Genomic DNA, 144,179 nt, shown 5'->3' on the forward strand with positions numbered 1-144,179 from the left:
CGGAGGAAAACACGAACACAGTGTACAGTTGAGTCTTAATAGCTTACTTACAAATGGGCTCGTCAGGCACTCTTCTTGGCTGCAGTGGTTATTATTATATTTACATGCTTCCAGCTCCCGTTTTTGCTCGATGACAACTCGTATTTTTCCACTATCCTTTTTCTCCCTCCTCTTGCTCACAGACACAAAACGTGTATGGCAGTCCATTCTCCCTGCAGCACGGACTACACTGCCCATGAGGCTACATTCTTTAGAGCTATGCCTGTAGCATTCTGCCTATTAGCTTAGCACAACAACAACAACAAAAAGGCACTCTCTCACCCAGGAAACACACAAGCTGTGTCCCAAAACGTGGGCTGCATCCTCCGGAGGCCGCATTTGAAGGCCGATTACGTCACAGCCCGGCGACAAAGGCTGTCCCAATTCGTCGACTCCTTCAAATGCAGCCGACAAATGCGTCCTTCATTTCCCCGAATTTGAAGGATGGGTTGGGTGTGTCCTTCGTGGCCCACCATATCCCAGAATTCATAGCGGTCCAGTTAAATTTCAGCTGCCAACAATGGCAGCCGCTACTAAGTTTTAAAATTAGTCTTATTAATCTTTCTGGGTCACAAAATAAACTTTTAACATATTTTCAGGCGAGAAAGTGGCTGTGTAGATTACAAATATCTGCTTGGTTTATCAAGACATCGCATATTTGCAAAAATGCGCCGTTTTCGGAGACGTCTGTTACCCACCCGCTCGATAGCAAACCGGGGGGTTCAATGGTCGCTCGAGCCGGCGAGAGCAGCGGACTCCCGGCTTCATCGTTTTCAGACCCCCGCTCTTTCGCTACTCAGGTTAAACATGATATATAAGTCACTCGGATAACTTAAAAATGTAATTGTTTGCCTTATTTCGGTGTTTTATTTGTTCGTGAATAAATCGGGTTGGCTGAGATCAAAGTTATTAGATTATTAGATTAAATAAAACTTTATTAATCCATCAGGTGGGTTCCTCCGGGATTTTCACACAGCTGAATAAACGTCAAAAAGAAAACTGATCAGAAGTGTGAGACAGTCAAGAATTTACGCCAGTGTCCTGTTATATTTTAGATAGCAAGGAGCAGACGGCCGAGTTTATTAAACTCCACCGACACAGCGGTGACGCAAATCTGAAGGCTAGACCGTCCAATTTCACAGCCTCGCACTTCCGGCCTTCTCGGTCTTCGAAGGACCCGGCCCACATAGACCGCGAAGGCCGGGTCCTCCGAAGGATGCAGCCGACGTTTTGGGACACAGCTTCAGTCGCAGAGAGAGAGAGCGTCGCCCTGTAACCATGGCAACCGTAATGCTGCCGCCTGGAACAACAGAACGTAGCTATCAAACAAACCCAAACAGTCCTGACCCGCCACAATATGAAACAGGATAGTACCGCCGTGTAATCCATTTATTTCAACAAAGTAACTGTATTCTAAATACCACCTTTGTAACTGTAACGGAATACAGTTACTCATATTTTGTATTTTAAATACGTAACGGCGGTACATGTATTCCGTTACTCCCCAACACTGATTATATCGAATTTTTTGCTACAGAAATGTGCACGGAACATGCTTTGGCATTATATTGTTCAAATAAGAATTCCTTTCAAATGCAAACAAGAAATTCAAATAAGAAAGTCAAAAATTAACATTTTGCTCCATATCTGTACATCAGATACAGCATTAACACTTGGTAGTTGTGCAAGTTATCCATGGTATGGGCACTAATGCAACCCCATATCATGGAAGTTGGCAAGCTGGATTGTTCCTTTCCTTTTTAGGCCAGATGACACGGGGTCCATAATTTCCAAAAAATAACAGGACAGTTTTCTGCTTCAACCAAGAGCTTTTTTTTATTTTGAAAAATTGGAAGAACATTTATACATTTCTGCTTTAAGTGTGCAAATTTTTATCTTTTGATAGTAGAGTATTCACTTGTAATAATAGATTACATGAATGGAGAAACATTTCTGAATTTAGTGTCATTTAATATGAAAAAAATGCTCTAACATTTGTGATTTTTACATTGCAGAAGCAACTTATCGCCCATCTCAACCAGAATTGTGAATCCGTCCTCTCTGGGATGTTCTTTTTATACACAGTCGTGTTAATAATTAACCACAGGAGTTTGTAAGTTATGAGATTTTTTCTCTTCCGCCAAATCTTTTGTTGTCATGTTCTTTGTTTGCTTTGTTTTTAACACTGTCAGTGAAAAGTGTTGGAAATGAGGCTGTAGAAAACGAAAACTTTGAGGTCCGAGGGTGTAAAGTATTTGAAATGCTACATGCAGCCTGCCTTCCCTCTCCATTTCTCTTTGCTCTCTGCTTCTGTTTCCCCCTCTCTTTCTGCTCTACCATCTGTAATGAGCTAAGCAGTGGAGTGTAAGCAGCTTCTTAGATAATGAGGCACAACTCCCGGGGGAGTCAAGCTGGGCCCACAGCTTTAATATTCCATTGCTCCATCCTGAAAATGAAAGCAATCAGAATGGAGAGACCGAGGAGAGAAACACATTCAACTTGAGCATCAAGAGGAGAGACTCCTATCTTTGGTTGCATCTGTAGCTGTGCAGGATTTAGGAAAACAACTTGATAGTGCAAATATTAACTGGTATTGCCTAAGCGAGGGATACAAACGGCTCTGAGTCGGCCTGATTGAGCCTGTTTAAAACCAAACTGCTCCGATAGCCACCCAAACCACAGAGCATCAATTTTTCATTACATCTTCTTCGAAATAATGATGGTCACATTTTGCATATAACACTTAACAAATCCAGCCAAATCCATTAAAAAAAGTCCCTAGCTGCAATGCAATCTTGATATATAAATGCAATACGTTATTTTATGCTAGGAGATAGCGGCTTGGCAGTGTACTTCAGCTCTGAGAGCAGAGACCTCTCTAGCATTTCTTGGAGGATATCTCCATAATAGCCTCATTATTCAACTGTGAGCCCGCAAACACTCTGGCTCAAGTAATGAGCCCCTGACTAGTTGCTGAGTATCACCTTTTTGCAAGAGGTTGCATGGAGAATGCATCCTGATTAGAAGTGTGGTTTAGCTGTTTTGTTGGAGAAATGCCGTGAAACTCACAATCTTCAGTTTTGATTTTTGCTTTTAATTAAAATTAACAATAGTCCATCCAAAGAAGAAAAAACAACCAACATCAAGAGTTTTGTGACACATACCAAAATATATATTTTTTAATTCTATATATTATATAGATATTCTATATCTATATAATAATTTATATATGTGTGAAGTTAGAAAGCCTCGACACTTGCTCAAGTCCAATAAATAGTTTCACAAAAATGCAAAAACAAAAACAAAAGAAAGGAAAACAGGCCCTGGTTATGTGCATTTTGGAAAAGCTGTAGAACATTACAGTTAAAATATTTTTATTAAGAACTGTCATCTCATTTCCACTGCATTACTTTTAAATAAGGTAACAAGTAACATGTTTTGAGTAATTACCCCAACCGTGGTAAGGAGACATTCTTAGATTACAGATAATGATAAGTAGTAATGACAAGTATCATCTTGCTAGTTGTGAGTCAGGCACAGTTATGTCCACCATCAGCCTTGTTTTTTTTTTTCTTTTTGGATCCAGAGGTGACCATATTTACATATTTGGACAAAGTAATAGATCTGATTGGCTATTGCCAGATAGTATCTAATCAGCGAACACTGCATTTAGGTAATCATTTTACGCACATATTCAAAAAAAAAAACCCTTCAAACCAAGCATCAAAATGGAAAACTTGACTTTGAAACTGGTTGTTGTTTGGTCTGAGTATTTCAGATGCTGGTGATTTACTGGGATTTTCCTATATAACTGTTTCTACAGTATACAAAGGACGGTCTGGAAAAGAGAAAATATCCAGTCAGCATAAACTTTTTGTTCATGCCAGAGGTCAGGGGAGAATGTCCGTACTACTCTGAGCTGATAGGCAGGCAACGCTAACTAAAATAACTGCATCCCTGAATCACAACACAATGAACACAGAAGCATAGTTAGTTTAACTTTAACCTCCAAAATTTAAATCCTAAACCAAAAACCCAACTGGCAAAGATAAAAGAGTGCTTATTCACTTCAAGAAACGAAGAGAGCCAGTATCAGTGAGTTTGCAGACAGTGGATTTGAATCCACAGCATCTGGGCTTAGACCAAGATGGCACCAGCAAGCCTTCTAATGCGATGCACAGCTATAACAGCATCACAGTTTAATTAATGATCATGGTTCTGTCTTTCGGCTTTGTCTAATCCTCAAGAGAATGTCACACTCTGTTACACTTCCCCCATGACAAGAGATGCTCAAGTCATCTCACATTACATTTTTCCCCCCATTTTTATGACTAGAAGTGTCAGTAATTTGCATAATCTGCCCTCGCGTAAGCATCCATTAGCGCTCTTTCCTCTGTGTGTGTCATTTTGTGAATGCCTAGCTCTGGCTGTCTTGGAGCTGTGGAAATGTAAAATCCAGTCCCTGCTTGCCACCTGTGTCCCAGCATAGCAGTAACATAACGGATAGTACCATTGTTAAGGCCATAGGCCCACCCTATCCATGATAGATACCCGAACACAGACTTCAGCTTGTCGTGCCCAGGGTTACTAGCATAAACCTGAGGGGATCCTAATTAGGCTGTAGTCACTCTGTTTACAAGTGCAACACAACAGCATCCCACTGGCACTCAAGTAAGCACATATACTGCTATCATCTACTACATACATACTGTCAGGCACATACTTTCAGCTAATCACAGCTTCTATAACTTTAGGGGATTTCTACTGTATTTCACTATATGAACACAGGCATCTCCACATGTCTTTTACTCTGTGAAAAAAATAACCTAATCAAAGGAGGTTCCCTGGGTAAAGGTAAATGTCTGTGTATATACTGATTTGATTGTTTACATATTTTGTTTAGATCAATGGTTTATCCCTTCAGATAATTTCAGAGTACTCTGTGCATTTCGACTTGAGCCTCCACCACCCACCTCTTTTGCTCAAAAAAGGGATGCAAGCAGTTTTCTGCTTTCAATGTTCCTCAAGATGTATGTATGCGTAAACTATATTTTACTTCCTTTGATCATCAGGAAAACTCAAGACAAAAATCACAGATTCTCAGTGAAGAGCTATGATAACTTGTAAAGTAGGTCACAGGAGAAGGAAAATAGTCTAAGGTTCACAGAGAAAAACATTTTTCCCACACACACACCTATCCACATATATATATATATATCTATATCTATCTATATCTATATATATATATATATATATATATATATATATATCTATATCTATATATCTATATCTATATATCTATATCTATATATCTATATATATATATATATATATATATATATATATATATATATATATATATAGATATATATATCTATATATATATATCTATATATATATATATATATATATATATATATATATATATATATATATATATATATATATATATATATATATATATATATATATAGAGATATATATGTATGTATGTATACATACATACATACATACATACATACATACATACATACATATATTTTCATGAGGTAGTCACCTGAAATGGTTTTCCAACAGTCTTGAAGGAGTTCCCAGAGATGCTGAGCTTTTACCGGTCCATCTTGTCCTAAACTATCTCATCCCATGGGTTTAGGTCAGGTGACTGTGGAGGCCAGGCCATCTGGTGCAGCACTCCATCACTTCATCACTCTCCTTATTGGTCAAATAGCCCTTACAAAGCCTGGAGGTGTGTTTGGGGTCACTGTCCTGTTGAAAAATAAATGATGGTCCAAGTAAACGTAAACCGGATGGGATGGCATGTCTCAGCAGGATGCTGTGGTAGCTGTGTTGGTTCATTGTGCCTTCAAATTTGAATAAATCCCCATCAGTGTTACCAGCAAAGCACCCCCACACCATCACACCTCCTCCTCCATGCTTCACAGTGGGAACCATGCATGTAGAGACCATCTATTCACCTCTTCTGCGTCGCACAACGACACGGTGGGTGGAACCAAAGATCTCAAATTTGGACTCATCAGACCAAAGCACAGATTAATGTCCATTCCTTGTATTTCTTGGCCCAATAAAATCTCTTCTGCTTGTTGGTTTTCCTTGGTAGTGGTTTCTTAGCAAGTATATGACTGTTGGTCTTCTTTTCCCAGCGTGGTCCTCATGTGAGCCAGTTTCATTGTAGCGCTTGATCGTTTTTGTGTCTGCACTTTGGGACAAGTTTAAAGTTTTAGTAATTTTCCAGACTGACTGGCCTTCAGTACTTCTAACAGTTGTCAAATAGGGCTGTCAGCTGTGTACCAACATAACTACAACACAACTGATAGTCCCAACCCATTAAGAATGCAAGAAATTCAACAAATGAACCCTGACAAGGCACACCTGTGAAGTGAAAACCATTTCAGGTGACTACATCATGAAGCTCAATGAGAGAAGGCCAAGGGTTTGAAGCGCTGACAACAAAGCAAAGGGTGGCTACTTTGAGGAATCTAAAATATAAGACATATTTAGAGTTATTAATATTTTTTTCCTTGCTACATAATTCCACATATCTTGTTTCACATATGTGATGTCTTGAGTGAGAATCTACAATGTAGCAAGCAGTAAAAATAAAGAAAAGCCATTAAATGAGAAGGTGTGTCCAATCTTTTGACTGGTAGTATGCAAGTAAACAACTGTAATGCATTAACGCATTTAAAGCATTAAAGATATCAATTTGATTAAACAGCGTCTGCATACTAGTGGATTAACTAATGCAGAAACACAGAAAATACTTTTGGTAATTACCAATGCTGATAAATTAGCTCAGCTGTGGCACAAACCTTACATTGGTTGGTGATGTCATTGATTTGTTAAGCAAGAGTCTTGTCGGAGTTCTTTTTGTATAAAATCTGAACTTAATTTGCATTTATTGGTTGCAAAAACAATCACGTTTTCGTTTTCTTTGCCCTGTTTCATCCCACTGTTCTCATTCCTAATGCTGTCTCAGTGACACTGCTGTGGGCAGTGCAATCATGATGCATGATACACACACCTGAGGCATCGTAATGTTTTGACACAGTTTGTTCTTCTCCTTATTATGCATCTCCTCCTTCATTTTTGCCCTTAACTTTCACCACATCAGGCCTTTGAGAGAAGCAAGTGGAAAAACACCCTACTGTACACCACACACTACTACCAGATTTCATGCTTTTGTACCCATTATCATAGTCTTTGTGCACAGCTTGCTAAATTAGCATCTTCGAAAGTTATTGCAAACCTGGTAAAAAAAAAAACACTAAATCTACATAACAACGCAAATCCTGTTCTGTTTAAATCCATAAAATAGGAGTAGTGGCAGAATGCAGCTTTGTGTTTACTCAAGTATTGAAGTACCCTTTAAGGACTGTGATGTCATGCTGCTTTACATGACACTGTATGAGTTCCATTCTGTTTAATTTAAACCATTAGTTGTGGATTTCCAGAATAATAACCTACTAATGTATAACGCTGTGTTATACTAGATAAAGAACTATACACAGTAATGAATCAACACAACTATCAACATAACAAAATGTATTTGATTCTGCAGAGTAGCCACTATTACTTTAGGTACTTTGATGCTATAACTTTTGTCCTATGACTTATGTAGGATGAGGACTTTTACTTAAGACTCTAAATATGTGCTTTGCTACTTTACGAAACAATTATTCAGTACAAAATAAACTTGGCAGTTTTTAATGTTATACCACCGGTGTTGGAGCACAGGGCTGCACAAAAGCCTGAACATCATACTCAGTATTTACAGCAGCACTGTTTACACTGTGTTTGTCTCTAGTCAAATATCTGGATTTCCCATGGCTTCCCTTGTCATCTTGTTAGTGTATGATCGTATTAACCTTCGTTGTTGATGATGATCAAACCCAAACCCAAGGCAACCAGAAAATGTAAGTTTTGTTTTCATGAAATTGTTCTCCCAAGTCTTGAATAATCAGTGAAAGAAGAAAAAAACCCTTACTTTTTATTTTATTTTATTTCTTTAAAAAGAGATGAACATGATAACCCTATCTTGGGCTAGGGTTATCGTGATAAATGAATTAAAACTCAGAGGGTAGAACCTCCCACCCTGCCAAAAAAACCCCAACAAAATGGAAATATCACTCAATCTGTGCACTAGAAAGGCCCACTGGGAAAATTGTATAGCTGCTTTTACTGGTGTTTAAAAACAAAAAAGATATGCAGGTTATCAGAAGTTTAATTGATATCCTCAGGCGTTGTAGTTCAGAAGGCTCTCCACAGCAATATATCAACAACATGTTTCCCCAGAAAATATTACATTATGGAAGTAAATGTACCAATTTACAAGGTCTTTAAACAGCAGTGTGAGCAGGCATTAGAGACAACAGCCTGGGCGCGCACACATATATACCCACAATTTCACTAAACGTATGCTCAATCATGCATCTCTGTGCTGTCACATGTAGTTAACAAAGCGGCCCGTCATTTATTGTAGATTAATCCTCGTTCCACACAGTGTCGGGACCTGCACTTTACCTTGTTTTATCGTCATTAAGGGAAAGACATTGAAGAGCTGAGGAGCATGCGGGACGAGGACAAAAAAAAAATGAGCAGTGAGGCGAAGATATATCCAGTAAAGGGCGATATTGCACAGGGAGGCAGGGAAAACGGGGCAGGGTGAAGAAAAAGTGAAAGAACCTTTGACAGATGAAAGCTACAGTGGATTTGACTGGAATACGGGAGGTGAAGACAGACAAAGAGAACAAGATGTTCCAGGTTACATTTTAATACTTGGCTATTTCCAGTAGCTCTAGCAATGTGTGATGTTAGTGTAGGTCACGGAAACAAAAGAGAAAAAAAAGAAAGAAAGAAAAAACACAGGATGTGAAGACGCTGTATGAAAGACAAAGAAACAGGTGTACCGGAATACAAACAGAGAGGTGCTGAGAGATTGAAGCTTCCTGCTTTAATGAACCCTCCAGCATCAGCTCTGGCCTCCGCGCTGTAGCCAGAAGCGCCTGCCCTTGCTGTCAAGACCATGTCCGAGCTGTGCAGAGCACCAGTGACAGCTGTACCAAGCTTCACTTTGAAGTCCAGAGTGCAGCAACAGGGTAGATAATGACCCCGCCAATCTCCTCCCAACGCCCTGTCTGCTTCCCCTGGCCTCTGTGCAGGGTAAAAAGGAAGGCCTAATGAGCATACTTTTCTGAACAACTTTCACTGAAGGCAAATGCATTAATTCTTGATCCGCTGCCACACTTTATAGTGCTCAGTCTTGCGAGGGAACGGGGATGAGTCAGGGTGAGAGGGAGAGTCGCTAATGCATGTTTCAAAAAAATAAAAAAATAACACAAAGTGGAAAAGACAGGACGCAGAAATGCGAGGATGGTAAGCGAGGGATCTGCATCTTTGTTGAACAGCGTGACACTGAGCAAGAGAGACAAGGCTGAGAAGCACAAGTGACTGCTGGACTTAATGACGTGGAGGTAAATAAGCTTCCGTCTCCTTCCCAAACAGTTAAAGGGGGTAGCTGTCCGATATCTGGCGTAATTAATTAGTGTTTACCTGCTTCAGATCCCAACCCAGGTTGCCGCCCAAGGATAGAAGTTGAATGCTTCTTCATTTGGGCTGTCAGGGTTACAAAGCAGAGAGGTAATCCAAATCAGCTCTGCCAAGGACAGCTGCTTCATCACAATTATAACAAGGTGTCTGCCTGCTGCATCCATACCTGAGGCACTTCAAAAGGGTCGGGGCTAATCAATCTGTAGCACTTCCTGCCAGCGGCGGTGGCTTCGCTTTTCACCAGAAGATGTTTGATGAGAACTAAAGTTCCAAACAATGTTCGATTAGCGAGATCAGGTTCAATGTGGCAAAATTGAACCATCACAGTGAAACAATTCCTCATAACAAAAAGCCTCAGGGAGATGTGAGAGAAGAGAGAAACCAAGTTTCCACTGTCACAGTTGCGTTTAAATGGTGACAGATAATAGCAATTTTTGTAGGTTTAGACTGAACTCATTTTTACTCCCATTTCCTCTGGGTGAGGACAAATACAATTACTTTCTTCGCAGCAGAGGCAGCAATCATTCCATGCTTTTTCTTTGGCAGTTTAAACTGCCTGGCATGTTAGCATATCTTCAGACAACAGGCTATCTACATTACTGGGCCGTTTCCTCCCCATTTGAGTCAGTTGTTATCTGAGTCCCCCCCCATTCATCTGATGATGAATGGTCCGCTAATGCCCTGAGAGATCTTTACCTGCAAGACTGCAAGACACTGTATATCACATGAAAAGTAAACAAAACACAAACGCGCTATCAACTCCGGCAGGAATTGCACCGTAGGGTCCATAGATCACACTATTTTAAGGCACACACATTTCAGACAGAACAAATAAAACCATGCCCCGAGGGAGGAACCAGTATGAAACGTCTCAAAACAGCTGCTGTTTTTATACTCATTATTTATCGGCCGGCCAGCATAAATTAACCGTGCCCATTGTCTCGTAGGAATTTTAAGGTTGAGGTCTTTTGTACTCAAGCATGCCATCAGGACAAATAACAATAGCAAATACTTCACGGCAGATGATTGTGGTTATGCACCTGCTTTGACCAGCTGTGTTGATATTTTCTTTTACATAAATTGTAACCACTTTAAAGAAGTATAATGTACATTATAATAACAGCTTCAAAATTCTTTTGATGCCACGCTGGCTTGTAATGAGAAAATTGCAGGCTGTCCTTACCCCAATCCAAACATTCATCCTCTGTATATAGATTTCAATTTGGCCAATCTCATGTTTGAGCAATCTTATGAGTGGCTGCTATTTTTAGATTTCTCAGTGGAACTCCCATTATGTCTCATTGTACTTAGACCCCTGTTATGACTGCTGGATCTCCTCCAGATCCTTCAACTTGATTTTTATTTTCGGGAAGTGGAAGTGGTAGGGAGCCAAATCTGGTGGGTGGTCCAGGTGGCAAGATTGTCTTGTGTGTAATGTTGCCTCGTCATGTTGAGAACATTTTACTCTGCATCTCCCTCCTTTACCTGATGCGCTACCTTGGAAACTGTGAAGTTTTTACGTGCAAACTGCTGGAATGTGTTCGGTCATACTCAGAGATCCTCTCACACCAGTGAAGAGCCTTCATACAAAATTCAAGTCAGTTTTAAAGAGAATTTGACATTTGGCCTCAGTGCGTGTGATGAAATTGCCGAGTACACAGTGTATACTCGGAGAGTGTAACTGATAGCCAAAACATTCAAACCCGTTGTGTTGCTCTGCAGAACTGGTGTTGCACTTTGGCACAATACATTATTTCTCCGTCCACCCACCCCTCCGTTTTCTTCCACTTATCCAACACAGAGTTTCTACCCTGGAGCGAATACTGAACCGCGAATAGACAGAGGTCGACTGTGACAATCACACTCAGATTTACACCTACACTTAATTTAGAGCCAGCAGTTAACCTAACATACATGTTTTGGGACTGTGGAAGGAAGCCAGAGCACACATGCAGGAACAGGGCGATTCATTACTTGTTATCATAGTAAAGATATACTTTACTAGTACAGAGATCCCTTCCCAGGCGCCTCAACCCACACACACACATCTTGCAATAGGTCACACGATGGAGTGACGCAAGGTTTCACCATGGTTTCATCCAAAACCTGTGCTGATAATGACCCCCATGTTTTTTGGCTCATGTGACGAGGCTCATGGTCAGTAGTGGGTCAACAACACTCTTAAGGGACAACTCCCACTAGGGCTTAAAATCTGCAACTCGCCACCATTTGGTCCTAGAACTGATGAAGCGTCCCGGATGAGAGGTGAAACGTCTTCGAGAAACTTTAATTAGTCCAGTTGCTTTTCTTGCAACTGCATGAACTGGGTGAATGAGAACCTACACAGACATGGTACAGATGTAATTAATGTTTTCTTTGCTTACTTTATCCATAACATGAATAAAAATTGATGAGCCAAATATGTCCAGGTAAGGTTGTGCATATGTAGTAGAAGTTTTGTGATACCTTAACACCAACAGTGTTATGGCAGTCAGTGAATCAGTGAAAATAATAATTCTATTCACATTTTTTTAAAAGTCATTTTTGTCATTCTGTGTTGCTGGGTGTGTTCCAACTACAGGGGGATCACACTCCTCAGCCTCCCTGGGAAAGTCTATGCCAGGGTGCTGGAAAGGAGAGTTCATCCGCTAGTCGAACCTCGGATACAGGAGGAACAATGTGGTTTTCGTCCTGGTCGCGGAACACTGGACCAGCTCTTTATCCTCTCAAGGATACTTGAGCGTGCATGGGAGTTTGCCCAACCAGTCTACATGTGTTTTGTGGACTTGGAGAAGGCATTCGACCGTGTCCCTCGGGGTGTCCTGTGGGAGGTGTTGCGGGAGTATGGGGTGTGTGGCCCATTGCTACGGGCCATTCGATCCCTATACAACCGTTGCAAGAGTTTGGTTTGCATTGCCGGCAATAAGTCGGACTCGTTCCCGGTGGGTGATGGGCTCCGCCAGGGCTGCCCTTTGTCACCGGTTCTGTTCATAATTTTATGGACAGGATTTCTAGGCGCAGCCAAGTGGCGGAGGGCTTTCGCCGGTGGCCTCAGAATCTCATCTCTGCTTTTGCGGATGATGTGGTTCTGTTGGCTTCATCAGGTGAAGGCCTCCAGCTCGCACTGGAGCGGTTCGCAGCCGAGTGTGAAGCAGTGGGAATGAGGATCAGCACCTCCAAATCTGAGGCCATGGTTCTCAGCCGAAAAGGGTGGAGTGCCCACTCCGGGTCGGGATGAGTTCCTGCCCCAAGTGGAGGAGTTCAAGTATCTCGGGGTCTTGTTCACGAGTGATGGGAGAAAGGAGCCGGAGATCGACAGACGGATTGGTGCTGCGGCTGCAGTGATGCGGACGCCGCACCGGTCCGTCGTGGTGAAGAGGGAGCTGAGTGTAAAAGCGAAGCTCTCAATTTATCGGTCGATCTCACGTCCCTACCCTCACCTATGGCCACGAGCTGTGGGTAGTGACCGAAAGAACGAGATCGCGGATACAAGCGGCAGAAATGAGCTTCCTCCGAAGGGTGGCTGGCCTCTCCCTTAGAGATAGGGTGAGAAGTTCGGCCATCCGGGAGGGGCTCAGAGTAGAGCCGCTGCTCCTCCACATCGAAAGGAGCCAGTTGAGGTGGTTCGGGCATCTGACAAGGATGCCTCCTGGGTGAGGTGTTCTGGGCATGTCCCACCGGGAGGAGGCCCCGGGGCAGACCCAGGACACGCTGGAGAGATTATATCTCTCGGCTGGCCTGGGAATGCCTTGGTGTTCCCCCGGATAAGCTGGAGGAGGTGGCTGGGGAGAGGGAGGTCTGGGCTTCTCTGCTTAGGCTGCTGCCCCCGCGACCCGGCCTTGGATAAAGCGGATGAAGATGGATGGATGGATTTTTGTCATTCTATAAAATAGCATAGCATACGGTTAAGATAACCTTCTAAGATCAAAATCTTCATAGGTGGTAAAACCAATAGGAACATGTTAATGTTTTTGAATCTGGACATTTGTACAGGGAGATTTTTTGGGGATTGACCCACTTTTGAAGTCAGCTTTAAGAGCAAGAAGATTGAACACTGAAATGTCCTTTTAAAAAAAAATTTTTTCAGCCTCTCCAAAATAAACACTCCAAACAAACTCAGACATGTCTGAAGCAAACCAGACACTTCATTTGCACACCACAGTAGCTGTAAGGTGAAACTAGCTCAGCGTTCTCAGTACACAGAGCTAAAGAGACAGTTCAGAATATTGATAGAGAATATGAGAATAGGAGCGAAAGTACAGACAAGAGTAGATTACAGATCAGGATTTTACATGTAGGAGCTTTTCAAAATCAACATCATTTCATCGATAGCAAAAACCTTTTGACTCACCCAGAAAAACCATTAATGTCAAGCTTATGGTGGTACTGGTGCAAAGATCTGTCAGCAACACCCTCACCAGCCTAACAAGGCCTCCAAGTAAATGATCACTGTGCAGATTGTTTGTTTCTCAAATCCCCTATGTAACCATTCCACACGATATATAGGAGAGTTTCTACTTTCAAAGGCCCCAAAGCCTGTTTTAACACTGTACAGCCATTCATTCTGCATTATTCTCACATGCTTTCTAGCTAAGAGCCGGACACAAAATCTACTGCAAGAGGCCTTACATTAAAACCAAAGTATATGTTGTAAAAACTGCTTCCTAGGCGGAAAACAGCACAAGCTTGGTAATTTTCTCCAGGAAGACAGTTTCCACGAGCGCTTGCTAATCCTCCACCCCCCTCATTCTGTATATAGTGAAAACAGAATTTCCCAAAGGGGATCAGCATCACATTGTAAGTATCCCATTGTAATTATCCCTATCAGACACCCTGAGAAACCCAATGAAACTGCAGTATAGACTGAGGAAGTCAGGAAAGTATATATATTTTTTGTCAACTGCACAACCACCTCCATTATCAGACTTACTTCCTTATCAGTCTTTTAATTTGTTGATGTGCATTTGGACAGACTGCAAATGCTCTCCTGCACAGTGACTGAAGCTGAAACAGGCCCTCTGGAAAGCCTCCTGCTCCCAGGTCTCCAAACTGCTCAGCATATGTGGCAATAGATCAAGCACCTGTTTCAGCCCATCACATCTGCGCTCAAGCCTCTGTGGCTCTTATCTGGCCGACAGTTACAGATGACCGTGCATCCGAAGGCTGATACAGATGATGAATGAATGAGTCAACTCTGCGTTGCATTCCCTCTCTTTCTGTCTCCAGATGAGCAGAGCAGGGAGTTATTATTACACTACAGTATCTCTACAGTCTGTCCAGCGGTCGAGAACACTCTGCTCTGATTAAATAAACCGAGGAGCATCGCACACACTTCCCACTCTCGCTTCATTTCCTACTCTTTCTTCTTCTTGTGCTCGTCTTTGTCCCAGTCTTCATGTTCTCTTTTCATTAGGCACCACCATCCACAAAGCAAAAGCCAGGCTGGGATCTTCAGAGCGGGCGCAGCAAACACTTTGCCGTCTTGACAAGAACTCAGAGAGCGGAGCAAAAGGAGGAACGTTTACTCATTCTGTTTGCAGCAAAGGGGATGGGCTCCCTGCTCTGCTCTCCCTTTGATTGTAATCCTATCTAGGCCAGCACAAGACACGGGAGACTTCATTCCCTGAATCTTCGTTTGCATGGATAAACAGGAGATGGGTTCCAACGCTATACAATGTTTTTGTCTTTCAGCAAATTTTCTAAGTGCTACTCTGCATCCTACAGTAGCTTCACACAGATAAAAGTTGTCCATTGTTATTTTGTTGTTGCTGTAGGCTATAATCTTGCTCTAAAGCAGGATTCTTCTTCTGCTACTGCCCAAAATGCTATTTTTAGTTAAATGATGTTCTTGCTGTTCTGGTGCTACTGGTACTAATATGCATAAAGAAATTTAAATATAGATTTTAGATGAAAAAACTATCATAAACTATCAAAGCTGAGGTAAGAATGCAGAAATTCTCACATACTGTAGGCCTTGGGAGCCAGCTTTGAAAATCATTTTGAGCAGGAAATTCTCAGTATCTCACAGAGATTAATTTATGTTTGAAGTAAAAATCAAATTCAAAGCATTGCAACATGAAAGTATAAATTATTCATAAATACACACTTAATGACCATAAAAAGCTTCTGTGGCTGGTGGTGCTGTGCAGCGAATGTTCTCATTATTTCTCTCGCCATCATCATTACATCCTGGACACCACCCTGACTCACTGATCTGCAGTGGTTTGCTTTCAAGTCGGGTTTTTCTCAAAAAGCCGTCACAGCAGTCTGCACGGTGTGTTTGCTTTATTGGTGTCTGATCTGTTTACGCACGGCATCTACAGTAGCAGCGTCTTCCTCCACCTCACAGTAAAGTTATTTAAAAAGTAATGAAGAGAAGATACAGGTCAATCTCGTGCATACTGTAGCAGGCAAGCACGATCACTGCAGAGCGGTTCCATCACGGATGTCCGGTATATCCTTCGTGCAGTTGCATGCGTCAGCATCTGCCTCCTGTTTAGGAAGCCCCTTCATGAGTGTCACTGTGTTGGTAACGGTGTGCTGTCACATGCCTCTTCATCACACTTGCCCTACTTAGCAACAGTAAAAGCCTAACTTATATAAGATCCTAAAGAGCTCACGATGACACCATCTAATCCAGTGTCATATTAAGACACCTCAGAGTAACAGATACAGTCGGAGTGTCATCAGTGTGTTTGATGTAGTTGTAAACGTAAACATGGAATAAGTTTAAGAATTAATGGAACCACATTGTGTTTAAATCAGGAAAGATGGCACTCAAAACTATTATTTGGTTGTTTTTCAGCTCAGGATATGTGGATTTAAATTGAAAAGCCTAATTAAAATTATTTTCAGTAAATATGTTTCTTTGAGTGATGTAAGCATTTGTATGTATTGTATATGTATCTATTTTTGCGGATTTTTTTTTTTGCTTTTTTCTAAAGTTTTTTTGCATGTGTGCATTGTGTAGCCAGGATATCTTTATGTCCTCTGTGTTTTTTACATGATGAATTAAAATTGTGACGTTATTCAATAAAACATCAACCAGCGCCTTACTATTTGACTGCCTCACACCCTTTAATTTGTGTATATAGCCTACTTTTAGTATATTCAAGGACAATACTTCACATGTCTGATGTCTATGACATTAGATATTTGATTTGTCTTCTCATAATTCACTCAAGGAAACTTCACAAAGAGAATTTTGGGACAATTTATCAGAATCATCAGAATCAGAATATTTTAAAAAATTTAATCTGTGAGGAAATAAGTCTAATAACACCATCTGACCAGTTATAGCACAGGAAAAGTTTTCCTTTGTGTGGGTACTGTAAAAAGGAGACATACTGATGTTCAGGTGTTTTATATAATAGTATGGACATATCACATTGATCAAAAAACTTTAGGTCCTGAATATATTTTTTCAGTCCTTACAGTGTGGGCATATAAAGGACTTGGGTCTCAGTGGGTCACAGGACCAGTGGGTACCATCTGAGCTTTTGAGGCTGCAGCACATTTTATAAGAAGGTAAACAGGAGCAATAAAATTACCCTGCTTGATTCCTTCGTGCTCTCCACTTTCAACACATGAACTAGATAAAGGTGTTACTGGCTTGTAAAGCTAGGAAGCCATCACACTGTGTGAGGGGTAGAGGAATGGAAGCTGAAAGAAACTTTTCACATTTTCAATTTTATACAACAGAGTTTAAAAAAAGCAGAAAACACTGTCAAAGTGTGTTTTCACAGTATGGGACCCCTAATTTTCAACTTTCCTGAGGTTGGCTAATATTTCTTTCGTTGTAATATCTATAACATGCACTCAAATCTCCTGTGTGAGTGACATCAGGCTGGAATAAAGACACACAGAGTAAAACCTGGGGAGTATTTTAAATTTAGGCAGCAGATGAAAGTTGCGAGTGGTGTCATGATTGCTGGAATAAAGAGATGAGGAAAACAGCTCAATAATATATCGACACGATCCTTTAATGTCTTTCAGAGTACAAACAAGTACTGCAGCCCCGGGGGCACGCTCCCTGCTGTGGCTCATGCTAAATGGAATGCCTTGACATTTTCTGTTTGTTTGAATTTCAAATGCAAGTCACAAAATGCAAAACAAAAACATGTAGACTTTCTCTTTTATTAACGACAAGATTACGAGCTTTTAACGTCCCCTTTTAAACCTTATACATTTACAAATGAAATACACTGCATCAATCTTCACTGGCTTCAATCAAAGAATCTCATGTAAAGACTGTTAGTTGAAGACTCAGCAAAAAAGATGTTACTAATTAATGCATTCATAAATTTAAGTTGTCATGGTCCGAGGTTTTTTTCTGGGTTGTTTTGTTGTTGTTTTCCTTCACTCCTCACCGCCAGGGCCGAGTCTGGCTCTGGTCTCCACCTCAGTACTCATCTGTGCAGATCTACTCACCTGCCATCCATGGCTGATGATCAGTCTGGCGCTACTTAAGGCCCCAGTAGAGTGATTCTTCGCCGGATTGTTTTACTAAACTCCGTCAGTGTAACCCAGCTTGCCTTGTGATTTCCTTGTGTTTTCCCAGTGCTCTTTGCTAACGTCAAGTTCTCTTCGTGTACACAGACTTCCCTGTTTGCCTTCCTCATGGACCCCGAGTGGATGAGCGTGAGTCTGAGTGGACTGTTGTGAATCACTGGCTGTGTGAAGAAGAGTTTGGACCTTCCCCTGTTTCCCGCCCTGCACTGTATATATGTATATATATTCCACCTGGTGTCACCTTTGTAAATAAACCACTTTCTGACTTTTACCCAGCGTGAGTCCTGCGATTGAGTCCCACACTTGCAACCTTGACAAAAGTGCACAAAAAAAAAAAAAAATTAGTGTGCATATAGTACACTTTAACCTTATGATTGACTTTCAGCTACAAATTTGGAAGAACTACCCTCCTTACCATAGAATTACCCAAAAAGACGACACAACTCCCACCCCAAGGACTTTATATTGGAGAATTAGGCTATGTAGCTGTACAGCTGATAACAGCTACAGCTACACACAGAGGCAATAATTACAGCTTGTAAAAGTACACGACACACACGATGATTGTGCTCACTATTATTGCTTTTTATTGACAGTTGTGCGCTCAAGGAAAACAGTTCGTTCCAGTCCAGCTCTCTCTCTCCCCGCTCGACTCTGCCTTCACTATATAGAGAAACGGAAAGAGACACCGTCATCAGTCAATCGCCACCACCTGTGGCTCACCTGCCTCTTGGTACCGCCCCCTTGAGCTCACTGCACCACTCCTCCCCTGCAGCTGAGCCAGGGACCACACCTCCGCCACACAGCTGTATGTATATAGTAGAGCATATAGACTGCACTGACTATTTTTTTTTACCTTTGAGGTGACACTTATATACCACAAGTTGCCATCAAGAGTAATAAGATAATAAGTAGTTATGCAGTTACACCTGAGATAATCAAAAACAGCAATTGACACAGTGATGTAGGCCTTCAAACTTAAAAAAAGAGATATGTTCTCTGGGGTGAGGAATCACAATTCTCTATATATCAATCTGATGGACGAGTCTGGGATTGGAGGTTGCCATTAGAACAGTACTTGTCTGCCTGCATTTTGCCAGGTGTAAAGTTTGGTGAAAGTGGGATTATGATGTGGGGTTGTTTTTCAGGATTTGGACTCGGCCCCTTTGTTCCAATGAGAGGAACTCTTTAAGCTTCAGTATAACTGTGGGGACAGTTTGAGGATGTCCCCCTGCTGCCCCTGCCAAGTTTTAAGTTAAGCCGAAATTTCACTTCTGTTTGGGCTTTACTGATCTGATACTACAGATAGCCACGGATCAAGTTTGTGTCATCTCAGTCTTACAGTTAACCTTGGACTGTTGTCACCACACCACTTAGAAATGCACATGATTGATTCTAAAAGCAAAAAAATGTATTAATTTTGACCTGTGAGGAAAACTTTAGGTATCCTAATTGCTGCTGAGGCTTTGAGAACCGCCCCATTAGTTACAAGCTTACGTATATTCACACAGTGCTATTCATGTTCATTCATTAGTTCAAGGACAGTAAACACAGTTGATTGCAAGAAAGGTAAATCCATTTAAAGCCAAAATGAAATACAATTCAAAATTAGGTTGGAAACAATTAAACCGCTGCAATCAAGAGCAGTTAATCAGCAGCAGCAGTGATGCTCAGCCTCTCCCATTCTCTTTCAGATCTCAAGTGTTTTTCTCCGTCTCAATTTGTTTTGTCACTGTGTGAGTTTTTCTGCTGTGAGACAAAGAAATAGCTCTGCTATGTCATAGTTTTACAAAGAAGTAAATGAGAAAAGTAAAACCGCTCCTTAAGATATCAATTACCTAACTACAGAACTGCATATTTACATCATTAACGCCATAGACATTCAAGTGTTAAATGTGTCCAATTTAAGTTACAAAAATTCACTGATCAGTAGAATAAATCAAAAGCTCATTATACACAGAGCAATGAACACCGCACCGAGCTGGGAAATGAATTGTGCCGTTTGCTCAGTTGCTGCATGTGTAGTGTAACAATTAGCTGAGAAACCCATCTGCACTTGGCACACTAAATGGCTCTTTCCTCAAAAAAACACGGCCTTCTTTATTCCACCTTGGAGGTGACTTGTCATCAGTATCAACATTAACATCAGGCCTAATAGCCACATCTTCCAGCTATAATGTACAATGCAGAAAAGCGCCTTCTGGTGAGGGTAATAACATTGCGCGAGGATTCCTCGTTGTTTCGACTCCATCACAGGTGTTAAAACTCGCTCTGTTTTTAAACCTGATTTTTCAGATATCTCATTAAATATCTTGTGTATACTCAATACTCAAAGTCAGATTCCAATTTTGGAACATACTGCTATTACCACTAATAATAAAAATTAATAATACTAATGCAATCATACTACTTTTTTTAGTCAAATCTACTGTTACATCAATATACTATTAAGTCGTATTAGCCTCACGGGGTTAATACATCCAGCAAATTTAAAGGAAAGACTTTTTGAGAACTTACTTTTTAAAAATAAAATAAAACTTTTGAAGGACTCGCTGGAACTCCATCAAGGTCAACCACAAATAATGAATGACGACCTTCTTAGTTATAGAACTGTTGTGCATCTCTAAACCTAAATGAAGCACAAAAACCTAAAACTTTTCCCATTTTTAGTCAATATACATTATTTAATTCCACCAATTCAAAGCCATCTACGGCTTTACCTGCACAGCATTGTACAAGTTATTAAACCTGAGGCTGTTAATGCATATGGCATCTATACATACAGTATTCCTTTTGATATGCAGTTTTCAGTGCCACAATGACACGAAACTTTAATTTAGCCTAAAAGAAGAGAAGAGCCTTGTGGTAAGTGATATCACTGTTTGAATGAGGATGCCTGATTGTTGCTGAAGACAGAAAATGTGGCTATCATCTCTAGAGGATTTAAGAGCACCTGGCCCTCCACTAGTTCCGAGACGCAAGTAAATGACCCTTTTTTCACATAATATGGAGGAGCCAGCTCATTGTAAGCAATTTCATTGAAAATGCTGCACAGTATTATTATGAGACAATTGGGTCTGAGCTGAATCCGGGGAAGGTTATCAGCTGAGCCGAAACTCAGCAGTTCCATTTCGAGCATTAATCATTCTGATTATTTCTCAACAAAGAGTTTGGGTTGACGATGAGGCGGTGTGAGGCCTTTGCTTCTCATTAGCCAAGGAGAAATGATGTCTGTCGTGCTGGAAAAAAACAAAAAAAAAGCTTTCTCTCTTGGTGAACCTGTGTGAACGTCTGGACCGTGAAAACTGAGCAACAATGATCCTCCTGCCAAAAGCCCACATTTGTTCGGCTGCACAACATTGAGCTGGTGATTTCTGTCCATCTGTTCCCGAGCACAACCCGATATTCAAGCTAATCACCATGACTGCTATCATCAGTGCTGGCCATTCAGGAGGGGTGATTTGCTGAGCTGCACAAAAAGGCAAAAACAAAAGCTATGTGTTTTATAGATGGTTAAAATGGACCAGGTGTGGCTGGGTTGGAAAGGCTAAAGATAAAGATGTGGGTTAAAAAAATTAAACAGCAACAGCATTTGCTTCTCTACAGTCTAATTATGTCTTGTTTCTCTCTATTTTTTGGACAAAAACCACAAGTAGATTAGAAATTGTTACAATTGTATAAAGGTAAACAAATATCTTCACATTTCAGTGTTCATTTTTTGTGTAAGACTGAATTTATTGTTGACAAGCTGACAATATCTTGGCCACAGATATTTGGCAGGCAGACTGGAGCAGCCAGGGATCGAGCCACCAACCTTCCAACCTACAACCAGTGCAATTGTAAAGGATGGCCCCAAAACAGCCACAGTGTAAACAGTATCACAAACTTCATTGTGCTTTTCAATAGTTCTTTTCTTCAACACAGTCTTTAACATTGTAATGGATTGCATATGTAACAAGGAGCAAAACAGAGGGAGGAGTGGAGGACTTGCTTTTAGTTTGGGATAAAGAAAAAGACAGGGAGAAGCACAGCGGAGGAAAATATACCAAGAGATGATCACAGGTGCTCTCAGCCACATGCGAAACACAAATGCAACTACAATTATGAAATAAATATGCTTAAAAACACACATGGTTTTTGTTCCTTCGATTTTTTTTGTCTTTTTTCAATGTTGGTGTGCTAGATATGCAATGATTATATAAAAGAACTAGATGTTAAACTAAGACCAAATCACCAATTCCCTTAAACATGTTTATGTTGTATTTGTTAAGAGGGTTAATTTGTTTTGAAATACTAATATATTTATAAATGGTTATTACATAATTCTAAAAAAATGTAAACAAAAAGCGTCAAAACCAGTTTGAAAGTTTACACATTTTTAGCAATTCTTGTTAAAACTGGAATCAATCTAGAGTAAAATTAGACCACTGCAATGTTTGTAAAGTCTGATGACTTGTTTTGTTGGGTGTTTACCTTACAATATAAAGCATCATGAGGGAACAGTTATTATTTGGCGCTATATAAATAAATACTAAATTTACTGTATTGTGGGCAGAGTAAAACTGGTAGCAGGGCGTGACTATTCTGTGATCCGGTCTTTAAGTGATGACGTATGAACCCTGCGTCCGGGTCCAGTGTTTTCAGTGTGGATGAAAATGACTGAAAATGATAGTGGGGACGCGGAGCATTTTCAGACGAAAACGCCATTTTCAAATTTATCTGGATTAGTGCAAACGTAGCCTAAAGCACTGGCATAACTGAAAGTAAAACAGAGGACAGGAAAAGATTCATAAATCAGGAGACATAGAAGAAACAAAGTAGACTAAAACTCAACTAAGACAAACTAATAACACTAGAACTTTACATATTTCAATACAACATAAGAAATGCTGGGTTTCAGACCCAGCCCTCTCACAGTTGGTCTCATTTCTCTTCTGACATTTTGTTCCAGGTTTGTTTTAACTTTCTTTTTCATTTTTCTGCCACCAGAATGAGCATGCAGCTGCAGTGATGTAACTGTGATGTCAACTCCAACTGGTCCAGAGGGATGAACTGAAGTGTACCTCTGCCTTGATGGTAAAGTCTGGTGATTTATCTTAGTACATAAAAAGAATAAGTATGTAAGTTAACTGCACACAATACACGGTACCTGTGTCTAGTGTAGTAACACTACACTGTCTATAGGTGTGCATGGCAAGGGAAGTATGCCCGGGCTGTAGCTTGTCACACGTGATCCTTGTCTGCTGGGACAGATTTCATAATTATGACTGTAGTTTAATGTTTAATATATTCCCACCATTCTTTAATTTGTCTTTAAATACAAATATTATATACAATTTGCCTTTTTAAGTCTGTCGCCTACAACTGCCTGTTTGAAGGTCAGCTTATTCAGGTTTTGATGAATTAGTTAATTAACAGAAAAATAACAAAAAACTTCTTTCTTTTTTCTTATTTTGTAAGTCTGTTTATGTACTGATACTTTTTACTGCCACAAAAAAGACAAAAGACAAACTGTTGTATCTTGAGCTGAAAAAAAGCACACAGACAGTATACCTAAGATTTCAAAAAGAATCCAACCATTCAGATGTCTGGAGAAAAAAACAGCTTTCAAAGAGAAAGGAAAACCTTTCTTGACAGCCAGGGTCTGATTCCCTTTCAAATTTCCTCTGCTTGACAGCACACATTACGCTATTGTTCCTCCCCTTATCTGTCATTCGAATCAGTTCTTCTGTCAAATTTTAATCCCCCTATCTGTCGCAGGATGGCTAAATGGCTGCCTCCCCATGGGTTTGATGTCATTGCTGCCCTTTAGAAACAGGACAAAACTTCCAAAACGTGGCTGAAATGGAGAGCGCCATAAACTATGATTGTGAGTGCTGCTGAAATGTCGGCGCGTATCACCTTTCATTTTCATTCATCTCCATCACAGAGTGCAGGGTATTGGCTTTTATAAAGACCTCTGTCTGAATCTACACTGCTCATGTTCCACCATTACATGATCCTAGCTTTTGTTGGAACATCTGTGTTTAACTGTGCTATCTATATGAAACATAGACAGAATGGAAGATATGTTTGGCCACCATAATGTCCCCATTAAGCCTAAAGTGTCCACTGAGTCAGAAGTGCAGTTTATGGGACTCTTGTGTTGGCTTCATTGTTGGGCCCTTGGGGTTGCTGCGTGTTGTATACATGTTTGTAAAAATTATTTTATTGCACTTCAGATCGCTACGGAAAAAATTGGCTGCTGGCATTTACAGAAATTGAGCAAACGGGGCTTTTTTCTTTCAGAATCGATCAATTTTCTGTATCGCCCTATGCAGGTTTCTGCATTGTTGGGCATTATTTTCAAGGCAAATCTTTACATCTGATTACCAGTATCAATCATAATGAATAACATTAATCCAAGGCACACACAATTATGTTTACATAAAGAAATAGACGTTTGGATTTATTTATTCATTCACGCATATCTGGACTGTATCCTTTTAATAACTACTATAGGAAAAAGGAAAAGAGAGGAGAGATAAGATGAAACACTAGAAGGTGGAGGCAAAGTAGAATGTCATTTATATATTTACTGACCATAAATTGTGAGTTTTAACAAACAAGAATTGTGTAGCTCACTATGGTTTTCATTATCAAAAAAGGTGGAGGGGCAAACCATACAGTTGCTGCGCCTGAAGAAAATACCCAGGGTGGGATCCATCTTTTCCTGATGTTGCAGTTGCACCATTACAAGAACCAAATTGTTTTATTCTTCTTCAACATTGTTCCTTGTATAGCTCTTGTCACAAGTCCACAATTACAATTATTATTATGCTGCATGCTTATTTGATTAATATCATTCTCTTTGTATTTTTAAGGGGAACGTTTAGTGTTTTCGGGCTGTGTCATTGAATTTGTGACGAATTGGATGTAACAGTGGGTTACTGCATCTGATGTATGTTTTCTTTCTCTGAATCTGCAGCATTTTGTACATGATCTCTCAGATAAATACAGAATAGCCATCCATTCTCTTCTGCTTATCTTTATAAGGGTCGCAGCAGGGCTGGAGCCTATCCCAGCAGTCATGGGGAGAGAGGCAGGGTCTGTCACAGGGCTAATACAGAGAGACAGACAACTATTCACACTCACATTCACACCTATGGGCAATTTAGAATCATCAATTAACCTTTACCCACTAACTGCATGTCTTTGGACTGTGGGAGGAAGCCAGGATACCCGAGGGAACCCACACAAACATTAGGAGAACATGCAAACTCCACACAGAAAGGCCCCGGCCAGGTAGTGGAGTTGAACTCGGGGCCTTCTTGCTGTGAACAGTGCACCACTATACCTTTAATGTCTTGGTGTCCCACCAGGAGAGCTGAAGGAGGTCACGTGGAAAGGAAGGTGTATGCATCTCTACTTAGACTGCTTCACTGTAACTTGTACCAAGTAAATATGGATGGATGGGTGGATGGATATTAAAAAGGGGGTTTGGTTGTGGCTGAATGCAGTCCTGGAAACACGAATGAGGAAGAGATCTCACCAGGATAATGAAAGTGACAGCTTCTGTAATTTACATCTCTTATTGATAAATCACAGCAGACTGCACTAATTATAAACAAATTTAGCAGATTATTTGATCTGATTGTGTTATTATTTCACAGTCATCTTTTTTAAAGCGCTCATATCCAGTAAGTCTAGTTCAGTAAGTGATAATTATTATGTTATTGCTAACAAATGGACTTATATATAAAGACTGAGAAATCTCATCCATCAATCCTGTCTCCCTATCCAATCCCTATACACTGTCACACTATTGCACGTGGTGCAGTAGTGTGACAATGCCTCTTTCCTTCCTTCCTGTCGCTCTCCTGCAAATAGTTTAATGATCCACCAGTGCCTCTATATCCATATCTTTGTGGTATCTGTGAAATCCTCTCATATTTGTACAGATTTCATCAATTTCAACATATAAATTAAAAAAAAAAAACTCTTTGAATTTCAAAGCATCTATGAAAACAACACAGTGCTTGTGTTTTTGTTTAGCCTTTTTCATTTTATTTCAATCTCAAGTTTTCACGAAGGCTTAATGAACACTTCACCATATGGAGAGACTCTTTTCTGCTGTCAGGCAACTTTGAAATTTTTCTTGCCATTGACAGTTACCTTTAAAAAAAGTTTCACAGACCCCGAATTGGAATTTTACCCCCCTGGTTGAGAGCATATTTCTGTACCCAACTAAGAAAGTTTGGAAAACAATTCTCCAAGCTAACAGTGTGCCATGGCTGAGGTAGATCCGGTGGTTTCAAGATGAAAGTCGAGGGATCAAGTTTAATGCACTTATTTATAGTGAATGTTCAACCATGGGTACAAATGAAGGAGCAGTTAGTCGGCAGATCACTGGACTCCAGTTCGGACAGTTCCACAGAATGTCTCTCCATGACAAAGTGGAACTATCAAAACATCTCTTTTCTCCAAACCTACCACCCAAACCTTTAAATTACTAAAAGAAAAAACAGTCAATTTCCATATTCAAGGCTGGAATGATTAGATTTTGTCATAGAAATTCTATATTGAAGCTGAGGAGAAGGTTTAGGAAAATTAATGAAGTATTCCAGTTTTAGGTACAGTCAGTGAAGCATATATTAGGTTATACAGTACAAACTGTCTACATTTTGATTTGTGTAACTTTATGTGTGAAAGAATCTTTTTTCTTTCTACACTCGCAAACCCTTCAAACACATTTAATGCCTCTATAAATATATTGGTAAATATGACATATTAAAGATTGCGTCATTAAATATAAAAGTTTTAGATTGCACTGACATGACCCTGGTCTTACATAATATGACATTTAAAGTGACCAGTGGAAAAATGTTACTACTGTTAATTTTGTTTGTAGGTTAGTGGACGAGTCTTTAGTCAGAACCTGCTAGTAGTGTAATAACCAACCACCCCTATGGCTCATACTACATTTATTTATTTTTTTATTTATTTCATGTGTAGTGTAGTGGTGCAATGACCTGCCAGGGCCTTTCTATGTTGAGCTTGCATGCCCTCCCTGCGCCTGCGTCGGTCTCCTCAACATGTCCTCATTTGTGTTAGGATTACTGGGGATTACACACTAGCAAAAGATGGGAATTTGAGAGTGTGTGGCTTTTTCTCTTTGTTCCCCCTTTTTTCTTTCTGTTTAACTGTGTCAGTTTACTCTTTGTCCATCTTTCAGTTTACTTCATACTTTATTGTGAAGATTTGTTCCTCCTGAGGCTCTGTTATTTTACTCCTGTCCTTCATCCAGTTTCCCAGATACTTATTTTCCTTATTGAGTTGACCAGTGCCTTGCTACCTTTCTCCTGGGGTGTGTATTTACTCAGTTTCATCTTTGCTTTCTAATGTCCCTGAATCTACCTTGTTGTCTTTCTGTATTTGGTATTTCTTTGCTTTTGGATGTTGTCGGAGTTTTGGATTCTCCTGCCCTTTCTGTTATGTTACAGCAAGCAATTAAAATTCCTTGTTTCTTCCACCCACCTGCCAGCTCCTGTTGTTTGCATATCAGGTCTTTTAAGAACATTTTCTAACAAACATGACAGCAGTTTCTTCTGTGTTGATGTAAACCTTGTCAAATTAAAGCTGTGACTTTAGCCTTGTTTCCTATGCATTTTACTGAATGTGCAAAAGCACAGAACTTCAAGGACAAAACACAGCTTGCGTAACAGCCCAAACGCACTCTGAATCATAGATGATTATATCTGTGTCTGTGCCTCATAACCCAATAGAACAGACATGTCACAGAAGCAGTCTGATCATTTTATCTTATAGAAAGGCTAGTGAATGAAAATCATTCATAATGTTGGGACCTTGCCCTGCTCAAAAAAAAAAAAAAAAAAAAAAAAAAGATGTCATGAGCCTGGCTGTGTGGTCATTAAAAAAAAAATAGAGACTTGGATCTGGGTGGCGACAGGTGTGAACACTTGTCATGTCTGGTCCCTGGCGGTGTAATTGAATGTTGGCAGGCTGAAGACAGGTGCATGAGCTAAGTGACTGGGAGAGGTGGCCTTTCAAACTTGCTGTCACTTAGACTTTAATAACCCATGATAGTGAGCTCATTACTGTGTCTTCTGTGAATTTTATTTTGTGGTCATATTCACATTTGTGTATTGTATACTACTGTACTACACTCATACATTTTGCCCTTATTATAGTATGCTTTAAATATTTTTTTATGTCATTAGTATAGTATTTGTATCGACCGGTTGTATATCACAGATAATTGTTTCTTTGTTCTCCAGAACAAAGTCATACACCAACTCTTAACATTTTTTTTTTTTTTTAGTTAAAAACCTATTAAATCAATGTGTGTTGTTTAAGTAAACAACAATGCAATTGGGAGTGGGAGGTCATAAACAAACTTATAAGACTTTAACTGAAATTAGTTGACTCTATTATTTTATTCAATCGATGAAGGTAATTTCTTTATACCTTTATCGACTGAACCCCTTAGTTTTTGTCAGCTTATTTCCTGTTCACTAGAATGTTGTCTTCTAGTTTCCTGTTTGGCAGGTGCAATCAGCATATGTAATCCTTCCATCTGGTGCTGGATAATATCACAGCTATATTGCTTTCCACGCAGTGACTATGTGTCATTGGTGTTGTGCAGAAACCTTCATTTTCTTGAGAAAGTTAACTTTTTCATGAAAAAAAAAGTTTGATTCAGCCTATCAATCGTTTAACTCTGCTTCTACATTATGAAACCTTCCCTGCACGTGGAAGATAATGTCGTCTGTCAACGGCAATAAAAAGAAAATAAACTGCCAAAAATTTGGGATACGGGGTTCTTGCGGGGACACCGGCTATGATGAGTTGTGGGAGCTGTTTGTAATCTTCCAACGTCAACCTTTCAAACCATTATTCACCAGCACAGTTCTGAGGCTCGAAATAAATTGCAAGTTATTAACTCTGCTCTCAGAGAAATGAATGTGTCTTACTCAGAAATGCTAAGCCATGAGAAAAGCATTCTATAAAATCACAGTTTAATCCTCTTCACTGATGTAATCAGTCAAATGGCACACTTCTGAAATCTGATGCTGGAATTGGGCTCTCTCCAAAGTACACTCAATGCTCAGGACTTTTCCTCTGGTGCCAGCCAGACAGCTGTGTGTTGTGCACTATGTGCCAGATGCTCAGAGCTCAACACATGGTGGCCTTGGATAACACTGGATATGTGGCATTGATTAGGTGTAAGCATGCTGCACCACACTGCCTGATTTCAGGTTTCTAAATTCCCCTTAATTTCACTTCGGGATGGAAAACAGTTTTATTTTCAACTCTGTGACTCTCGTGTAATGCTAGATTTTATTTCTGTATATGAAACATTATGAAATTAGTTTAAAAAAATTATTTATTTGCTTTTGCAGGCGTGTCTGTGCTGTGTTCAAGTCATTTAGGTTTAACCCATTAGTGATGGCCCCAGTCCTAAATTTAACACTAGAACTTTTAACATCAAAAGAGTCGTTTTAGCTCCTCCTACCGAACAACGTTAAAAAAAAAAAAAGAGCAGCAAATGTGGGTCACATTGGGGTGATGGGGGACAGATGGGGAGATAACAGATGTAATTGGCAAAGGAGAAATTTATACAGATAGTATATGTATTAATAAGTTAGCGTTAACCCTCCCTCCTAGGTAATCAAATTATGTAAGTGTAAGTTTGACAAAAATGTTGGAAAAAGTTATTGTAAGTCAAGTGTTTTCAGATCTTGTAACTAGCTTGTCATGCCAGGATTCTCATTTCATAAGTAACTTATTTAGAAGTTACTTAGATTACTAAGATATTTTAGGTTATTAATAAATTTAATACAGAAAGCTGACTTCTCATTAGTTTCCATTTAATAATTCAATTAAAGAAAATTAAACAAAATATTAAATATTAATATTAAAATACTAACATATTAAAAATGCAAATAGATTTATTGTGATTGTGCTCTGATATAATTTATCACAGGGCCTTTCATACATAAGTTTATTTAATTGCATCTGGGTTTTCCTTTTTTGGGGCAGACATTGCAGTCCATATCCTCTTAATTTGCATTATTATTGTATTATTTTTATTATCATTTCATGCATGACCCACTCCTGACCGCAGAAATACTTTCCTCACAGTGCAGAGAAAACTGCTCTGTTATTTGCAATGTCAGTTACACTAATTATTTCAAACTATAAACCACAGATGTCACTTGTATTCAGAGTGTGGGGGAGAGAAGCAGAGTTTCATCATTTTCTGATATGCTGTCACGCATCATCAGCCTGTGCGTTTTGTCTCATTCTGAATTTTGTGACGCAGGTTCGACTGACCTTTTCTGTGTCCAGTGATAACCCAGCCTGGCGTCTGCTTTAATTAGCCAGTGTCTTTGTACTAAAGTTTGGTCTGTGATCGTAGTGCCAGAGTAAGACTGACAGTATGGTAACAGAAAAACAAAGTTTTATGCTCACTGGGACTCATTAACTGTGTAAACAATTGTGTCCATAAATTATATGCATGAATGTTTGCACAATTACCGTGATTCATCAAATTTATTGTATCTGAATTAGTTTGTACTTTAGTAACTGTTTTATAAGTCCCTCTGTCCATGCAGAAGAAACAAATGACAGCTGCTTTAGGAGGAACACAAGGCCATGAATGAATACTAGTATTATTACTGCTGCTACTACTATTAACAGTAACAACTACTGTTTATTTATTTTTGACTTTTGGTCATTATTTGCAGTTTTCTGTTTCCATAAACCACAAAATGCTCAGAATTACAATAAAATAAAATACAGTGTAGCAAAAAATCAAAATACTACAGTAAATGAAGGGGAAGTAGTAAGTATCCCTTATCTTATATGTCATTATCTTTTTTTAATGACTTTTATCATTGATGATGTCATCACTTACATGACTTGGGTGTTGGAGATTCTTTTTTTTCGTCATTCTCAGTTCCTTATCTAAGGCTGACAGATCACATGGTCCTTAGAGATGCAGTCTTCTCTCTTACAGCATTGTCACCGCTCTCTCCGCTTCATCTGTAGGTAAACCTGTTTCCTTATTTACAGAAATGGGGGCGGGGTAGTATGCTGATGGTATGCAAATTGTATGGGATTTTGAAAAGCCTGATGCTTCTGAAAACCAGTTTCACTAACATATGCACAATGGTGAAAAAAAATAAGTTTCCATGCAGGTTAAGAATGTTGCCAAGCAAATATCAATAAATGAGGCTCAGTGTCCTATCTATAGCTAGACTTTAAAGGATACTGTTAGTCTGTGACCAATACAGTGAGACTGCCTTGCTAATTAGTGTTATTATATTGCTATCATAATTAGTGTGATATGTGTAATCAGAACTGCTGAGGGATTCCTCTGACTCTAAGTCTTCATGGTCTCACAAACACACAGCAAGTCTGAATTAAATACCAAATGTCGGCACCAATCTACCATCACCTTTAGCAGGTATATAACCCATACATGCTAAAGCAAAACATTATACATGTTAAAAACAAAGTACAGGTGCATAAAAAGTCCAAATTAAAATGAATTCACATGATAAAGACTTAAACACACTAGGAGCATTATTGTTAAATACATTTTAATTCAAAAGTGCCTCAGTAGGATTTCCATTTGGAGTCGGGCATGTTACCCATATGGAAAATGAACGTTTTCCCTTTTTTACTCTGCCATTAGTACATTATTTAAAGCATGAGCTGTTATTTTAGATTAGCAAAAGCAAGGCTATTTATATGCGGCCCAAGATTCAACAGCAACACTCATTTCTGAGAGAAGTTCACTGAATATTAGCAAGACTGCCAACTGTTGTCAAGTTGTGCATCCCCGTTCTTTTGGAAAAGTACCTTTCTGACAGTGTACATGCAATGGCACCCAGGGTGGATTAGTCCACATTAATATGATTTCCCCATGTAAGTGAAGAAAGTTTCATAAAAAGAGATTTGACTGGAAGAAAATATAAACCAGCTACTGTGCAACTGCTTAAAAAAGGGGAAACAAGGTTGCAGATTTGAGCCATTTCTTACATTTCTTTGAGCCATTTCTACACTGAATTTTAGAATAGTGTATTTCCCTGCAAATATTATGCTAATACTTTCTACTTCTGAGGGTGTTTGTGCACCTGTATGACATTTTCATCTGAACAACTGCCAGGTATAACCACAATTACACACTCCGAGTTAACCAAACTGAATTGTAGTTTCTATAGTAACCACACAAATCCTGCTATGTAGCATAGGGGGGTGTTTTATGGGACTTCAAAAGTCTGTCAGGATCTATCTGATGACCTACTTTGCAGTGACCACCATCTTTAATTCAGTCCATGAATATGAGCATTTTTTGTTGTTGTTGGTTTTTTTTTAGTAAACACCTGGAAGTCAGTCACCCCTACTGGTACAGATTTATCTCATAAAATCAGACCTCCAACTACTGATCAGCATTGCTTTAGTAAATATGCAAATGACCTGTGGAGACTTTGCACCCCCGGCGCACATTTCAATTAGTTTCATTGTTACTGGTATTACATTTGTCATCGTAAATAGCACCATATGCTCACACCACTTAATTCAAGTTGGGTAGAGATTATGATCAGATGATTTAGCAATTGCACCGCTCCTCCGCAGTGATATGGCACTGGCTGATGTGAAGTGAAATGAAGCCAGGCACTCGTATGAGTTGAGGGCACCATTTCCCTCCCCTCTGATTGACTAAACATTTAGCTGTGATATAATTGGCTTGGTAACAAAGTGACCATGGGGCGTGAATAAATTTGTAACGAGCCCTTTGATCAGACGCAGAGGCGCACTGGCGTCTCGGGCCTCCCTCGGCATGGCGGGCTGTCAGCATGGTTTGGTGAGTTGTGAAAGGCAGGAAATTCAACACAGGAGGAGCAATATGTGATGGCCCTCTAACGAGGTACACACGCCTCATCGAGCCTCTGAGTAATTTTCTGTACTGGTCTAGCTTGATTCAAGGTCAAAATTTATTACAGATTGTTCTAATTTGTCACATAAATTATTCTATACCTTCGAAAGGAAAAAAAGCAGAAGGTAAAAATCCCCAAAAGAAGATTAAAAACTAATAATAGGGCAGCTCAGGAGGATGTTATATACCATATATCCACCGCTGAGTAAGGGGAATTATTATAGGCCTGAAAATAGCTACAGCTATCCGGGCACATCTTTCTGTGTAAGGCTGAAGATTACATTGCTTTCTGCCGTGTTTTGTTTACTGGCTTTAAGGCAGCACCTCCTCCCAGGCAACACACCTTAAGCACCCTTGCAAAAATGCACCACGTCTGGGGACCAACACTGCTGAAAGGACACACCTTAGGGAATAAATGTCCCTTCCCTTTTAGTTCCCCACAAGCTTCATGTTAAAAATATTGATGTAAAGCAAACGCATCAGTACACTCGAATTTGTGAATTTTGTCAACATGAAAAAAGCTTCTGACAAAGCTTACACCAGTGATTGCTGTGAGCCAAGGAGAGACTAAGCTCCAAAAGGAGATGATGCAATGAACATAATGTTAGATAACAGTATTACATCGACACACAACCTAGTGTGGTAATGTGCCATAGACAAAGTGTTTAGATTTAAGAAGCAGCACCACTGCAGTATAAAAATGCAATATTACAAATAAATTTACAGTACAGTGTCAGATTTTAATTTGGAAAATTGTCTCTGCAAATACTGTACTATATTATTGAATTATTGCTGCGACCAGAGATGCTAGAGTTAATAAAGATGAAGCTAGTTTTATCAAATGGAGTCTATTGGACTGTATCATTTTGTTTATCGCCCTGTACAAAGGAGGCTCACATAGCAAATCTGTATCATAATGTAGAAGACAAGGATTAGAACATAGATTAAAAACTTAAATGCATTTGTAGAAGCATCAGATGGCAACAGCCACAGACTCAAACATTTATATATTGACCAGGGTGAGACCACCTTTGGTTTGTTTTTCCAATAACAACAAAAAAAGAAGTATTTTCAACTGGAGCTCTGTTCTCACCACAAAAATAATGGAAATCAATGCTAACAGATGAAGGCAAGGATGAGTAGTCACAAGGTTTTAGGTGACCATGGGTTTACCAAGCTTGACCAACTATTACCAACTGCAGTGCTTAATTCCAGCAAAGCTGTAAGTCTCTTATGAATCCCAGTTCCTTGTCACATGAAATATAAGCCAGGCTTACAAAGACCTGTCAGAATTTATTATATATATGGACTTTATCCTGCATAAATGCATGAGGTAAGCTGTAACAAGAAGAGCTTGCTTTAACTTGTGGGCATCAAATAACTCTACTGGTGATGGGTCAGACTTTTGATGCAGCCAAAGGTTGCAAGGACTGCAGGGTGTGCAGCTAAGTTAAATGAAATATGACATACTTTAATCATTTTCTGAAGATAAAAGAGTGGCTCAAAGGTGATTTTCTTTTGGTTACTCCCTCTAATTATTTGCTCATGTGCTGTATATGTAGATGTTTCTAAAACTAGTTGTTACTGGACATAACTCCTGTTCTATGAATATATGTGTTGCCCCCTAATGGGCTTTGTCACTGCTTGATCTGCAAAGGAAACATGATTTGTTCTACACTTGTAAAAACATACTTCCTGTCATCATTATGGTTTATAACAAATCGTTTTCTTGCTAATGTTGGATTAAAATGACGGCACTATTATTACCTGACATCCATATGTTATAGTCAGATGGGTATTTGTGTTCATTTCTACAAATCTTGACTTGTTCTATTGCACTACAGTCTCATTTCTCTGTGTGTGCGTTTATTCTTTATACTGTCTATGATGTATTTGCATTTTTTCCTTGTGATGGATGCCATGTAATGCTTTATATTGTTAACTGGGACATATCTTCATTCATACTGATAAAACCATATTTAGTGTGACCTTTACACTAGCACCAAATTGTTAATAAGCAAACTTTATCGTTTTTCACAGTTTAGTAAATAATGCAGATAAAATGTGATTTTAATCCTTGAGTCTGTCGCAAAGTGCTTGTACATTATTACAACAGTCATCCAGTATATGTCAAGGACTGTTATTGTGAAAGGCAGGAAAAGTTAGACGCCCATTCGAACACCCTTAAGACGAGTCAGCTTTGCTTGTTCTGGCCAGTCCACATCACCAGTCAGATGTGGACTGGCCAGAAGGTTGACCACAATTAGTTTTGACTAGTCATGGGCAACCTCTTGGCTTCACCCATATATGCTAAATAAAGCTGTATTAAACCAGTTTCAGGGAATAACATAAACATTTTTTTCAGAGATTTTATATTATTATTCAAAATGTGTCCAACCTATCAAATTAAATGTTCAACAACATATCCTGTTTTTATCCCACTCTGGCAGCTGTTGGTGGGCTTGTCCCGGAGCTTCAATTATCATTGAGCTCGTTTCCAAGCATGTGAACTATGGCAGGTGGAAATCAGGCATCTCACAACGGTCAGGGTGAAACTGTCAACTGCTGCGGTGGGAAATGGACTGCGGCTGCCCCCACCGTCTGGCCTGCTCCATCAGAAGCTCCCCCTCACACAACGTAACCACCCACCCCCTCCCCTGCTCTACGAATCAGCGGATCTGCGACCTGTCGGCAGTGATGAATAGAGGGCGTCTGCAGCCGCGGCTGCCACCACAGGCACAGATGGATGATAGTGGGCTGTTAAAGTGCTTCCTGCACCACAGTGGCTGGAATAGTCAAGGCAAACAGCAATGGGCAATGTTCCTGTGCTTTATTTTTCCATTTTTTTCTTTCTGTTTTTTCTAATGATGCTTGGGTTGGGAGTGCTACTGGCAGCTGCTGACGAACAGTCAGAGCACTTGGTACACAAATCAGACATTTACGCAAACTGGGTTTCATTTTTTCTTCCCTTCTGACATCCACGTGGATAACATACAGTTTCTTTTTTTTTTTTAACACATTATTGAATTATTAACCATGTGTATGTGTCAGCAGCCCTGTTGCCAGCCGCAGTGGCATGACATGTCAAACTACAGCACAGCTGACACTGTCCACATAATTCACTTATGTGGCACTATATCTGGTAATTGCATAGCTAATTGCAGGGCTAATTGTGAAGTATTCAGAATTAATTATGAACTGTTCTCCCAGATGATGAAGAAAAAAAATCACTTCAATTATATATACACTTCTAAATCCGCCACTAATCACACCACTTAGCCCCAGTGAGCAGTCAATAAAGAGAAAATGGATTCATGCAACTTACCAGTGTTTACCACAAGGTTTAAACATTACTTCTTAACTTGTTTTGTGTTTGTTTGCATAACCCCAATTTAAATGTTCAGTTTCTTGTTTTAATTTAAATGAACTCATGCCTACCTTCTTCCTTAAGGCACGGAAAACATCTTGCTGGTATTCTGCATAACTTGTAATATTGATTCTTAGGAAAAAAACGGACCTTCTTCAAATCCTATTGTGCGGCTGTCACACATATTAGACCCCACTATGACCCACGGGAGGGATTGAAGCATGAGCAAACAGGGGAAAGAACATAAACCATTAGATGCATGGAATCCACAGAGAGCTCTGTTACAAGCGTGGAGGCTTCCAGCGGAGTTAAGCATTGTGCAGCAGCCTGCATAGTGCCAGTGGTTATTATCATTACACTCAGGGCTGCAGAATTATTTGAATTTTATTCTTGACGACAATTCTGGCTTCTCAATCCATGCTCCACAGTTTATGACGCAAAGGAAAAGCAAATCAAGCTCTCCCTAAATCAGCAGCTGACCTGATTGCCTCCATGAGCCAATCACAGCTGCATTGCTCAGTTTGAAGTTTCCTGCACTAATCTGGAAAAGTAACACTATGTTAAAAGACAGCAAAACAAGAACTCAAAAGTCTGGCACAGCAGAAAGTTAAGCACTTGTCCCTCGTAGCAGAGCATCCTTCATTGTTTGGAAAAACCTTTGATGTAATGCAGGCGATGTTAACCAAGAAGAAATCATATGCAAAGAGTGCTTCAGAGTTGTATCTCTGCAGTGCAGAGTTGTAACACTACTAACTGAACTCACCCACCTGAAAAAGCACCACAAACTCCAGTATAATTAATGCACAAAGGCTAAGGAAAAACAATACAATGGTTTCTGGTGTGACTCATCCAACATCAACTCAGATGTTCGTAAAAGTGAGCCTGTGTAGGATGCCAGCGTATCCATCACGCTTACAAACACACGCTGAAATTACCAAACTTGGAATCTTATTCATTCACATGATGCAGGAACAGTGAATGAATAATTCACTGTTTCTGCCAGGTGCAAAGATTTGTAAAGATGTGAAAGAAGTGTTCTGTTTACATAACAGTGCATTAAAAAAAATGTGACTAAAATCAGTGAAATGATCATGATTTGAGGATGGAACTAAAATAATTGTGATCATTTTAGCCATAATAATCACGATGCCTAATTACACTAATGCCACATTGTTAAAAGCTGCATCCAGGACAGACCAGCTAAGAGCCACACGCATATATACACACAAAATATCAGACTTTTTTTTTACCAATGAGAGGTGAAAATAAAATGTCAGAGTCGCAGCTTTATTTGCACATTGCTTGCATAAATTGATGGGAGCGACACCACACTCCTGAACGCTTGCTTATCAAACAATGTTGACATTCTGGGATAGATTTAAATGGCTGCAGCTTTTAGTATGTTGCAGAAGCAAATTGCGAGTGTTTTGTTTTTCTGTTCTCTGGGACCTAAATCTCTACATGATCAGAACCGATCTGCAGGAAACACTGGTGATATGTTACAGAGTCAGAACTCAGATATCAGAACGATGTGATTAAGATCACGTTGTGACAGAGTCCTAACCTGCATGAGGAAACATTGTCCTGTAAACACAGACCTCTTGATCATCTCAGTTGCTGCAGCATCTGATAAGATACAGAGTCTAGTGTGTGTGTGTGTGTGTGTGTGTGTGTGTGTGTGTGTGTGTGTGTGTGTGTGTGTGTGTGTGTGTGTTTGTTTGTGTGTGTGTGTAGGTGTGTTTTCTGTTTTGTACAGGTGCTCAGTTTAATCCTCCCAATTCTGAGTGACTTATCCCCATGAACTACAATATGAGAATCAGGAAACCATTGTGTTAAACCAGTGGTTTATTCATGTAATAAGCCACCTTATTTATTTAAAAATGTCAGAAAAATTGCAGAAAGCAGGCTGCTTTTGTCCTTCTATGGAAGAAGCTCTTTATTAATGATTTTTATGATTAACTGATTATACTACACAAAGAATGAAGTTTCAGCCAATCAACCACCAGAATATTGAGACTGCATTAGTCCATCTGTGTCCTAAACCACCATTACAGCTATGGAGCCGTATACAAGAAAAACTACAGAGTGCAACCTGCAAATTACCTTGCAGCATGCGTAATCCAAATAGGCAATGACAAAGACAAACCACAGTCTTGGGCTTTACAGTTTGCATTTTGCAACATCACTGGCCCACTTACCTAATATTATATTATAACCACAAGTTACAACTTTTAATATCTAAGACAGGGGTGTTAAATGTACGGCCCGCGGGCCACATCCGGCACACTATACAATTTTGGCCCACGAGATAATTTCATATATACGTTAATAATAGCCCATCGGTATGTGGGAGCTGAATCTTCAGCCCTGCTGAGAATCCATGCAGACAGGGGTGGCACACTGATCACATGGAAAGACAGATGGGGATCGTACCATTATGTGAAAGAAGGAAGGGGGGGCAGATGTTCCGAAGACAGCAAGTGCAGTGGTACAGATCGGGTACACAGAGAGACAGGGAGTGGGATTTAAATGCAAGGGTGTTGGGATAAAGTGAAGAAATGAGTGAAAACATCAAATGAACAGCATGTGGCTGCATTTCAGTGATATTGGAAATGCAAAGCTGAGTGAAGAATTTATAAAATTAGGAGCTGGATAAAGTGATGCCTGTTTTTATTTTCCGCCAGTGGTGGACAAAGATTTCAAACTTGTCCAGGCCTTAAACCTCATGTGTGTTCTCCATAGTAGAAGCAAATGCATAAAAATAAGGCTTTTATGAAAACATGGAATAATAATTGCCTCCTTGAAAAAAGTAAAGTTGCACTTCAGTATTGAATCTTTTCAATATAATAAACCATATACAAAGTGTCTGTGAATGCCAGAGATGCAGAAATGTGTGCATGTAGCACAGAGCCAGGCTCAGTGTCTGAGTGTCTAGATGAGTCTGACAGGCCTGAATGTGCGCTTGAAGCCATTTATAATTCTTAACTTGTTTGATCTGCTTCTCATCACAAACAAGCACAAGCAGAAATTTTGGACCTTTAACTGTATTTTCATAAGTTGTACAGTCCTTTCAGTTTTAAAAACCTCCCTCATGGCCATTCATACTACACAAAGTAATTAAGCAATAAACTGTTAACCTGTTGAACCCCAGTGCCCCTGGTACAGAGAGGGAGAACATCTGGTTTAAAGGGATGTTCCACCAGATGTCTTATTTAAATATAGACATGTGTGGTATCCACAGAAATGTCAGAATCTCAGCCAAAAGCTCACAAAACCATTTCAACAACCATCAAACAAAACAGCAAATGATTAAAGAGCAGGTTAACGGATTCCGCACAAACAAGTAAACACCAAACGTGGAACCCTTACGTTCACCCAATACCACATACATGGACATGCCGTTGGGTGCTGAAACTCAACATCTCACAGATACCAAAACTGCAGTTTTTGTCACTCTCTGACTGAAATTCACCTTTGAAAAACATTGTAATGTTTTCCCACTTACTTTGACTGTCTTACTTCCACCACGATAAAATCTGACTTTCTGCACAGCTCTGTCTCTGTGTGCTCTGAGACCAATTTCCCATCAAAATCTTTTATTTTCTGCCTTATTCACTTGTCACTTATTCCCCCCCCCTTTATCATTAGGGGAAAAAAGTTATATAACTGACTTGTAATGCTAAAAGCAATAATCTTAGATTGTATGAATAAAAAGCACTATGCAGAGTTCTGAAAGATATACAAGCCTTCTTGCCCCCATAATCAGGCCATAGTGAGAAACACTTGTAGCATTATTATAAAGTAGGGCTAACTGAAGCAATGCAGTTGTGGTCATACAGACCTGTAAGCAGATCCCATTGTAACAAAAATGACCTAAGTCTCTTTGGATGGGAATTGTTAAACTGAAGTCAGAAATCTCTGACTTTTAGCCAGGTAATCACTGCAAATGTCAGACTTTAACATGTGACTTTACTCACTTAAAAGTCAAGCAGAGAAAGAGGTAGAAAGTAGTAGTTTTAAAAGTTACTAACCACAAAGTAGCAGTTCTCAGCCGTGTGACTTGTGTGAAATGAAAGTAAAAGGACATTTTTGTAAGGTAATGTCACTGATTTTTCTAACAAAGCTGATCATTTTATAATAGGCAGTAAAACAATAAAAAATAAATAAATCCACACATGAAAAGACAAAATTTTAAAAATTCCTATGAATAGTTGGGATAAACCTGACAGGAAATGTTTATAGAGAAGTGAAACAATCAAATCCAAGTGTTTTGTTAGTTGGTATTTAGGTTCAGTAGATCAGATCATTCGTCAGGTTTATCAAAAATGTTAACTTGAGTGTTGAAAGTGAGAGCGTTGAAATGTAAAGGACCTTTCGAATGTTATCAATATTTGGACCATAATCTGAAGAGAGTTTTTTTGTCAAAGTCCATGATAAGATTAAAGATCTCATCAAGTGTTCATAAAAAATTTATTAATTTAGAGACCATTACAGATCATTTTTGTAATATTTTGCTTTAAAGCTACTTTTTCTTGCCATCAAATATTTAAGAATACCAAGTTTATGTCTGACTCTTTCCTATAACAGAAAGACTGGAAACAGGGGCTCAAATAAATGTTTTCTTGAACACATTTTGTAATTAGTGGGCAGAGATGTAGAAGCTGTTTCTGGTGTTTAAGTTAACCTAACTAGGTAATGGCTGTATGACATCTTTGGCTAATTTTTTGTCCGATTTACTCTTAATGTGTATAGAACTCACAAGACTTCTGTGATTTTTAACTGTGCACTCTGGGATTTCACCACAGACCTCATACTCTATGACCAGGAGAAAACTAGAAGAGTGCCTGTCACATTTTACAACACTCTTTGTGTTGTATACTGTGATTTTACTTGCCACCTGGACTGCTTGATAGATTTTTGCCTGCCTGCAACTTTGTACATATAGATATATCTTTGTGCAAGTACGATGTGATGGGATGGGACTTTCACAGTGAGATTTAACAAAGACAGCAGCCAAATCACAAGTGTTCCAGAGGTTCGCGACAAGGTTCACCTCGTATCTGAGATCAGGCCAAGTCAAGTCATCTTTATTTATATAGCACATTTAAAAGACATCAAGTGTCGGCCAAAGTGCTGAACAAAGGGATAATATAATGAAAGAATTAAAATAGAAGGAAAAACATTTAAAAATAAAAGGAATTGTAAGACATGTAAGAGTATATAACATATAATGTACATGCAAATATGCACATACATATACAAAAACTGTACACATTCACACACAAGCACACATATGTGAACATAACGTATATACACATACAACACCATCCAATAAAATAAGAGACCAAATAAACAAAAATAAAAAGGATATCAAAGAGATCCGAAAGCCTTGGAAAATAAGTAGGTCTTAAGATTCGATTTAAAGACTTCCAAGGATGAAGAAAATTTTATGAAGGGGGGAAGACTATTCCAGAGTCTCGGGGCGGCAATGGAGAAAGCCCTGTCACCTCTAGATTTGAGCTGTGAGCGTGGAACTGATAAAACCATCTGACTGGAGGAGCGCAGAGATCGAGTGGGTAAGTGCAGGCTAAGAAGATCTGAAATGTAACCTGGAGCCAAACCATGGAGAGCTTTAAAAACAAATAGTAAAACCTTAAAATCGATTCTATGTTTAACTGGTAGCCAATGTAGAGATGCGAGTACTGGAGTAATATTCTCTCTCTGTCTAGTACCCGTCAGGAGCCTTGCAGCTGCATTTTGAACAAGTTGCAGGCGTGACAGGCTTGAGTGACAAATGCCTAGATAGAGAGAGTTACAATAGTCAAGACGTGACGATATAAAAGCATGGATAACAGTTTCCAGGTCTTTAGATGACAGGATATTTTGAGTTTAGAAATGCTCCTGAGTTGGAAAAAACTGCCACGAACAACTGAATTTATTTGCTTGTCCAGCTTGAGAGTGGAATCAAAAATGAAACCAAGATTTTTTACATGGGGATGTACATTAGGTGATAATGGGCCCAAATTGTTTCTTATGAGACTAATAGAGTCCTGCTTACCGAAGATTATAATATCGGTTTTGTCATGATTTAGTTTGAGAAGGTTCAGAGACATCCAGCAATGTATGTCGCTTTTAGGCCACTTTCAACAAGGTAAACCTTTTGGTTTTTATGTAACTATTCTCAGAACTTTCTGATAACTCCTCATATGTGTAATGTTTACGGTGTGTGAGTAGTGTCAGTTTGGGGTAATACCTACATTCCTCAAGAAATATAACTTTTATTATAGATTATATGAAATAAATATGATTTATGTTTGATTTCACATACTTGATACTGCTGTTTGCTACAGCTCTGCATCAAATCAGGGGAGAGCGCACTGTAGCCTGAAAGACTGACAGCAGAGTCCAGATCGATTCTTGCAGAAATTTTGAGGGCTTTTCATGCAGTGTTGGTTCATTTGACAGCTCAGTCGAGTTATGGAGGACAGGCAGTTGCTCTAATATAGCTAAGGTCAGAGTCACGGTCCTTGGATAAGGAAGGAAAATATACCCTTTATTTCCAAAACCCTGGACTGCATTTCAGCTAAACACTAAAGTTTATCAGTCTTCCTTTTTCGTGTGTGTGAATGTGTCCACATTTTCTCCAAGGTCTGATCTTGTTAAAAGCAGATATTCCTAGAAAAACCAAAAGGATAAGATGAACTTTGAAAGTCTGTAAAAATGTTTTCCTAAGCTACTAAATATTTTACTTGTACAATTTTAACAGTGTTTAGAACACACAGGCAATACGGTTGCATAATTCAAGCAGGTTCCATGTTTGTTTTCTGCATATCTGCCAGCAGTCATTAGTCTTCATTTATTCTCCTCTCCAGTTCCCCCAGAGGAAAAGTCCCAGGAATCTGCTCCCTTACAGTGTGTGACTCAGAGCACAAAAAGGCCATCGCTGAAGTAAATTTCTACTCGCACTTTATGCAAGACTTTTTTTCCCCTTTCAAATGTGACTGAGTTCATTCACATGTGTGACACAGTAGGTGCGTTTGCAGGAGAAGTTGCGGGACTCTGCGGACAGGGTCATTTAGAGGCAACCAAGCAAGTCTATGGTTTATTTCTTTTTCCTACTAAAAGCCACTAATATTTATTAGAATTTAGAAAAGGTCACACCAATCAATTTTGGCATTTTCATTCCGTCTTTTTTGCTACAGACAAACAATGCATACTTTTTTTTTCAAATGCCAGACACTGTGACCACACAGATGTAATGTACTCGGTTCAGCTGAAAAAGTGAAAAGGTGTTTTCACACCATTAAACAGGAAAATGATCAGGCCTAAACTGTTTGTTGATGTGAGGTAGGAAACAGAAGAGTTTTTATCTGTGATGAACCAAACCCTAACATTTACCCGTGCAATCAGAATAAGGTTTTTTTTGTGTGTTTTTGTGTTCTTTTAAGTCTTGGTAACCATGGAGCAAAGAAAATAACTGACACATTAAATGTACATTTCCCCCCCACCAAAAAAAAAGCCAGTTTTTGGCCTTCTCCAGAATCTTAAGGTTCTGTGGTACGTTAAACAGAAAGTTAACAAATACTCCAAAGGGATGTATGTAGAAACTAATTTCAGCGCCCTGTATACCCTCACTCTTTTTTGTTAGTGTTTCACCTTGCAAGCTAACCAAGCTAGCCAGTTAGCTTAGTTAACTGTCAGCTTAGGACTCTAAGATAGAAGGGTCTGTTGGGTGTCAAATAGGACTCACAGGGCAGTGGTCCCCAACCTTTTTTGTGCCATGGACCGATTTATGTCCGACAATATTTTCACAGACTAGCCTTTAAGGTGTTGCAGATAAATACAACAAAATAAAACCAGTACCGGTACCAAAAAAAGAAGACTTATTCATAACACACAGGAAAAGACCCCGGGAAATCGAGTTAACGATAAAAAAACATAACAATAAAAAACAATGAAAACGCTGAAAACCATAAATTTCAAACCCGAGCCTCAACTCTCGTGGCACAGTACCAAACTACCGTGGTCCGGGGGTTGGGGACCGCTGTCATAGGGGGTTTTCCCTGTATTATTGTAGGGTCTTTGCCTTCCAATATAAACCACCTTGAGGCGACTGCTATTGTGATTTGTCACTTTATAAATAAAATTGAATTGAATTGAATTAAGTTAAATAAATTTGTAGTCTAGAGACCAATGAGTGATTCTGGTGGCTAATAATCGAACACATTACATCCTAAATGCAAACATCCACCTTAAAGAGTGAGCTGAATTTATGCTTCCCCAGCTTGTGTGGAAATGTTGCTAGTAAACATGCTGATGTTTGCTATTCTGGTCTTAAAGTCATCTTTCAAAGACTTAATAGCTCTTAGAAAAGCGCTTCATTCGATTTGAGTTGATCTCCAGCTCATATTCATTTAATCAGGATGTCAAACTCTATCTACATCAAATAGTAACAGTGTTTGGCAGTTTGCCCACTTTTGCTGAAGGGCAATTTAAACCTGTCATGGCTGCCAATGAGATGCACCTTGTACCTATGTGAGTCCACAAGAAAAAAAAGAACTGCTTGAAATTAGCCATGTTTACATATCAAGGGCTGTCAAGGTGATTAATTACCACCTCCTTTCCTAGATAATATCATGTGGCATCTGCCCTTTCTCTTTCTCTTAAGTACTGGCAGAGATCACTTGTCCTCTTGATTAATTAAAAGAGCCCCATGGGTTAATATTTGCAAGCAAACCTTCTTAAACCTGATCCTCAAGCACAGTATCAGCTTCAGGAAGGATGCAGAAGAATCTACGGGTGAGGTGCTGTGTCAGATTTGACAGCTGACTCCAGGAGCCGCACCGAAGTCAGACAAGACTAACGGCTAATAATATCACTCTGATCTTTTTAGCCTTGAGGTTTGCTTGGGGTGCGAAGAAAGGGGAGAAAATGACTTCCACGCTTAAGATTGGAAATAAAAGATAAGTGGAGAAATAGTCTCTAAAGCAGAAAAGACTCACACCTTTCCGCTGCTAAAGCTTCGGTGCTTTGGATTGAATTTTTTTCCGAGTCAGCACATTCTGCTGCTCGACTGTTCGTTATTACAGTTAAAGCCAGTGGAAAGTAACTGTACTCACAAGCTCTACTAGCTGCAATTTTGAGGTGCCTGATGCTACAAGGAAAATTCCTTTAATTGTTTAAACAATTTTAACACACAATATGTTTGATAATCCAGAGGCCCAATTTGTTTACTGCTCCACTGAGTCAAACGCAAGTATCTACTTCCTAGGAACGCTATCATTAAAGCACATAAAAATAAATACTTCTATTTTTGAAATGATGATGAATGATGTAAATCTACAAAAGAAAAAAAACAGCGCACATCATCTTTATATATTTGGTTTCACCTTTATCTGTCCAGACCACGACTGTACTGTATGTATTGTATGTTTATGGGCTTTTACTCCACTACACTTACCTGATTTAAATATGGCTGATCTGGCATTCAAGGTCATGGCAGCTTTTAGCATGTCTACAGAACTTCCACCTAAAAGTTCTGTAGTCTGGTGCCTCTTTGTGTACAATGAGTAATCGTCCAGTTCCTTTTTTTAATTTAAGGTGGTGCAGGAAATCAAATCTGGTAACTACAGCAGGAGCTGAGCAAAAGTTGTATGGGCAAAAAACTCCAGCATTTTCATTGCACTGTGAGCTGTCACGAGATAACAGTAGTACACGTCACAGTTGAGATTGTTTCTGCCATGCATTCTCCATCAGACCCCTCAGAAAGTCACAGTAGATGGCACTGATGGTGTCACCCTGGGGGACAGATTCATTATGCACAACCTCATGGTGAGGATGCTCATGAAATAATGTATCTCACTTGATTTACCGCCTTCAGGTTTGGGTAATCTGGGCTCTCCAGCTGACAGCTGCTGTTTTGAATCCAGAGACCCTGCTTTCAGCACCACAAATGATCCTCCACATTAAATTTGGGTCAGACGTTGAAGTTGAGTTGATGGGCCCCAACATTTTGAACACAAACACATGCTACGTCATGGGTTTTGTTGTTTTCATGAACAGCTGAACAGTACATTGCCATGTGTTATAAGACAGACATTATCTTAATTCCACTGTATGGTAAACTGTGGGTATTTGACCAGTTCGTGTTGTGGTTGTCACTCAGATAAATCTGCATAATTCTCAGGTTTGAAGCGCCACCTTTGAACTAATGACGCCTAAACATTCATTTTTAAATGTTTAAATATTTTCTTTCTCAAGGCTGAAGCTGGAATCATATGTTCACTAATAAACCATTTCCTTAATCAATTAATTAACTTCATTATTAGCCATCATTGTTAACCTTTTTTCTCTAGTACTGACAGGTATAGCGTGCGGCAACACTACAATTTTTCTTTTTAAATGAAATGGAGGCCTTTTCTTGGCAGAAAAAAATATGTTATAATAGGAAAAGCACAGGTGTAATCAATAACATTAAAAGACTTTTTCCATTTAGGTAAGCTACTTCCCTGCGTGTCATTGCAGGGTAAACACAGGTGTAATTAATAACATTAATTACGGCTCTGTTTCATTTAGCTGGGCGAGGGTCCTGGAGTTGTGCATGCTGGCTCACTGTCACGGCTTACTGATACAGTTGATGAAACTGATCCATCATTAATGTAATTAGTTTCACCTGTGCTTTTCCTGCTATAAGTCAAAATGTCTGCAAGAAAAGTCTGTTGGGCATTGAACAGAACTGAATAGAACTTTTTTGTTCATTTGTGTGGCGTTCTGGCAAAACACAGTGCATATATTTCACATTCTTTGCATCATTCAAATAGAACTATGGGAATATTTTGTATTTTTCCAACCCCTACAGCAGTTGATCCGTATATATCATAGAGGACTATGCTTTATCACAGATGACACATTTCATATTTCATCATTGCTCTCTGTCTGAAAAGGTTGGACGGGCTTCAGTTATTCTTTTTGTAAAAATGCTTAGGCTTTTAAACCCTCTAACATTACTTTCATTTAAATAGTGTAGGTATAAATCATGATCCACTAAATACTTAATCCCGATAACTCTGGTGGATCTGATTTCAGGTAGTATGCACTTTTCAAATTAAGTAAACTTACAGCTGTCAAATGAGTGTCTTTTATTCCCCTTGGAAATCCATCTTTTTTTTAAAGATGTTCCTTGTGTTGTTCACATCTGCTGATTATGTTCCTGTTAATGTTTCTTGTTCCCAGGTCTCTCTTGTAAAAGAGATTTTAATCTTAATGAGACTGCCTGATGAAATAAAGTTTTAATTATTTAAAGATAACCCCAATGAACAGTAAATGTGGTATGCAAAATTGAGTGACTTCAGAGAGCCGTTGACTGACTGGCACTTGAGTTTGCTTTGTTGTTGTTGTTCCCATTGATTTTTCTTTGAATAAAAAAAGTAGTGCCTGGTGACCTTAAATATCTCCCAGAATAATGCTCTATGCTTGCCATAGTTGGTAGTACCAACTATGGCAAGCATAGAGCATTATTCTGGGAGATACTGAAGGTCACCAGGCACTACCAACTTGGTAGTGTATAATAGACATAGTTTCCATGTCTGAAAAGTAAACCAAATGGTGAAGTGCCAGCATTCCTTTCACCAGCTAGCAATACCTGTTAGCTGTAGGCTATGCAAGGTCATGGCCTACATTATTGTAACATTGGTAGTAATAGCAATCAGTTCCTGCTGGCTAAGAATAACCCACAAATTTAATGCTGCAGTATCAGTGCAAAACAAGGTCTGTAGAGCCTTTAGTCAGGCTGAGGGACCCATGACCCATGATCATTCTTCCTCCACTCCTCGTGTGTTTATATGCCACTATTGGATATTATTAGCTTGTGTCCACTCTCTTCTTTATGGTAGGATTTGTTCTATCCCAGCCAGTTTCAGCTGATGGTTGTCCATCCTTGAATCTGATCACTGGGATTCTCTTTGTAATATTATAGGGTCTTTACTTTGTAATATAAAGTGTCTTGAGTCAACAGGGCTTGCGAACTTGCACTATAAATGCAAAGCTAAAATGAACAGACAAACAACAGAATTCACACTCTGCAGGAGTACTTTGCAGACTTGTATATGCATTTAAAAGGTAATGATATAACCTAATTAGTTTAAGATATTGCTTAAGTATCCAAATATGTCTCACTCCTTGAAAATGTTCTTTGCAAAGTGAATTCAAGCACGCATTCACTGAACAGTCTTGAAGGAAGTTGAAGCACATCTACACAGCTCCCACCTAAGCAGTGCAGGCAGTTATCAGCAGCTAGGAGCCAGTATTGCACATGAACTTTCAAAAAAATATCATTAAAGCCACAGATTTACCAAGAATGCTCCATCATTCACCAACAAAGCTTTGATTCTGATATTAAAAATACTATTACCATATTTCATCACTTATGACAAGCCTTTGAAAGCACTGATAAGCCATGACTACATTATTATTTCTGCTCTGGCAAGCAGTTTAATATATTCTACAGCAGGGAATTTCATTTCATATGTCATGACACACCGTGTTGCATTCTGATGTCTGTAAAGACTCAGAAGTCAAGCAAGCTGTAAGTTTAATTCAATCACATATGAGGACAGCTGCATATAATCCCACCACCGTCCCCAAACACACCATACAAAATAAATCCCAATGTTATTCTTGACCATAATTTCTTTTATTTTTTCTTCTTGTCAAAGTTTTTTTCCTATGCACTGTATAGCGCAATTGAAAAACTAGAAAGCCCACTAATTTGTGTCATGTAGAGTAGCCCATATGGGAGATGTGGGATTTTCAAATAATATTGTTCTTTGCTCACAGTATTAAAGCACAGTCACGGCTTTGAATATAAACCATTTGCACATCTTAAAATGTAATTAGTCATTAAGATATTTTCTCCATGTTGCTGCCTCAGCCTTTTGTATGAGGAGGCAGTCTGTTCTATCCTGATAGTGGCTTCATTATGAAAAAGAATATGCTTCTCATATATTAAACACTTTGATGTTTCACAGCACCACAGCTCAAGTAGTTTAGCTGCAGGAACATTTTCCTTTATTTACATGGAATCACATCGTGCTCCGGTGAAATGTTTTCATTGGTGCTTTTTGTGTACGGCCTATTAACATTTCATGACAAATTGCAGGGTTTCTAATAATAAAATATGACAGATTTTTTTTTCCTTGTGTAAACCTCGTCATTCTACTGCCTGATCACAGTGAATAAGATCATTTGGTACTGAGGTTCCTGGCCTGCATTCATCACTTTTACATGCCTGCCTTTTCCCCCATTCCTTTTAGAGCAAAAACTGCCTGAGGCCACTCACACACACAAAAACACCTATGGCATTTTAATGACTAGAATGAGCAAAACCTTCACGGGAAGGCTGAAAAGACTTCTTTATGAAAGCCAACATTTTGAATGGGTGTTTTGACATTTTAACAGAGAACAAGATACAACAAAATGAATATGTTAACAGCCATTTTTTTTCAACTATAGTTATGTAATTAAGTTATTAATCAACCTTAAGTAAAATGTAATATCTTAAATGTAATATTTATTACAGCACAATTATAGTACAGAAGAGAGGGTCATGCCTTTTTTCCAAAGACGAAAAAAGCAACAGGTGATGATGATGATTGCCTCGCCCGCACTCAAGAAGAACCATCAGGAATATCACAGCAGGAACGCTCAGAACATCTGTTAAGCATCTTATATCCACACGCAGTCAGCATTTGACAAAAACTACTCAGCACCTTATGATCTCTGCTGATACTCTAAGGACAGTGAAGACTGGAAATGATGGCCTGCTGTAGAAAAAAGAAATTTAAAAAGGGAGGAAAACTATGACAAGGATGTAACTATGGTGATATAAACATGGGGAAAAAATCCTTAAATGTAAATATCACAGTCAAGAAATGACAAAGTTCTTGTTTTACAATTAAAATTTTATTTGTTTGTTTGTTTTTTGTTGAGGAACTACATTGCTTTACCTTGCGAGGTTGGATCACACCACAGATGGAACCAATTTACAGGGTATGCAACATCACACATTAGTGACAAAGTGCAATATGGGCATTATGTATGATGTAACCTTGCATCTGATGCTGTTAAATTATTTAAATCAGTATATTTTTTTCTTATGATGACACACTAATTCTTGGCTAAAATCCTCTCTATTTCATTATTGCTAATCTGACTCTAAATAGACTAGAGGCACAACATCTACTTCCAAGGTGCAAAGTAGAAGACTGAACGTGTAAAGAGGATGAAGCTCAAGCATGAAGAACAGCTTTATTGCATGACCAGTGCAGCCTGCAGTCTTCATCAGGATGACCCTGGCGAAGGGTGTTGGTCAAGTATTTCATCCTTCATAATATGTGCTGCTGGAGCTTCAGGCTTTCTAATCTGATGGTAAAAAAAACTTATGATTTAATATGTGATAAAGCTGGTGTCCATGTAGATGTGGCTCCTTGACAAAAAAATTAAATTACATTTAAAAATGAGAAAGTAGTCACTTTTGTGCACAAAGATTGGTAGACAATGAAAATGTCTCTGTCTTTCTTAATGGTGTTGAATACCATATTTATGGTAATGTTAATGTGACTGTATTAGGACATCTGAATCCTATAACATGCAGTTGACATTATTAAGTATCTGCAGCAATGAACTGTCTGCTAAAAAAAATAAGAGCAAGCACATAACACAGTAATGCTATCTTCATTAACACATTGTTTACCGTCAGATCTTGAACAATGTTTTTTCTTCTACAGGCCAGCTGGTTCTTGCATATTCAGAATCATATTCTGGTTTGCAGTGGTGGTCCTAGCCTGTTTGGCGCCCTGGGCGAACACTCCCTCTGGCGCCCCCCCCCCCCACACACACACACAAAACATATTTCGATTGTACATTTACATAAAACTGTTGTCCAAACACACACATGAAGAGAGAGAGAGTATGCATAGTATGCAAATGGCTACCAAACAGCCATCATAATTCGTCATACAATGAGAACAGGACAAATCAACAATTGACACTGACTAATTAATATTAAAATCTGTAACATAATGTATTGTTTGGAGTTTAGTCTGCTACTGTAATCCACATTATTTCCTTAGGGATTAATAAAGTATTCTGATTGTTTCAGGATGACCTGCCATTATCCAATGACACATCTGTTTACCTGTATCTTTTGCTCGTTTCTCCTCCTCTTCTTTCTATTTTTTCTAAACGGAGCACCTGATGGTTTTGAACTTTTCTTCTCCATCTTCCATTGGTTTTAATTTTCCACTCCACTATGAACACCCATCCCTCAACCCGAGGATCACCACAACATAATCTAACAGACCTACACCTTAGCTCACAGATTAACTTTGTCTAGGGTTTATTTCTGAGATTTCACACAACCCAGGATTCAGATCATGAATACATAATGGGCTTGGATTTATAACATTATGAATGAAATGTGCTCTATTTAGAAGCAGCAGGTCTCCCTCCCCTTTCAGAGACTTTAAATCATTAAACTGTAAATTTTAAATTATTATTGATCCATTTACCCCGAGTCCTAAAGTGTATATTTATTTTCTTACTCTTCTTATATTTATTGTTTGTTTACTTGCACTGTTGTAACTGGAGCCTCGTCGTCTCGTCTCTCTATATACTGGACTGTATGTAGCGGAGATGACAATAAAGTTTACTTTGACTTCAGCAGCGAGCAGGCACACCGAGGGCTCTCGCGCTCACTTTTCGTGTATAGAATTTCAAAAAAAACATCGGTGCAAATTATAAGTCTGTATCATAATGTCCGGTGTTTTCGTGTTTGTCGTTTTGTTTTCATTTTGTTTTATTTTGCGAGTTGGTTATTAGATGCTGCTCCAGCCAGCCAGAGAATCCCCCGCCGCCCCGCCCTCTCCTCCCTGTGCCGCAAGCAGCAGGCGCACCTCGCAAATGGAGGGCGCCCTTACTCCCAGCAAATGGGCGATAGAAAACCGATCGGTGCCTATGCCATTCCTAATATGCGCTGGCTGCCGTCGGGGCAGCATGAGTACGCGCATTTTTTTTTTTTTTTTTTTTTTTTTTGCCAATGCCCGCGATGCCGCCCCCCATCACGATGCCGCCCCGGGCAACCGCCCGTGTCGCCCGTATCTAAAACCGCTACTGCTGGTTTGTGATAATGTAGCCCTCATCTGGATAAATCCTTCACTCCACCTGAGCCTCAGTCCTCAAGACCACAAAGCTCGTACCAGCAGAAGAGTTGACACTTACCAAAACACACTGATTCTCCTTCAGCTCATTTACTTACACTCTAACATTTTTGTTAGAACATTATTCCCTTACAACCTCACATTCCCTGATTAGGCCTGCTCTTTTTTGACTCTTCATTGTGAAATGCTGGTTGTCATTGAAATTGGCTGACTGCTACATTATTTTTCTTCTAATTTATTGTACCAGTTTCTCATGAAGCACATTTATTTATTTTGCCCAGTGCTAATAGTACTTGCCACATTTTTGGGCACATTTTTGCAATTGTGGCCCTATCCTGATTTCCCTGCTTAGTGCATCTGATCTCATGTGCATAATGGTCAGGTGTACGTAACATCTGATTGACTGCCAATTCATTAAACATGTTATCTTTAAATGTTATTTTTTATCACTTACAATTGCTCTAGTACATGGTCAGGGTTGAAAAAATGGTGTACGATATTACATGATGTTATTAAATGCTTCCTAGTTAGGTTTATATGAGAATTGATCACAGCTGTGATTTGGCTATCATTTCTGCATGGCCGCAATGTTTTCCCCTCTACCCTGGCTTCAAAGTGTGATTATCCTCCAGAATTAGAAGGAAAAAATGTCTCCAGTTTTATGCCTCATATTCAGGAATCACTCTGAAGAAGTGTCACATAATGGTGAAGTGGTCCTCAAGTCAAAACTGATCCTCAGTCTGATTGTAACAATCAAGCACAACTGGCTACCTGAACCGCGAGAGGCTCCCTGAGAGACAGGCTTGCCCTGTTGCACGATGATGAATGTGATCATAAGCTGAATACACATGATGCTGAAAATGCGATTTATATAATGCACCGCACTGCTGTTATTGTACACGAAGCACTGCGAGATGTTTGAATTATCACGTTCCATCTGGGAGAAGTGGAGTTTCTGATAATGAGATGAAAAATTTAACAGACCATCTGGCAACAGTGCTCCCCGGAAAAAACACCACCACACTGGTATAATATAAAAATGTCATGAATATGTGATTTTCATCAAATAAACATGTTGTGACTGTAAAAGTATGAATAAATTGATGTGTGTGTCTTAATAATACAATAAAACAATATGAAACACTTCTTTCATATGAAGCACTTAGAGTGGCTGATTGTGTATACCCAACATATTGCTGATTAAAAACAAAACAAAAAAAATTTTGCCCATGCTGTGAAAGGTAATGATAACTGATCCACTGATCTCTTCACAGTCTTTGTGCCTCTGATCTGATAATCGGATCATTTACCAGTCAACAGTGTTGGAAAATGAGACTAGAGGTGGAAGAGTGGTAATTTTAAATTGATTGAATGCCTTTAAAAGCTATTACAGCATATTGGAGTGGTATAATTTGCCAAAGTATTTTCCTTTTTCAAATTGACTGTTCATGAAATCTCTCCCCGAGCAGTGATTTCAGTAGTTTAGCAACCATAATTAGACACAGCAGGTCTTTTCTACTTATATACTTCTATGCATGTTAAAGCAGTGTACATGATTCAAAATAATAGACAATATATAAAGAACAATGTAAAGCAGTGACTAGATTGTATTAATCTTATGTAATGTCAGTCATGCACTGCACAAAGTTGGCCTTTAAGGAAGAGTGGCAAGAAGAAAGCCATTGTTAACAGAAAAGGTGGTTCTACAAAGTATTGACTCAGGGGGCTGAATAATTATGCACACCCCACTTTTCAGTTATTTATTTGTAAAAAATGTTTGGAATCATGTATGATTTTCGTTCCACTTCTCACGTGTACACCACTTTGTATTGGTCTTTCACGTGGAATTCCAATAAAATTGATTCATGTTTGTGGCTGTAATGTGACAAAATGTGGGAAAGTTCAAGGGGGCCGAATACTTTTGCAAGCCACTGTACATCCCTTATGATCATTATAGTAACATGTTCAATATAATGCAAACCGAGCATAAAATTCAGTGAATATGTATGACTTCAGGTCTCTGGAGTGAGCAGAGAAATTACTCATTCCACCACCGACACCTCCAACCTCCAAATGTGGATTTTTCACCCAAAATAGCAAATAAGATTATTGCACAGTAACTTAACAGGTCAGCTTTTACCTGGATGGTTTTCTCAACACCAATTGTACGGCAAATTATTAGATTGCTGATTAATGTGGTTTAATGAAACTGTTTACATGTAAAACCACTCTCACTGCTTACTTATACCCAGCAATAACAGTAGAAATCTGCGTGTTGGCATGTCTGAAAAACTTGGCCCACTCTGCTCTCACGACAGAGTTTAATGAGACTGACCTTTGAGGATGGAGAGCTGAGCTCGTTCTCGGCATATAAATAGCAATGAACTCTGACCTAAAGATTCAGGGTGCCATCAAAGCTTGTCAGTGCTTTCCTCCGCTTCTATGACTCACCCATCTTCAGGAAACCCTGGATTCGTTTTGACACAATGACAACACATGCGATCAGGCGGGGTACGTATAGTTGGTGAAGTCGGACTCCCTGTGGGAGGCTTTTACTGTTTGTTACAGCAGCAGATCAATGCAGCTATGATTCAACAGGGTATAGCACACCATAGCTGACATGCTGTATTCTGTGTTGACGCTACATGAAACTACTCGCTCAAAATAATGCAAGGAATAATGCAAGCTTTAAAATGGAGTCAATCTTAATGCATCCATTATATAATCGAGTCGCAGAAGTGGGTCTCTCATGTTCCTGTTCCTGTGTGTCACTTTGCACATTCAGTGATGAGCAACAACCCTAAGACCATTCTGCCTGCAGGCCCCTCACTGCTTGTTCAGATGTCAGTGTGTGTCCACGTGCAAAAGAATGAAGACCGTGCACAACATCAAAAAAATAATAGACATTTATAAAGTGATCGTTTATGTAGAAAACACCATCCAGGACTTTAGCCTGAAGTCTGAAGAAGTCCACAGCCTCCTAGTTTTTCTAACCAGTATCCACACTAGTATATATATTGCCAAGCATCCATTCATCCATTCACTTCCGCTTATCCTTTTCAGGGTCGTGAAGTGTGCAGGAGCCTATCCCAGCTGTCTTAGGGTGAGAGGCAGGGTACGCCCTGGACAGGTCGCCAGTCTGTCGCAGGGCGTAGACACAGACAATCATTCACACTCACATTCACTCACACATTCACACCTATAGGCAATTTGGAGTTTCCAGTTAACCTATCCCCACTAACTGCATGTCTTTAATGCCACGCAGACATTACAATTACATTTGTGCAAATTAAGTGCATGCTGTGGCTCAAATGTTTGTGCATGTTGGAGATATTTCCCCTCTTATTTGTTATCAGTGTTGGGGTCGTTATTCAAAAACAATATAAACCTGAGGCTACAGCCCCACATACCAGAACAAGTCCCTATCCTAATGAGGGCACACATGTGATCTTTCTCTTAGTATTTAGGTACAAACACAAAGCCAACAGCACACTTCAAAGCAATTCTCACAGTGATTCTACTGCAGAAATGTGAACAGGTAGAAATGGAGGCTGCAGCCTGACTGTTCATTTGTTTGTTACCTGTTAAAGTTCAGGGTCTGGCTGCTGGGTCAGGGGGATATTCACTCAGCTTTCACTCTGGGTTCTTGGCTACCTTAGCATTAGCATGCTGTCAGTTGTGTTAGCAGCATATTCTGTCCTGGATGTAGTTTCCACTTTACCATCGTGCTCCTGTCCTTTTCTGCAATAAAAATAAAAGTAATGTCCATACTTTTGCCACTATTTTCCTCCTTTGACACACAAACTAAAATCAGATGATTTAGCACAAGTGCAAATGGAACTAATAAGCAGCATCGATAGACAAGAAGACTTTAAAATTCCAAGTAATTGGACTTCTGGGAATGCATGTTTATGAGTGCAATATTCTATTGTTCTTTTAAATAAACATAAAAAAAACTGTACCTTTAACACAACAAATCTTCAACATGTCTTAGGAATTGATTCCTTGGAATTGATTATTCTGTTATTGTGTTATTGTCTGAATCTTTTGGTGATTTTTCTGGGTTTTTTTTTGTTAGCACACAGAATTAACAGCACCACAGCTAAACAGGCAATTCACCCAATACTAAAGCCCAATGAACATTTCTGATAGCTTAACAAATTCAGGTTGTAAGCTTTTGCAGTGGCATGTTAAACATTCATATTAATCAGTTCTCCATGTTTAGGATATTTATTGGTTTCTTTTTTATGGCCCTTATTAGCACTACAGTGTAGTGTGGTATAAAAATCCAGATTTTAAAAGATGAAATAAAAAATCAACTGTTGCTTTTCTCTGTAATAAGCAACCTAACAATACACCCAACTTCAGTGTTATTTGTTCAGTAGTTTTTACAGCAGATGTGGATTTTTAAGATCATCACTGGCCTCTACAATAATGTAGCATTCATGATGCAATGGGATTTACATATACACATTCTTCTTTCATGACTCAGGACTCTTCAGGACAGTTTCACTGTGTAGTAATTGGACTGGTCAACTGAGTAAAAGAAATGGACCTTTAGAGACCTGGTAGCAGTAATCAGGAGGTGTCCAGCTCAGATCCCATGTGGACTGAGGTAGAGTGGTCCAAAGTGGGGCTATTATCTGACCTCTGTTCCACTGATGTTCCTGGAAACGATGACTAAAGGGGGAAACGTGCCACCCTGCAAATAAAATAATGAATTCTCCCTCTATGCTGGTGACAGTGTTATGTGCTACTATTTGTCAGCAAGAAGTGACAGACAGGCCAAGGGATCATTGTGTGGTTTTATGTTTTCCAGGACAATAGGGACACATTGTGGTGGTAGTTAAAGACTGGAGGCAGTTTGACAAAAGAAGGTGAGCTAGCTGGCAGTATATATATATATATATATATATATATATATATACACACACACACACACACACACACACACACACACACACACACACACACACGATATCAGGATGCTTTCTCTCCATGATTGTGCCTGTGTACAAGAAGCTTCTCTTCTTTGGAAAGGTCTCACTGCTATCATGTTTCAAAAGCTGCCAGGAATATAAGAAAATAGGTGGGGGTGGCTGGGAGGAAAAGGTTTCGGATCAAGTGTCATGCCTGTAATAGTGGGATTGGAACAACGCCTGCAACTGTACTGTAATATTGGAAGACTTAACACTCAGTTTATACTTGTAAAATCTTTTATTTGTTTCTCTCACAACATCTACTGGAGGATTTTGAGCTTTTGTAGGCAGCACTAAAGCACTTGGTGAAAAATTCAACTCTAAATAATACTGTAGAAGACAAGTTACTTATAAATATAAATTGTCCAGAGCAGGTTCTAGTCCTTGACAGTCAGAGAGGTTTACTAACCTAGAAACAATACACTTAACAATAATGTGTTTCTGTGTAGTATCTATTTAATTTCAAAGAGATACAGGACATGCTTGGTTTGTGTTAACAGCAGGAAAACGGGAGCACATCAATTGGCGATTTCGTACACATGCTTATCCACAATTTAAAACTGTGAGCATTGGTCTACGATTTACTGAAATGTACTTCTGGAATTAAATAACGAGTCATATTAATGAAGCTTGTTCAATAACTTAAATAAAGTTCAATAAGGAAGATTTGTCTGCTTTCCTTGGTGTTCAGCTGGTAGTCTGCTCTTTAACTCCCTTGGACTTTCCCACGCTGTTAAACTCAATACTGACATCATTACACTAGTCCAATCATCTTCTTGCCCACATTCTTTAAGCCAGTCATCCTTGACTCTGCGTGGTTTAAATCTAAGTGCTTTTCTGTTATTCTCTCTTTCAGAATCTTTGCCTCACCCAAGTCACTCACAGCTCCTTCCAAGCCTTAATTTTCCCCTTCACCACCACCAATGTCTAGACTCCAGGTGTGGGGGTGTAGTTCCCCGTCCTAAATCCTGTCACCGTTAGAATTCCTTTCTGCAATAAATAGATGAATTAATTTATTTATCAAAATAAAGCATTCTCAAATATTTCAAGTGATCTTGTCTTATTAAACTATTAGAAGCAGATTTCTCCTTCTCCTGCTTGTTCTTATATCAGTATGCATTATTTTACAAATGCTTATTTGATAACTCAAATAAGACCACTGATCATGTTAATTAGATTTTGTTAATGTGCAGACTTTATAATGTACAACAAATGAGATGCAATGTACCAAAATGACAAGAGCCTGCAGAATCACATTTATCAGGTGTCCCTGACAACTTTTACATTTTGCATTTTTACTTTTACATTACATATTTCTATTGCCTGGCCCTTTAACCTCATTTTAATATGGAAAAGTGGGGTTCCTTTTCCATGGTGAACCATGACATGCAAAAGCTGTTCACCTAGGCAGATTAATAGTAAATGAGCCAAACGTAAGGTTCGGGAGCCTCTGTTTCTTTGCCATTTTTACTACCACTTTAGGTTCTTGATAAATTTTAGTCCACTGAGTTGTAACTGTAGTGTGCACAGTGACAAAAAAAAAAAAAAAAAAAAAATCAAGGGAAAGAGTACATCTTTAGGAAGTATAAAAAGAAGCCCATGATGTTTTCAAAGAATGTAATTTGACTTTCATTTTCAAACTACACACCGGTAATGATATGGAGTGCAGCAGAGGGACCAGAGGCATGCATCTGCAGCACGACGTTGCTTTGAACTCAGTCTCAAAGTGATGACACTGTTTCATCATAGTATAGGAAATGCCTAAGTCAGGGATTTTCAGAGCACTTCGAAGTTTATTTATTTTATTTCATTATTTTTTACACGTGCATCCAGTTTAATGGCAGAAGGCTACTAAATACAACACATGATGAAATATCATCATATAAGTTTGACTTCCCTAAAGATCATCAAGTACTTTTAAATCTTGTCTAATAGGAAACTTACAAAGTAAAAAGCACAAATTTTCAGTGAAAGAAAAAGATTATTGACATATGACTATAAAGGGCTGTTCTCTGCATTTCATCCAACTTTTATCTTCTGTATCCACTGGAATTGGAAATAACTCTCTAAAAAGACCATACAAGTGTGAAAGCACTAAGTCTGAAATTGATAAAGCTACATAGTTAAAGAATTTGTCCTCAAATACTTGGAACTTAAAGAGTCAATACGGCAATTTCTTTCCAGCCATTCTAATACTGCAGAGGGGTTATTTACTTTATAGTGTGAAAATGTAATTTACCACAGTCACAGTGTCACAACAGGAGCTGTGTGTCAATATTTGACCAGAGTCGGCTGCATTTTTCTGTCTGCTTAGCATGCTCTTTGATAGATGGAGAGGAGGGGAAAGTATTAACTGCAAAGACCTCAAGTTGTGACTTGCATAATGACACGAGCACATCTGACAAACAGACGTACTTGGCTGGTTTATTGAGATTCATAAAGCATACGTAGCTTCTCAATTTAAATTTTGTAAAGTCTCTGCGGAGGTGAGTAAAGTATGTGTGTGTGTGTGTGTGTGTGTGTGTGTGTGTGTGTGTGTGTGTGTGTGTGTGTGTGTTCTTGTCTAGAAGGCGTAAGGGGGCAACTCTGAGTTGCAGACCACAGTGAGGACATTTTGACGGGTCTCCACCTATTCAACCATCACAAAGGAAGGTTAAGTCTTGGTTTTAGGGTTGAGGTCAGAATTGGTTGTTAGGTGGTTAGATGGTTAAGTTGAGGGGCTGGTGAGGTTATTATGTTAGTGACAACCCTGTATCTGTGTATGTGGGCCTCTGAATAAACTCTACTGACAAGGCCATTCACAGTTCAGTTTACTCACTGTTGAGTACTGCATGGTGAAGATTAGTGGTAGATACAAATACAGCCACTTAAAATGGCCGTAGTTTCTAATGGCTGTAGTGATATTAACCGCCTGTAACCTGGATGATGCAACCAGGAACAGTAACGCCCCCAAGTGGCATTTACTAAAACTGATGCCTTGTGTATCCACCAGGGGAAGCAGTGTGGCGTTCATTTACAAGCTTGCTACACTGTATATTTATACCTTTTACATTAGTGCCATAGGGCCATTGGAGTCTAATCGCCAAATACATCTTTGTAATTTGTGTACATCAATAAATCATGTTAATTTCTTTTTAATGATCTCTCCTTATTGAAATAATTGTCATCCTATAATATCACACTGCATCCTCTTTCGCACCTAAAAGACAACATCACGAGTGGTCTTTGATAGTTCATGTAAACACGCTTGTGTTTTATGGCTTGCATGAAAGTGTTTCTTTGTTTTGTATGCTTTTTGGTCTACATTTTCAGATTAGCAGAAACTGTTAAAGTTTAAAGATTTTTAAAAACCATTAAGGTGGATCTGGTTTGGCAGCTGGATGAGTTTGGAGACCACTAGCAATCTGGTTCAGAACACCAACAACCCCCTTAATTTACTTACATATAATTTGATTTAACTGTGAGCTACTCCTCCATTTCTTTTTTGATTTGCATTGTGGGAGAACATAATCTATCAAACGCATACTTGTAGGCTGAATCTCGCTTTCCACATTCACAGACTTTGAAGAGCATTCCTGCTAAAGCTCAATTCACAAAAAGTTATATCCCTGCAGAGCCCACGCCGCAGTTGGCGATGTCTTTGTTTGCATTCAGACTTGTGCGCTGGTGTGTCTGCATTCTGCCATCTTCAGTGAAACTAAACCATTCATGTTGGACTTTGAGCTCATAAATATTGGACAGCAGTTTCTTTTACTGAAATGCAGGAAGGAGACAAGTTACATTTTTGGGAAGGTGCATGTCAGGCTCTAGATTTGTGTCCATGCTACAAAGCAACAAAACTTAAGTAACCACCTGAACCACACCACAAACTAGAGAATGATGAATGCATAAAGGCCAAGAAAAACAATCCAGTGGTTGCTGATGTGAACTATTCCAACATCAACTCTGACATTCATTCAGAAGTGTTCTTTTAGACCACATCAGCATATCCATCTCACAAAGATGCACTGAAATCACCACAGTGATTGCATTCCATTTGATCCAAGACATAATTGGTCTTAAATTAGGTTAAAAAACAACATTACTTGTCAAAATTTCTATATTAACAGGAATGTTTAATGTTGAAACAGTGTAACATTAATATGACCATGCTATAAAACCATTTTTGTCACTAAAATCAGTTAATAATCATGATTAACAATGATCTAAATATTGATCAAAATAATCAGGATAATCATTTTCACCATTATTGTGCAAATCAAAGTTCCCATGCTTTGATTCCTTTAATCTGCAATGTAAAGACATTCAAATCTGTCAGTTTGGCCATGAAGTTAAACATAAAATGCCAAGTTCCAACCCTACAAGCAAAACTATTTTTGGCATTGTTAAAGGTGATATGTTGCAAAGTGCTGTCCCACTCCTATTTATTCCACTTAGACCTTTTGCAGAATCCTGCACTCTAGTGAACTCATCTGTGGAGATTCAGATTGGGCAAAATTATACAATTTTTTCATTAGTCTTTCCCCTTTATTCTTGTTTTACTGTAGTTTTTTTCCCATAGTATTATAATACTACCAAGAACAAATGTCTAGAAACTTACAGATATAGCGATAGTATTCTTCCAATGCATGTATGAAAACAAGTAAATAACGAGTAACACAGCTGGGTAAGCAATAGGTTTTTAAAAATGATAATGTAAATGAGTCAACAGTCTGTCCTAATACCGTTAGCTCAAGATCAAAATAGGAGATTTCTGAAAAAAAAAAAAAAAAAAAAAAAACCCGTTAAGTCTTCTTAACTGTTTTAACGTGTGACAATTAAAGTGATTTTCATGTGTAAACTAGTGGTATGGTTCTTTAATTACAAAATAATATATCTGAGCTAAGGCACTGTCCCCGTGGTTGGTGTGCATCCTACCCCAAGGTCTACCAGTCTGAGCTTGACGCTGTAAAATACTATCTCTCTAAAACAAGGCCTGTGATTAGTGTCCAAGCTGCTGAGAGTAATTCTGCTGCAGAGGGTTCATTTGCTTCTTAACACCTGCTGTCATTAAACCCCAGTGCCCAGCAAAGCGATTATTCAGCGATAAAGTTTTAATTGTCACATTATCTGTGAAGAAGTTAAGGGGCAGATAATTAGTAGTCCAGTGGAGAGCACAGAGGGGCTGGACAGCAACAGTGATGTTTCACTAAGACAAGTGTCACACTAAGCTTCTCTTACCCACATGAACAAACAACATTATATTTGTACATGAGCTTGGCTGTACTATTCTCAACCTTTTCTTCTTTTTTTGGAAAAAGAGTTGGAGTTTTTAACAGTGAAAATAAGATTTTGATTTGGGTTAGGGAAAATATCATGTCAACGATGGTGTCCAAAGTAACATAAGTAAAAGACAGAATTTTTAATCACTTACATAAATGAGAACATGAATTCTCACAATGACATTTCGCTTTTGTTCTACCTTAGAATAGAAATAGAAGAAGATAAAAATGATATTGCATTATCTTAAGAGAATGAAATTCACAATGTTGTAGTGGGTGGATGAGTAAATGTATAAATAACAAACTGAAATTTTTTTTTAAATCTTGCTTTGTATCATGGTGTCAAGAAAATAAGTAAAAATTTAAAAAAAAATATAAAAGCCTTCTTTACCGAATCATTCCACAGTCCAAAAATGTAGGAAGTGGCCATTGTAATGTCCATACTTGTTGTCCTTCTTTAACCATGTTTTTCCAGTTAATGCTTATAACTGCTCATCAGAAACTGCTGTTTCTGTGTCACATTATTCTGTTAGCATTAGTAGGAAGACTGAACAGTTAGGAAAAAAAATGCAACATAACAATAATGTGAAACCGCGTACATTAACCTATATTACAATAATAATGTCTTCTAAATCATTAGCGCATGTAAGTAGCTTTAGTCCAGCTGCCACATCATAAAAAAAAAAATAGCCCAAATGAGACAAAGAGGAGCATGGCGCTATCAACACACAAAGTGTTGAGTGACTGACCGATGGGGAACAAGACATGTAATCACCACAGGTAAACACAATCAGTCAGGCAGAAAGCAAAACTTAAAGCAAGAGACAAGGGAAAACTATCAAGTAAGACAGGAATAAACCCACGAGACAGATCCTAAAAGAAGACTGACACTAAAAGTAATCCAGACACATTCGGACATGGATAGGGAAACACAATAAGAGTTTATGAGGAAATAAGATTAACAGCTTAGTGAGCTAGGTCGAGCCTAAAGTCAGAGTTCTGTATGTGACGACAATGGATCCAGCCAACCTGGCTGTTGAGATGCCAAATGTTAGAGTGAATTGTTAAATGTTGTCATTTTTATGCTTACCACCTCTACATTGTTTTAACTCTGTGATGAAAGGATTCTTTTGTCCCCCGCCCCAGATTCTCGAGGTTCTGGGTGTGGGGCTGTAGTGTTTTATTGCAGATACATCCTATCTGGAAGATCTGTTTCTTGTGATGTTGCTTTTATGACCCTTTGGTCAGCAGGAGGTCAAAAACACACACACACACACACACACACACACACACACACACACACACACACACACACACACAGTCACATGCCTTACCTTAGAACCATGTGGGCGTTGCTTTGCTGTGATGTGTATTGTGTGAACTGTTTTCCCAATAAAAGGCAGCGAGAGGAGGCCGGATTTGGGGTCATTTTCGTGGTAGACACCGACGAGGCCTCCCTTGCAAGTAAAACGATCGATCGCTGACTGTCTTGTTTTCTTCATGATGAATAAGTCTCTAAACCAGCGGGGCTTGTGGAAACACAGACCCAACACCAAACATCTCAAAAAAACTTGGCTGTGTTGAAATTTGTTTGCAGAATACCCCTCAGGGAGGTTATGATAACAAGCCAATCATAACATAAACCAATGAAACCAAAACTGAAAAGCGAGCCAAAACCCTTGGACTATGACATGACCACGGGAATGATGGACTCATCGTTTAAAACACCAGTGGTGAAATTAATAAAGAATGTAAATATATTTAAGCTATTGGGAAAACATGCAAAAAAAAATTAAAACCATGTTATTTATACAGCTCCGGATATCCCTAGCCTCTCTTTAAATAAGGTAAAGACATTATAGTGCTGGAAAGAAAACCCCAGCAGTTAGATGATCCCGTAAGGGGAGGAAGAGCTCTCTTTTAATAGGAAGAGACCTCCAGCAGAACCAGGCTCAAGGAGGGGCAGCCTTCTATTAAACCTCCCATTCTACTTTTGAAAACTCTGCGAAACAGAAGTACGTCTGCACTGTGAGAGTGAAGTTCTCTGTTGGTACCATAGTACCTTATTATAGGATAATATGGTATTATGAAGTCTGTAAGACATGATGTGGCCTGATCCTTCTCCTCACATACAAAGTCCTGAATGATTTCAAATTCAATTCTGGATTTAACAAGGAGCCGATGAAGAGAAGCTCATACGGAAGAAATAAATGGCATGTGAATAGTAGACTTTTGCAGCACAGCTTAGCCCACCATAGGTTCTTGCTCCCTGCTTTGAGTCACGCTTAGTATTACTAGAATGCCTGCATGTTATCTCACGACAGCACCCTGTTCAACCGGATGCATGACTACTGCAGAAACCAGGTGGGATAATCAATATTGTTCACAGCCGCAAAATGGATTCAGATGATTTTGAAATAGTCTGGTTGTCAAGTATTGCTTATGCCTGTGTCTAGTATCGACTTCCTTCAAAACAGAGAGATGGGTTATTTTAGAGACTAAAGAAATTGTTTATATACTATAAACAATTTAACATATACTATAAACTCAAGAATAGATACTTGTTTTACTCCTACTTCTTCAGATGGATTATTTTAGACAGCAGAGAAAGAGTGCCTCTTCAAACTGAACATTCATGGATAAATTAAACCCTTGTTCTTATTTAGGTCAAGTGATCACGTTAGGCACATGTTTTAAAAACCCATCTCTATCTTGTGTGAACAGTCCGGGATGTTCAAATGGCAATTTTGCCTAGAGATATGCCCTCTTCATTTAGAGTACTTTAAAAACACACACATATGACTCGATGTTGTTATCCAATGTGAGATACGGGTAAGTGTCTGCCTTTAATTCCCATTTGAACAATTTATACATATACTATAAATAGAAACTTGTTTCATTCCTATTTTACACACAGTTTAGACACAGATTCTGTTAAATGTATAGCTATAGGGTCTTAATATATCTAATGAAAGTTATCCTAAGCCCCATTTGAATTAGAATTATTTCTCTGGGGGGAGGCGACGTAATTTAACATTTTGTCCCCTGACCGGTAATTTTAATGCGGTTACAACAAAAATATAGCCCGTGGGAATAAACGGATGACTTTCCTCCACACGATCCATGACCCTGTGCAACACTTAATTACAAGGCTGTAAAATACACAGAGACAACACATCAGTGTTAACAGGTTTTTAATAGTGTTTTGTCTCAGCACTGCACAACAAGCTTAGCGGTGCAATGCACTGCATGAAATTAGAGCACAATTGCTATTAGTTAACAGTTATGTAAAAACAAATATTAAACTAAGAACAACATGAATTCTCTAGTTAGGCCATTGAACTCAGTTTTTGCATATCGACCACAGCGTTATAATCATGTCCCTCGCAGAAAGCAAACTGAGATGGAAGATTGTGTATCGTAATATATAATCACACCCCGAGTGTTTCATTTTCTAATTGATGAAAGATGTTTATCATAGCTTAAATGCAGCTGACAAAATCAGCCTAAAGCTGCTAGGTCTGATGGTGTTGTACTCCTTACTTATCTTTTTGTAAAACTTAAAAAATATGATATTATTGATTCTGGCAGTGTAGATGGACAGTATTTCATGCAATCATAATACTACATGTACTGGCTGCTGGCCAGCAGGACAACATCTAAACCACTGAGCCTTACATCACCAATAACATTTTAAGCAGAGGAATGCTGAAGTGAATCCAATCACATCAATGTTACTGTTTGGTTGTTTTTTGGGGGCATACAGGGGCATTTCCAGGCAAGCCGGAAAATAATCTCTTGAGCATATAATATCAATGAGTTCCAGATGAAGTCATAATCTTGAATTTCTAAGCTCCCATTTGGAATTTTCATCTGGAACGCCAACTCAATTAGCATTTCCTACTTGGAAAGTTGGAGCAGATCCAAACAGTAGTAAACCTGTGAACCTGTAATCTGTCCTGTTGCTGTTGTGTATTTGTGACTCAGTAAATAAGTAGTTAAGTTACATTTCTGGGAAGGTGCATGTCGGGCTCTAGATTTGTGTCCGTGCTGCAAAGCAACAAAACTTATGTAACCACCTGAACCACAATACAAACTACAAACTTCTTTTAGACCACATCAGCATATCCATCCATGCTCTGTCTGGCTTATTCAGTAAATAAGTCAGACAGAGAGCAACGACCATGCTATATCTGTGAATGTGCTGCAGCGGTGTTCTTAAGTGCAAAAAAAAAAGAAGAAGAAGAAAACGCATTTTATCCTGTACAAGGCTCTGCCTTGCTAAATAGCAAAACAAACCTAAACCACCTCCACTGTCTCCTGGCTTGATGTGGAGGAGGATCAGCTGTAGTCTGAGCCCCTCCTGCTCATTTCTTATCTCCAAGGTCTGAGCCCAGACACCTTCAGTAGACACCACTGAAGAAAGCTTTTTAGCCTTCTGACAAAAAAAAAACAAGAAGAAATTAAATATCAGTTTGCATATATGTTTTAATTTGTATCATTTTTACTGTGTACTACATTTTTGTCCAATGTATTTCTTAAAAATGTATTATGTAGTTTGTATTGTATGTATTCATTATTTTTATTTCTTTTATTTAATGTTTTTTTTAATTCTGTTGAATTTTTTTTTTTTCTTCAGACATTCAGTTTTTTTTAAAAACAGACGTATCTGAATAGAGGGGTGTACTACAAATCAAGGCGAATAAGTTAGCGAGGTTTTCGAGCTTGAAGCCACAGTTATTAGTGTTGTGAAGGTGGCTCCTTTTTTTTTTTTTAAGATTTAACATTCTCTAAACATAGCCTGGTCCAGAGAAGGTTCCTTTCAGAATTTTCATTTAAACAGACAATCTGACAAGGCAAAAGAAAAGACTACACATATGCACAGAGGGCTGTAAACCAGCACATAAATGCAGGTTAAAGACTTGAACATAGGTGAAACTGATGAGGGTTGTGCAGAAAATGGGTACAGGCAAATAATCAAAAACTTAATTTCATGCTTTTTACTTTACTTTGGCCTTGAGGTTTGGGGTCTTGACAACTTATGAGGTTAAAGAAAAGTATGAAAGAGAATTTATAACAACTCAGAAAATGAGAAGCATGTGCTGCAAATCCAGCTGCCCTTAAACTAAATTAGATTCCTTAATGATGTGACCACTGTTGAAACATTTAAAAGATGGACCCTTTTCTCTTCTTTTTGCTGAAATATTCTGGTAAATCATAGCTGGGCACTTGTAGCCAAACTCAGGTGGTTGATGGGTTTTTGACAGATTTTAGCCACTTACTCGGAATTCACTGTAGTGTCCTGACTCCTTTCCAGCACCATGACAAGTTGCCTGCATTGTTGTGCGCTAATGATGTGACAAATTGCAAAGAATAATCAATAGTCTGGCTGCCTTTCGTTCGTCCTGTCATCTGCTCTTCTTACAGACATATTCAGATAGTCTCAGTACAGCAGATGGTTAATTGTCATCTATGCAGTTTTCCACATTGTTGAGTAAATGCGTATAGAACCACATGACACAATTCCATCAACATTCATCATATGCTTCAGTTCCCTCCCCCCGATATGTTTGGTGGACTCGAATCTTTATAGCTTCTGATGATTCGTTTATTTGGGTTTGTTGCAATTCTGGTAGCTGCAAATCAAAACTGACACAGATGAAAAGGCAGAAAAAAGCCTTAAAGGTTGACTACAGCTGTTAAATCTGCAAAAAAAACAAAAGGGTTGAAGCAGCAGCAGCACAAGTAATGATGAAATCAAGAAAGCATTAGTGGCAGATAGAGCACAGTGAAGAAGACCAGGAGGCAACACACTGTACTCAATATGGCAAAAAATGGCCTCTGTATTTAAACTGATTTTGAATGAGGAGCAGCTGGAGAGGCAGGTTTAGATTAGATCAGGTGATCGTTAGAGGGAGCAAAACTCAATGAAGACAACTTGAGAGGAGGGGAAGCAGGACATCAAATAGATCATTCCTGGAAGCCCACACCTGGAAAGGGAGGAAAGGGGATCAGAGGATAAAGAGAAAAATGATGTAGGTGTCACCGTGAAGTTGCTAAGTAGATATTTTTCAAGACTTTGGCCCATTTACTTCCTCCCTAAACCCTAAGCACTGAACCTTAATGGACTTTAATTGATGTCACCTGTGTAATCACATTAGTGGCTAAGTGCAGGAGGATGTGAGGTGCCTCACAGCACTCTCTGAAATGATGTTACCAGGACACATGCACTTCTGTAGGCATTAAAATGAGTCTAGTTCAGAATGAATTGAAGGGTTTTGTTATAGCCCTGCTGCATATTGGAGTCAGTGTTTTTTCCCTATATGACAAAGGACTTATTATTGCATACAACACATGCAATACACCACGCTGGTCTCACAAGTACACATGTTAATGAACATGATATCTAAACACAGCTTTATATTATGGTGGTCCATAATTTGTTTACCACAGAAACAAGGCCACAGAATAGAGATGCTTACAACCAAGACAAGCTCGAGAAGCTCTTCTGTTTTGGTACCATAATGTGATGTTAGGAAGTCATAGCTATGAGATCATGATAAATGTACAGCTAGGTCTCACTGTAAATTATGAACTTGCACATGTGCATGGACAACTATTGTCTCTTTTCATACTAAAAAATGAGCATGGCTTAGCCATCACTGCTAAAGTGACCCTGTCATGAGTATTGTTTGGATCTTGAGCTTATTTTATTTTAAAGACTCCTCTGACTGGACTCATCACAAAAGCATCCTAAAAAGTGTTTCTTTAAAAGTGTTGCTTTGTAGTTCATAATGCTTCTAGTATGGACGAGCAACAAATGAATAGACCTTATTCTGTGACTATTTCAGAATCTCCAGTCAGAATGTACTGCAGAGTGTTTTATGCCATAAAAAATATGTCATTATTCTATTGATTCAGAACAATAAATCTGGTGATTACTTCACAGACTTCCACGAGTCTTTGTTGGAATTTGTTGGGAACCTTTTTATGAAATCCTAAAAAAAGTTACAGCCCAGTTACAACACTGAGAATCTAACTCACTGCAGTGCATTGGTACAAGGATAAACCACCGGTGTTCTTCTCTCTGAATACAAATTCCTTTTATCCTTTCATGTAAAGAGCGGCTGAACTGGCCTTCCTAACCCTGTGACCCAGCAGCGCTAAATAAATTGTAACAGATACTCTGATTGCACTCTCTTTGAACTCAGGTTCTTCTGTGAGTCTCAGGATGATGCTTAATACGGTTGCATTTAAATTTAGGACAAAAAAAGCAACTGAGCCGCACATTTCTTTTCTCTTGGATGGGCTATGCAAGAGGGTCCTGAAGACTCACACACTTACAGGAAAAAGCAGCATTTCTTATTAGATATTAGTTATGTTTGTTTGCATGAGTCCTGGTCGACACTTTTCCCAATTTATATTGTGGTGTGATCACACCTCCTGTGAGCCATCTTGACTCGCTCATTCTCTTGCACTGTGTGATCCTGCTATGCAGCTACTCTCTTTTTTCTCTTTGCCTGTGTAATTTTTTTCCCCTTCTCTTTTCTGTCTTATTTTTAAGGTAATGGGGATAGTTCGTGCTCTGGCATCGAGACAACACAGCCTTGGCATCTCACTCTCTCACTCTCTGAATGATCTGGCTTATGTAAAAGCTTAGTAATAATTTATTGAGCTCTCAGTTGGGGTTTAGCATTTTGGCTGTATAAACGCTGCGTTTTTGGATATGACAGAGGATTGAAAGACACACTAAATGTTGTGCGATAAACTGTTTTAAATTTACAGCCCACTGTAAGGTGAGATCTGTAATGGTTGTGCCTTTAGCTTCAGCCCATGGGACTTTTTTTTTTTTAAATACCTCATAAGGTGCACCAGAAAATAAAGGAACAATGATGTAGACTGCAAGCCTTATTAACTTGCCTATAAGCAAGATGAGACTGAGAAGCCAACTCATGTTTAATCCTGCATGAAAATGTTTTTTTCCTTACATTACTCTGGATTTACCATCATTATGTTGTTTTCATCTGTCAATTTGGATTTCTGGTCTATTGAAGCTGTTTTATAAAAATGTCTCACAGCAGCAGAAGAAAAAATAAATCTCACAAAATGAACAGAAATGAAGCTCAAATAGGAGAGATCATTTTGTTTTCTGTTATTTTATGTAAAGAAACAGCCCAGTGTTTTACCCTAAAAAAGTCTGATGGTGTTAAGGGCAGGTGGGCGGAGAGAAAGAACGTGGACCCAAATGGGAAACAAAGTGTGGAGGCAAGGATTGCTTTTCACTAGTATGGTGTCGAGATGTGAATCTAGGGGCTCTGCTTCAGCCATGCGAGTGATTAAGAGTCTCTGGGCGATGGCATTGCAACAAAGGAGAGAATAATTAATGATTTGTGGGAGAGAAAATCAGGAAAATAAGTAACACGGGCGTGGTGGGTGGTTTACTGGTATCTGCAGGCGAGTGGATGTGAGGGGAGGGAATCCAAGTGAGTGTCCAGAATAATGCAACTTCCATCCTGTTTTTCCAGATGTAACAGAAACCGGTGGGCAGGAGGACAGGCAGGTGAGATGGTGGGAATCTAGAGGAGCGTGATGTCACACAGGTGAGTATTCCACAGAGTGAGATCAGCAGCCAAGGGCAGAGGTAAACAACTCAGATGGACATGAGCTCGTGGCTTGGAGGGACATTGATCCAATCAAAAAATGGAACAGAGAATTTCTACGTCACCTGGAGAAAAAACCATAAGGTAACTGATGGACTGGCAGATTACTGGTGGAGACACTGATCTTGAATACACGTCCTGCTGCTTGCCAACAATGACGAACAGGTGGACGAGGCAGGTCTGGACTCTGGGCTCCACCCAGAATGGGTAGACACTGCAGGACCAGAGGAAAAACACTGAACACTCACTCAGACCATGACATATGGGCTCAAGCTAAAGCCCCAAGCATTACAGATCTCACCTTATAGTGGGCTGTAAATTTAGAGCAGTTTAAGGGAAGGAGGTTGTCTTCCACTGGTCCCTTAATACGGGAAGTCGTCTTATAACCTTAGCAGAAAAACAGCCTCCAGTGTTTTCACCGCAATGCTTAACTGTGGGGATGCTGTTCTTTTTGTCATACGCAGTATTTCTCTTCCTCCAGACACAGTGGGTCGAGTTGATGCCAAAGAACTTGATTTTGGTTTCATCTGACCACAGCACTTTCTCCCACGCCTTCTCAGAATAATATAGATGAATATGTCCTTCAATGTGGAAAAATGTAGGACTGCTTTCTTACATTTGCACATTATCTCTAAAATTAGAGACAGACTGTAAGAGTAATGTTAAAAAAAGTAGTTCATGCATAGATTTCTTCTTCGCTGGACTATTGCAATTCATTGTTATCAGCATGTCCTAAAAACTCCATAAAAAGCCTTCAGTTTATTTCTCTCATACTGGCTTCTCTTCGTTGGCTCCCTAGAATTTAAATTTTTTTCTCCCATAGAAGGTCCTAAATAATCAGGCCCCATTATCTCTAAAAGACCTCATAGTATCACATCACCTTAATAGAGCACTTCACTTCGCTTACTTGTGGTTCCTAGGGTATTTGAAATTACAATGGGAGACAGAGTCATCAGTCCTTTTTGATAAGGCATATAGTCAGAGCTAAATAAGGTGACCTTGAACACTTTCTTAATTACACCGCAATAGGCCTAGACTGTCATTTGAATGTTGGCGTTTTCTCTCTATTATTTTAGGGTCTTTGCCTTACAATACAAAGCTCCTTGAGGCAACTGTTGTTGTGATATACATAAATAAAATGTATTTGAACTAAGCTGAATAAATGTTCACCTTATGACAACCCTATAATGTGCCTTCTTAAGTAGGGGGACCTTTGTGGGCACTGCAGAATTTCAGTCTATTGTGGCGTGGTGTGTTACCAATGGTGTTTTTGGTGATTGTGGTCCCAACTACATTCAAATCATCAATAATCTCCTGTGCAGTTTTGGGCTGATCCACCACCTTTGAATGTAGTTTGACACCAGCAGTAATTAACGCTCATTCTGTGCCTCTTTCATCTTTCCAGACCTTTGACAGCTCTTTAGTCTTTTTCCTTGGTGGTTGTGAGGTTTTCACTCACTTTTCACACACACGCTACTTCACTTCATCACACTGTACTGATCTGTTTTTAACAGTTTTTATTTTTTTAATCAGAGACTCTTTATAAAGATAGAATTGTATATTTATTATTTAGAATGGATGAAGATATCATAGCATACCACTGAAGTTTCCTACAATGTGTCTTAAAGAGAAAAGAGCTTTGATAGACTGAACAATGCCAACAATCTAAGGCAGGAGCCGAACTACGAATTGAAGGTCTTCTTCGCACATGTAAGTTGTCTTAGTTAAGTAAGATGATCAAATTAATTCACAGACTTTCTCAAAACAAAACACGTGGTTTGAACCACATTCCTTCCTGACATTTTACAGTGATGAAACTTCATGTTTTTGATTGCAGGCTTCGCCCAATTTAGCTGCTACAATCGTGACGCTCAACGGTGCAAACAGCTGCTAAAGTCAAATTATTTTATCAACAAAAACATTCTCTTGCACCATTAATTTTAGTTTGTCGTTTCCTACAGGGACTGATGACAGCAGTGTGATCACCTGTTTACAGGCAAGAGGCACTCAGCCAAAAAAAGCTTGGGAGTGAGCTACTGAATTTCTAAGTAGTGCATGATAGTGTAGTCTGTAACTACTGTGCTCTCAGCATGTGTTCTGTTCCAACTTTGAGGTCTGTCTGCAGTTTATAATTTAATAAGAGCTAATTTTTCTACATTCTGTGTGTTATGTATTGGAGATGTCTCATGACTTTTAATCAAAATTCTTATTTTCAGGTGTGTTGGTACCTGTTGGGGCTGTAGATCTAACTTCATGGTAAAACATTAGTTTTACGCATTGTTTTTCTTCTCACTTTTGTTTTCTCTCTCTCCAGCTGCGAGCTGAGCCAGCTGCTCTGGATGGTGAAACTTCTGACTTTCCTGAGCCTCAACCATCACTCTTGCGTCCTATCTCCTGTCCACATTGCAGTAAATAAGGAGCAGTTTGTGCTTCCACTCTCTGCCATTGTTGTCCTTGTTGTCTTCATGATGTGACTTCTCTAGTAAAAGGAAGGCTCAAGTTCCTTCTCTCGAACTCCAGTATCCTGGAGAACCTCTGCTCTTGCCATGTTTACCTATTCTGCACAATGACCTGTTTGCAAGTTCTATAATAAATCTTTTGAAATGCTGTTGGTTTATGTGTTCAGATTCTTTGATTCCAAACATTTGATTCATTATGATAGAACAATCTGACTAAACACCAGACTCAACTGACCCAGCTGCCAAACATGCAGCTTTATCCAATAAAGGTACGCTTTGGGGCCAACATGAGGGAGTGTGCTGATCGCTGCTCATCTCTTTCATTCACCAATGATTTCTCTAAAATGTCCTATTAGTCTATCTGTTAGCCTTCCTATAATTTGTAGATGATCAGTTCTCCTTGCATCCCATAATGAGCCCATTTGTTCAAATGCTCTGATTTCTTTGACAATCAGAATTAACAGACACCTGGGTGAACAGGCCACGATAAAAACTGGAAAGCCCCAACCTCCCACAGCCAGCAGGTTTTTTTTCTGGTCACTCCTATCTGTAGTACTGTGTCTTCTGGTCTTCCTGCCAATGCTTCTGACTCCCTGAGAGATTATCTAGTTAAGCCTAAGGAATAGCATGACCTTTATCAAGTTTGTAGCATAGAAAATACTGTCTCACTTCCACCTCACTGGCCCTAGGGCTTCAGAACTGATTTCCTGCTTGGAGCTCCTTTACCCAACAGCCAATTGTAAGACCTACAAACCTGAGAAAGAGGCAGTTGAGAAGTACATCAAAGAGTTACTGACTGCTTATCATCTAGTGCGCATGATATATCACTTGAACACTTTGAGTACACGGTGATGTTCTTTGGCCTAACTACTGCACTGAGCCCCCATCACTGTTGACTTTGTGTAAAATCAGAAAAGCAACGTTTCTAAAGCTATATCTTCAAGTGTTGGCAGACGATGGAAAGTGGGAGACAGATCCTGAGAAGCTGAAGGTCGTAGCAGACTGGCTAACTCCCTCCACACAGAAATTGCTGCAATACTTTCTGGTGTTTGAGAATTTCTAATGACGTTTCATCAAAAACAACATCACGTCAATCACCAAACTCACCTCCACAACCAAACCTGTTCCTTGGGACACTGTTTCAGCTCTTTCCAAGAGTTGAAACAAGACTTCATGTCCAGTATTGATCCAGCCTGGTTGTGGTTTACAATCCACTGTGATGGTTCACGAAAGCAAAATTGCATTATTGTCCAAATAGTTACAGAGATAACTATGTGGCACCTATTAGTGGCACCCACACCGAGGAAGCCCTGCCCAATCCCCAGGCAGTTTAACAATCTCATGCTGGAGAGCAATGATCTTCGCAACTCCCTTGGAGGCTCTGCATACTTGGAATGCCCCAGACACCACACTGTATGATTGTTTGTGTGTCAGCCAGTGCATGGTTATCCGTATAGTTATGTGGTGGCCCCAGACCTCTAATCTCACGTGGCAGACACCGCATCAAGGCTGAGGCAGTAATAGTGCATGAGGTCTTGTTCCCCATCAAAGTACAGAACAAAGCTTTTTAAACTTTCCCAAATTGGTGCTGGCAGATTTTCACCCTACAGAAAGTACTTTGGAACGTTTTACAACATTGAAAAAGTGGAATATTAACTGGAAAGTGGCAGCTGAAGTCTCAGGGGAAAGGGCCCAAGCATAAACAGAGTGAAAGTTCAAGGTTCAGATCACTCATGGTTGAGGTCATACTCTAGCAAGCGGTCAATTAACCAAACAAACCAGGGGAGGAATAAATGGTAAATGGACTGAGTCTTATATAGCGCTTTTCTACTCCCTCGGAGTACTCAAAGCACTCTACAGGGAGTGCAGAATTATTAGGCAAGTTGTATTTTTAAGGAATAATTTTATTATTGAACAACAACCATGTTCTCAATGAACCCAAAAAACTCATTAATATCAAAGCTGAATGTTTTTGGAAGTAGTTTTAGTTTGTTTTTAGTTTTAGCTATTTTAGGGGATATCTGTGTGTGCAGGTGACTATTACTGTGCATAATTATTAGGCAACTTAACAAAAAACAAACATATACCCATTTCAATTATTTATTTTACCAGTGAAACCAATATAACATCTCCACAGTCACAAATATACATTTCTGACATTCAAAACAAAACAAAAACAAATCAGCGACCAATATAGCCACCTTTCTTTGCAAGGACACTCAAAAGCCTGCCATCCATGGATTCTGTCACTGTTTTGATCTGTTCACCATCAACATTGCGTGCAGCAGCAACCACAGCCTCCCAGACACTGTTCAGAGAGGTGTACTGTTTTCCCTCCTTGTAAATCTCACATTTGATGATGGACCACAGGTTCTCAATGGGGTTCAGATCAGGTGAACAAGGAGGCCATGTCATTAGTTTTTCTTCTTTATACCCTTTCTTGCCAGCCACGCTGTGGAGTACTTGGACGCTGCGTGTGATGGAGCATTGTCCTGCATGAAAATCATGTTTTTCTTGAAGGATGCAGACTTCTTCCTGTACCACTGCTTGAAGAAGGTGTCTTCCAGAAACTGGCAGTAGGACTGGGAGTTGAGCTTGACTCCATCCTCAACCCGAAAAGGCCCCACAAGCTCATCTTTGATGATACCAGCCCAAACCAGTACTCCACCTCCACCTTGCTGGCGCCTGAGTCGGACTGGAGCTCTCTGCCTTTACCAATCCAGCCACGGGCCCATCCATCTGGCCCATCAAGACTCACTCTCATTTCATCAGTCCATAAAACCTTAGAAAAATCAGTCTTGAGATATTTCTTGGCCCAGTCTTGACGTTTCAGCTTGTGTGTCTTGTTCAGTGGTGGTCGTCTTTCAGCCTTTCTTACCTTGGCCATGTCTCTGAGTATTGCACACCTTGTGCTTTTGGGCACTCCAGTGATGTTGCAGCTCTGAAATATGGCCAAACTGGTGGCAAGTGGCATCTTGGCAGCTGCACGCTTGACTTTTCTCAGTTCATGGGCAGTTATTTTGCACCTTGGTTTTCCACACGCTTCTTGCGACCCTGTTGACTATTTTGAATGAAACGCTTGATTGTTCGATGATCACGCTTCAGAAGCTTTGCAATTTTAAGACTGCTGCATCCCTCTGCAAGATATCTCACTATTTTTGACTTTTCTGAGCCTGTCAAGTCCTTCTTTTGACCCATTTTGCCAAAGGAAAGGAAGTTGCCTAATAATTATGCACACCTGATATAGGGTGTTGATGTCATTAGACCACACCCCTTCTCATTACAGAGATGCACATCACCTAATATGCTTAATTGGTAGTAGGCTTTCGAGCCTATACAGCTTGGAGTAAGACAACATGCATGAAGAGGATGATGTGGACAAAATACTCATTTGCCTAATAATTCTGCACTCCCTGTATACAACATGCCACATTCACCCAATCACACCCATTCTCACAAGCACTTTATCTATACTTAGTGCAATCTAACTACATTCACACACATTCATACTCCGATGGATGCATCGGAGAGCAACTCGGGGTTAGTATCTTGCCCAAGGATACTTGACATGCACACTGGAGGAGCCAAGGATCGAACCACCAACCTTCCGATCAGTAGGTGACCTGCTCTACCTCCTGAGCTACAGTCACCCCAATAGGCAACATGTGAAATCTAAAAGATCACACACTAAAGCAACTAGGATGACACTGAAACAAAGATACAAGCAATACTTAAATGAGATGGAAACAAGTAGATCTGTCAGGGAATAAAGGGAATGTGCTCAAAAAGTCAATGGCTGATTGGAAACACAGGTCATACTAATAAGGTTGGGGAAGCAAAAGAAAGGATTCAAAAAAAGGGAAAACAAACAGAGAGCAAGAAAAACTGGCAAACACAAAAAAATTACAAAATAAAATTAAGATATGAACATATATCATAAACCATGAACTTATTTTTCCAGAAATAAACTCTGCAATAGCTGCATCGTCACACAACTATGAAGTCAGCACCCACCTGCAACCAGTCAGATACACATTGGATATTAAACGACATCAGTTATGACGTCATATATTTATGAATTATTTAGCATCTATAAATACATTAAATGTCTTTGTCGTGTGCAAATTTAGCTGTTCTCTTGTAATAATGTTTTAATACTTTTGAAATTTAAGTCACGTATTTAGTTTTTCTGGATTTGATTCATGTTAATTGATGGTAACCATTAAGATAGCTGGTGGAAATTTTTCACTAAATGTGTCATTCATCAAAGTGTTGTGAGATATTTGTGGAATAAAATACTGGACTGAGTAACATTCCTGTGTAGTGACAAAACAGCTTATTTGCATTCAGTAGGTGAAAGGGTGTATCATGACACTAACAGCGACTTCAGTGGCTTGATCACGTTTACTCAGTAAACAGTGTTTACTGAAATATTGTCCTGTTATTGCAGGTTATTGCCCTGAACATGAATGTTTTATTGACCATCACTGCTTCTCTAATGACAGCTGATGAGATAATCATTTGTTTAGGAAGAGAAACTGTGCTGTCACTGTTTATGCTGCAGTATGCACCACTTGAATATGTAATGTCCCAGCATGAACATGCTCTAAAACACTCACCTGTAGTATGCTGCAGATACTCTCCTATTGCTTTTCTCGTGCCACTTGATTGCTAATTTCAGTTCTACCAATATAGGTGCACACCACACTGCACTCCGTAGAGAAATAAGTAGTTATTGATCACCTGAACCTAGTTCCTTTTTCCACAAACCAATACTCAAGATACATTTTTCCTCTGGTTTTCCCTCCAGGTGAATGTAGACAACCAAGAACAGTTTCATGTGGGAAATTAATCTTTAGTGAGACAAGTCCGACCTGCCTCCTGACATGAGGGGCAGGGGACTTGATGACTTGTTATTGACCATGTTGTTGTAGCTTACTACTGAGCATGGGGTAAATTCGTGTGTGTAGCAGTGTCACAATGGGGTACCAAGGTTCTAGATCTTAAGACATATAACCTCCGACATGAAGACATGAAACCAGCTAGGCCATAATAGCTAGAAATGGTTTCGCCTACAGTAATTTGAATGTAAGTGTACAGATATCAGGTAAACAACAGAAAGAAAAAGAATATTAAATTATAACATTTGCCCAAGTGTTGTCACTCTTTTTTCATCTTATAGATTAACAACTCTTTCAAATGTTTTTATTGTTTTTATGTTTAACTGTAAAAGTAGATCCAAAATTTTAACAAAATGCAAAGTCGGTGTGTGTTTATCCCACTGTTTATTTCATTTGTTTATTTCAAAATAAAAATACCAAAATCAAATCACCTCCTGATTGTAGGCTAATTAGGAACTTCGTCTAAGTGAAGAATATTAAAAACAGCAAATCGGCGTGTTGTCTCTACACTACATATGGACTGCAGTTCTTAATCTTTGAATTCAGATGGTTTCAGTCCTGTTGCCACAGGTGAAGAAATCAAAAACCTAGTCACACAGTCTGACTTTGCAGATGTTTGTGAGTGAACTGGTCGTTCTAAAGAGCTCAGTAGGTTTAAATGTGGTACTGTAATAAAATAGCACTACTGCAACAAGTCGGTTCATTAAGATTTCTGACTATGTCAATATGTTATTTATACAACACCAGTCTAAGAGGCATTTAATGTTTTTAAATGAAACAGGGAACATAAAACTAATAGCAACCAAAAAAGAAAAAAAACCTGCATCACCACGATGGGATGGATGGGATTCCTGAGGGTAAATGTAAGAGCCTGCTGGCATTTGCATATGTGTTGGTGCTTAAAATCTAAATATGATTTTGTAAAACGTGTGTTTATCTTTGGAAGTGACATCATGTACAAATCCATGTCTGATAATCTTACAGTCTGGGCAAAAGTAGCAGAAGTAGAGATGATGTAACAGCCATTTCCGATTAATACAATGTTATGATTGATATGAAATAGACTAATCCAGGCTTGAAATTACCAGCAGTTCTATATTCTCATACATAATGCATTATGCAAATGGCTGTGATATAAATATCTTAATCATGTATGTCCTAAATAATGTGCCACTGCTGGCTTCAAAGCAGCTACCTCCTGATTGCATGCCAGATATCCCAGCCCCTGCACCTGTTATTATAATTTTAGCTCATGGATACAAGGTTTTCTTTGTGAGTTTGAAGTTTTAATGACCTGGATACATAAGGTGAAGTTTGTTTTTTGCATATTATGTTTTGTGGTTCTTGATGTTACTTAAGTACAGAGGATGTTATAAGACACCATTTTCACTGCTTTACAATTAGGGAAACAATGTGGAAAGTTTTTCTTAATTAATCAAAGTAAGCTTACAGCACTTTTAAGTGCTTACTTACTCTATACAATTAATACATAGATTATATTTCACTATTTGAGACGACATGGGTCAGGCTGCAGTGGCAGTATGTACACTGTGATCAAAGACGTATACAGTACAGCGCAATACAAATACAGTATAAAATAAAAATACATCTAAAAAATTTGTACTGAAGCAAACGTAAGAGTAATATACTGTCAAAATGTATTTAAAGTATAAAAAAGTATTTTTTAGAAAAAATATTGTGGCTTATATGTTGTTCTACTTTAATAAATTGTAATAAATTGCCTAAAATATATAAGTAGCAACACCAGGTTATTACGTTTTTTATAACTATGACCTTTGAAGAGTAACTAGTACTACAAAAAGTAATGCAGTAAAATGTACTCTGTTAAGGTCAAATATATTATACTGACGTAACAGAGCTGGGATAAATGCATACTGTAATTATTTTCATAATTTGTTCTAGATGTAGAATGAGACCCACTGTGTGGACCTTTTGGATGAATCTGCATAACAAATGCTTTATCTTCAGCAGAAATGACCTTGTTGCATTTCGCCATTGATCTGCACATCGACTCATCCACTCTGATAACTCTGAAACCCATTTATCAAAGGCAAGGTTTTAGCCTACTCCGGCTGCATTTACTGGCAGAAAATCAATCTATTTTAATCAGTTAATACACCGACGGGTCATGGCAGGAATATGTGAACATGTACAGTACGAGTCAGAGCTCTGATTAGAAAAGACGGAAATGTGCAGTAATGGGGGAACAGGGGAAAAATGAGAGTGGAGACAGGTTAGGGGAGAAATGTATGCTATTCAGGATGATCCAACACTAATTTTCTGTCATACATCCTTTTTATTCTCCGTTGCTAAAACGTAAATTCAATATGGATTGTCTCTCTTCTCTTATTGCCTCTTCAAAAAGTCACTGCAGCGCTGTGAATGTGCAGCAGCAGAGTATGAACCTGCACATGTAATATAAAAAGCAGAATTTACAAACTATAGCTCCCTAATATATATCACTGACTATGTCTGAGCCAAGCTCATATATTCAAATGTTGCCATAGGAGCTGACTAGCTGCAAACATGGAATTTCCCACAAGGCTTGTACACTTATGTAATGCAATGAAACAATTCCTCAATGGAGAAACTGGGTGTTTGTAGGTGGGATTATGCCAGTGTGTGGTGTATTTAAGATAAACAGGAGAAGCAGGGAGACGGGGGAGACGGGGGGTTGTCCGTCTCGTGGATGTCTGAGGTTTTGGCTGGATTAAGTAGTCACTTAATTACATGGTCTGTTTGTTGTATTTGTTTATCATATCCTCATTAGCCTTTTGTTGGGCGGAATAAATAGCAAGTGGCAGAATTGTGCTTGGCATCTTAGAACAAAGCCAGTGTAACAATGTGTCATTTGCAATCACAGCTTACAGCACTCAGAGAGACAAAGTCAATACCTCCTAATGGACACAGGAAATTTGTAAGCTGTCCTGTTGTCTTGGCCAGAATGCTCATTCGGTCCAACTGTGGCAGTGCCATTTATTTACTGAGGCTCATCAACTAAGGTATGATTAACAGTTAAAGGTTAAACAAAAAGACATCAACCCATGCAGATAGTTTGGTTCTTTGTACCACGCCTTCAAGATAAACATCTCTGCTATAATAAAATAGAAAGGGAGCTGTTTATGCTTAAAACTGGAAAACAGGATGTTCACACTATCTTTAGCAGCTAGTACCTTTTAATTCAGCGGTCTTCAACCTTTTTTGCTCCACGGACCGGTTTAATGTCAGACTATATTTTCACAGACAGCCTTTAAGGTGTCGCGGAAAAATACAACAAAATAAAATGATACAACCAAGACAAAAACTGTGGTATTTTGTAAATATAATAATAAACGCGAATTCACTGTGTAACTTTAATAGCAGCGTCCTCCTGAAATGCGCCAACAACATTAAGAGTAAGATCCTTCTCTCTGCCCCTTAATGCTCTCTGGTCGCTATGGTAATGTGTAAATATTTCAAAATAAGACACAACTACAACACGAGTAAAGACCCAGGAAAACCGAGTTAAAGATAAAAACCCTGAAAACCATAAATTTCACACCCGAGCCTCAACTCTCGCAGCCCGGAACTATGACTCATGGACCGTTACCGGTCTGTGACCCAGGGATTGGGGTCCACTGTTTTAAGGAACTTCTTAACATTGCAATACTGCAGCTATTAAATAAAAGAGAGTGCTTTAGCATGCTATCTGCATGACACAATACTAAAACAATAATATAATGACTCTGCTTCCGTGTCCAAGTGTGTACTGTACTAAGGCTCAGGTCCTTTTAACATGAAAAGACTCAAGTTCCCAGAAACTATTCAGCTTTCATTTTAAACATCTACAGCTTCTTTTTAGCACTATTCACATAAAAGCTGATGTTAATGTTGACATCAAGTATTTTAACACTTCAGGAAAGAATCACTCTCAGTCAAACTAAATGTGACGAAGTGGTCAAAGGGGTTGTAAATGAAATATGACAACGCCACCTAGGGGAATTTCACCCCCAGGAAATACAAAGAGAGTCATTTTAAAAACTAGAAAAGATTACAAAGGTTCAAAGATGTCTTGATGCATGCTCAATCATCCAGGTATGTAAATCCCAAAGGTTGATTCTGTTCATCTGGACGTAGCATTTTCATTTGGAGAAACGTTTCATCACTCATTCAAGTGACTTCTCGAGTTTCAGCTGACTGCAGGTTTATAAACAGTACCTTTGCACAGTAACTGAAACTAGCCCACTGAATGATCAATGGGCTGTGAGGTCAGTTCCTTGATCATTCAAAGGTTCAAAGATACACAACTGAGGCAGATTGGCTCCAAATTTAATACATCTTTAATTGCATTTGTTAAAACAAAAAGTAAAAGAATAAAACAATAAAAGTCGACTGTGGTACAGCTTATTCTGTAGCAGTGTCCTAAATTAAATAAAATCACCATACATTGAACTGGACTTACCAGCAGCTGAGGACCATACAAGAGGAAAATCACATGTAAAAACCAATTCTACACCCAAGGTGCTGTACAATGAAGGAGGTGTGGAAAACGTCCCACCAAAAAACCACACACACTGTCATGGTCCTGGGTCATTTGACCCAGTGTTTTGTGTTTTTATAGTTTCGTGTCATTTTGTATTGTGGTTTATGGTTAAGTTCATTTGGTTAGTGTTGAGTTCATTTCTATATTGCCTAGGCTGTTTTGTTTAGTTCATTGATTATTTAGCATTTCCCCCTTGTGTCTTCACCCTCAGTGTGTCTGTGGTTATATATGTCGTATGAGCCCTTGCGTCTTGTTTCCATCTTTGTTCCATTCTGTTTCCTCACCCCATCATGTCTCCTCTCTCTCCCTCATGTTCCCTTGTTCCCTCTTGTCTGCCTCTCTTGTGCCATGTTCCTCAGTTTCCTGTTTTATTGTGAAAGTCTCACGTTTCCATGTTCAGTGTGCTTCCCCTGTGGCGTCATGTTAATTTGTGTCAGCTGAGTTTCCTGTATGTTCTCAATTCCCTCGTTATCCTCCTGTGCATTTATGTCAGCATTTCCTTCGGTCCTGTGTTGCGATCTCCCTCATACCCAGCTGTGTTTCGTTCATGGTTTAGTTCCTAGGTTTTCCAGTTTAGTTCTTGTATTAACTCGTGCCAGCCTCTTCCCGGAGGAAGCGGCGTTATCGCCGTCAGCACTTCATGCCTCACCCCAAGACTGTTTCCCAGCCCGCATTAGCTGTGGCTGGGGCCCCTGTGATCAATCAAGCTGTGAGTAATTCAGTTATGTTAGAGGCTGTTCTTGTTTCCAGAGACAATTCTTTTAGGGACTCTTTTGTTTCCATGACAGACAGGAATCTACAGGAATGTTTCATTTCCGAGCCAGACAGTGTTGGTCAGTTTCTTGTTTCTGAACCTAACGCTTCCAGTGACTTTGGTGTTTCTGAACAGAATGACTATTTTAATGATTTTGGTGTTTGTGGGGCTGACAGCAAAACAAGTGGAACTATCGTCTCAGAACTGGACAAGGTTCTGACTTTTATGAGTTAAGTCAAAAGAACATATGACAGTGTTCCCTGTTCTGAAACCAGCTGCTGTGAAGGACAATATTTTAAGTGACTCTCTAGTTTCTGTATCTGCTCCTAATGTAACCCCCAGTCGATCCTGTGTTTCTGGGCTAGCTAATTTATGCTCCCTGTGTGTTACCTGAGTCAGCAAATATGAAAATTCACATACTTGAGTCAGTTGACCAGGGAACCTTGCCCAATGCTTATCAGCCTGTAAATTCTGAACTCCCTCAGCCCGACCACCACCATCAGCACTAATTAAGCTAGTGCCTTCTGCCATTTGTGATCTGGCTAAAAGACTAGCACTAAGCACTGCAGAGTTGGCTCATCAAGTTCTGTGTTCTACGGTCATGTCTATTTGACTCTGTTCACTATTCCTCAGAATCATTTTTTTTTTTTTAGAGACTACAGTGTTTCTCTTACTCTGCACTTTGTTGCCCCCCAGCTGTCTGTGATAGCTTTTGAGTCTCTTTCTCCTCCTCCTTTTCCTGTGCCCAGGGCGGCCCGGGCCCAGCTTTCCCCTGCACCCGTACCAGCTCCTTGGGTGAGGGTGACTGGGGCCCAGCTGGTCCCTGTTTCTCTCCCCAGGCGGGCTGAGGCTCCGTTTGTCCCTGCACCCATACCTACCATACCTCTGATGGGGACAGCGGATGCCTAGTCGTTGCTTGTGCCTATCCCGGTTCCTCGGGTGAGTGCAACTGTGATCCTGCCAACTCCTGCACCCGTTTCAGTTGGGAACGACATCGGTCCAGCTAGCTCCTGCACCTACATCGGTTCCCAGGGTAAGGGCAGCCAAAATCCAGTTCATCCCTGCACCCGTATCTGTTCCTCAGGTGGTGATGGCTGCTGTTCAGCCAGGCCTAGCACCTGTTCCTGTTCCCCAGAGGAAAGCAGCTAGAAGTCAGCCACAGTAACAACCGGAGCCTGCTGCAAGCGCTGCTCAGTCACCTGCTCAGCCACCCGTGGCTCCCATCCCTCCGTCTGTTCCCGCTGGAGGCTCAGGTGAACCAGTCCAGCACTCCGCGGCTTCCACACTGCCACCTATTCCTACTGGGGGCTCTGGTGAGCCGCTCCAGCACCTCATCGTGCCCACTGACGGCTCTGGTGAGTCTGTTACACCACCACCAGTGCCACCACCTTTGGCTTCCACACCGTTGCCTGCAGCGCCACCACCTGCTCAACCATCTGCGGCAATCATGCCGCCTCCTAAACAGTTGTATTATGGACTATTGGGCTGTAGACCTCCAGATCAGCCCCCTGAACTTTGTTTTGGGACTCATCTCTGCCACTAGTTACTTGGCTGGCCACCTGAACAGTGCAGCTTCAGATTGTTTTCTCTGGGTACGTGACCAGTCCTTTGACTGTTGTTGTTTTGGACTGCTTTGGTTTTTCGGCTCCAGTATCTTTTCTTTTTGTTTTCATCTCAGACCTGTTCAGTCTGAAGAAATCACTCGGATGAGTGACGAAACGTTTTTCCCATTGAAAACGTTACGTCCGGATGAACAGAATCAACCTTTTGGGATTTATTTACCTGGATGATTGAGTTCACATCAAGACACAACGCAGGAAGGGAACTAACTAACGAAACCTAAACTTGGAAAGGTAAACATGCTTGAAACCTGAAACATAGAACGAGAAAACCTGAAACTTGGAAACATGTGATAGAAGATGAACAGGGGATGACAAACAGACGATCCGACAAGGAACAGAGGGAAGCACACACTACGCATACACATACAGGGTAACGAGGAAATGGCAGAGAGGCAGGGAACACAGCTGAGACTAATCAGACAAGACGAGACAGGGAGGAAGCAAAATTCAAAACACTGAACATGGGACACGAGACTGTCAAAGTAAAACAGGAAATACACAAATGTAGAGACAAGGATGACAAGAGGTAATAAACAGGGGACACAAGGGAGGCACAGTAACACCAAAACACTAGAAATCATAAACAAATAACCACTTGATCGAAGAACATTAATAATCAAAACACATAAACACAGAGTCACTAGACTCTGTAATTGGGATATTCCAAATATTAACAGGGAATCATTTTATTAACATAAAAAACATGTCCAACATCGTCTGACCATCACCACAAAAAAAGTCTTGTGGGAAAAGTTAATAAAAAGGTGGTTATTATGTGATTTAAAGAACTCCCTTATGCTTATGAGTCATATAAGTCATACTTACCAATACTAATTTTATTCCAACCTCCATTTTTGTTTTTTCTTTCTTTTTACTTTGGGGAACCTTCTATAGCACAGTCAAAAGAGAAGAAGAATATTCATTTATTCAGTCCTGGAGGGAAAGTCAGTCTCATGGTTACAAAGGTTGATGTAAACAGCTTAACCCCAATAAAAGTATAACCAGCAGGCTGTATGTTCCTCTGACATACTGAACACAGCGGTGGTGGTACACTGTTAACCTAAAGCCAACCAAAATTTCACCATTTATCTTTGTGTTCTGTGACTAATGAATAACAGAGGTGGAAATTTACTGAAGCCAAGCATGGCGGAGATGTGATCATCCACCCTGAACACATCACACTTCTCTCCAGTAGTGCAATAATGGATGGTAGATGGCTGCCATTACGACCTTCCCTCTGCACGGCAGAGCACCATGAGCCACATGAAATCAAATTACTGCTCCAGAGGTGATTCACTCTCCTCACACAACATAGCCCCACTTTTTTCTTTCTCTCTCCCTCTCTCTTTGTCTCTTCTCATCTTCTCTCCCTGTTTGCTTCTCGTGTTAGCTTTGCAGATAGCCTTAGGTTTAGAAACTTTAGGGTGGCAGACTGGGACAAAGTTTTATTCATTGCAAAGTTATGAAAAATTAAAATTTTGGACTATAATAACACTGAGCAAAGTATTAGTTTCGGCTGGCAATGGAGACACAGTCTGCAATCTCAGCAGATCATCTGACCTAAAATACTAGTTCACGATTACCTTTCTGTACATCCTTTTGGGAAGTGTGTGCTACATAAGCTGCTTAAACATACAGCTGCTGCTCCCCTGCAAGCTGCTTTGAAACCTTTGACTTCCCATGTGTGCACAAGGAAGTGTGGAGAGGTCCTAAAACTTGACACAAAGACAAAGACAGGAACTAAAACCAGGTAAAGGGAAAAGACTGAAGCTCGACTATCAGGAATAATAATACCACGACTACTATTAATAATAATAATAATAATAAAGAAATAAATACATTTTTAAAAGTCATAAACCAGAAGTGCATACCAAAATGGCACAGAAAGGAATGTAATAATCAGGTAGAAATATGTCTAAGTAACCATGTGAGAAATAGAATAGTCGGCTAATAATAAATAATAATAATAATAATAAATAATGATAAAGGTCGTATAGAACTGTAGAGGTGGGGCAGCGGCAGAATCACACCTGAGAGAACGAGATGAAGACATGAAGTAAAACCAGAAAAAACACACAAGCAAAGAGAATAAGTTATTTAATTAAAAAAGACAAGAAGAGCTCACATGAAAAGGAGAACAAACGACAAAATCTTGTAGACCAAAACAGTAACCAAACATCAAACCACAAACTTTTTTTTTTTTTACATTTTAAGGTTCCTGATTTGTCTAGTCTTGGTTAATTTGTGTCTCTGCTATTTGTTACTGTTGCTTCTACACCTATCACTATCTGTTGATGAGGCCCTTGCTCTGGTCTTCACTTCTGCTTGTTGAACAGTGCCATCTCTTTGACTCTTCGTTGGAAGAAGAAAAGAAACTGTAGAGGGAAAGAGAAAGTGTGGTAGTCCTTTGAGATCTCATAAATTCAATATATTCATATAGCCTAGACTCCCTAAAAGTGCCTGGGAGTGCATTCAGTGAGTCCATAAGTCACAACATTGTCAGAGACGCGATGGTGATGCATGAGGACACTGGCACTCAGTTCATTCTGGAGCAGGTACTCTCTATCAGATAAGTCCAACCTTAATTTCTTCCGCTGGCCTAATGTGTTTTTAATGCAGCCTCGTGACTTATGTTGCTGTCAGTCGGCTGGCTTCAGAGGGATGCTGGGATGTAAGTGGGCGGCAGACAGGGACCGAAAAAAAAAAAAAAAGGCGGCAGAGATTAATCGCAGCGGCAGAGGCATCACATTTGATCAAATCCATATTGACTGAGACCACTGAGAGGGTTGCATCTGTGGAAGTCAAGAAATAGGATGCTCGGCTTGTCTTGGCTGCAGGATAAATGAGCTCAGTCTGTTCAAACGTGCATTTGACAAAACAATACGGATTGACCTCAGAAGCAATTCGTGTTATTGATACCGTGTGGAGGCAGGTAAATTTGTCATTGCGAAACGGTTCAATGGAAATGTTATTAATTCTCTGTTTGTTCTTTGTGTGTAGACCTAGTCTTCAATCGACTAAACATTACTCTATACGCTATATGCCAACAAAGGCTTTTTAGTGTAAAAGTAAGCCTCTGCCTTCCTTATTCATAATAATGTAATTATTTCCGCACTATATTTGTCATTTAAATGAAATGACTTCAGTTGCATCAGAAGGCATGGCACAGGTTCCCAGTTCTTCGACATTGTGGGTAACAGAGGACTAGCTTCTAAGCATAGATTTCTGCACCACAATTTTTACTTTATTTGATAAAATTGCAGGTGTAAATGGGTAATGGAAAATTTTGTGATTCTGATTCGATTATTGATGTCACATATTAATGCTCTTATCGATTCAAATTGGGTTCACATTGGCTCCACTTTGAAAGCGGCTCCACCTTTTACCTTCTTTTTGTGATCAGTGTTAGGGTCATTACAATATACATTACATACACATTAATTACAACAACAATCCAAACCTATAGACTACGCAGTAACACAAACTCCTAATGAGGACACATCCAATTTTCTCTAGTTTTTACACATGAACACAAAGTCAGCAACACAAGATGAAAATCAGCCCAAAGATACTTCAAACAATGATTCTGCTTTAGAAACATGAGCAGGTAGAAATGGATGCTACAAGCCTGCCATCACTGTTTTTTGTTTTTTGTTACCTATTTAAGTTCAGTGTCTGATTGCTTGGCTGGGGTCAGCATTCACTCACCTATATCATCACTCTGGGTTCTTAGCTAGCTTAGCATTAGCATGCTGTATGTGCACATGCTTGCAAAGAGCCAAAATTGTGTTTGCAGTATGTCCTGAAAGCAGCTTGGACTTCACTATTGCACTCTCGTCCTTTTCATGTTCATAATGTCCACACACACATAATGGGCCACCGATTCTTGATTCCCATCCCTAACGACTGGTATGTTTTTTAATTGTGAAACTAATATATTTTCTGAAGGGGTGATACAGCAGTGACTTTCTAACAACTAAAACAGCATGAATAGTACAATGTTTCCACTCACCTTTCCTCTTTTGGTTGTTTTGATCAGTGAGTTAAGCTTATCAGAAATGTGGCTTTAAATTTTAAAGACCACTCCAGATGTGGTTTAAAGGTCTGACATGCCTTTTTCTTTTTTTTTTTCTTTTTTACATGAAAGTTCAGTAGTACTCAGAGTTCTTAAAATTACACCCTTTTTTTCCCCTCATTGGAAAATTCAGACACTACAAATGTGGAAGTTTCTCTCGTATTCTCTGTGTACTAGATAATTCAACTATGAAACTTATTTTTAGCTGATTTTCGACCATGGCTGACATAATGACGTCCTCATATCCACTGGTAAAACTTTAAGGTGAAAACAGACAAATTTTCTCCTTCCAGCAGAAGAATTTTAAAAGCCTGCACGTACATCTGTTCAACACATTGAAGGTCATATGAAATATTTATTAAATGTTCATCATTAAATATTCACGACTAAAAGAGTATAATTCACTTTTAGATATAAAGTTACTATAATGGAAGAACCAGTGACTAAAAATTATCAGAGTTCTTAAAGTGGATCTATTATACTTATTTTAAGTCTTATAGTCTTATTGTTTCTGTTTGCCACAGAAAAGAGTACTGCATTAGCAGTAGTGAGTTTTAAAGGGTGTATGTGTGTGTATAAAATGAGGCTACAGTGTAGTAGTTATTAAACAATTGTTTAAATGAAAGGGATAAACTGGAAAGGGAGGATCATGTACATTTTCATTTCATTCCTTATCGAGCATAAAATTGGACTTACTTATATTCACATGATTAATATATTCGGTATTTTGTTTTGTTGTTTTATATGTCAGTTGCACTTAATAATTTTAAAATGTTTGAAATAAATGTATCTAACTATTTTTTAGAATTGCAGTTATTATGAGTATGAGTGTATATATAGGTGCTGTTATGATATTTATACAGTTTTATTACTGCTATATATGTAAAATTCAAAAATGTTGTTGTGCCATGAAATCAGATTCACATACAAAAAGTTCTTAATATAGAACAAAAATAAGACAAAAAAATAGAGTTTAAAAGAGAGTGGGGAAAAGTATCATATGTAATGATATTATCCAGTCTATAAACAAACTGTTGGTAGTTTATTTGGTGCATCAAACTTAAACTAATGCTTTCTAATTAAACAGTTATGTAATCAATCAGTGTTGGTCCAATGTTGTGTTATTGTGTTATGTTATTACGATTATACTAGTTTTTTATATTACTTTTCCCAGCCTATTAATATCATTCAGAGTAAGATGAAGTGGATGTCGCTACAGGACTCACATCAACATAATTTGTAGCGTTATATAATAAATCTAGTAGTATCTCAAGGATGTGTTTAACTATTAAGCTCTCTGTGGATACAGCTCTGGCACTGTGAATTCAAAGGTTCTTCCTTTACTTGTGAGTCACCACATGTTTTTCGCTCCAGTTTCGAGTCTTTGGCCGAAGGTTTTGCCACAGGGCTTCCAACATGCATGTCCCTTGTGCTGCACGCCCATCAAAGTGTTCAAAAGGAAACCTTCTTTTAAAACCACCATGCTTCCATTTTTTTCCTCCCTCATTCTTCGCTGTATTTTTGTCCCCCGGCCCTGATAATCCCCCGTATCCTTGGCTAATCAGCAGGAAAGGAACAGGACAGCAGTGAGCTCAGGGTTGAGTTTTAAAAATGCATGTTCTCCCCCTGAACACACACACACACACACACAGGAGCCCACAGGGAACCAGTCTTCACTCTTGCGGGGGCGGGAGAGAGAACTACAGGGAGATAAAACCTCCACACAGCGTAATGACATGCATGACTACCGACTGCATGAACATGCCATAGATCAGTGATGACGGAGCGGACATTTCCTGAGTGGAGGGGAGATAAACAGAGAGGGGGTCTGAGGCCACAGAGGTGTGAGGGTGGCCGTATGTGTGTGTGTGGAAATGAGGGCTGGTTCCGGGTGGGAGGTCCTCTGCCAGTTAATTGTGTTTCCTCAGCCTTGTGCCTGCCAATAAATTGGCCCTGTGGTGTCTGCCCAACCGGCCAGGCTGCCAGAGAAAGGTCACAGGTGCTCTGAGAGAACAGAACTACAGCACTGCATTCACTATGAGATGTAAAAACAAAAAAACAAAAAGTCACTTTTTTTTTTTTTTGCTCATTTTTAAATTTCTAGCTGGTTCAGTATGCTCCATTTTTATCTCAAGACAGTCACAGCAGCAACATGGAAATCGATGAGTAAACAAATCAAAAGCTTTTTACATCCCTGCAGAAACATTCACTATATTGTCTTTTTATTTAATTTTTTCATTATTTTTGCTTTTTGTGTGGTAGTAAGAGCGTGTTTTTGTGTGTTTCTCACAAAAGCACCTGACTGCAATGAGGCATCACCCAAAACACACACAAAAAAAAGCTGAATTCTTGCAAACCATAATGCACAATAACAACTTCTGCTATCATCGCCGTGGTGTCGGCAGTTAAATATAGTTTACAGCATTTGAACCATGAAGCTTCGTGCTTTCAAGCAATCATTGAGAAATTTCCCTCAATTGAAGTGGGTTAGAGGCCCCTTCAGACTGTGATTTTGTTCTGTCTGACATGTGAGCTGACAGGCGTTGACACAAAGCTGGTAAAATATGCAGTCGCGACTACAAAGAGGTGGTTCTTAATCACACTATGAGGTACAAACCAACCAAAGATAACCTTCAAACAATATACTGTTAAAAACGAAGTTGGGCTACATTACTGCAGTCACACTGGCCAGTCAGAGTTTTTATATTCAAATCAATTCAGTATTTAATTTAAGGTCAATGGTTTAAAGGTCAAAGGTGCCATATAAAACTACTAAAAACTATGTTTCCTACTGCCTTTGTTTGGACTGACAACACATAGACATATAAGGAATGATATATATGGATTCTATTATCTTAGTATGATTTTGTTATGTAAATCACAGTAACAGGTTATAACTGCTAAAATACATAAGAATTTGAATACATATACAATATTCCTAAATACATATTTTGTTTTGGAAAACAAAAAACAATACTTATCAGTTAAAATATTTATTAGTAAACATTTAAACAGATTTTTCTCAACAGTGAAATTAATGCTACACATATACTATATCCACATAAATACAATATAACAGAAATAATTATACTCGTAATTCATGCATCCATCTATTCTCTTCCACTTGTCCTTATCAGGGTTGTGGGCAGGCTGCTACTACTGGGCGGGAGGAGGGGTACACCCTGGACAGATCACCAGTCTTTCACAGGTCTAACACAGAGACACAGACAAGCATTCGCACTCACATTCACTCTAACGGGCAATTTAGAATCATCAGTTAACCTAACCCCACTAACTGCATGTCTTTGGAGTGTGGGAGGAAGCCGCAGCACCCAGAGAGAGCCCACGCAAAGATCAGGAGAAGATGGAAACTCCACACAGAAAGGCCCCGGCCAGGTGGTGGACTTGAACTCAGGACCATGTAAACGTGCTGCCCTTACTTCTTAAACTATGTCACGTATACAAAAATCCGTTTTAGCAGAGCAAATAACCAAAGCACTTTGCACTATCAACTTCTCAAAGTATGTTTAAAAAAAACATAAAATGAATGTTTATCAAAATCGCAATGCTATTGACTTAAAATTTAATAATACACAGAAAAGCTCTTTTGATTTAATTTTAATAGGGAGTGGTCACTTGAAAGAGAAGAGCATGATTTATTGAGATAGGGAAATGAATGTATTTGGTGATTAGACTCCGAAGACCCAATCCTGCAGAACGGAGTCCCAGCGGTCATAGGATTTAGGACAGGACCTCCTGGAGTCCAGACGCTGAGTCTTGTGGCGAAGATGGAAACTGAGGCTTGGATGGAGCTCTGACTGAGGTGTATGTGAGATGGGGGGGAGGTTTGTTGCATAAAGAGAGCCTAAAAAGGGAAACTGGCAATGAGCAGAGATTTAAACCACACAAAGTGGAGGCTGATTTGCTCAAAGAAGGCAGGCAAGAAGATGTTTGGACTAGAGTAATGATCTCAGTATTGAGATTGACAGCATGGGAAAGAGGTAGTTATGAAAGGAACAGACAGGCAGCCTAACACCTAGGAAAGCAGGCAGATGACTGATTATAGATATTCCTTTTGAACTTACGCATAAGCTTTGTATGTGTGTGTGACTTAATAATATGTGCTTTAATACACAATATAACAGAGAAGACGATCCAGTACAGATTTCTACAACAAAATGACCTTAAAATGGACTCCGAAGCTTTGAAACTATCCTCTCAGTTTCTGAGAACTCAAATTCTTCATTTCAAATGCCCACCTACTGAGCTCTCTGTAATTCAAACTGTACCCTGGGACGGGAACATCAGACTTTCACAACATGACTTTCATGACCGAAGAAAATCACAATGGCTATAATTTTGTGTTACCTATGAAAATTTGTTGAAAATCAATTGCATTCAAAGTATGAGTGTACACAGATAAAGAGTTTATACCACAAACAAAAGAAAATGTAAAAAAAAAAAAAAAAAAAAAAAAAAAAGTTACCAACACTGACTTACCTATGAAAATGTCATTTTTGTGATATTAAGATGATGTTATTTTTGTCCTCTTTTTAAGAAAAGAAAGGTTATACATGGTCAGTACCACTGTACTGTGTCACCCTTGCTGTAACATTCATAATTTTTAATATAAAAGGAAATTATGCTTTTTGCTACATAGGGATTGTTTGAAAACACACACACACACACACACACACACACACACACACACACACACACACATCAACATCAATATTCTAGACAATTACTAAAATCTGTGCACTCCTTTGTTTTATGTTGCATTCAGAGATCATCTTTACAGATTTGCTTCTTTAAAATGTACATATGGATATTGTAACACGATTTATTGCACAAAATCTCTGAAGGTGGCACAGTCTTGCTACACACCACTAGGTGCACACTTCTCCCACTATACACAGCCACCACCTACCTGAGTATTGTGTAGGTTTCCATTGTGCAGCAGAAACAGCTCTGACCCCAAGGCATGGACTTCACAAGACCCCTGAAAGGTGTCTCGAACCATTTATTATGTTCCTTAAACCCTTCCTGAGTATTTTTTTGCACTGTAGCACAGTGTGTTTTCCTGCTGAAAGAGGTCCCTGCCATCAGAGAATACTGTTGCCATAATGGGGTGTATGTGGTCTGCACCAGTGTTTATGTGGGCGGTACGTGTCAAAGTAACATCCACATGAATGCCAGAGAGCCATGTGTATGCCAAGGTCTCCCCCGCATAACAGAGCACCTCTCTGGCTCCTCCCCTGTTCAGTTCACTTCTTTCCTTCAGCTTGCACATTTATTCTGCTTCCAGCATCTCAAGACCTGACTGTTCACTTGCTCCCTAATATATCCCCACCCCTTGACAGGTGCTACTTTAATCAATCAATCAATGTAATTCTCTTCACCTGGCAGGAGGTTTAAAGTTGTGGCTGATTGGTGTATTATGTAGTAGCAGGCTTACTTAATAAAAGAGATGAATGCAGCTCTCCAGCCAGGGAGAAAGACCCATAAAATCCACACAGAAACAAAGAAAATAAAAAAAATCTATTAGGTCGATATTGTCCCTCAGTGAGAAACAATACAAACGTTGACTGGTTTCGAAACCATGGAGATATAAATGCATCCCACATATAAATTTAACAGACAGCTATCATTATTTGTGCATGTCCGCTGGAATTTTCTAGAAATCCTTTTTCCCCAGTCAGCAGTGAGCTCGCGTGTTAACTGGAAGTCTTGTAAAAGCCTGGGAGTCTCAGCTGAAGGATGGCCTTCTGTACCTGTCTCTTTTGTTATTGATTCCTGTGCATGCTACAGTCAGATGAGTGGCAGCTGCTGTGATCTCTGAAGTTCATCTCATTGCATTTGAGGCTTTTTCATGTGGTTTCCCAGTCCCATGAGTTATGTGCCTGCTCACTTGTTTCGACTCCCCATTCATTATTACGCTGTCTTCCTTTTTTACTCTTTCACCTTAATGTTCTTTTCTATGCTGCTTAAAGATTTCAGGATCAATTTTATTTATATATGTTGGCGTCTTTACAAGCACATGAGAGAGTATTCGAAAGCATTTACACGTGTGACATTCATCTCGCTCATATGTGGGTCCATTTTGCCATACACTTCCCTCTTGGCGTCGTTTTTGCTATTTAACCTCAGAAATCTCATTTCTCCGAGCTGATGTAGTCCTCCGGGGCTAAACTCTGGACAAACAGTAGCATTATTTATCTTATTAGTGATAAATATTACCCAGTGCAATGCTGCATTTGCAGATAACTACACTGGTAATGGCGCCCCAGCATTGTTACAGCTTTTCTTTTCTTGGCCTCGCTGCTGCCGTAAGAGTCATTCCTGTGAACAACAGGCACACAGTTTGGTTTTTTTGTTTTTCTCCAGGCTGTTTAGGTTTTTCTTTTTTAAAATCTCATTACATCATCTGTGTTGAATGGCGCTATCTTTAGCTGCTGGCTACAGGGCTGTGACTGCCTTGCAGACTGGCCTCACAGCGGCTACATGTTTGCTGAATAACAATCACGTGTTGCTTTGAATGGAAGCCTCGTTATCGCCTGATGTCACCGCCATCACTGGCTGTCCATCAACATGAGGCAAATGGACAATACTATTACTACTAATCTACGTCGCCTGCTCCATCTGCTGCTGAGACATGAATTAGAAACTGATTTTGTATTTTCTTTTATTGATTTCTCTTTCTTATTTGCCCAGACCGAGCAAACAAGCTGCTGCACTTGGCTGCAGAGGTCTGGCTGTATCTCTGATGGATTAAGGTGTTTCAGTGTAACAATTCACCATTCTGTCATGTTCTCAAAGTCCCAATTTGGAGTTAATATGCAGTTAACCCTGATGTTATATTGACATACATACAATTAAGTGCACAAGTTTATGGATAGTTACAGTGTGGACTTTGGTGTGGTTTTAATTCAAGAGGCTTTGAAGCCTAAACCATGAATTAATTACCTGATTTGCAATTTTTTTGTATTTTAATTTTTTAAATTTTTTTTAATTTATTTTGTTTTTTTCACTTGCATTGCTATTGATCTCAGATTGAGAATCACAGTAAAAAACTACCAAATACAACTTCAACACTCCGAATCAGCATGGAAAAATGAGCTGATTATCACTCAGTTATACAGTTAATTTGGAACTTTTGAAAATGGGGGACTTTGGATAAAAATGACTGTATGGCATAAACATTTAATGCAATATTTTTGTTAAACCTCTTTGATTAAAGCTGAAAGTCTGCACTTCAATCACACTTTCATTATCTGACTTATAACTTACTCTGGTGGTTTACAAGGGCAGAATTACAAAAACAGTGCCACTGTGCAATATCTGAACACTCAACTGTAGGGGAGACCGGGGATAGTTGTAACATTTTTGACATTTGTCTGTAAATTGGAGCTCTTTTAAGGTAGTGGATTCAAACTGTAATGCAAAGTATTTACATGTCTCTGCTATTAAATAGTGCAGCTATTTTCTCTGCAGCACAATTACCCATTGCATGGTATGGTCTCAAACACAAAGAGTGAAATGTTACAATTAACCCCATAGCCTGAGTTAGTTGTAACATATCCTGGGGTGAAATGTAACACAATGAAATAAGGGTACTGACAAAACATTAACATGTAATCTTTTTTATTCAACACATGAATGCACTTAGAGCCATTTATGTAGCTGTGTGTGTCAGAATGCAGAAATCTAGCTTTTGAACATATTCCAACCCCCCAAAAAAGACAAATGATGGAATTTTCTGGAACTAAATATTTGATTAATTTTGGTTGGTCTTCCTTGAGTTTGGCCTCATTGGCTCAGTGGGCATTATAACCTACAACTCTTGCACCAACTTTTGAACATAACAATGAAGCTAAAATTTTTTGTTGTGCACCAGCATCGCAATTCCATTACTTTTTATCATGGCTTACCTTGGTGTGGTTTGCAAAGTGCTTCAGAAAGATGAGGAAATCTGTTTCTTGCACCCATCCTGATTTATTTCCACTACCAATACTTCCTACTGGTCCATCTCTGACACAGTGGTCTGCATAATGTATGTGTGGGAACACAAACAGTGGAGGAATTGTGTTGCCAATGGCATTAACCGCATATACAAAGGTGACCACTGAACCTCTCTCTGCTGATGTCGTTGCCCCAACTTGTTTAATATAAGTTAAAGTAATAGTGTGGTAAGTTGTAACATCTGCATTATTGTTACAACTAACCCAGACTGTTGCTGTTACAACTGACCCAGACTCCTATAGCCATGAACTAGCTAACAATACAGCCAATGGCTAAAACATTAGCACTAAAGACCTACACAGAATATATCCCCATAGACATACAAATAACATAATTTAAGTTTGATGAGTTTAACTGCAAAGCAGATAATGCTATTAGAAATTGAAATAAAGTAGAAAAACTTACTTTTTGGCATACAAATTACTTTTTTCGTGTTAAATTGTCTGTGTTTGACAAAATGTGCTGATTTTTCACATGTGATAGCAGAACTGAATTGGGCATGCACAGGATGAATCACATCATTTGAAACTTAGCCCTGATTGGAGAAATTGGAAGTGTTACAACTGACCCACGTTACAACTATCCCCAGTCTCCCCTACATCATGTCCTTCAGATTTAGTACTTTGTTTTAAGATATATGAATTTGAGGAAGATTACAATCTAGTCCAGGGTGTCCAAACTTTTTTCACTGAGGGCCACATACATAAAATTATAGGAGGGGCTATATATTTTTTAAAGTGGGAACGGCATTGCACTCAGTGGGAGCAGTGATGCTGCACTTTGGACCGAAGGATGGCTAGCAGGTCTGGAGTAAACTTAGTGGTTGAGATATGAAGGACCTCATGGAGACGACTGTCAGTCATTTTGGTTCTCATTCTGCTTTTGTTCAGTGTTTGGTTTGGTTCTGCCATGGGTAAATTTCTTCTGTGATTGTCCTTTTTGGTGGAGCAACTGCCTTGATCAGAGGTTCCCAAAGTGTGGGGCCCGCCCCCTAGGGGGGGCGCAGAGCAATTGCAGGGGGGGTGCGGTATTGAAAAAAAAAAAAAAAAAAAAAAAAAGCGCTTGGACATTGTGGACAGGTTTTTGACGGGGCTCCCACATAAACGCAAAGCAGGAGATGAAGCATCACCAAATATGTTTCCAAACCAACTTCCTTCAAGCAAAAGACAGGAAAATATGGTGACACATATCTTCCCTTTGGCTTCACCTGCACAAGTGCCAAGGTAGGTCTCCCCAAAATTAGTTTCCCTGCGTCGAGAGCACGCGCTGGGCTCTCCAAATCACGGACAAACAGTATCCCACATTCTTGATTTTTAGTTCACAAACACTTCTTGTAATAACTAACTACTCCTGACATTTTGGACATGTTAGCTCTTTATACAGTAAAGTTACAGTGGGATACAAATAATGTCAGGCTGATCCTGCTGTAATTTGTTCCCCCTGTTCAAATCACCGACAAACAGTATCCCACAGCTGTTTATGTGTTTAAACCCATTTTGCACAGAGACATTTTTTGAAAAATGTATTGATAGCAATGTTGAATATTATTACACAGGAAAAAAAAAACAACTACACGTAAAATAATTACACCGTGACGCCTCTGCCTTTCTAAATGGAGGGACAGTAACTGCGTGTGTGTCTATGTAAGCGTGTAAAACCTGAAGATAGTCAGATTAACAGTAACAGTATTTTGTCTCTATCTGCCATTCTGCAATTCATATCATGTAAACAATAACGTGGCGCACATACCTTTGACTTTGCGTGACGAACTCTGTAATCCTCGTCCACACATAAAAGCAAAAAAGGAGTTTTAAATAATCTCCGTTTTCGGTGAAACGTTTTCCCCGCTCATCCCCCTCACCATCCCCACAAGAACCATTTTGGCCCTCTTCAACTACGGCAGCTTGGCTTGGCACACCAGAGACCACAGGCAAAACAGGCGCTTGAATCACACCAGCTTCCACCAACTTGTCCACCACTAAAGCTTTCAAATCACACTTACGAAGGTTTTTTGAGACCTGCAGCTGGAAGTGATCCACAATTTGCAGCAAATCATTTTTGCGACAGCTATTAATAATCTCAATAGATGGGGCATCCATAAAGTGCTGCAAACAAAACGCAGCCGACATAGCGCCTAAAGTGATAAAGCTACTCTAAAACAAACATCCCCCTTTTTATTTTTTTTTTCCTCTTCCCCCTCCTAGGAACAAAGACCCCCTATGGGGGATCCCGGACGAGCCCCCACTTATGTTACGACCCGGCTCTGCTAGGCGACAGTGGACGTAACATAAATGAGCCCAGAGACCAGGGGGTTAGATAAAAAGAAAAACACAAGGTTTATTAATACAACTGGAAACCGTTAGTGAAACTCACTAGGCAGTAGGGTGCTTTAAACGAACATAACAAACAGCTCAGGTACTCGAATAACACAAATACAACACTAATCAGCTAATGACAATCACCTAAACATCTCACAAGCGGCTACTCCAAAACAAAGACTCAAAAGGGCAGCAGGGCAACGGCAAAGGCAGGAGGGACAATCTGCACAGTCTGTTCAAATCAAGTCCCCCACGAATGAAGGATCCTCAGCCTTTTATATTTCCCAGTAAATGCAGGCAGCCATGTCATTGGTCCGTCGTGTTCAAGGTTCCTGCAGCAGCCAGTGGTGTGAGTGGTCTGGCACACTCTGATCTGCATGGAGTTGGGGCGGGCATAGGTCCGGGCCAGCCAATCCCCCATGAGTCCTGGAACACTTTGATTTCCATAGAGGAAGGCGGGGCCACCTGAGCCCAGAGGCTGTAACATGTCTCTATCTGCCATTCTGCAATTCATATCATGTAAACAATAACGTGGCGCACATACCTTTGACGTTGCGTGACGAACTCTGTAATCCTCGTCCACACATAAAAGCAAAAAAGGAGTTTTAAATAATCTCCGTTTTCGGTGAATCGCAATGCCGTTTACGTGTTGACGAAAAGCCCAAACGCATAGAAACAGCTGCGTTTTCAAAAATACCCGTGTAGGTGTGGACGTAGCGTAAAAGAGTTAGTAGTATATTTTATTACTACCTGTAATTTATTGCCGTTTACTTGTATTTGCTTAATTGTTTACTAAATGTTTGAGGTGTGAAATAAACCGCAATGGAGTTTGTAAACAAAATATGGGTGTGTGTGTTTGGAGGATGTGTTTGTGGGGGGGTTAGGTGGTGGGGGGGCGCGAACATTTTTCTTGTAAAAAAGGGGGGCCTGGCAAAAAAAAGTTTGGGAACCACTGGCCTTGATCAACAGTAGCTCCCCCTGGTGTTAAAACTAAGAAGTGCAATACACTCAAGCAAAAATTGAAGTGCGGGCCATATTCTGCTTTGTTTATAAAATTTCTTGTGGGCCAATTAAAAATGGGCAGCCCACGGCTGTAGTTTGGACACAAATTTCATGGGGTGCCTCACCAAGACGTGAAATATACAAGCACGCAGAAATTTCAGTAAGCTGCAGTACCAGCAGAGAGAGAGATTTTATTTCAAGTCAACATGAAGATAATCAAGGAAAAGTGTTTAAACAGACATTGTTAACAAACATATCTTAATTGTTTCAGGTGATTAAGGACTCCTGAATGTACTGCATACATTTTTTGCTCACTGCTGACTTTATGGCTTTAAATATATTATCTCCCCTGCTGGTAATGAATATTTTGCATGCGTGTCAATTTCACATTTTGGCGAGGCAAAGCATTGGACCACTGTGTCTGCTACATGTTTTGTAGTGATACTGGTTTATTTTATTCACGGAATATAGCAAAAAAAAAAGAAGTCAAAAAAACACTGTGCAATGAAAATAAATGTCATTCCACAAAAAATTGTATAAGTTTTTATGCCATATTTACTTGTTTTTAGGTTTTTTAGTATTTGTTAGCATAAAATAGACAGATGGGAGTACCTTTATGGAAGTTAGCATCTGCTCTCTGTCTGTGTTCCACACTTCATGGTTTTTTTTTTTTTTCAAACGATCCATCTAAAATCACAAATAAATCTATCTGGTTCACCAGAGTCTGAGTTTTATAACAGCCTATTTAAGACTGGCAACAACAATAATACCCCTCTAGGGGCTTTTCCAACATCATATTACCACTCTGTATTTGAGAAAAAACACAGAAAAAAAAAGCCTGAGAGGAAAAGTACTATAAATGACATCAAGGTTTCAGTCAGTGTGCTTGTCATAATGTGGCAAACAGCAACAGCTAGAAAGTTTAAGACATTTATTGATAAAGAGTGAATTGTGAAAAACTGGTAGGCTGGAGATGGAAAGGTCCTGCAGCACAATAGTGTCACACACCGGAGCTCTGCCAGAGAGGAGAAAGGGAGCTTACAGAAGTACAGAAGACTTTTGGTTTGCAGAGATGAGTTTGATAAACTGTCAGTCTTGCTTGTGTTGTAGAAGAATGGAGTCACAGAGGGGGTCTGTGGGCAGCTGGTAGCAAACCAAAAGTTAATAAGTGCAACAGCCAGAGTGAACAGGCAGGTGAGCAAGTGAGCCTTTCCTCTGACAAGCTGCAGAGAACGGGATGAAGGGGTAAGCTTGGCTGGAGGTTTCCACATGCAGCAGACGAGTGTAGACAGGTGTAGGAAGGAAAGAACCGTGGGGAAACTGCCTAGGGACGGACCCCATGAGAGGACCCAGCCCAGCAACTCAACCTGAGACTAACAGCAAAAAGGTTGGAGAAACAAAGAAAAACAAACTTCAAAGCTGCACCAACCACACCACGACAGGGTCGAGCCTAAACTACATAAAAATATGTTTTTTTAGACAAAAGCTCAAACCAGTAATGTATCTTTGCTGTAATGTTTAAAGATAAGATGAAGAACAAGGCAAATTGTTTGAACTGAGGATTGAATTACCTCTAACACCTGTCGAAATATGCACTACATGTAAAGAACGTTATCTGTGATTGTGTTTTATTTGTTATGGGCTGTAAGCTGGGAAATAAACACTCCCGACAGCCACTTATGTATAGACATGCATCTGGGCTAATGCTATTTCCAGTTAGCACAGTTAGCATTATGATGGACTGGTAGCACTACAATCGAGAAGTTCAACATTTAACTGGTTCCCAATTAAATGTTAAATATGAATGTAATTATAATTTTACCCTAATATCGCTTAAACTAAACTTCCTCTTGTGGCCACGTGAGGCTGCCTCAGTACCCATAGACTCCATGTTACAATATCTACATTCAACACTACGACTATATTTAGCTGACAACAGTCTAATAGATCTCACTCGGCTTAACCTTGCGCTGACTGTGTGATAATGAAATTTACGTACCCATGCAAATCGCAGCAGACTTGCAGACGTGAAAAGTATAATCAAGACTTAAAACCCATCAAAGAAGTTTGCACTCCAGTTTTAGTGAGTTAAATTCTAGCAGTTCCTTCGCATGTTCCCAAGCACTAATCAGCAGGATTCCCTGTCTGTGCATTGCACATAATAAGCTGAAGATTTCAAATACCAGTGGAAAAAGACCAGCTGTGGCTTTTGAAGTAGTTTTACAACATTGTAGTAGTGCATAAAAGGAGCACCGATGAGTGTTTTAACAAGTGACACGTATCAATATGATTCTCATTACATGGGTAAAAATAAACATGAAACAACATTCAGTGCTCCAAATAATTTATTCTACAAACACAAAAATTGCGATACAATAAACAATATATATATACATACACACACACACACACACACACACAGACATATGTATATATATGTCTGTGTGTGTGTGTGCGTGTGTGTGTGTGTTATTTATTAATTAATTAATTTATTTATTTATTTTTGATTTCTACTATTTATGTGTGACTCTTACATTGTGGGCACCACTTACACACAGGAACAGTAAACCAGGTAAAGCGTGTGTACCACAGTTATGCAAAGCTAACAGATTTTCCTCTAAATAGATTAATTGGGGCCACAAAGGTTGAAAGAATACGTCCCAGTGAAGTATTTCAAAAATGCTCTTCACAGCTCTGCTGTGAAAGTATTAACACTAATGAGCCAGATGTTGACTTTGTTTAGAAACAAAAAGTGACATGACTAAAAGCAGAATAAGTACACTGTTAAGAACCAACTTGCCTGGTTCCCTTCACTGCAGAAATCAACAGACCAGGGGAGGAGAAGGGAAACAGGGGAGGGCAAAGACAATAAGAATACAAAACATGCTCTGAAAATATTCTTATCTCCTTTTTATTTAAGGGTATTGACTTACTTCACTTCTACACTGAAAAAAGAACATGGGGGATTTATGTAATTCAATAGTGGACATTGGTTGCACAAAATAGTTTTGCTTTGGCAGCAACTTAAACAACTGAGTTAAATAAACACAACTTATTCATATTCAATAAACCTGTGTATTTTGTGTTGATAACACTGATTGAAACATGATTAGATGAAGTAAGTTGAGCTCTTGGGATATTTTAATCCTTCAACTTTTACCCCAGTACCTCTTGGTCACTTAAATACTACATTTAATTTAGAATTAAATGTAGTATTTAGAATCACCAATTAACTTATCCCTAAGAACTGCATGACTTCTAACTGTGGGAGGAAGTTACCAGAGTACCCAGAGAGAACCAACTGACGGACTCTGGATTTGAAACCAGGACCTGAGCTGTCAATCCAGGCTTAACAAAAGTAAGAAAGCTATGATTTCAAGGCTTGATCCAGAATTTTCTGTACGTTTTTGTCCTTGACAGGTTACACAACAATAAATAGCAACAGCATACACGTGGTGTGTGTATAGTTGTCTGCCTCTTAAAACCCCAGGGATTTCCCTGTGGTTTGAAATCTCGTGTGATCTTGTGAATTGCGTGAGTCCAGGCAGCTAACCACTCTTTCTAGACTGTATCATGTCATCTCAATAAGAATAAACAAATCACTTTGTTGTGATACTGGAAAAAAAGAACCAAATTCCCTGTGCCACATATTTGTTTTGTCTTTTATTTTTTGTCATAATATTGCAAGAATATATTTAACAATATATACTGTTTTGGCTGTGTGGTTTACACAGATAAACTGAAGAATGAGCCACTTTAACCCAATGCAGAGGCCCACTTATGCATAATAATAATAATATTAATATTAATATAAATAATGACACACACTGTAAAACCACCATCTTCAAACTTGTTTCATTCCTACAGCTTATGTTTGCAGTTTGTTAACCAAGCCTGCTAGCATTAGCAAATAACTTAGCACTAGCTTCCAAATTGCTCTTTTAATCTCCTGCCTCAGCGACACACCTGCAAAATCTATCAAACACCATGATGGAAAAATATTTTTAAGAAAATCTTGTCCTGACAAAGACAGACATCTTCAAAAGTACTTTCCTCTAACGCGGAGTACCAGTTTGTCTCCAGGATCACGTTTTGCCATGACAGTAAATATACACACAGGCTCAGAAAGTGCACACAATATGGGCTAACCTTACAGATGGTAAGGCTAATGTCAAATATAGATGTGGGAAGCAGCATCACATCCATTCCCACTGGTGCAAGTCCGTAATTTAGTTATGACCTCACATTCTCTGGCAAAGTATTTCACGCACATTAATATTGTTCACTTTGAAATGAAATATCTGCAGCTTCGCTTTACTCCTTCCCACTCTCTCAGCCTTGCACTTAATGCTCTTCTTCCTCTCTTCTTCCTCCTTCCTCAGTCTTACACTTTATACTCTGTATACTTTATCTCTCTCCCCACTTCTGTCTTCCCCCCCATGTCTCAGTTTCCAAAGGCTAATGCACTGGAGCAGATAATTATACACACCCTCCACCCCGCTTCCATACTGGCGTCTCAAACAACATCCCTCTCCTCCATGTGTGCACAGTGAACCTGCATTGATGCAGGAGGAGCGAAGACAAAATCACATATTCAGCGTACAGTGATAAATGAGGACACATATGCGGCAAACAAGCTGTCGTAGTGACATTGCTGGGGGCATTTCACCCCATTACCAAAATAGATCCATGTTATATGTGTGTGTGTGTGTGTGTGTGTGTGTGTTTCCCCATCACCCAACACAAATGTTAAAAGTTAAAAGCTTAGGACATCATTTAGACTTGCGTTGCAAAGATAACACGAAGAGCACTTTTTGAAGACATTTGTAAGATGATTCTGACAATGGCAGCCTTAATGGTCATATTTTAATGTGTAACGCCACATTTGAATAGACTTAGAGAAAAGTAAAGGTCAGGGAGGTAAAAAAAAAAAGTCTTTTTCGTATTCACCGCTATATTCACAGTTCTTCCCATGCAGTCTCTAATTATCCTGACATAGTGCCCATAAATAGGAAATGTAAATGCCAAACTTTATCTTGTCTCCTGCTTATGTTTACTGAAGCATTAAAAAAATGACATGGTCCTCTTTATTCATTTCTTTCTCATTTCCCCACCGAGCTGCAAAATTCAGTCCTCTGTCCTGTTGCCAAATCAATCTTTTCTGGGACATTTGGGCCAAATGAATTATTGCTAAAGAAAACTGAGCTGAGGTGAAGTTCAGTTGGCAATGCACATAACAAGATCATGTAACTGAATAATTCAGATCATAAAATTTATAGTCTGCTTCCAGCTCACGAAGGTTAACAGTTTATTCAAAAGAGATGTTTACGCTTATGAATGTAAAAATAAAACATCTAATTAAATTGTGAATGTGCAGAATGGGCAAATTAGACATATCAGCTTTCTCAAAAATCACCCATCCTAGCAACCTGATTGAACCACTGATTGAACACCAAGTTATTTGTCACAGAAAACAAAAATATATTTGTATATTTAGTAAAAGCTAAATTAACACATGACATGACCAGCTGCTTTATCAAGAATTGGTTTCTGGTCTGTTCTAATTTTGCTGGATGGTCAGTGAACATCTGGCAACCACCAGTTACAATGGAAAAATGTGCATTCCCCAACTGGTTTGCAAGCAGTTGCTGGAAATTGCTTTGGAATCAATTGTTAAGCCCACAGTCATGCAGCTAGAGATTGGTCAGTGACACAGTGGTAACCGCTGGTCACTAGGGTCTGCCATAGGTGTTCTATTGGGCTGAGAGTGCGCATATGCCATTTACCACACATAAACTGCTAGTTACAAAGGAAGAATGTGGGATAAGAGTGTGTGAGCCCTGGAGTACTTTGCACACCCATGTTTGTTTAGAGCAAGTCAAGCTGAACATTGTGAAGTGGAAATGAAAGTAAGGTAAGAGAGAGCCGAAAACTGCAAAAAACAGCTAATTTCACAGAGCTTGAATTTCTCATCTTCATAATTGATTTCTGTTCACACACGCCTACTTGAATTAATATGTAGGATTTACCATTATAAAACTACCTTGTAAAAAATGAGTGTGTAATACATTTTGTGAAACCTCTCATTTTTATTCATTAATGTGTGTATTGGGGGATTAATTGAGGATGCTATAAATAGCACATTTGTGTGCAACAGTTGTGCGTAAGCTGCTGTGGTGCTGCCGGAGGACCTTCCTGATGCATTAGTTGTCAGATAGTTTCTTTTTCTACCTCAGTCACCACCCTTCCCTCAGCCTTTCAGCTCTTTAAGTTCATTCTTTTTCCCCACAGTATTTTTTTTCTTCTTGTGATTTAGGAATTAAAACCACCAAAGTGAAACAGCCACAGGAATAGCTGTTGACGTGTTCTGTGTGTGACCCTGAAACAAAGGGATGATGTTTTTCAGTGGTGTCTCTATGATAAGGAAGAAACAAATCATTTATGAACGCATGCTATCAGTTATGATAATGGCTATCACTGATTAGTAATTAAAGCTCCTACTTCCCATTCAATCTTCCCATGCCTCCTAAACCTGAAAACACCTCCTAAAACTGTTGCTCTTTTCACTGCCATGGCAAGCTCTATCTCTCAGGACATAGAGCAGGTTGTCTACTAACTGGAAAGTCAGTGGTTCAATCACTGGCTCCTCAAGTGTGCAGTGTCAGACTAGATGAGCTGTAGACGTTTAGTGTACAAAGTTAGTATGTGCTTGGGCAAGTGAACTGTTTCACCTGGTGTGTCAATTAGAGGGCAAGTTGGTGCATACTAGGTTAAAAGTGCTATTTTTAAAAAAATGGGGTGAATGATTGCTTAAATAGAGTAGAACCATCAAATAATAGTCCATTAAATATGAAGATTTGAAAAGGTCATACATGTAGGATGTTTTTGCTCATTTCAAGCCATTTGTTGACCTCTTGTTTCATATACACTGGAAAGAAACCAGAACAAATAAAGTAGAAATGAAATCATGCATTGATTTTAACTAATGCTTCCCTCTAAGAGGGCAAGTGGACCCAAACCATGTTAGCAAATGTCACCGACAACATACTCTAAGAGAGACACCAATCATCTTGAGGGTTCAGGTTTTTCTTTCATTTGTCACCTATATATAAATGTTTTATTGTCTATGAAAAAAAACAACCTGCACACTAAAAATACAGGTAGAAGTGTGGGTGAATGTGGTATTTTGGTGAGTTCTCTCACCCCCATGATGTGTGTTTGTTTCCAAAAAGGAATGTGACACACAACACTATAGGCACTAACATGCGTGTGCATGTGTGTGCATATCAGATCAATTTTCTAAGCCCTACAGCCTAGCACAAATGAGTCACAGGTGTGAGCAGAGCCAGAGGATGTTTTCCTGACACAGTCACAAATAAGCAAGATTTATTTCAAGGAAATCTTTTGTATGTGGACCACAGACTGTACATTAAAAAAATGGATGCCACCTCTGAGTCAGAAAAGTGACGTCATTGCAGAAGTGCCTAAAACCTTTTTAATGGCCAGCAGTGGACAATAAAAATACCGCCCCCTAAGAAATGTCTCTCAACTACCAAGCTGTACAACCTGAGTAAAGACTTTTCCAAGTCTCATTGAATACGACCTTGAGGTAATTTCATGAACTTTGTTCATGGCTACAATGTAGCTTGCCATCACCAGTGTGTGAATGTGTGTGTGAATGGGTGGATGACTGGTTGTGTAAAGCGCTTTGGGGTCCTTAGGGACTAGTAAAGCGCTATACAAATACAGGCCATTTACCATTTGTTCCCATCACAAAGTCAACACCGATAATAAGGGAGAATGTAATTTTTGGACGTACCCACTATGTTATTCGCAAATTGCTACCCTGTACAGTGAGCTTGCATTGCTTAGCCAGATTCAACACTAGGTGCAGGTCTAGTTTCAACACACCAACACAGTGATGAGTTAGCCTGATGTCTCACAATGAGGCTTAACTACCTTTTATATTGTGGACATTTCCTGTCTCTTTACTTTAGCATACTTGTGGTTTGTAGCTGTTGTTGGTCGTTCTATTCAAAGACTCTGTATACAAGACAAAGTCATGGATATCTTCCACTGGTTTGCAGACTTAAGTCAGACATTATTTCCTATTGCTGTCTTGGTTTTCTCAAACCAGATGTCATTTTTTATCATGAGCGACTGTAGATTTGTCTTCATTGTGGATAAGCTCACCCGTGCTGCTGGTGTGGCTCTGAGGTGTACCAGGGGCCCATTATACACAAACTCCCATGGCTGTTTTCCAACCCCTACACAGTACACAACAAATGTAAAGGTAAATTATCTTAATTGATACAAAAGAGAATCGAGTTTTAATTTAGATTGATGACTGTGCCCTCTAACCTTACCTACCAGTGATAATGGGCACCACACTCTGCCCTGCCCTCTATAGCAGATTGCGTGCATTCAGTTTCAAATGCAGGTAATTTCAATCTTCACCGTCTGCGTTTGAATTTACTCTCCACTTCAAAAACGATAACTCTGTTTGCGTTCACTCCTCTTCTGTAGCAGCTAGATGCTGAAGTATCACGACTGCAACTTGTCCGTCTGCCCATATGAATGCCTGAAGGCAATGAGAAAGAAAGAAAAGTGTGTGCAGACCGTGCAGCAGGGAATAGTTCAATGGCATCAGCTGGAAACCAGGCTGCGGTACATCAAAAAGGAACTCAGTTGATATTATTATGCATTTTACTGCCTATTAGGTTTCATTACTCTTTCACTGAATGTGCCAGGATGCTGTTCCAGAACGTTCCGTCCCACTTTAACCTCTGTTTGCACGGTAGCACACTGTCAATCACATAAAGCATACCCTGCTTTATGATCTATTTTATTCATAATTGGGACACTAATTTACTAAATGAAAAACACGTTGTATTAAATAGGACTTTAATTTAGCAATTGAGCTCATTAGAAAAGTGTTTACTGACGTAATAAATCAAGTGAGAAATAAGGTTATTTTCTCAGACATATTGGAACCTGAGGAAGTCCCCCTCCTGCTGGCTGTCAGAAGGATTAACGTACTTACATTTTAGTTTTAGGACCTAAATGTTATGTTAATCTTTCATGTGATATGGACTGCACTTGGATTTACATATTGTATTTCTAGTCCTTCTCAACACTCAAAGCCTTTAGAATACAAGCCACCTTTAGCAAACATATGTTAATAGAGTGTTTTATTTTATAGACTTTATCTGCTTCACATCAGTGGCAAATCAAATTTAGAATCATCAATTTAAATAATGCAACATATCTTTGGGAAAAGAGGACATGCAAACTGTACACAGAAAGACCCAGTTGAACAGGAGATTCAAACCAAGGTTTCCTTTTTCCAAAGCAGACTATGCAGAACATTAGGACCAGCCACACTGTAGGCTGTTGTCGACACTATAGAGCAGATATCTGCTGCCAGGTTTCAAGATCTGGTAGAAAGCCTGAAACCAGAAGAGTGAAAGTCGATGAGGCAGAACAGAAATGCCCATAGTTGGCTCAGTGCAAAGGTTTTCACACACTTTTAACCATATTGTGTGTGATTGTAAATGTTTGTGTGGGTAGGTGTGTGTGTGTGTGTGTGTGTGTGTGTGTGTGTGTGTGTGTGTGTGTGTGTGTGTGTGTGTGAGAGTGTGTGTGTGAATGTAATCCCTTGTAAATGTGTTTTTTTGTTGACTGCATTACCAGAAGTAAAGAGTGACATAGATCAGCACCCTGTTCAGGAGAACAGTCTGGCCATCTGTGCAAGGTGACATCCAACTGCTCGCACACGTGCACAGAGGTGTGTGTGTGTGTGTGTGTGTGTGTGTGTGTGTGTGTGTGTGTGTGTGTGTGTGCGCGCAAGCAGTCATAGAGATCAGATACCATCACCAGATACCATTGCAGAATTTACTGCTCTACTGCAGTCACTGAATAGCACCTGGCCTGCATGGCCTCAACAGGGAGAAAATATATTGCTGAACTGGTTCAGAGGTCTGTGACTCGCAGTGCTGAGAGCCTTGCAATCTAGCTGGAGGAGGCCACATGAAGAACTGATTATATAGAATATAAAAAAATGATAAAGAATGTATCTGGGTTTGTGAGGCATTAAAATTAGAGCCAAGGATCAGGCTTTAATCAATACTAAGGGCCAAAATAATAACCTGTATGCATTCATTAATTACTGCAAAGTTCACATTTGTTTCTTTCTCATTACACTAGCAGCAAGGAAGCAGCCGATTCCTTTGTCATTTCAGTCACAGATATATGCATTTCACAAAAACATCCAATTCCGTGGCTGCTCCACAAGAAAAGTGACTCTGCACACAGTTCATGAGATCTTTTTTGCAATTGTTTCAAAGACCCTCATTGCAAAAGAAGAAATGCTTCAGCAGCGAAAGTGAAATAAAAAGAATGATTCGGTAGTTAATGTAGAAAGACAGAAAAACAGAGCACTGCCCTCAACTCAGAGCTGAACTCTGAAAATTGCAGTGTAAAAACAGTATCAAATGCTTTGCAATAAAGATGACAAAGAGCCAAAGCTAAGAAGTTGAAGATGCTTTCAAACATTGTGAGGGAAGTGCTGCAACTTCACTATTTTCATTATAAGTATCCTCACCTTTGACTGCCACAGCTGTGTACAAAAAGCATATTATATATAATTTATATATATTTGTCATCTGTTTTTCCAGTTTGTGTGGATGTGTTTGTTTGTGTAAATTGGGAGAATGTTTGTTAGTTAAATCTTCTTAATGTGATAATAACTTATAACAATGAGTCTTTAAATTAGATTTCATCACACAAAACTTTGCCATTACACTCAGTATTAACACACAAAATGGACTGTGTCATCTCAAGACCTTTTGTTGGTTTAATAGCTTTCACTCCTCTGTGAAGGCTTTCCACAAGTTTTAGGAGTGTGTTTATGGAAATGTTTGAGGTCAGACACTGATGTTGGACAAGAAGGCCTGGCACACGGTTTCTGCTCTAACTCATCCCAAAGGTTTTCTATCAGGTTGAGGTCAGGACTCTGTCCAGGCAAGTCAAGTTCTTCAACACCAAACTCGCTCATCCATGTCTTTATGGATTTTGCTTTGTGCACTGGTGCACAGTCATGTTGGAACGGGAAGGGGCCATCCCTAAACTGTTCACACAAAGTTGGGAGCATGAAATTGTCCGAAATGTCTGGGTGTGCTGAAGCATTAAGAGTTCCTTTCACTGGAGCCAACTCCTGAAAAAAAAACCCAACACAACAATCTCAGAGATATGTGATTGGTTGGAGACGTGTGATTCATCATTCCAGAGAACACGTCTCCACTTTTCTAGAGTCCAGTGGCAGCATGCTTTACACCACTGCATCCAACACTTTACATTATGCTTGGTGACATAAGGCTTGGCCACGGAAACCCAGTCCTTGAGCTAATCTGAAGACCAAATGAAGTTTAGAGGTCTGTAGTGATTGACTTTGGAGAAAGTTGGCAACCTCTGCACACTATGCACCTCAGTATCTGCTGACCACACTGTGGTTTTACTTGGCCTGCTACTTTGTGGCTGAGTTGCTGTCATTCCCAGTAGATTCCACTTTGTTATAATGCCAATATGTGAAATATTTGGTAGCGAGGAATTTCACGACTACACTTGTTGCACAGGTGAATACTTTTGCATTAATTATGCTTAAATGAATACATTCACACACTCATACAAGTTATTCTATTCAGGTGTTGCAATCACTTCCATGGCCACAGTTGTAACAGGAAACAGCAGTGTAGATGTTTATATATTTGTAACATTCAGAAAATGTACCAGTTTAGGGACTGCAGGCCACCTTGTGATCTAGCTTATGTTGTTTGGTATCTCTATGTGTATCTGGTTTCTGATAGGCAAACATAAATCAGCCAAAGTTTTAAAGATCTGTATTTCTGAATATAAGATTACAATGACTATGCCTTTGCAAGACATTATGCACCAGCTAATGCCTCTGCAGCATAAGTAGAGCTCTGGAGAATTGGAATAAAATGTCACCCGCTCCTAGAGGTGTTGGTCATCATCAAGTCGCTATTCCACAGGGATCCACAACGTGCTGAACACAGTTATGCCCTTTGGCATAACTGTCAAATCTGTCATGTTTCTTCTAATTAGTTACACAGTTTATATTGGTACTGTTTATATTCTTATCCTTGCAACATTAATTTGATGTCTGTATTACTGTCTCGTCTTGGCTTCATTAGCCAGTACATTTTAAGTCCTCTTCAACCAATTATACAGTGAGAATTGAACACATGAGCTGTCTTAACTGTAATTGGTTGCCTTGTGTTTTTGTCCAGCCCCAATCAGCCCAAATATCAAAGAGAAATTAAAAATGCATGCCGTGGAAGAGTTTGGGTCTTAGGAGGTTAAATAAAGTAATCCAATATTGAGATTTATTGTTTTCTGAGTGTTAGCATGTACATTTCTTCTATTCATATCTAGTATGTAGACCACCATTAGCAATAAAGTAAGTACATATTTAAGCCCCTAATTAGCTACAATGGCATGGTGTGTAGAAACTGAAAGTAATGTCACCTTACTGTGAATCCTCATTAAAAGTGAGACTGTGACCTCCACGCAGAAGGCGAGTAGCTCGACAAACTTCCTTCTGTCTTCACTGAATAACAGACAGCCAAAGTTTTGCTGCATAAATAGTTTCCAGAAGTTCTTCTTGGGATTAGGAAGGGGGTGAATTCATCGATTTTATTGATTTCACCCCATCTACCACAGAGGACAGTGGAAAGTGAAAAGAGAAAGTGACACCAGGAGTCGGATCAATTATTTCAGACAGAACTCAAAAAGTTTGGCGGTATAAACAGCAGTGAAGTCTTTGGAGATTATGCTTCAAATAAGCATGCCAGAGGCATATAAAGATATATACTAAGCATAAAAAATGCAGTTGATCCTGGGGTAGCGCGCATCTCTACTTGGAGGTAGTGTGAATGATCGGTTTGATAGGATGGAGGTCTGTTGCTCTGTAAGACGGGTGAAGGTTGGCCATGAGAAACATTTCTGTGTCGATTAGCTTTTCCTGAACCAGGAAGCTGTCACTGTTTGGACAGAGGGAAGCATATTACGCAGTGAATGCAAATTATGTGTACTAATAGACACACTTCCCTTAATTAGACCTGTGTATGCACACAAAGACGAGGTATATAATTGGCATTCTGCCTGTATTTTAGACTATGGTGGGTGGTCAGATTGCAGCAATTACTTCAGCGAGACAGTGGCACCGAACTCCATGTGCTTCAGTGAGTGGGAGACAATGTGTGTGTTTGTGTGTTCAAGGTGGCAAGGAGGGAAGTAGACAAATAATTTTGTATTGACTTACTAAGTGGAAACCTTAAGCAGTTTAGTTCATCCAGCAGGTCAACAGCTCTTATTTGAAATGGAAATTGAATTGCACACTGCATACACTTTTGTTTTATATCCTATTGTATGTCTCAAGGAGCTCTTCTTTCCCTAAAAGATAGTTAGAATTTTAATGTCCCGTTAGAGGAGCTGGAGCCTGTTTTTGGTCGCATTATTGATGGAGCTGCTTGGTATAGCTTATTTATTATTTAGTTTTAGTCAAAGTGAATAGTAATTAGCCATGATGTTTGATGCTGAAGCTGGGGCCTGTTAAATTGATGCTGTAAAATAAGTCTGGGACCAAAACGAACTCAATTCAAACCTGTTCATTTATTCATGTAAGACTCATCAGCGGTGCACTTACATAAACTTCACCTCATTTTTGCCATGGCTGCTCTGTTCTCACTCTCTTTTTTAAGTGCTTGTGTGTTAATGTTTGGATATAATACTCAGATTTGATGCCAGTGGTAGTGGGAATGAAGTAGAGGCTAAAAATACTTTGAGATACTATCGCTATTATCTTCAGTACAAGATTATGAGTTGTTTTTGTCTTCATTCTAACAAGATTATTAACAACACCCTGAGGTCTATCAGATATCATTAGACAACCCTGAACTAAAAATGAGGCAGACATGATACTGTGGAGGTCTATTTACAGAAAGGCAGGAGCCTGAAAATAGCTTCAAATTATGTGTCTCGTTATTGTTTCAATGCACATTAGCTGTTACTTTCATTAGCGACTACAAAAATCTAACAGGATGTTGAAGGTGTTGGTAAAGGAAAACCAGAGCAACATGAAATCTAATTCCTTGTCTTTGATGTAAAATCGTCAAAAAGACTCTCGAGAACCAATTCCGATGGAGGATAATCTCATGTACGTTTTTTGCATCGCTTGAGGCATATATTTGTCATAGTTTAATTATTTGCCATAAAAGACGCACATGAGGGTAGCGAAGGTTATGAAAAAGGCAATCAACTATGCCAAATGAATATACTCTAGCAACTGTGCTCCAGGGGATAATACATATTTATTCAAAATTATTCATGTTTATGAGCCACAAAGATTCTCATGACTTCCAGAGTGGAAGAAGACACACACTATTTATGCATTTTAATGCTCCATTGTGATTACAAAATCTTAGAGTTCAAGTATTTGCTGCCTCCCAGTATTTAAATATTGGCAAAACTATTCCTATTGCAGCGAACTGCACTTTCTGAAGACCGGCATTAAGGAGAAACTATTAACCTTTATACAGACCGAATATGATATAAAAACCTCAAATGAGCAGGTGGGCATATTTCTTAAAATCCATATGCACTGATTTGTTTCATTTATGTTCAGCCCTTCACTCCCAATGCTAATGCAACAGGATTCTTAGTTTAAAAAAGAAGGAGATATATGAAAATTGAAACAACTGATGTATCAGAGCCTGTTTTTCAACAACTGACGGCCTTAATTAAGAATAGTTTCAAGGTGTAATAAAGAAATTACACTGATACAGATGCTGTAAGTGGGGAAATTAACTATAGGTATGAAAAATATTTTGGTGTCAGGGAATAATTTGTATTAAAATTGCAGGGTCAATGGGGTTTGACTCAGTTTTTGAGGCAGAGCCATTCAAGCAACCACGGCTTTTAGCGCATGTTGGAGCAAGCTTAATATTTTTCTTTTATAAGCCTCCTGTGTTAACACCTTGTGTCCACAAATTCTGTTTTACCAAGTTTACTGTGTGTTATGGACATTAGCATAAATGTGTAATCTGTTGCATTCTTTGGTTTCCATTTTGCTTCTCAAAGACACCCAATTTTCGGCACTGACAGTAAAGATTTTAGCACAAAACCTATATATGGAAACGTTTTGTGCTTTTGGTTGGTCTTTGGTTAGGGACATTACCTTCCTTAATTCTGCTGCTTGTCACATTTGATTTAACATTTGCAACTTTATGAACTTCAGCCATGCACAGTGTTGTGTGAAGGCACTTTAGTTGTGACATTCTGTTGATCCTCACAACAAGCGAAAGAACAAGCACAAGAATCTCCACAGGGAGGTCAAAAGTCAGGCTCAGCTGAAGAACATACCCCTTCAGCGGGTAATGATTCAGTACAGTAGCTTGCTCAGGGGGGAGACTTCAGTAAGAAAGATGCTTGCCCAAATGGAGGACAAGACCAGCTCCTTCTGTCCTTTTGTCTTTCTCAGATGCCTTTCTCATTTGCATACTCTGACACCTGATACTAATTTTGCTCCAAAAAATCTAATACTTGAAGTAAAGGTCAAAACAGGCCTTAGTCCTTACTCATCATATTTTAATATGCCTTGGGTGTCCTGTATTATCTTTATCCAAACTCCAGACTTAATGCCTTTTCTTAACCATCTGATGACATTTTCTAAACCGTCCACAGGCGTTAAAAAAGATGGATGATGTTACCCATTGGTTAGTCATGCTCCACTCTGAAGCCTGCAGCTGAACACTATTGCTGTGGCCCTTTTGGTGTTTTAAAAACGCGTATGATGACTGATTGGCGGGTCCGACTGTGAACTTTTAGTGAGCATACCCTGGACAGTCCTCGTTTTTGACTCTAATTATAACTATAACTTTTGGAATAAACTTCATGTCTTTTTCAAAATGTCCTGAAAGTGGCTGAGACCATAATCTCATCAGGAAAGTGTTTACTAAAGTTGATAAGCAAAGACTCCAAGGCCAATTTTCCCCACAGATTTCTATACAATGGAGGGTCTATTTTTCCCTCAGGAATTGCTCCCTGCTGGCCATTCAACAGAATATAGGTTTGAGGCACTTCAGCACCGGCCCTGCTTTTCATATACAGAAACTACGTCCATGTTTTTTAAAGTCTGTGAAGCAGTTTTGGTGCCTAAACCTAAACTAAGTGATTTAAAACAAAATTAATTAGCAGTACAGTGGCTCAATGGATCGCACTATTGCATCACAACAAGGACAACCCAGATCCCTCCTGTGTAGCGTTTACATAAACTCTCTGTGCTTGTAATGGATTTTTATATTGTGATCCAGTAGAACACTGGAAAGAGTGAGACCCTAAAAGTGTTAAATAAAGATCAAGAAACAAAAGTGAAAACTAAAGTAAACTAAATGCAAAACAAAATGTTTCCACTTTGTGCAGAAGCTAAAGTCCTGTAGTCTGTCCCGTGATTTTTGGACCTGATGCATCATAGCATTAATACAAAGGACACCTTGTGTATATGGAAAGACACACAGCAAAAGCACATCCATTGAAATGATTTGGTCTCTTTACGTTAATGTGGATATTTTGAGCAACCCCATCAGGTACCAACTAATTGAGTCACTCCGCTCCCAGTGGACAACTTTCTGCATTTACTTTAAGCCCCAAAATAAAAATAACAAAAAACATGGTCCAGTCTTTCACAAGTACAGAAAAGAAATTAAAACAAGAAAAGATAAAAGAGCCACCACATGGGTAAACAGCTCCAACACGCCTCACTGCCTTGCTGTATAAACTGTATCATGTCATGCTTTTCATACTAATGAGAGACAATTAGTCCTGAGAAACAGTGAGGCACTCCTCCATGTGTCAAACACAACATTCTCTGTTTAATGTGGACTCATTTGTTATGCACCTAGGGCTTATTACTGGATGGATGACTTTGGTCATGAAAGTTGACTCAGCAAAGTGGTATGAGAATTTAATTGCAAGGCACTGTCTGCATCACGTGGCAGCCCAACTGTGTCAGTGCCTCCTGTGTATATCAGTATCAGTGTGGTTACACCAGGTCCATTGAGGGTGCTTTTAGAAGTAAAACTCCTTGCAGTGTTTGTTAGTGTTTGTCCTGACAAGAATTTTCAGGCCCAACTGAAACATTGTTCGCCAGATATGAATGCTTTATTTGCTGCATTGATGTGAATATTCTTTGAAACAGTAGAGTTTAGGATCAACTTCACTTACTGAGCTAGTGTCCAATTTTATGTACACAAAGAATGAAATATCGTGTCTTAATTCCAAAGTATCAGTGTGAGTATCATTTCACATTCAATAGTGATTTCGTGTAATGTTATTTGCATTTACAAAATGTGCATACAGTTTATGTATTGCAGTAAAGGTGTTCAGCACTCTGCAATTGATATTATGAAGAAATGGATACTGTGACAACTTTAAAAGCAGTTTGTGTTTTAAGGAAATCCTTAACAGACAAATAAACATCCCAAGGTATTATCATACTTGCTTGAAAACTAGCATTATACTTTCTGGGGCTTTCCATCTATTATTCGCCATCTGTAATTCATTTTTTGTTTCTGATAAGTTGCATGCAGAGCATACTTCCACACCCCCATATTGCACTGGTGAATTTGCGTCTGTTCACTCGCTATATGTTGCAATCAGGAGAAATGTGCCAAGTGTGATCAGTATGAGATAGACTTCTGTGGTACAGTACGTGTCACTGCGACACAGTCACAGCTCCGAACGGCAAGCTCGCTGGTGACTAACCTGATTCCATCTGACAGCTTTCACATAATCTCCACATCATCCCCAAATAGAAAAAAGGATGTTGTGAAATTGCAAGCTGTGAATGAATCAAGAACAGTCTTCATATATTGATTTCTGCTCCAGCACCAAATATAACTTTAAAAGTACCTTTGTTTTCTGGGGGCATCAAATATGATTAATGACATTATGCAATTTTCTGCTGTCTTGACATGATTAATGTTCCAATTTCAAGGGAAATGTATTTGTTATTATATTGGTAATATCACATATCTATGCATACTTAAAAATCATATTGCTACCTTTTTGAATGCTGGAGCACGATTTGTTTTTGAAGCCAGTGTTTAGCTCTGGACTGCATCACTTCCACATAATTGGTTTTCTTTGTTGTGATATTTTTAAAATGACAGACCAGTACGCATCTGCTATAAAGCACAACTGCAGTTATTTTTTGAGGCTCCTGAATCTCTCAGTTATGACAGCACAGCAGTCATGAAAGTAATTTCTAAGATTTTAGAACTGCACAACAAAATAACGGGTTAAAAATAGATGCAATGGAAGTACAAACAAGCAGTGAGACATGTTGTCAGTAATATCTTAATCCAAGTCAAGTCAATTTTATCTATATAGCACCCAATCATATGATCGATCGTATTTGTATATCACATATTATGAAGACACTACAATTATAGAGGGAAATCCCTAGTAGTTTAACTAATAAGTCATGTAGCGGTACAATGAGAAGTTAGCACAAGCAATGTCTCTGATAACCTCCGACTGCACAAAGAAAAGCCTGTGTGTGCTCAGTAGGTTTCATTTCAACCAGAATGTTCAATTTGAAACTTTGGTAGATTTTTCAATTAACTCGTTAGCGTATACATCTTATATAAAAAAAATAACAAATTGAAGCAACAACTCATGTATATTCACATATATTTATGAGATAATTATTACTTCATGTCTCATTAACACAGTATCTCACAGTCTGTTGCTTAGTAACTCATCATTATCTATAAGTTTGAAATTAATGGTACATCATTTGTCAGGCCGCATTCATTATTTTGTATCCTGTCCCTTTGCAGCTACTCACAATTTTGTGCACCGCATTTTCAAGTGAATAGTGTCTTTTATATGAATAATGTACCACAAATTAAATGTTTTGACTGAAATGAAGTGCCGCCATTTTACTTCTCAGCGGCCTAGAAAACTACTGAATAAATGTAGAAAAGGAAGTGTATTTGCAAAACTAATCATTGCACTGTATTTCTTTTCTAATAGAATGTCTTGATCAAGGTTTTTATTAGTGTCTTCAGCAACTGTCAGTGCATGTACTGGACAGTCTGTTAGCTCAGAAACATTATAAGAATCCCAAATAACAATCCATCTATTTTTTTCATACCTGTCCAGTTCACAGCCTCAGGAGGGTGTGGGCTGGAGCCTTATCCTTATACTATCACAGGGCAAGAGGTCCAGTACACTCTGGACAGATCGTGAAATAAAGATAAGACCTGCCTCCAAAAAGCCACTGGGATGAGACACAGATGCTCATCCCATAGACATGGACTGAGATATCACTGAAGGAGTAATGTCATGCAATAATAATCAGATTGCTTAACTAACTTACCTACTTATTCTTTATATGTAGTTTTTATTCCTCAGGAACCACAAAAATTAAGTATAGGCTCTCCCCTACTTTATTTAGTAAGTAACACATAGGTAAAGTTTATTTTTAAAGAGCTTTTCACAGACATGAACACACAAAGCACTGCAAAACTAGCAATAATCACAAAAGTATGTAATAAAAATAAAATACAGTTAATAGTAATACAAGTGAAAACAGAACTAAATAGATCTTTTTTTTTTAAATTGACAAAACGAAACTGTCAATAGAAGTCTCAACAGAAACCATCATTAAACAATTAAACAAACATTTTTTAAACTGCTTTAAAGACTGTAAATCTAAATAAATAGTCTGGAGTTAGTCTATTTAGTTTTTTATGTTTTCTTTATGTGTAAATGAATTCTAAAATATGCCAGAGGCTAATCTAAAGAATATAAAATAGGAGAATGGTGGCTGTGATGGTGTAATGGTGTCATGTTCAATATGGCAGGAAACTCTAGAACTCATTGGCAAGTCCTGTCCTAACAATGTCTGATAGTTTCATGTGTATAGCAACTTTTATTTTAAGAGGGACACTTTGAATCAAGAGCAGACTGGAGAAAATAGAGTTTAACGATTAGATTTTAGTACATGGATGATGCAAAACTTGGCCACATTGTGCACATCTTGACGTTTATTCATTGCTTAAATGAATTGCAGGGGGAAAGACCAGAGTTTTTCTGCTCCAAAACACCATTGTAAATGGTAAATGGACTGGTTCTTATGCAGGGCTTTTCTATTCTACCTGAGCATTCAGTGCACAGCTGGTGCTACGTACAGCAATGATTCCATCTGAATATGGAGATTACAGCTCAGGCTTTATGATGTGAAAGACTGTTGTGGGTTAATGAGTACAAATCAAATAGAAGGCAGGCAACACCCCTGACATTGTGTTTGTCATGCTATTCATTTTATACCAGCACAGTTGGTGTGGAGCGCCATTGTACATGTACAATGTCAATAAAGGGATATTCTATTCTATTCTATTCTATTCTATTCTATTCTATTCTCACCATCCCTCTTTAGCACCTAGATTTTCTATAATTACTGTACACAGACTCATAACTTTACCAACTTGGCACACAAACCAGTTTGAGGAAATTCTAATTTGGCAGTTTTATTAATGCTTTGCAACCACTCAGGCTATCTCTCTTGCCAATGTGACTGCATTGTGTTTCTATTTAAGAAGTCGGAGCATTGTGATCTGTTTCCTGAGAGTGCAGTTGTTGTTTTTCCCCAGTTTTTTCTTCTTCTTCTTTTTTTTCTAGGTAATTAAATTTCTTTCTGCAAGCCCTTTATCAGCTGCTCTGGTATTTGCGGTTTATCTGCCACTCTAATGAGGCTGGGTTTTTTCCTCCCTCGGGGTGTGTGAAAGACTTTAAATCTATCAAATTATGCAATCCTACTGCACATGGAAAACTAATGAAAACAAGGCAGTGGGATATTAATTTGAAATGATTTGAAAGAAAAGTCTGCAGCAGGAAAGTCAGGCAAAATGGGAGTAGTCTAATTCAGTAGGAAGACACATGATTGAGCTCTTTAGAAAATCCTTGAAACAGTTGACTCTCTGCACAAGTTTCCCCCAGCAGTGCTGTAAAAATTTACTTTGAATACTAATATCACATGTGCTTCAGAGGATCAGTGGTCTTGTTATGACTGCAGGGATGCACAAGGACTTTATAGCCCTTTATAACCCTGTCTCCCCATTTACGCTCCCTCTTCAGTCTTTTTAAAAGCTTTATGATTTGATTAATATTTTTTTGCACTGCATGCCTTCTGCATAGACTTTCCATCAGAGAACTTTGTAATATGCACATATCAGATATTAGCCCTCTACAGGCACGCCAGTAAGAGATCAGACAGGTATAAAAGTAGCGGTTTTCTCAGTAATTCTTCTTACAAAACCCTCCTTAGCCAGCACCACATCAGACACTGATTTAAGGCTTTGTTGTCTTCTATAAAGAATTTGGCTTTTCAATCTTCAAAATAGAGTCTAAACATAAAGAATCTGTCAATATGTCAGATGTATAAATTAATCAGTGTCATCCTTATCAATCTCATAGGCTCTTTAGTGCCATCTTTATTTCTTTAGTCTTTAGCAGATGACAAGATTTTCTAGCAATCTGTATATTATACAGGACGATTTTAAATACCTTGTGACATAGTGTATCATTTTTCAGATGGAAATGAAGTACAGAAGAAAATACACCATTAGGTCAGAGAACAAGAAGAGGTGTTTACTCACAGCTGATTAGCATAAATACTACTAAACAGAGATAATGCCCATTCAGTAACCCAAGTCTTGGAGTTGTTAAACAACCCAAATTCTGATGACCCGTGCTTCAATCCACCTTCTGAATCAGATTAGGATGATGATGCTAATAAATTTAGTGAGTTATATCAACGCAGTCATACCAGTAATGAATAAACCACAGATGAGGGTCAAACAGATAGTGGGGTAGAAGGAGGAAGGACATACACTCGGCAACTTGTGTACAGTTACAGTTCAAGCTCATACAGTGAAGCTCCAGGTACAATAAATGATAAACGATTTTTTTTTTATCCAAAATGTCCTTTTAAGTGCTGATAAAAAATTTTTTACGAATAAAGATAGTATAAAATTACTTTTTAAAATCTGTTGAATGTTTTCAACAACATTTGAAAACAGCATTTTTGAGGAGTCTTGATAGGTTAGTTATTAACATCAAAATACTGGTAGTGGCTCACAACTTGAAAATCTCTCTCTGGCTGAGAAAGTGTTAGTACCATTTCTTGTTACTCATAATGGGCTGAGCCTTAATGTATGGTGATTCATAACTTCTAAGGTTAGTTGCAGACTTGATGGTCTTGAGAACAGGTACAGTAAAAATGATCAAACAAGGTCACTGTTTGTTCACAGCTGTACAGTAACCCTGTACCAAGAACATTTTACAAGACGAGACTGGTATTTTGAAAGCGGTTCCTCTTTTTAAATTTGTGGCCTCCTTCAGTGCTCTGTGCAGATCGACACAGCTCCCTGAAAAAATACTTTTTAATGATGTGGCTATGGAGTCATGTCCTCATATAGTATTATGTCCCACCAAATGAATTAGTAACCATAGCATCAAGTTCCTGCTTAAAATCTATTTTTTAGCCCTAAAGGTTATTTTGCAGTTAAATGTATTCATAATTAAGAGATTTAGTTTCACTACAGCAATCTGTTTGACCAAGAGCAGCACTATTTATTTTTTCAATGAGCATACATAGAACTGTATTGTTCGTTGGCCATATGTAACTCAACGTTATCTTAATTAAATCAATAATGTTGCCTTCATTATGTCTCATTTAATTGCATGCAAATATGTCCAGTGGGAGGGTTTTTCGTCTGTTTATATTTCTTTAGTCGACCTTGAGTCTTAAATTCCTCAGTCTCCTTCATTAGTAATCAGCAGCTATATGCTCTCCTTCAGAAATGTACAGATGTCTGTTCCCTTTGTCTGCATCCTTGCTCTCTTACGTCCCTCCATTGGTGTGAGGCCTGATGGGCCACAATTCTCTGAAAAGCAAGGGGGAAATTATCAAGACCTCTTAAACTTCAGAGACCCCCCAATGTTAGGTGAAGGCGCTGAATTTATTTCCTAAAATTACCACCTCCAGAATATGGTTGAGCTCTCTATGGAAAGTCAGCAGATGCCACTCAAAATGAGCTCTGCCGGAGAGAGTCCCTCCAGTGGGGTTTGCTGTCAAATATTCATCATTTTCTCATAATACTGCTAGAATATTCTGCAGGCAGCTTCCATTATCGTGCATATCAGCCTTTAGCCGTGGCTTGTGTTTGAATATAGTTAGTTACAATCATCTGTTATTTGATTAAAATGAACATCAGTATACATTAATAATGTTTTGTGGATAATGAGCAAACAAAAAGTTTTGTTCGTGTGTCATATACTTTATGTTTTGGTATTTATAAAGTTATGAGGAACAGATGTCTTCACTACTTCCCATTGGGCTAAAGGGTTGGGCAATCTCAGTCCACGAGTGCTGGTGTCCCTGCAGGTTTTAGATCTCACCTTGGGTCAACACACCTGAATCACATGATTAGTTCATTACCAGGCCTCTGGAGAACTTCAGGACATGTTGAGGAGCTAATTTAGCCATTTAAATCAGCTGTGTTGGTTCGAGGACACATCTAAAACCTGCAGGGACACCGGCCCTCGTGGACTGAGATTGCCCACCCCTGGGCTAGGATATGCTTAAAAAGATAAGAAAAGAAATAAACCTTTGGATCAAGTGTGAGAAACTGTAAATATAAACAAAATGGTTAACATAAAATTACAGCCTCAGTTATGGCTCAGTCACACTAGAATAAAAGTAAGAGTCCAGTGAGTGCACTGAATTCTTTCACATTTGGCATTTGGCATCAATTGCATGGAGTTTCTTCCTGTTAAAGGGGAGTTTTTCCTTCCCACTATTGCCAAAGTGCTTGCTCATAGGGGGTCATATTATTGTTGGGTTTTTCACTATATGTATTATTGTAGGGTCTACCTCACGATATAAAGCACCTTGAGGTGATTGTTGTTTTGATTTGGTGCTATATAAATAAATTGAAATTGAATTGAATGTAGTTCCACCAATCCTCTGATTAACCAAAGGTTGAATGCGCAACACTCCACCTCTGGGTTATAACTTTCGATCACAAGGTTCCCTGGTGGGAGGCAACATGTCTCTAAGCAATCATGGTCTGACGTAAATCACCCAGAAAAATGAGCGAGGGTTTGGCAAAGCTCCAACCTAATAAATAGAAACTTGTAAACACAAACAGATTGCAGTTGGAGTCAGTCTGCACCAATGATCACAACTCGTCTGCAATGTGTCTCTTTGAAATAGGGGATTCCTATTTTCACTGATAAAAGATTGCATGTAGATTGACAACTTGACCCCATTTAGCTGAAGACTGACTCTTTTTCATTGCCACCTTGATGCATGCATCCATGCTTTGAAGACAGCAACTGATTGCAAGTGGTTGCAGATCTGGACCCCATCTTTGAAGCAACAAAATTGCAACTTCATTGCACACTGTGACAATAATTTTAGATCTCTCACTTTTTTCCCTTAGGAGCAACATAAGCTGAGAAGACAGGATCCAAATGCACGATTAAGGAATAAAAGAAACTGAGCCTTTACTGTGGCTGACACAACATCTATAAAGTTCAACAGAGATCCAAAAACACAAGAGGCAAAGAATAGGGCCAATACACGGGGATAAACTGGGCTACAGTGCCATACAGGCACAAAGAAGGCTGGCCATATGTACACAAAGAGGTTTACAAAGAGGAGGGAAACAAAACACAGACGCACTCAATCAACAACAGGGAAAAGAATCAGGGGAGGACAGTCACGTAGCAAAAGTTATGTTAGTCGTGAAGTGTTTGCTCATAGTGGAGCACTGTATGGTTGGGGTTTCTCTCTTTAACATTATACATCTTATCTTACAGTATAACGTGTCTTGTTATGATTTGGAGCTATGAAAATAAAAGTGAACTGGATTTTAAGAAAACTGACTTAGGCTACGTTCACACTGCAGGTCTTAATGCTCAATTCCGATTTTTTGATCAATTCCGATTTTTTTGTCTGCTTGTTCACACTACAAATAAAATGCGACAGCAAACGCGCTCTAGTGTGAACGCTCAAAGCGGCCCGCATGTGCAAAGAAGACGTCACACACAACGCGCTCTGTTTAGACCCAGAGCAAACAATATTGTTTGACTGATGGCCCTTAATATAAAGACTTTGGACTTTACGTTTCCCAATTTTTGCTTTAAGTTATTTTGTTATTTACATAATAATGCAAATAACCTAATAATGATCCTTATTGCCAGTAGCGGTTTTAGATACGGGCGACACGGGCGGTTGCCCGGGGCGGCATCGTGATGGGGGGCGGCATCACGGGCATCAGCAAAAAAAAAAAAAAAATGCTCGTACTCATGCTGCCCCGATGGCACCCAGCGCATATTGGGGATGGCATAGGCACCAATCGGTTTTCTATCGCCCATTTGCTGGGAGTAAGGGCGCCCTCCGTTATGCGAGGTGCGCCTGCTGCTTATGCACAGGGAGGAGAGGGCGGGCGGCGGGGATTCTCTGGCTGGCTGGAGCAGCATCTAATAACCAACTCGCAAAATAAAACAAAATAAAAACAAAACAACAAACACGAAAACACCGGACATTATGATACAGACTTATAATTTGCGCCGATGTTTTTTCGAAATTCTATACACGAAAACTGAGCGCGAGAGCCCTCGGTGCGCCTGCGGCGCTGCTGAAGTCAAAGTAAACTTTATTGTCATCTCCGCTACATACAGTCCAGTATTTAGAGAGACGAGGCGACGAGGCTCCAGTTACAGCAGTGCAAATAAACGAACAATAAATATAGTAGAGTAAGAAAATAAATATACACTTTAGGACTCGGGGTAAAGGGATCAATAACAATTTAAAATTTATAATTTACAGTTTGATGATTTAAAGTCTCACACATAACCCGTCGAAAGGGGAGGGAGACCTGCTGCTTCCAAATAGAGCACATTTCATTCATAGTGTTGTAAATCCAAGCCCATTATGTATTCATGATTTGAATCCTGGGTTGTGTGAAATCCCAGAAATACACCCTAGACAAAGCGAATCTGTGAACTAAGGTGTAGGTCTATTAGGTTATGTTGTGGTGATCCTCTGGTTGAGGGATGGGTGTTCATACTGGAGTGCAAAATTAAAACCAATGGAAGATGGACAAGAAAAGTTCAACGCCATCAGGTGCTCAGTTTAGAAAAAAGAGAAAAGAAGAGGAGAAGAAACGAACAAATGATACAGGTAAGCAGATGTGTCATTGGATAATGACAGGTCATCCTGAAACAATCAGAATCAGAATACTTTATTAATCCCTAAGGAAATAATGTGGGTTACAGTTGCCCCAAGAAGAAATGGTAAAAATAGTAACAGTAACAGACTAAACTCCAAACAATACATTATGTTACAGATTTTAATATTAATTAGTCATTGTCAATTGTTGATTTGTCCTGTTCTCATTGTATGACGAATTATGATGGCTGTTTGGTAGCCGTTTGCACACTATGCATACTCTCTCTCTCTCTCTCTCTTCATATGTGTGTGTGGACTGTTAACAGTTTTATGTTAATGTACAATCCTTAACATGTTTTGTGTGTGTGTGTGTGTGTGTGTGTGTGTGTGTGTGTGTGTGTGTGTGTGTGGGGGGGGGGCGGCGCCAGAGGGAGTGTTCGCCCAGGGCGCCAAACAGGCTAGGACCGCCACTGCTTATTGCTGTTTTAGAGGAGCGGTGCTTCAAAGGATAGTTGCAGATTTCTGTCAGAATCTGCAGATTATACAGTACAAATAAAATGTTCACGTTGTCTTCCCAACAGTTTCACTGACATCTACACTGGATGGCCAGGAAGCGTTCACGATGTCTTCTCAGGCGCTTCTCCAGCGCTGATAATTGGCGTCTGTCTTGTGTCAGTGACGTAAAAGACGGATTTAATGCGACTTGACCGTTCAAACAGCAGTCGCTTTCTAAAACATCGGATATGTATCGGATTCAGTACCACATACGAAAGTGACCCAGATCGGATTTGAAAATATCGGATTTGTGCCGTTCACACTGTCATACCATGATCGGATATGGGTCGCATAGGGTCAAAAAAATCAGATTTGATGCACTTTCGCCTGCAGTGTGAACGTAGCCTAAATGTTACTAGGAAGTACAACATACAGTAATACAGGATACTATGGAGTATTGTAAACAAAAAAAATACAAATTTACACATTTCTTGCTTCCATGGGAATAAAGAGCATAAGTAGCCAGGTGCCAATAATCAAATATGCGTTTAAATAATTTATCGCTATCAAGTATGAGCACCTGTTTAAAAGCAGATTTTTTTGGCACTTTGCTCGTTTGGAGCATTCAGGTGTGAGTTACCATGGTTCTATTAAGGAAAACATCAGCAATGATCTTAAATAAGCAACTTTTGCTGCCAATCAATATGGTAAATATGGTATGGTATTTTAAAGGCCAGTTCCAAACCATTTAAGGTCCATCATTCTACGGGAAAATTATTCATAAGTGGAAAATATTCAAGATGGTTCCTAGTGTTCCCAGAGGTAAATGTGCTAGCCAATGTGCATTATGGTCAGACTGTGCAATACTCAGAGAAACTGCCAAAAAACAAACAACCGTCAAACTACCGACCTCTGTTAGCATCTTAAATGTTAAAGTTCATGACCTTAAGCAAGTTTTTGACAGATTTCTAAAATGTTTGTTTTCTTGTACTTGTTTTTATAACAGCTGCTCCATTTAATTTGTTAAAAACTATACAATGCATTTTCCAGATGTGTCACTGTGCATCTCTGTGGCTATCAATGTTTCAGCAATTATGGAAACTGACTTTCATCGGTGAGGAGCTCCACAGTAGCAGTTGTGTAACAACTAGCTTTAATAGTTAAAAGAAAAAGTTAATTAAAATCGCACTAATCTCTAATAACACAGCTGCAATAAATAATGCACTTACAGATAATCCCAGGTAAATGTCACTTTTAAATGTCAGACATAATGAGCAACAGAAATCCACTGTGTGTGTGTGTGTGTGTGTGTGTGTGTGTGTGTGTGTGTGTGTGTGTGTCCAAACCCTAATGCCTTCTATTGCTGACCAAAAACTTTTCTAATTTCCATGATTCACAGTGCTGTACTGACCGGCTCTTTGCTTCAGTGAATGTGAACACTGACACTTCAGACTGACACTCTGAGTCAGTCACACATAAACCGTCCCACTGCCACTAGAGCACCAAATGTGTATTAATCCACAATTGAAAATTATTCCCCAAAAATGATCTGTTTCTTGTTGTTTGATTTAAGTGCTAAGTGCTAAAACTCAGATAAGCATCCTGATTCCTTTGTGATTAAGAAAGACAGCTCACCATCTGAAAGGAGGAACCACTATGCACATTGGAGGTTCAGCACCTTGGACAGAGACCAGTAAACATCACTCTCTGGGAGAGTAGGGAAAGCATGTAAACCTGCTGGCCCGCAAAGAGCCCGTGAACCGCAGACAGAGGAGAGAAGGCAGTCCAAGATGAGATTCTGCACTGCCAGCGTGATTGCTGCTCACACCAGTGTTGGATGTCCCCATGCTCAAACCTTGATGATGTACAGGGCTCTCAGGTCACCTGCACTGCCTGTCCATCATCCACTGCACCCCACACCACCCTTGCTTCCTGCATGCACTACTGATCTGGTTCAAGGACTTTTTCTTTGTTCTGTCTTTGTTAAAAAAAACAAAAACAAAACTACAACGAATATTTATATTTGATAAATTGCAATAAAATAGGCAAACATAAAGAAACCAACCAAAAACAAACAACCCCAAAAATACTTTAATTATGTTGTTATTAGATATTTTTAAAAATATCTCTTCAGGCTAAATTTCTGACACAGTTGTAAAGACATACAATACTGTGCAAAACTCTTGAGCCAACCCTCATTTCTTTATATTTTGTTTCCAAGCAGCCAGACATTCTTGTTATTTTTAAAACTAGTCTTAAGCAGTAATTCTCCAGGCTTTATGAAGGTATTTCATAGTTTTTCTTTGGGCATTGACTGCTTTTCACCTATTTTCATATCTCAGCATGGTATGCAGTGTGTCCATAAAAAAAATTGAGGAAACTGGACAAGTGGAGGACAAAAGAAGAATTGGAAAGCATCTGATTTGCAGCAGTTTTATCATTATGACAATGATACCAGACACACTGCCGATGCAGTAAAGCACACGTTAAAAGAAAAAACACACGATGAAACATTATGAGTCAGGCACTGGCTTCCACAGAGCCCAAACTTCAACATTATTTAAGCAGTGTGCGATGATCCTGACACAGAACAGAATAAAAGGCTGAATCATAATTCTCAAATATATTATGTTTAAAAATCTAATTACTGGAAAATACATTGTTGGAGGTAGATAGATACACCATAATAGAAATATCCATTAAAAAAAATAAAACATCATGGATAGTGAGGCACAATAACACAGCCATAGATTTGGATGTTTTAATCTGTCCTAATCAAAAGGCAAGTGTAGCAGAGACAAAGAAAGTTTGGCTTTTCTATTTTTCCATATCAATCCCAGAAATAGTCGGATGAACTGAAAAAAAATAATGTTTTGGAGGAGGCAAAGTTTAAAAAATAAATAAATAAAGTAACTCTACTAACACATTACTCTTTCTAATGATATTGACTTCACCAACTGCCACCTAGAGACATCCATTGATCAGCTGAGTCAGTGGTTTTTCCATCACAGGTCCATAATAAGTGCTTAGATATTCTATATTTGACTTTGTTCTCTCTTCCTTATAAAGCCCATGGGTGGCATGAAAGTTTACTAATCAAATTTATTTCTATAGCTTTATCTAAATCGAAGTTACAAGGTGCTTCACAGTGTGGTGAGGATTCCTGTCTGAATATCATTGTGACAAAAAAAAAAAAAAAAACCCAGACAATTAATTACCACTCTGATATGTAAACAGCAGGCAGGCCTGACGGCAACAGCAGCTGTTTCTATGTTGTCTCCTTTTATACTTTAATGTCTGGTTAACTAAACGCCGATGATAACACACAAAAACTTGCTAACTGCTTTGATGAAATGTTAAAAAGGTGAAACTTCTCACTTTTTAATCATGTTTTTTAGGATTTTTATGCTGGAAGTGAAGGCTGCATGTTGTCTGTCTGTCTGTCTGTCTGTCCTCCGACTCGTCACCTAATTTGTCTTCTCCCTTTTCCTTTACCTTCTAAATCATACCAGAACTTACATGTAATTCAAACCTGCTTTTCAAGCGTGTGGTTGTTGTATGAAAAGTGAAAAGGAAAACCAACTTACAGAGTCAGTCAGTTAAACCATCTGAAAAACTGCTAAAACCAGGAATATTGCCACTTGTATCCAGAACTGTGGAATCAATAGTTTGGTTTGGTGAACAGATGTGCAGATGTGCAGCTCTACAACATTTATCAGTGCTGTGAACATTATTGACCCTGTAGAACTGTAGGCACTTTTTTCACACTTTTATCCTGACCCTTCCTATAAAATATGTGTAAAATGGTCAAGTGTTACTGTGGACTTTACCCAGGTTGTATATACATCACAGAGCCCAAGATGCGAAGTTTAACTTGTTCTAATGGAGCGGTGATCTAAAAATATTGAACCCTGACAGACTTGTGCTGAAAGAGGTGACTAAAAACCACAACATTTTATCAGTTGTGAAAAAAAGATATGTATCGTTTCCGGGGGAATCAGATGTTAACTGAAAGTATAATGGGGCGGATTTGAGGTGTTATGGAATTGTGAAAGATTGTAAAGCCACGTTGTATTGTCTGTGAGAGGAAAATAACTTACACACATACCTACTTGTTTGCTGCTGAGACCTGGAGAACATCCAGTAAATGTGTTGAATGTGAGAAAATCTGCTCGCTCTCTCTCTTTCTTCCTTCTTCCAACCTAAAGTTGTGTTCAGTCACACACAGAAAAGCACACGCATATCCGCTCAAACCTTCCCATGCCTCTCAGTCAGGAGATTGTCCAAATCTTGCTTATTTCATGGATTAGTTACAGGAGAGGCTTTAAAAATTGTATCTGAGCGAACATTTTCAGGGGGAACCTCTATATAACCTTGCCGCTACCACACTGTCTGCCAGACTTAGGCTCATCTTCTCTGTAATAAAGGCAGGCACAAAGGAATATCCTCGCTTCTGCCCTGAACGCAGAGAATGCTGTGCTTCTTTTCTTTTGTCCATCACAGAGTCTTTTTGCTGTGCTATTCAAAAGGCATATTTCAGAAAAAAAATTATGTAATTTAGTTTTGTCGAAGCTCTCAAAAGGACCTAAAATGTCACGCATAGAGCACAGAGGGAAATAAATTATTAGCCTGGTTCCTTAAATGACAAGGATGAATTAAACACAAATGAAAAGAAAAATCAGCAAATGTCATGACATGAAAAAAAGGGTTTCATAAATACAGCAAGAAAATACTGCTGAGGTGGTGATCTGAAGAAAAACAGCTCTGTTCAAGCTGTCAAGTCCAGCTTTTTAGAAATGTTATGCAGGTCATGTATAATAGGGAGAAAGGCGTGACTGAGTGTAAAGATGATTTCTTAGATGGCATCCTTGAGTGTTTTGACAGAATGTGTCACATTTCATGTTTCAGATTTTCAGTTATTGTTATTTTTTTTATTATGCAAAATACTTACAGACTTTGACTTATAGGAACCCATTTCTGTGTCTCAGGATTCAGTCTTACACTTAAGCGACCCTTGAACTTAAACAATGGTTTAATATGTTTAAACATACAGTTATCAAATGTTGACTTACCAGGTGTATATTAATATTATAGAAATGGCAAGATGTGTCAGGTTTGGTGGATCTTGTCTTCATCAAATCTCCAGTCGTGTTGCAGCAGAGAGTTAGTGCCTCTACAAATCTGAGGCCATGGTTCTTAAGCGAGAAAGGGTGGGCTGCCATTTTCAGGTTAGTGATGTGCTGCTGTTTCAAACTGAGAAGCACAAGTATCTTCAGTTCTTGTTAAGGGAAAAGTGAGGCAGGAGACTGGCTTATGGATTGGTAGCATGTTTGCAGTAATACAGATGCTGAATAGGGGCTGCTGCTCATCCACATCAAAAGGAGCCAGCGAGTTGGTACAGGCATCTGATTGACATGGACACCTCATAGATGAGTTTTTTGGGGGCATGCCTGAACTCAGAAGAGCATGTAGCAAACACTCTGGAGAGATTCCTGGCTCCAGAAATTCTTGTTGTCTCACCAGCAGAGCAGAGCCAGAGGAGGTGGCTGGGAAGAGAAAGATCATGCCATCTCTTCTTACACTGCAGTGGTAGAAATGAATGGATAGATTATTTAGCCAACATGGCAAGTGCTACTAATTAGTGCTGGCTCATAATTTGTATTCACACTGGGAAACCAGATTTTGAAATTGTGTCTGATTGTTTTTCTCAACTGACATGTCCATCATAGCATGTGCAGTTCAAGGAACTAAAACACTTGTGAAATAAGTTTTAGCAATGTTCCTCTACCTACAGTTTCCATGGGTACTGTGCAGATCTCAAGCCAATAAAACACATGGAAAGGTGGGAAAATTTTGAGTACCAACTACAGAATCAACTTTCCTCAATCTCCTTTCCACTGTAGTCACCGTCCTTATACCCATGGAGGCAGTACCATAACTCCTTACAGTTATGCATTCACAAGTGTGAGACTGACCTGAAGGACAGTGGCACCTCTAACAATCAGGATGTAATATTTTCACAATGCTGATGTTTCATATTCATCATTAGCAGCTCATTAGCAAACTCACAAAGGACAGCTGAGCTGATTTCATTTTTCCATGTATTTAGTCATAAACCTAATCATAATACCAGCGTGATAGTAAGCAAGGAGAATGGCAAAGTTGTAGTTTCACCTAAAGTGCCTTAAATTTCTGAATCAAACTTTATAACTGTTATGAGGACTTACTGCAAATTTTTCAACGAATTATGCTAAAAGGTGTAAAATTGTGGACTGACTTTATCAGTCCAAGTGGAAACCCCAGGGTGTCTAAAATATGATCAATAATTCGGATGGGAATAATAAGCCATCTTTACTGCAATATTTTTCAACTAACTAGTGTTGCAATGAATAACCTCTTTGGCCAGTAGCATTCACATCATCTTAACTTTTATCAAAAACAGAAAAAAGCTAACAGAGAATGAACTGACCACATGACTTTCATCAGTGATGATGTAACCCAACAAAGTCAGGCTTTCCTAACTCATTTATATTTTGAGGCTCAAGACTCTGGTGCTTTAATGTACATCAAAAGAGTTCTTTTGTTGACAGAGTTCTGATAACATTAAAAATAGATGTCCCTTACCTTTAATGAACAAGTTCAAGCCTCAGGGCTTTCTGTTAAAAGTCTTACTTCAAAGTTGGTCAGCTCTGTTATGAAAGAGAACCTCCAAAACTCATCCTATCCTTCAAGACTTCTCATCAATTCACTGCTCATGACCTGATCACAAACAGTGTAAGACATCAAGGCAAATTATGGAGTCTAGTGTTGTTTGTTAATGAGCTATCACTTACATGAGAAACCAACTACTTACAGATTTATTTATTGTTACCTCTTTGCCCTGGAGTGCCAATTAAACAGACTCTTTCAAATGCTACAAATTAACAGTGATGATGAGGTGGGATTTTGGCCAAAGTGTCTTCCTGGTTTTCCTAGGGGATATGTTTGAGAGGTCCGATTCAATTATTTAAATTAGCCTAGAGTTGACCAAATGTCCTTTTTTTAAACTTACTTTTGCTTTTGAAGTCAGTCTGCAAAGTGGCTAGGTGCTACAGCTTTGGTAAATAGACTCTGGCTCTTTGTTTCAATTGTTTTAGTAAGCTGCAATGTAACAATGTGACATTTACAGAAAAAAATAATCTAATTTGCTTAACAAATTTATTATCTGTCAAAAACTTGCTTAAACAAAAAAAAAATTACACTGTTATTTATTAGGAAAACAACAAATGAAATGAATGTTTTTATCCCCAATCCTTTTCAGGAATGCAAGTTTGCATCTTAATAATAATATTTTTTTTTTAATTGTTAAAAGAAAAAGTTTGCACAGAAGTACTTCTCTTTTACAAAAAACGGGAAAAATCACATTCTTGAAGTTAAACTATCTATATTTTTGTGTTCTTAGATTATATTTATTTATTCCTCTTTAATTGCGTAGTTTGCATTTTCAGTCAAATTCGTGTCAAGTTAGTGTAACAGGAAGTGCCCTCGAGCAAGCTAAAGATCCCCATTGGTCTTTAATTACAGTCCCAATATCCTGATGACATGTTTTTAGCATTCTAATAAACAGGATTGATTACAAAATCAATTTCACAACAGGGAGCCCTGCGTAAAAACAACACTGTCATTTCATTCCCTTCCTGTTTACTGAACACATTTGGTTTTGGGTTGTTTCCAAGCTTTGTCCACATCCTGCACCAAATGATTAGAGGAGCTTCTGAAAATCTTCTTAGACTCAGAGCTCTGCAGGACTAGCAAATGGATGAAATGTATTTTTCCTTTTTTTGCTTTTTCATTTAATTCTGCCTGAGCTTTCAGAAATGACAGAATAACACCTGTGAATACCCACATATTCAAAGTAAATCCCCTTTTCAAAAGTCGTTGTTGCTCACTGCAATATAGTTGTGAGGGCTGGCAGATGTGAGTACCCTGTCAGTGAAAGCGCCTGACCCTCCCCACTCTACATGTTTTTGTGCTACAGTGTCAGGCTGCTGTTCCCTTGCCAGTGCTTTATCACTTTCTCCTGGGTCTTTTTCTTTTTTCTGGAAGCCCTCTGATGGAGCCTACTCTTCAATTCACCAAAAACAACATGAAGGGAGGCATTCTGTTCGTTTAAAATTGGACTCCTAATTACCTAAGATGACACCTGCTGACGATTTCGTTGCCAGTCCGTCTTGTTTTTAAGCAGCCTGGCTGCTTATTAAACTGAGGTGTTTAAAAAGTTTAAAACATTTTGCAGATTGCCACACAGCAGTTTTCCCAAACACAAGTCTATTTTAGCTGAACTGTCTCTAAACTAAAGATCCATGTTCAGAAAATACTGAACTGTAACCAATGATCCCTGGACAGATCATTGGTGCATCTCAGGGCTCCAGGATTTCAAATTCTTTGTTTTTCATATGTACCTCTTTTCAGTGATATAAACTTTAATAGCAGGAAATTAACTAGGCATATAATTATTTTATTTCTGACATATTTTTCAAATAACCTATATTTGACAACAGCATAATAAAATTGGAAATTCTGTTTTTAGTGGCCCCCATATGGTTACCCCTATAAAGAAAATTCATGTCCCTGCCCCTGATTACACGTCCACATTAATTTTTGGGTTCTCCAGGTGTGGAAAAATTCCTCTTTTTCCTATTAAAACTATTTACTATTATACAGTTTTTAAAATGTTATTATGCATTGAATGGAAGAAAAAAGGTGAATTGGGAATGGAACTGCAAAGGATCCAAAAAAATGCAAAACAGTACAGTAAAAGTTAAAGTGGCACAATATGAGGCTATGGCTAAAATTAGCCAGCACTAGCAAGGGTCCATATCGTGCACTTCTGGTATATAATATTTATATTAATGAATACAATATTAATTCTATTTTGTAAACTTTGTGTTAAAAGAAGGTTATACTTACTGGTTAATGACTTCTGACCGAATCAGTTAGGGGGCGTTAGACAATAAGCATGCAGGTCAATCAATTTCACCCCTCACTCATCAAAACATCAAGCTGGTTATGACAAAAACACTCATCTCTGAATGCTTAAGAGCAACACTTCTCATATCAGTGGATAGTGTCACAGCAACAGTGTCCATATTTTATATACTCTGTGGCTATTAGCTTTCATTTCCAAATAGAAAAATGACCCCACAACAGCAGGGAAACCAGTGTTTAATCTAAGAACGAATAGTTTGTAGCTAAAATTACATCTTTTTGCTTCTCTTTTGTTTTGTGTGCTTACATTGATTTGACTATTTAATAAATTATTTCATGTTTTCTATGGCTCAGTCTATGATAAATTTATTCTATCTGTCAACCTCCCCGCTCAATCACCTGATGCTGATCTAGTCAAAACGATTCCTTTGATCTTTGATTTGAGTTGGCATTTCTCACTAAAGGTACAGAGAATTTGTACTTGCATACTCAATAGTTCCTACTTGTCAAGTACACTTAAGAGCCCTGATTTTAAAACAAGGACACAGCTCACGGTGAAACATTAGCTTATGTTATTTTATTATATATATAAATATAATGTTATAATTAGTCCAGCAATTTGCTGTGCCATAAAAGGACATGTGAAATTATTTTGAAAGATTATAGACACTGGACTGATTTCACTGACCAATGAAGAGAAAACACAGATCAAATGTTAATTTTTTATCTATTATGTTTAACTCTAGTAGACTTTCAAAACTTATAACAGACAGATGGTGTTTAGAATGCAATCAATTATCTATTAAAAGAAGCTAATTTGATCATTTCTGGAGCAGGATGATGACACTCCTCAAGATATCCACAAACAGCATCAACATGTTAGTCCAGATGTTTCTTCTGTTGGTAAAAATGCTCTAATTTTCCTTCCTGAATGTAAATTTTGATAGAAAATAAACAAGCACAACACATCTGAACATCAAAAAAGCTCAACTGATTCATTTCAATAATAAACTGATGGTGCTCCAGTGAGACTTAACTTTAATCTCAGCCAAACAGATTTGCTTGGGGGAAAAAAAGACTAAAATAAACCAACAGATATCTGATCATCATCTCTTTCCCCATCACTGTTGAGTAAGTTGAGCAAGTAGGAGTGTGGTCAGAAAGCACAGCAGGCCTCTTTTTCTAAGTCTGCATGAGTTCTTGTTCACATCTTTGTTTGAGTTTATGACATTTACTAGCAAGGTCAAGGGAAAGTGATAAGGAGTAGACAAAATAAAATCTTTGGGGGGATTTTTACCCTTTACTGAAATAGAACAGTGGCAGGAAGGCAGGAAAGCTATGAGAGAGAACAGGGGGAAACATGCAGAAAATGGCCTTGGGGCAGATTTGAACCAAGGCCTCTGCATTAGCTTTACAGCATATAGGTTGGCTGCTCAAACTAGCAAGTTATACCACCAGCCCACAGTAAAAGTTTTTTGACAGTACAAAAATAAACAGTCCACAAGAAAGCAGAAACACAGCAAGAGGTCTGGAGCCAGTGGTATGCTAACAACAAATCCTAGCTGACTGGTGCCTGTTTTGTATACATCCTTCAGTGGTTGATGCCAAAAGATTTGGCCAGTGATGGCTTCTTTTTCTTTAACATGACTGGCAAGTGGTATTGTAATCATAGATTGTGTAACAGACAAAAAAAAATGAAAAAAAAAAACCCCTCCCCTACAAAAGTACAGTCACCCAGAACCTTCAACTTACAAGGTCTCAGTCATACAGGCCTAGAAACCGGTCACTGGCTACCTGGTAACCAGTGGTCACTAGGGGAAAATGTTTGCAAGTGGTTGCAGATCATTGCAAGTGTGAAATACGTATATACATGTATATGACGCCTCACTAAATACCTCCTAGCGAATGCCCTGGGTGCACTGGTTACTCAGATTGAACAGGCTGGTGCTACGCCAGGCACACCTCTTCACCTCGCCTGGCCCTCTTCACCAAGGCTGGAGTGTGACAAAAAATTTGAAACATTTTGCTGTGTCTATTCTTTGTTTCTTTTTATTGTTTTCTTTCAGCTTTTCAACTCCACCTTTTTGCTGCCTCTTCCATACTTTTCTACAAGGTGTGTCTACAGGCACAGATCGAAGGTAGGGGATAGGTGGGTTGCATTATGAGCTTTGATTTTGCAATCCAGCTTCAGTAATGAAAATGAGTGAATGGGCTGCTGTCAGTGCATGCACAGCCTGTGCACAGCAGCCCTTCAAGCCGGCACATTGGCCCAAAAGTTCATCGGCCCACCAGCAAAATGCCAGGTATGGCAGATTACATTCCTGCCCTGCCCTTCACTCATGGATCAGGAACAGGTCAAGGGACAGGCTGGACCTGGGACACCCTTACTCTTGGCGCTTGATAGGTGCAGGGCTCACAGTCTCTGAAGCTGTCGGCATTGGCTGACCCAGGTCAACTGGCAGCATTGGTCAGTTGACCCAGTTTGAGGAGACTGGTGAGAAGCTGGCTTGGGTGCTGGGATGCTGCTGCTGCCAGTGCAAGGAGTACATAAGAAGGGTAACTATATACAATGAATAAACTAGGCTAGAGACCCAGGATCATGTCACTGGTACTCATGTTTTTAATTCTTAGTTTTACTAGTTTAATTAGTTTACTATTATTACTTTAGGGGAGAAACCTGAATCCAAAGGCACAATGTGTGAGTGATTAGATTTTTTTTTTTTTTTTTTTTTTTGGTGTAAAACACCACAACTTTGCTAAAATTGTGCCATTGTGCCATATGTTAGGTTCCTTTGAGGTCTTTCAATCAGAAAATGCTCTGCAGTAATAAGTATTGCATTCAAAATCTTTTGTGATTGTTTAATCTTGAGCAATGAATAATATTTTACAAGCTAATTTTATGCTTTGGATGAAAGTCTATATTTAAAATCCAACAAGGGAAAAATAAGCCTAGTGGAGTAGAATATGAATATTAGCTTCCATACCTAGCCCTTAAACTGAAAGTAATAGAACTGAGTCACAGACGTTCTGCACATCCTTCACTGGATCATTAGAAGTACTATCCATGCAGGACCTTGACTCGAGTGCTAAATTTATGTCTTGGTTTTATGCTTAAAATGCACTTGAGTTTCCAGAAACCAGGAAAGCCTTCTTCAGTACCTTGCTTTTGTGCATCTTGTTGGCTGACTGGCTCTTTTGTACTTTTGGATGGCAGTGAAGGTTAGGCTGTTCCTGATCAGAATTCAAGTCACACGCCTCAGGGATGCGTAGTCATTCAGCTGTGGACCCAGTGGGTCAGGGTCTGACTCAAGGGTCCTTTCATGGTCGTAACCTCAGCAGAATGAGGATCGGTTGAAAACACATTACAGAGGTGGCTGCAGCATTGGGCAGACGATGATGATCTTTGACTGTTCCGCCTCAGCAGCCAGTTGTGTGAAATCTATATCAATTAGGTGTATCAGATTTTTTAGGTGTGACGGTGTGCATTAAGACTTGTTTCATACTACAGCTGAATGAAATGCTAGTGTGTTTTCCTGTCTGCTGCCATTGTGTTTTCTTATTAGATTCTTCAATCTGACTTTTTCCTCCTTTACATTTAGACTTCTTTTCGTTAGAAGCAAAGGGTGCATACAAGTGAGTGTACTTTGTGAACTCTTATAGATAACACTGATACAAGATTATATAAAACAATGAAAAAAGAGTTCAACATCCAAGCGCTGTAGCTTTGCCTCCACATTTATTTGTCTGCTGAAATTTTCTGAATGAAGAAGGTGCAAAACTGTAGTGTTCCTACTTTCTGACTCTAATACTTGCTGGCAACAACGACTAGCGTAGGAGACGGAAGACTTTCTTTCTGACTGTGTGTGCTGTTCTACTCACTTCATGTTTGTATTTGTCTGAGCTGTGAAGCTTGTCGAATACATGATGACGAGGGAAAGGACATTAATGCTGCACTTTTCCTCACACTGGTGCATTTTATGCTTAATGTTGCTTGGTAGGATAAAGCTGGGGAAGACAAGCCTCTATGCACAGAAAAATTACATGCTACACTGTAACATGACTGACTGCAGCGTTATTCTGGAAGATATGCAATGATGCAGAGATGTGACAACTATTATTCATTTGGTGAAAATCCCTTTCTAGAAGTGGGTATGCATTGTAGACCCGCATACAGCTCACACATCACTGCATAGGGATGAAGGTCTGTGGACAAGCCAAAGTAAATCTGGGTAACAATTTGACACAAAAAAGTTTTCAGAATTTTTATCAACATTCAGCACCACAACTGTTGCCGAACATTGTTAAACACAAAAGTAAATACATCTCTAAATTTACCTACCTGGAATTCATTATTAAATAACAATGGAAAGAAAAATTTAAAAACATAAAAGTGTATTTATCCATTTAACTAATTTATTTGCTCTCATTTCACTTCAGTATCTTTAGCATTTTGCTGTCCGATATTGTTGTCACAGTGGGCGGGTGGGACTCTTTATTCACAAAAACACCAGGTGTAGAGTATATACAGGTGGGGGGAAGTCGGGGTTCAAGGGGGTCCAAAGGTGGGTCCGGGGAAGGGTATGGGTTCTTCACACTCGTACTCCAAAATACACTCCACTGGGGGAAATCCTTACATATGCCACTTAAGCACACGCTCAGGGTTCCAAAAGGTCAGGGTTACAGGACGGGTCTGGGGAATCTATTCACAAAGAGAAGAAGGTCACAACCAGAAACAAACTCACGAAGAAAACTTTAGAATTTCACGAAGCTGGGGTTTTACACTAACGTGTCTAACTCAATCATCCAGCAATCCTTAATTTCCACTAGTCGCTAGGCAGCAATGTGCATTCCCCTACTGGTATGTGAGTGGTTGCAGGAGATAGCTTGCAGGTATACAGTACACTAGAAATCTTCTTTCACTTGCTTTGGTTGCTAGATGATTCCATTTGTCACCAGTAATTTGTATGTATAACACAGACTTGTCTGTAAACACTCACCAACTATATGCTAACTGGTTCTAAAACTCTGAAGAGTGCAATAAAAAAACTGGACACAGAGACCATCTGGATTCAAAGTTGCAAATTTTGAAACATACTGTATTCATTTCAGCAGTAAGTTAAAACTTTTATGTTGGAGGGGAGCAGTGCACTAGCCATGTCTGCTTTCCACATTTTTTCACTACCTGTCAGTGATTACGAGTTCCAAGAGGTTTTTTATGCAGTAATACTTAACATACAGCAAAATAAAAGTTATTTGAGGTAATATACGTAAAATCAACAAACACATATTTTGTAAAAGTATTGTTACTTTTACAACTTGTCAAGACTTCTTTAAAGGCAGGACTGAATAGACAAGACATTCGTTTATATCTACGCACTCACGCTTATACATACAATAATGACAAACAATGATACATTGAACTGATTAATTCAATTAAATGTCATTTGAATTGCACCAGATCAGAACAACAGTTTCTTCAAGGCACTTTGTATTTTAGGACTCTTCAATAACAGAGAGAAAACCCTAAAAACCAGACTTTTGAGCAAGCACTTGGTAACAGCGGGAAGGAAAAGCTAACTTTTAACAGGAACCCGCAACTATTTGAAGGGGTGTGTGGCAGGGTGTTTAGGGTCAAATGTGATTGTATTTAATGGAAATTATATGGCTACTGTATCCTTTTGCTTTAAAAACAAAAATATTTGTATAAATTCAGTTGCCTTTACTATAGAGGCTATGTCTGTAGACCACATATTGACATTGTTAGACTAGTTACTGTAACAGCAAATAAAAATGTCAGAAGCACAGCTTACATATAAATTGCTACTTACATTTTGTTTAGATGGATACAATTACATTTTTTCAACATCTGTTAATGGATCTGAAATGGTGCTTATATAAATTTGTCTTCAGTTCATCTTGCACGCTTCTTGGATACATAACACTTTATTATGATACATGACAGCTATTGGAGCTGCCTTACTGTTCACATCCTGCCAAGCATGATGCAGTTTGATGCCAGAACTGAAAAGTGCATCTTAAATAGAATGTGCATAGAACATTCACACTCTTCTATATCTGTTCACACAGATGTTTGCTGTCTTAGAAAGTACCAGTCCCTTGACAAATGATTGTGATTTGTTGACCATCGTTTTGCTTAGGAAAAGAAATTACTAAAAAATGTAACATTCCCATTCAGTCTTAATACATGACATTAAATAAAAATCATTAAAAAATCACTCTATTGTTTTTTTACAGAGTAATTTCAAAAATCAGCCAAATCTAAATTTGCAAGCAATTTGAGTTTTGAGTAATTGTAACAGTCGTATGTAATTACAAAAGAGCATGTAAGATTTTCCTCCAAACAATCAAATCAGCACAGAGTGTTTTGTTATTTGTTTGTTCATGTGTCACACAGGTGTCGAAAAAACTGCAGGTCTGATTTTTGATACTTTGAAAAAGAGTCATTTATTAATGATTTATTCTTTTTCGGTTCTGATGGGAGTATAAGAGGATAAGACTGGGTAGATGGACTTTCTGTTAACTGCTGTTAGAGGATGTTAATGGCCATGCGGGTCTGGTTTTTGTGTTTTTTTACCAAACAAACAGTTTTTTTTTAGCAAACTGAGCCATCAGAAAGCTATCCAGTGACGCACGGCCATGTTCTGGTGCAGACGGAGTGCATAGCAGGACATAATATGCTTGCAGAGTCTGAATGTGTTTGTGAATATGTTCTTGTTAAAATGAAACATGAAAAAATTCTTGCAGTTCCTCAGTTGTGTGTACCAAGGTTTAAACTAGACACTGATTTATGATTACAACAATCACCCAAAGCCCTCCCTAACCCTATGCCATCAGAGTATGTGATTTTTGGCTTTTTTTTCCTTTCAAGTCTTGGCAATCAAGGTTTTTTTTCTCCAAGGCATACAATGTCAGAGTTAACCCTAAACCTTTAATGGATTAGACTCAGAGAGTTATATTTACGTATAGGCGTTCACGTCTTGATTATCACAACATCACCCCAAAAGGAAGTGGATGTCTTGTGTGTTTGTAGCTGTTGGGTTTAAATAAATAAAAAAACCTTGTTTGTGTTTTATGTGCAGCAAAAAGAAATCTTTCCTACTGTGACTTTACTGTGCTTGTTATGTACTTG

The sequence above is a fragment of the Oreochromis aureus genome, linkage group 17, assembly GCF_013358895.1.
Source record: "Oreochromis aureus strain Israel breed Guangdong linkage group 17, ZZ_aureus, whole genome shotgun sequence".
NCBI lineage: Eukaryota > Metazoa > Chordata > Actinopteri > Cichliformes > Cichlidae > Oreochromis > Oreochromis aureus.